The 144,179-nt window shown below is 43.8% G+C and overlaps 1 protein-coding gene across 1 annotated transcript; it reads left to right on the top strand.

The window, feature by feature from the left end:
* Positions 1-59,663: 59,663 nt before the first annotated feature.
* On the top strand, positions 59,664-101,676 carry LOC147897703 (uncharacterized). Its single transcript, XM_087380293.1, has 2 exons — positions 59,664-60,188; positions 100,458-101,676. Exons 1-2 carry the CDS (start codon positions 59,664-59,666, stop codon positions 101,226-101,228), a joined length of 1,296 nt encoding a protein of 431 aa, XP_087236419.1. The 3' UTR covers positions 101,229-101,676.
* Positions 101,677-144,179: the final 42,503 nt, after the last annotated feature.

The raw sequence follows: 144,179 nt of genomic DNA, 5'->3' as shown, positions 1-144,179 counted from the left end.
ACCTTGGAAGCCCCCATGATTCCTCCTTGGCAACAAAACATGGGAGATATTCCATACCCAATGACTTCCTCTTATAGGCATATGCCTGCAGGGAACATACCACTCCCTAGAGGACCTCTAGTCCAACTTGTTAGGCCCAACCCAAGCCACAATGCAAATTATTGGTGGGCCTAGATCCTCCCATCCCAACCTTGTGCCATCAAATACATGGAACCCTTCATCAGGACCACCAATGTACGAGAGAGGGTCCACCATTCCACAACCACCTCCTGTATCACAAATGGTCCTTATTATGGATGAATCTATGGGAATCTTAGTGCAAGCACTAGGAAGATGGGCCACCGCTCCACCACCAATGTTTCCAGGAAGGGATACCAACCCCTCAAGGAGAAAGCCTTTCACAATCTTCAAGCTAATCACCAAGTTTGTAGGAGAAGGAGACCCAATCTCCCAGGTTGAGAGATTTGAACAAATCTGTGGAGTAGGAGGGAGGGGGAGGAGGAGCAGGAATGGAGGAGGAGGCAAAGGGGAGGGAGGAGTAGAAGGGAGGGGGGAGGGAGAAGCAGGAGGAGGAGGGAGGGAAGAGGATGGAAGGAGAGGAGAGGAAGAGGGAGGGAGGAAGGAGAGAGGAGGGAGGGAGGAGAGAGGAGGGAGGGAATTCAAAATCCAAATTTCAAACTTCAAATTTGGTGGCTCCCACCTAGGTGTAAGAGGGGTGTAAGGGTATATAAGACGGGTGTAGGACATGTTGGAGGTGGGGCCACTTGTGAGCTTTAACCCACCTAGGTGAGGGGGGGTTAGCATTAGGGGAGAATTGGGGTCTCAAAAGAGCCTTATAAGGAATGGATTAGGGAATGCTTAGTGGGCTAATGTAGGGGGCTTGGAGGGTCCCAAAGAGGCCTAACCAGCCCAACCTAGGTGGGTTAAGCCCACATTTGAGCCCACCTCCCCCCCCATCAATGAGGGGAGGGGGCCACTTTTTAAAATTTGAATTTCAAATTTCAAATCTCCCTCCCTCCCTCCCTCTCTCTCCCTCCCTCCCTCCCTCTCCCTCCCTCCCTCCTCCCTCCCTCCCTCCTTCCTCCTCCCTCTCCCTCCCTCCCCCTCCCTCCTCTCCCCTCATGCGTCTTGCTCCTCCTCCTCCCTCCTCCCTCTGCCCTCCTCCTCCTCCTTCTGGCTCCTCCTCCCTCCTCTCTCTCCCCCCCTTCTCTAGCCGTCCAGGCTCCCTCTCCTCTGCTCCTCCCTCCTGCAGAATCTCTCCCCTCCTACTGCCTCCTGTAGCATCTCTCCCCTCCTCCGTCTTGCTCCTCCTCCTCCCTCCTCCCTCTCCCCTCCTTCTCCTCCTTTTGGCTCCTCCTCCCTCCTTCCTCTTCCCTCCTTCTCCAGCTGCCCAGGCTCCCTCTCCTCTGCTCCTCCCTCCTATAGAATCTCTCCCCTCTTCCTCCCTCCTGTAGCATCTCTCCCCTCCTCCTCCCTTCTGCAGCAGCTCCTTCCCTCCCTTCTACACCTGTCACTCTACTCTCCTTCTCCTCCTCCTCTTTCCCTCATTTGCTTCTCCTCCTCCCTCTTCCTTGCTACTCTCTCCCTCTCATTGCTCCATCTTTGCCAGCTCTTCCCTACATTTTAGCCTGCATCACTGATACCTCTCTTTGAGTACTCATGGCACCATTCGAGGACATATCCAACAAGTACCATGTGAACCTACAACTGGAGGCAGAATATGCAAGCACATGCTCTTTGGGATATAGTGGAGCTCCTCAAAGTGTGCTCCACAGTCTTCAATTGCAAGGGAAGAAGCATCTTGACCTTTGGGTGGATGGAAACTTGGAACGAGTACAAAAGTTGAAGGGAACACCTTTGGGACTAAAGGAGAGGAAAAGACAATTGCAATCTATGGATGTATTGTCGACCAATAGTGGTGCCCGAAAGAGGAGAATACGGGCTGCAAGGTTAGTTCCCCAAATTTTCAATGAAATTTCTTACTCCAAAATATTTGTGGTGTTGCATTCTTTCCACTAAGACTCATTTGTACTCTAATTTAGGAATTTCATGGAGGATGTGATGGGAACAATGGAAATGGATGATAGTGATCCTTCAGATGTTCGAAGAAGTTTAATAAAGCCAAGTGATGTCATGGAAGTGTTGAAGGACCCTAGACAAAAAGGGCTACATAACAAGTTGCTAGAGAGGTAATGAAGGATTTCAAGGGCCTCATGCAAGCAAAGGAGGTGCTTGGATCTTGTGATGCTACTGGTGTAAGTTATGAAGCTTACAACTTTGTTTTTAAAATTTTCAAGTCTAGTATGGAGGAAAAGTATAAGATATCTACAATGCCATGGCCAACACCATGGTCTTTAAGGCTTGCACGTCAAGAAACAAACCAATGTGCTAGAGAAAAGCTTAGAGGATACCATAATGTAGGTGGCACAATGACTTGGAAGAGTAAAAAGAAATCTGGCATCCAAATGTTTGAGATGAATGCTTTCAATAATGTTTACGTGGATGTAGAGAATTTGCAGAGAGCCATGGTCAAATTCTATGGGATGAGAGAAGAAGGTAAGAGAAATTCCCTCTTCATATTCAACTTTATTTCTTCTCATTTCCATATCCTTAGTGTATTTCTCTTTCATTGTACAGATGGCAAGCTAGTATTTGTTATAAAAATGGATGAAGCTCAGTTGGTAAAAGAGCACAAGATAGAGAGGGTGAGCATTTGTATTATGAATGACACCTTGCGTTTTGCTCAAGGGGATGAGGAAGTTGAGCAATATGAGAAGGACATGTGGTGGCTTGTAGCCTTTGAGACCCCAAAGGAGTGCCACGAGACATTGAAGTGGGTTTTGGAGAGAACTGGCATCTCATTGATTATTCGAAGACAAGAGGCAAGGCAAACATTAATAGTGGATGGGCATGGAATGTTTCAAGTTGAATGGCATCTAGCTGGTGATTTGAAGACCCTCAAGTGCTTGTATGGTTATGATACAGGTGCAGATGCAAAATGGACATGCTTGTATGGAACCCACTCTCAGAAGATGCAAAAGGGAAGTCTACAGTGGGAAAATGGCATCCTTTCTTGAAACCAAAGTGTAGCCCCTGATCGTCACAAAAAGGATCGTAAGTGGGAACCCATTCTACCAATTCCATTGAAGCAGATACATGTGTGTACTTTGCATGTTCATCAACTACGTATACTTGATAAGTTACTCTATCTCCATCTAGTGTTTGAGGCCACAACTCGGCCACAACAAGTATCTACACAATGCATTGCAAAAGCTGAAGAACTACTCTCACTAATGAGACTTCATGGAGGCAATGTGAAGATTAAGTAGGACAAGAAACAATCAAGAAAGACACAAAATCTTTTTGCTAAAGTGTCCATGGGTGGAGGAAAGGCAAGCAGGTTCTTGTCCAACAACAATGCTGATAAAGAAAAACACACATTGGCTCAAAGCACCCTAGGTTGGGAGTACTCAAAAGCTTTGTGCGAGTGCACTACAAATCAAGCTTCACATTCCTGAATTGCTACTTTGAGAGCAAAGCTTGATGCATTTATAAAGTTTCTTAGACAAGGTCAAACAAATGAGCTTTATTATGAGAGATTCAGGACATCATTGGGAGAATTCATATCATTGATGGTAGAAGCATGGGGGGAGTCACATATTACACATTACATGGTAATCCTCCTTAGGTTGAAATTTTGTGCTTTAAACTTGAGTCAGTTTATGTTTCTATACAATGTTTTTGTTTATAGCATATTCTTTACGCATATGCACCATGGTTTGTGAAGCAATGGGGCCATCTGTCCATTTGGAATACTCAAGGAATGGAGAAATCACACTACAGAGCAAAGGCAGCATACTTCAAGAATACAAGGCATGGGGGTGGTATGACGCGAAGCAATGCACTACGCAAAATGTTCGATTGGTTTTATAGATGTCTCAAGGCTAGGACTCTCAAGCGTGATAAGGTAGAGGTCTCAAGACTTGCAAAAGCGGTTCAACATGTCAAGAAGACAAGGAGATGTGCTACTTGGAAGTCCTCAATAGGGAGCCAAGGGGTTGCACTTTGGTTGCAATGTAGAGTTAGACAAGGGAGGCATTGGGTCCTAAGAGAGCCCCAAATGTAAAATGTTTGATGAATAAAGTTAACACTATTTTGAGTCAGTTATAGATTCCAAAATTCACAAATTTTTTTGGAAATTGTAGAATTGCATGTGCGACATGACAGGGCGAAGGGGTGAGTGGGTTTGGAGGGAGGGTGGTGAAGATTAAGTATTACCGAACTGGTGATGACAAAAGACTGGGGGGGGTGCACTCAAAAAACCTGGAATTTAAAAGAAAAGCTCTAAAGTGCTTTAAAAAAGACTATATAAAGAAATTCAAAACCCTAAAATGCCTCATTTCTATGGCACGAGTTAAACAAACTGCCAGACCCATTGGATGCCATTTAGATGCTACCCGTTGTCCTCCTCACAACTCCATGGCCTCCAAATACACTACAAGCCCCAGTGGCCAAGAGGGCAATGATCAAAACGGATCTGAAGGCGGTTCTCATCATCAAGAGTCCAAGCAACGCGAGTCCCCACCATTCAACTCTCATGGGGGATCCCAAGGATCTAAGCACCATGATGAATCCTAGCATGAGGAAGGATCCAAGCACGATCAGGTGTCCTCTCAGTCCTTCCACACAACTAACCGTGAAAGTAGAGAGGTCTCCCAAGATGGGCAAAATAGTCCAGTCAATCTTGATCAACTGCCCCTCCCTCCTGCGTGGGGTCATGGCATGGAGCATCTAGAGCAACAAGGGAAGCAAGAAAGGCAAAGATAGGAGACGGAGAGATTATAGGGGTCACAACAAGAGGAATTATTTGGCAGGCTCACAGATATAATGAACCTTGGCCCCAATCCTCCAACCAAGTAGACTGCATGGAAGAGCACCATCAACCCTCTATGCCTCGAAATTATCAGATATGAGGAGCCTTTGGTACGAGATGAGCAAGAGCCTCAGCCTACTATTTCACAGCCTCATGAAAAGAAAAAGAGACCAAGGACAAAATGTCATGCTACCTGAACAAGAGGGCCTCTGCTTGCTAGACCACCCAGCCACGGATTCCTGAGAGTCACATGAACTTAGTTCCTTTTTCAGTTCCTTCTGGAATCCTCCCTCCTAGCCTAGTGCCTGCCACATGGTGTTCTCTTGAGTGCCATGTGTCCATTTGGACCTTAGAGCCTATATGCTCATTTAGGCCTTACTTATGCACTCTGTATTGATGCAAGCACTATCGAGCCCTCTGGTTTCCTGCTTCACCATAACCACACTAGACGATTCTAGGATTATGGTCGACGTAACATTCCCTTCCCCTTAAGAATTGTTTACGTCCATGAAAACAAAATTGGGAAACCTCCTCTAGAGACTGCTTACCTTTTCCCATGTTGAACTTTCTTCAGATCTATCTTTCCACTTAACTAGACATTCTTTCCATATAGTATGTCACGTTCTTTTTTCTTGTGTATCTAAAATTTTTTTCTGGTTCATGTGGTAAATATGTGGGTTCAATAAGTTCAACTAGGACTTCATTTCCAATGAGATTATCATCATCTCCTAATTTTCTTTTTAGCCTACTAACATGAAAAACTGGATGTACTCTACATCCCTTAGGTAAGGCTAATTTGTAAGCAAGTTCTCCAATCCTCTTAATTATTGTGAATGGTTCACAATACCTAGGAGACAGCTTCGGACATTTACCTATTTTTAGAGATTTTTAAGATTCAGGTACCTTAAGGTAGACTTTCTCATTTACTTCAAACTCCAACTTTCTATGGTGGGGGTTTGCATAACTTCGTGCTCTATCTTGAGCTCTTCTTATGCTATCTTTAGCTGGCTTAAGCATTTGATTCATATCCTCAAGAAAGTCTTTGGCAGCTTGAACCTTCTCTTTTTCAAGTCCCACTATCATTGGGGCTCTAGGTTGAAATCCATACATCATCATGAATGGACTAAAACCTGTAGCTGAATGTTTGGCACTGTTATATGCAAATTCTAATATGGGCAAATACTGTTCCCAATTAGTTTGCCGTTTATTTACATATGCTCGAAGCATATCCTCAATGATTTGATTGACCCTTTTAGTTTGACCATCAATCTGTGGATGATCTGCGGTGCTCATATTCAATGAAGTTTCCAACCTCTTAAACACAGCCCTCCAAAAATGGCTGTTAAATTTGCTATCCCGGTCACTAACAATACCGGCGGGTAGCCCATACACTCTATAGATATGTTCCACAAATAGCCTAGCTAATTCTGGAGTTTTAACATCTTCACTGATAGGAACAAAATAAGCCATCTTGGTCAACTGATCCACAATTACCCATACAAAGTTGTGCCCCCTCTGTGTCCTAGGTAGTCCCACAATGAAATCCATGGAGATACTTTCCCATTTGCTAGATGGAATCTCCAATGGGTGTAGGAGACCTCCTACCTTAAGGCGTTCAGCCTTAGTGACCTGGAATTTTTGGCACTTCAATACATAATCTTGGATGTCCTTACATATTCCAGGCCAAAAGAATTGTCTTTTTAGAAGTACATATGTCTTCTGAATTCCCGGGTGTCCAACACTCGGACTATCATGACATTCAAAAAGGATTTGGCGCCTAATGTCATTATCATCTGGGACATACTCTACCCTTGTAGAGTAGGTAGCCATCTTCAATAGTATATTTTCTCCACTTGAGTCCTTTATCACCAACCTATGGTGTGTCACCATTTCCATGCGACTCCTCAATGAAAGCCTCTCAATTAGTTGAATCCCTGTTTTTAATTGCTTTCCATATTTCAGAGAAGTGAGGATCAAATTCACATTTCCCTTTTAAGAACTCTAGGAAATCATTCTGAAATTGAGTAAAACTCAATTCATTAACAATTGGCATTCGGCTAAGAGAGTCTGCTACCACATTAAACTTCCCTTTCCTATATGTCAATTGTATATTAAAATCTTGCATTAGCTTAGCCCATTTGGCTTTTTACTTTAAGCTCTGGCTGATTACAAATCCATTTAATGCTTTCTTGATCAAAGATGATCTCAAATTTTGCACCATATAAATAGTGCCTCCACTTCTTTAAAGCATAGACTATAGCATATAGTTCCTTCTCATATGCCAAGTAATTCCGTTGGGCATGATCTAGCTTTTTGCTTTCAAAAGCTATTGGTTGACCTTTTTGTACAAGTACTGCCCCAATAGCAAAATCACTGGCATCTATCTCAACCACGAATGGTTCATTGGGATCCACTACTTTTAGGACAGGAGCTGCCGCTATAGCTACCTTAAATTTTTCAAAACTTCTCTTTTGAGGTTCATCCCATATGAAGGTGCTTCCCTTCCCCTTAAGCTGGTCTGTCATCGAAACAGCAATCTTAGCATAATCTTGGATGAATCTTCTATAGAATCCTGATAAACCTAAGAATATATGTAATTCTTCTAGATTTGTAGGATGTGGCCATTCCAATATGGCCCTTACTTTGTCAGGGTCCATACGAACCCCTTCTTGGGATATTATATGTCCCAAGTATTTCACTTCTTTTGCAAAGAATTCTCATTTGGATTCTTTTGCAAAGAGACTTGTGACAAGGCCTTGCACTTCAGGAGGTCATCAGTGCCATGTGGAGAAATTTTTTTGTGGATAACCACAAAGCGCCCTTTTGCTTGGCCAAGGTAATGTGCCAGTGAGTGATCTCGACCGAAGATACTGCGAACAAGGCGTTGTCGAGATGAGAAAAGGTCGACCTCAAATGCCTCCTGCAACAGTCCAACATTACATTAGAATTCCGTTAAAGCAAAAGTATACCAAGAGAGAAGAAATTCAAAGCTCATAGTTTCTTACCACTATGGAGTTGTCATGCTCAATCCCCTCCTCTTTGTTAATGAAAATGGATCCAGAGGCCTCTTGCTGTTTGGAGTGAGATGTGGAGACTTCTTCTGGAACATCAGGTAGGTCGAAGTAGATTGATGTCTCTGCATCTTTGATTTGGGCCAGTGTTAAAGCAAGAACCTCTTCTATTGAATCATCTGCTCCCAAAAATCTAGTTCTTGCATAGTGGTGTCCACCTCATATCCACACAAGACACCAAGAGCTTCATCCTCCTGGAGACCAAACATAACCTCTATGTCATGGAGAAAGAGGTATTGTTCTCCATCGAGAAGAAGGGGAGCAAGAAACCATATCATTGTAACTGTGGGGTCAACAGAGGAGCAACAGAGTGGTGCCCAAGGTGGATGGAATTTGGGAAGTAGAATGGGGTTCAGGAGGTCGCTGGAGCACTTCCAGGGTCAATGCAGCTTCCTACTCCTCAGCTTCTTCATCTATGGGCTCTTCATTGTAGATGTTGGGCTCATCTATAGAAATAAGAGGATCAAAAAGGGTAGGTGCAGGGTCTGGGCTTGAGGTCGAGGCCTCCTCTTCCATTTGTCCCTCTTGGAAGAGAAAAATAAAGGTCATTTCCCAGGATAGGAACCTATTTCCTGTGTTTCCGATGACTCCACATGCTAGGAGGTCATTAGTGTCCACCTCCCTAAACGCTAAGGGTGTGAGCAGGGTGTGAGCTGGGCTCAAAAGCAATCTAAATGCTTGATGAACCTAGGTTCTTGATTGAACAAGTACTTCAAATAATCAATTGGGAACCATGTTTTTGTAGACTCATCAAGTTGATATGCAAAACTCACGATGTAGTCTTGCATGTACTAATTGATGAGGTCTTCAAAATCATCTCGGGCTCCCAAGTAGGTGCCTAGGACATCTATGCTCTTATCAAAGACTGGAAATAACTCCTCTCTATCAATTAATGGAGTATGGGATTTAAACTTATAAGGCAGACCTAGCAGAATCCATGGTAGTTTGGTAGCTAGGAGAACTATGGCTATGATAGTGAAACTTTGAAACTAAAGTAATTTTATAACCTATATATACCCTAAATGAGAACCAATACATAAAATTACCCCTCTATTATCATCATCGTTTGAGTCAAGGGGGAGCCAATTGCCACCTGTTTTCTTCTAGCACCTATATTGGAAAGCAAAATATAACATTTGGCGGGAGATGTGGTACTTGACAACCACATTGTCCTTACATACATGGCATTGAAACAAATCACCCTTTTGTTCACCTGACCTGCTTCCCCAATTCACCCCAAGCAATTCCTCAAGGGCATTCTCATGTAGGCACTTGCATGACCACATGGTTTTTGTTCCATGCATCTAGATATTCTGAAAACAAGAAGCAAAAATGTGCAGAGGCATAAACCAAGACAACCTTACCCATTTAGAGCCAAATGTAAACTTCATGGCCATGCCCACATCCTTTGCAATCTTTTCCTTGTATGATTGCATTGTTCTTGTGTCCACCATGCTGCAATCCATGTCTTCAAGTTGTGGTGTTGCAATGCATTGAAGATGGACATAGCCTGATGCCATCCTTGGAGTAATGTACTTGGCATTATACCAATGGATATTTCTCTGTTTCAAAGTAGGGGACTTCTCTCCAGCATGCATTTGCCTTCCTAAATCCTCATGAATGGCAGTAAACTTACCTAAGAAGCACTCGACTGGTTCCCACTCCTCAAAGTCTAAAGGAAATACATTTGCTATGCACAAGTGCTATTTCAAAATACAACTTCAAATTAACTCATTACACTAGTTCTATTTCAAAATACAATTTCAAACTGACTCATTACACTTCAAAATCTTACAAAAAATGCAGACTTACAATGCGATGGTATTGTTGATTGATTGCTTGACGAAGGAAGGCGCATGTCCTTCCCCATGTAGATGTGTTGCAACTTTGCAAGCAATCCTTTCTTCCCAAGCTTGAACTTCATGATGCGGCCCTTCCATTCATGCAAAAGATCACCTCTTTTGCTCTTAGGAAGCTTATGTGGACCCTTGGCAAATCCTCTCATGACTATCCAATCATTCAAGATATAGGTGCAAAGGCACCCATTCACCCAGTGCATTTTTGCTCCTGTGGGATGCAGAGTACATGTATGGTCTCCTCACCATGCTTGTACAGAGGTCACAATAGCAATAGTGGACTAGAAAGTGCAGGTTGGAGGTAGAGAGCAGCTCCAATAGATGGAGAGAAAGGGAGAAGATATAGAGGGTGCAACTGAAGGTTGAGAGAAGCTCCAAGAGGTGCTATAGCTAGGAATGGAGGGAGAAAGAGCAGAGGGGGATAAACAGCTACTCAAGGAGGTGTTGTAGCTAGGAATGGAGGGAGAAAGAGTAGAGGGGGATGAGCAGCCACTATGTATAGGAGATATTGTAGCTAGGAATGGAGGGAGAAAGAGCAGAGGGGGATGAGCAATTGCTACTGTAAGAGGAGGTGTTGTAGCTAGGAATGGAGAGAGAATGAGCAGCTGCTACAGGAGGTGCTGGAGAGGGAGAAACACAATGGACCAGAGCAGAAGGGGGCAGAGAAAATGCCAAATGAGTTCCCACTTTGAAAAATGGAGGGAGAATGGAGCTGGACCAAAGAAAAGGAGGGGGTAGGCCTGTAACAAGCTGAGAGGGGGGAAAATTTCACCCAAAAGGGCCCACCACCTCTTGGATGACTTGTAGGTTTGTTTGGGGGAGGTGCATATGGGAGAAGGGTCAAGCATGAGTTGAGGGGGTGCGGATGGTTTGAGTCATCCCCGGTGTAAGAGGAGTAGCCAATAGGGGCTGTTTGCAAGTTTGCCCACCCTCCACCTCAACATGGCATTGCCCCACAAAAAGGAACAGTGCCATTGGTACACCTCAAATACCTCACTAATCCCTTGAAATTAGGAAACACTAATTGGGGGCCCTTTGGAGACCCTAACTCTGGGCCCTACCATCATCCCCCCCCCCCACCTCAATCCATGCTTGACCCTTCTCCCATATGCACCTCCCCCAAACAAACCTACAAGTCATTCAAGAGGCGGTGGGTCTTTTTGGGTGAATTTTTTCCTCCTCTCAACTTATTACAGGCCTGCCCCTCTCTTCTCTGGTCCAACTCCATTCTCTCTCAATTTTTCAAACATGGGAACTCATTTGGCATCTTCTCTACCCCCTCCTGCTCTGGTCCATTGTGTTTCTCCCTCTCTAGCACCTCCTTTAGCAGCAGCTCATTCTCTCTCCATTCCTAGCTACAACACCTCCTAGAGCAACAACTGCTCATCCCCCTCTGTGCTTTCTTCCTCCATTCCTAGCTATAGTACCTCCTGTAGTGACTGCTCATCCCCCTCTACTCTTTCTCCCTCCATTCCTAGCTACAACACCTCCTAAAGCAGCTGCTCATCCCCCTGTTCTCTTTCTCCCTCCATTCCTAGCTACAACACCTCTTAGAGCTTCTCTGAACCTTCAGTTGCACCCTCTATACCTTCTCCCTCTCTCTCCCTCTATTAGAGCTTCTCTCTCCCTCCAAGCTGCACTTTCTAGTCCATTATTGCTATTGTGACCTCTGTACAAGCATGGTGAGGAGACCATACATGTACTCTGTGTCCCACAGGAGCAAAAATGTACTAGGTGAATGGGTGCCTTGCACCTATAGCTTGAATGATTGGATACTCATGAGAGGATCTGCCAAGGAAGGGAAGTTCAAGCTTGGGAAGAAAGGATTGCTTGCAAACATCTACATGGGGAAGGACATGCACCTTCCTCTGTCAAGCAATCAATCGACAATACCATCGCATTGTAAGTCTGCATTTTGTGTAAGATTTTGAAGTGTAATGAGTCAGCTTGAAATTGTATTTTGAAATAGAACCAGTGTAATGAGTCAGTTTGAAATTGTATTTTGAAATAGCACTTGTGCATAGCATATGTATTTCCTTTAGACTTTAAGGAGTGGGAACCAGTCGATGGCTTCTTAGGTAAGTTTACTACCATTCATGAGGATTTAGGAAGCCAAATGCATGCTAGAGAGAAGTCCTCTACTTTGAAACAGAGAAATATTGATTGGTATAATTCCAAGTACATTACTCCAAGGACGGCATTAGGCTATGGCCATCTTCAATGCATTGCAACACCATAACTTGAAGACATGGATTGCAACATGGTGGACACAAGAACAATGCAATCATACAAGGAAAATATTGTAAAGGATGTGGGCATGGCCATGAAGTTTACATTTGGCTCTAAATGGGTAAGGTTGTCTTGGTTTATGCCTCTGCACATTTTTTCTTCTTGTTTTCAGAATATCCAGATGCACAGAACAAAAACCATGTGGTCATGCAAGTGCCTACATGAGAATGTCCTTAAGGAATTGCTTGGGGTGAATTGGGGAAGCAGGTCAGGTGAACAAAAGGGTGATCTGTTTCAATGCCATGTATGTAAGGACAATGTGGTTGTCAAGTACCACATCTCCCGCCAAATGTTATATTTTTCTTTCCAATATAGGCGCACTAGAAGAAAATAGGTGGCAATTGGCTCCCCCTTGACTCTAACGACGATGATAATAAAACGGTAAGTTTATGTATTGGTTCTCATTTAGGAGATGTCAAGAATGTGACTATCACATCAAAGTGGACTCTCAGGGACATGCAGGAACACCTATTGGTCATGGACAAAGGCATGTCTGAGTCCTTTCACTTTACCTTAAATGGTGAAAAGGTAGGAAAGCATGCAGAGAAGCTCGTGCATAGTGCCACTTTATCCCTCCTGCAATATTTTAAATTGTAAACAATGTAGGGTGGAACAATTATGGATTTTGACATTTTCCAATTAATAGTGTTGTAATTAATTTTGATGTTCTGAATGGTTTTGTTTCATGTCAATGTCAAGTTTTTCCCAAAAAAATTATAATTCTTTTTATTTTTTATATTTAGAACATTTGGGTATATATAGGTTATAAAGTTACTTTAGTTTCAAAGTTTCACTATCATAGCCATATTTCTCCTAGCTACCAAACTACCATGGATTCTGCTAGATCTACCTTCCACAATTTCATCTCCCGTACTCCATTAATTGATAGAGAGGAGGAGTTATTTCCAGTCTTTGATAAGAGCATAGATGTCCTAGGAACCTACTTGGGAGCCTGAGATGATTTTGAAGACCTCATCAAGTACATGCAAGACTACATCGCGAGTTTTGCATATCAACTTGATGAGTCTACAAAAAGATGGGTACCAATTGATTATTTGAAGTACTTGTTCAATCAAGAACCCAGGTTCGTGAAGCGTTTAGATCGGTTTCAAGCCTAGCTCACACCCCTAGGGTTTAGGGAGGTGGACACTAATGACCTCCTAGCATGTGGAGTCATCAAAAACATGGGAAATAGGTTCCTATCCTAGGAAATGACCTTTATTTTCCTTCTCCAAGAGGGACAAATGGAAGAGGAGGCCTTGACCTCAAGCCCTAACCCTACCCCTGCCCTTTCCGATCCTCTTATTTTTGTAGATGAGCCCAACATCTTCAATGAAGAGTCCATAGATGAAGAAGCTGAGGAGCGGGAAGCTGCATTGGCCCTGGAAGTGCTCCAGCGACCTCCTGAACCCCATTCTACTTCTCAAATTCCATCCACCTTGGGCACCACCTCTATTGGCCATGCAACAATGATATGGTTTCTTGCTCCCCTTCTTGTCGATGGAGAACAATACCTCTTTCTCCATGACATAGAGATTATGTTTGGTCTTTGGGAGGATGAAGCTCTTGGTGTCCTATGTGGATACGAGGTGGGACACAACTATGCAAGAACCTGGGTTTTTGGGAGCAAATGATTCAATAGAAGAGGTTCTTGCTTTAACACTGGCCCAAATCAAAGATGTAGAGACATCAATCTACTCCGACCTACCTGATGTTCTAGACAAAGCCTCCACATCTCACTCCAAACAGTAGGAGGCCTCTGGATCCATCCTCATTGACAAAGAGGAAGGGATTGAGCATGATGACTCCATAGTGGTAAGAAACTATGAGCTTTGAATTTCTTCTCTCTTGGTATACTTTTGCTTTAATGGAATTCTAATGTAATGTTGGGCTGTTGCAGGAGGCATTTGAGGTCGACCTATTCTCATCTCAACAATGCCTTGTTCGTAGTAGCTTCAGTCGAGATCACTCACTGGCACATTACCTTGGCCAAGCAAAAGGGCGCTTTGTGGTTATCCACAAAAAGTTTTCTCAACATGGCACTGATGACCTCCTGAAGTGCAAGGCCTTATCAAGAGTGATTGGTCATGCTGACATCAATCGCTATCCTGACAAGGTCATTTTGGTGAACCGCATGGCTGCCCTCAATGCCTTTGGAACCAATTTTCAAGGTATGGCATTGACAGTAGCAGCCATGTCCCTGGCAACGACAATAGAGTTGACTCTCTATCGACTAGGTTTAGAGCTAGGAGTGTATTTGGGAATTCAAAGCCCAATGTTCTCAATGTTTTAGAGAAGAGAGAAAGGCTCTGAAGCCTTATTGTATAGAAAATTTATTTTATATGAATACAGATATACTTTTTACACAGTGCCCCATTTTGTGTTCTTTTACAAAAGTTATTTTATACTGTCATTGTATTTTGTAACTTTAATTATTGTTGGCATTAATATTTTCATTCACTATTCTGTTCAAAAGCATGCTATCAGATAAATATTTGCGCTATAATGGTCATTTCTGAGCAATCCAGTAAGAATCTCACCATGCAATAGAAGAAAAGTGTGTTCAGCATCGCGCGAGGAGCCCAAAAATGCTAAAACCCGCTATGGCGCGTATGGGGCCTATTTGACCAGTCAAATAGGCCCCATACGCGCCATAGCGGGTTTTAGCATTTTTGGGCTCCTCGCACGATGCCGAACACATTTGCCTTCTGCACCACGATGAAAAAACATAGTTTGACCACTCAAATTCACACTGAACTTGCGTAAACTGATGGAAAGCATCACGTAACATGTATAATAACATGGGAACAGTAATAGAGCATAAAAATATCTTTTATTCATTGGCCTCAAAGGGTAGAGATTTACAAAATGATTCAGGTTACACCAAATGAACCTAAACAACATCTAGGGCCCTTGGGATCGGAGGAGATGTGCTTGGTGAGTGCAAGGTCCTTGTCCATCACTGTTACTCTTTTGGCATGAATAGCACATAAGTTTGCGTCTTCAAAAAGACCTACTGTCATTTGTTGCATTCCCTCCTGAATTGCTCCCATAGCACCTAAAGTGAAACACACATCACTCTTGTAATGCTGTGCTATTTCACGTACAGCATGCTGGAATGGTGCACGGGGAATGAGATTGTCCACAGTGGTTTGGAACTTGCGGATCTCTTGAAGTGCCTTCACGCCTGATTTTTTGCGCCTCTTAATCTTTGGGACACTGCACTGGCCTTTGGACATGGCTCCATGGCCGCTTGTCTGCTTTGAACTTCTTTCACCTCTCCTCCCTTGCAACCACCTCTCAGACTCCTCTTCCTATGTTTGGTGGGTCCTTCGAGGTGGCTTGTCGCACCTAGGGGTCTACTTTGTCCTTGGTCTCTTTTCCTTTTCATGATGCTGTGAGGCAACAGGCTGAGGCTCTTACTCAGCTTGTACTAGAGGCTCCTCATATCTGATAATATCGAGGGATAGAGGGTTGATGGTGCTCTTCCGTATGGTCTGCTTGGTTGGAGGATTGGGGCCAAGGTTCATTATATCTGCGAGCCTGCCAAATACTTCCTCTTGTTGTGGCCCCTGTAATCTCTCCAGCTCCTCTCTTTGCCTTTCTTGCTCCCCTTGTTGGTCTAGATGCTCCACACCAGGACCCCACGGAGGAGGGAGGGGCAGTTGATCAGGATTGACTGGACTATTTTACCCCTCTTGGGAGACCTCTCCATGGTTAGTTGTGTGGAAGGACTGAGAGGACCCCTGATCGTGCTTGGATCCTTCATTGTGCTGGGATTCCTCATGGTGCTGAGATCCCTGGGATCCCCCATGAGAGTCGGATGGTGGGGACTTGCGTTGCTTGGACTCTTGATGACGAGAACCGCCTTCAGATCCCTGCTGATCATTGCCCTCTTGGCCACTGGGGCTTGCACTGTGTTCGGAGGCCATGGCGTTGTGAGGAGGACAACGGGTAGTGTTTAAATGGCATTCAGTGGGTCTAGCAGTTTGTTTAACTCGTGCCATAGAAATGAGGGATTTTAGGGTTTTGAAGTGCTTTATATAGTCTTTTTTAAAGCACTTTAGGGTTTTTCTTTTAAATTAGGGTTTTTTGACTGCACCTCCTCCCCCCCAGCCTTTTGTCACCAGTTGGTAATACTTGATCTTCACCACCCTCCCTCCCAACCCACTCACCCCTCCGCCTTGCCATGTTGCACATGCAATTCTGCAATTTCCAAATAAATTTGTGAATTTTTGAATCTATAATTGACTCAAAATAGTGTTAACTTTATTCATCAAACATTTTACATTTGGGGCTCTCTTAGGACCCAATGCCTCCCCTGTCTGACTCTACGTTGCAACCAAAGTGCAACCCCTTGGCTCCCTATTGAGGACTTCCAAGCAGCACATCTCCTTGTCTTCTTCACATGTTGAACCGCTTTTGCAAGACTTGAGACTCTACCTTATCGAGCTTGAGAGTCCTTGCCTCTAGACATCTATAAAACCAATTGAACATTTCGTGTAGTGCATTGCTTCGCGTGATACCCCCCCATGCCTTGTATTCTTGAAGTATGCTGCCTTTGCTCTCTAGTGTGATTTCTCCATTCCTTGAGTATTCCAAATGGACAAAGGGCCCCATTGCTCCACAAACCAGGGTGCATGTGCGTAAAGAATATGCTGTAAAGAAAAACATTGTATTAGAAACATAAACTGACTCAAGTTTAAAGCACAAAATTTCAACCTAAGGAGGACCATGTAATGTGTAATATGTGACTCCCCCCATGCTTTTGTGTAATATGTGACTCCCCCCATGCTTCTACCATCAATATTGTGAATTCTCCTAATGCTGTCCTGAATTTGTCATAATAAAGCTCATCTATTTGACCTTCTCTAAGCAACTAATTTATAAATGCATCAAGCTTTGTCCACGGTTCTTCTCTCAAAGTAGCAATTCGCGGATGTGAAGCTTGATTTGTGGTGCACTCACACAAATTTTTCCAGTACTCCCAACCTAGGGTGCTTTGAGCCAATGTATGTTTTTCTTTATCAGCATTGTGGTTGGACAAGAACCTACTTGCCTTTCCTCCACCCATGGATGCATTAGCAGGAAGATTTTGTGTCTTTCCTGATTGTTTCTTGTCCTACTTAAGCTTCACATTGCCTATGTGAAGTCCCATTAGTGAGAGTAGTTCTTCAGCTTTTGCAATGCATTGTGCAGATACTTGCTATGGCCTCAAATTCCAAGCATAAACTAGATGGAGATAGAGTAACTTATGAAGTATACACAGTTCAGCATGCAAAGTACACACATGTACCCGCTCCAATGGAATTGGTAGAATGGGGTCCCACTTAGGATCCTTTTTGTAATGATCACGGGCTACACCTTGGTTGCAAGAAAGGATGCCATTTTCCCATTGTAGGCTTCCCTTTTGCATCTTTTGAGAGTGGGTGCAATATAAGCATGTCCATTTTGCATCTACACCTGTATCACAACCATACAAGCACTTGAGGGTCTTCAAATCACCAGCTAGATGCCATTCAACTTGAAATGTTCCATGCCCATCCACAATTAATGTTTGCCCTGCCTCTTGTCTTCGAATAATCGACAGGATGTCGGTTCTCTCCAAAACCCACTTCAATGTCTCGTGGCACTCCTTTGGAGTCTCAAAGGCTACAAGCCACCATATGTCCTTCTCAGATTGGACTGAGAAACCCTACTCAACTTCCTCATCCACTTGAGCAAAACACAAGGCGTTGTTCATAATACAAATGCTCACCCTCTCTAGCTTGTGTTCTTTTACCAACTGAGCTTCATCCATTTTTATAACAAATACTAGCTTGCCATCTATACAATGAAAGAGAAATTCAGTAAGGAGATAAAAATCAGAAGAAATAAAGTTGAATGTGAAGAGGGAATTTCTCTTACCATTTGTTTCTTGACGTGCAAGCCTTACAGACCATGGTAACAGACTTGAAAATTTAAAAAATAGAGTTGTAAGCTTCACAACTTAGACCAGCAGCATCACAAGCTCCAAGCATCTCCTTTGCTTGGACGAGGCCCTTGAAATTCTTCATTACCTCTCTAGCAACTTGTTTACGTAGCCCTTTTTGTCTAGGGTCCAACACTTCCATGACATCACTTGGCTTTATTAAACTTCTTAGAACATATGAAGGATCACTATCATCCATTTCTATTGTTCCCATCACATGATCCTTCATGAAATTCCTAAAGTAGAGAACAAATGAGTCTTAGTGGAAAGAATACAACACCACAAATATTTTGGAGTAAGAAATTTCATTGAAAATTTGGGAAACTAACCTTGCAGCCCATATTCTCCTGTTTTGGGCACCACTATTAGTTGACAATACATCCATAGATTGCAATTGTCTTTTCCTCTCCTTCAGTCCTAAAGGTGTTCCCTTCAACTTTCATACTCATTCTATCAACTTCTCTCATTCCTTCTCCATAGCATGTTGAATTTGACCATAGATAGACCTTTCCAAATCTTGTTTGCTTTCAGCAAGCTTCTAGATTGGTTCTTCCAATTCATGTCGCTCCAAGTCTAGTACATGTGCTTTGTCACTGAGTTCTTTGTTTTGCAATTGGAGATCATGCATACTATTATGCATTGCCACAATAGTAATATTTCCCAAATGTGCAAGTTCTTCTTTTTGGGATCTTTGTACCTCGCTTGCTTGCATAGCCAATGTCTAAGAATGGTTCAATCGATTGCAATAATCAAGCAATCCAGCATGTCCCTTGTCAACAAATCGAACAACATCATGCACTTATGAAAAGGAGGACTCTTTTGGGTGGCAGGGTCTAAAGGATACAAGTATCCATCCATCCAAAGATCAAGATGCTCCTTCCCTTGCAATCGAAGACTGTGGAGCACACTTTGAGGAGTTCCACTATATCCCAAAGAGCGTGTGCTTGCATATTCTGCCTCCAGTTGTAGGTTCACATGGTACTTGTTGGATATGTCCTCGAATGGTGCCATGAGAACTCAAAGAGAGGTATCAGTGATGTAGGCTAAAATGTAGGGGAGAGCTGGCAAAGATGGAGCAGTGAGAGGGAGATAGTAGCAAGGAAGAGGGAGGAGAAGAAGCAGATGAGGGCAAGAGGAAGAGGAGGAGGAGAGTAGGGTGACAAGTGTAGAAGGGAGGGAAGGAGCTGCTGTAGAAGGGAGGAGGAGGGGAGAGATGCTACAGCAGGGAGGAGGAGGGGAGAGATTCTATAGGAGGGAGGAGGAGAGGAGAGGGATCCTGGGCGACAGGAGAAGGAGGAGAGAGGAAGGAGGGAGGAGGAGCCAAGAGGAGGAGGAGAAGGGGAGAGGGAGGAGGAGGAGCAAGACGGAGGAGGGGAGAGGAGGAGGGAGGGGGAGAGGGAGAGGGAGAGGGAGGAGGGAGGGAGGGAGGGAGGGAGGGAGGGAGGCACAACAACACAAAGCAACTATAGACGCACTTGGTAGATGCGCAAAATAGCGGGCGCATCTATAGGCATTGCTCTAGTAGAGAAATTATGGGCGCGTCTATTAGCGCGGCTAAATGCCCGTTTATTTGTGCATCAATCATCGCGTTTATTAGCGCGTTAGACCTGAGAAAATATGAGCCCGTCTAACATCCCGTCTATTAGCGCGTCTATTTGTGCGTGTATTTGCGCGTTTACACTGAGACTTAGATGCGCATTTAGACGCGGGGTTAGATGCGCTCCAGAGAATACAGAAAGTGAGATTTTGGTGTACATCATTGCTTTCCAAACATTGCCCATGATTACCAAAGCACATAATTTTTTGCAAGCCCACATATACAAGAATTAAGGGAAATGAGGAGAATGAGACAATATGTAAAATAGTTTTGCTCCTTCATCTCAAATTTCTGCCTCAATAGCATTTTCACATGAAGGATATCTTCATCACTATCACCTGTGATGATCAAATCATCAACATAAATGACCAGCAGCATAATCCCTTTCTCTGTTTTTCTCACATAGAGTGAGAAATCTGCCTTGGAAATCTAAAAGCCAATAGTGACAAGATACTGTCCTATCTTGTCAGACCATGCTCTAGGTGCTTGCTTCAAGCCATACAAGGCTTTCTTCAACCTGCAAACAAACTCGGGATGAATAGCATGAACATAACCTGCTGGCTGCTCCATAAAGACCTCTTCTTGCAAATCACCATGCAAGAAGGCATTCTTTACATCCATCTGATGTAAAGGCCATCCCTTTGATGCAGCCATAGCAATGGCTGCTCTTACGATTGCCATCCTTGCAACCGGGCTGAAAGTTTCTTCATAATCAATGCCATATGTCTGTGCATACCCCTTGATAACTAATCTTGCCTTGTATCTATTCACAGAACCATCTGCATTGTGCTTGATCTTATAAACCCACTTACAACCAATTGCATTCTTGCCTTTAGGCAAAGGCACCAATTCCCATGTAGCATTAGCATCCAAGGCATCCATTTCTTCATCCATGGCTTTCTCCCATTTTTCATTTCCCATGGCTTGCTCAAAAGAAATGGGTTCTGGTTCCTGTATCACTTTCACCATATAGGCGTAGTGAATGGCTGAAAATCCATCATATTTCAGCCTATCCACAGGATACCTGACCCTAGTAGACCTGTGCAAAACAGGCTCACTTCTAGGTGCTCTCAAAACATCTCTGGTCTTCCTTACTCCAGGTGTAACAACAGAAGGAATACCCAACTCATCATCAATGCTCTGTTCTGAGCCACTGGATTCACCATCCACACAAGAGTGACCTGCATTCACATCAAACATGGGCTGATCTACCTTCTCTTTTCCTTTTTGTGATACCTACGTACCACTCTCTGCATTACTTTGAGGGGATTCTCCTGATCTCAATCTGCCTGTCCATGGTGAAGTATGTGAACCACTGGTAGAGGACACTCCAGGTCCACTGATATTTTGTGATTGCTGCTGTGCATTCTGTGCAGCATTACCATTTTGTGCATCTACATCAATCATCACATTTACTGGTTTATACCAGCTGCTCATCTCATCAAAAACAACATCTCTGCTCACTGGTGAACTTACATGTAGAAGGGTTATAGCATCTATACCCTTTCTGCTGCAGAGAATAACCAATAAAGATGCACTTCTCAGCTTTTGGATCCAACTTGGACCTCAACTCATCTAGCACATGGACATAGGCAATGCAACCAAAAATCTTCAAATGAGAAATATCTGGTTTCCTACCAGTATACATCTCCTCTGGCGTCATGCCATGTATTGCTGTAGTGGGAGTCCTGTTCATTATATAGACTACTGTAGCAACTGCTTCAGCCCAATAATAATCTGGTAGATCTTTTTCATTTAGCATAGCCCAAGATACCTCTCCAATATGCTTGTTTTTTCTTTCTGCAATTCCATTTTGCTATGGGGTATGACTGCATGAATATTGCTACTTTATACCATGCTCCTGCAAGAACCTTGCAAACTCATTTGAGAGGTACTCTTCCCCTCCATCTGACCTTAAGCATTTTATTTGTAGGCCTGTTTCTTTTTTAACCATAGCTTTGAAAGCTTTGAAGTGCCCAAACACTTCACTTTTCTTTTTCATAAAATACACCCACAGTTTTCTGCTGAAGTCATCAATAAATGTGACAAAATAGTGATAGCCTCCAATAGATGCAGCTTTTGTAGTCCACACATTAGAGTGGATTAATTCCAATGGCTTTTTACTCTCTTGAACATGCCTAGGAAAAGGTTTCCTTGCTTGTTTCCCAAATTGACAGGCTTCACAAACCTTGTGCATTTCTGCAACCTTGAATTTAGGCAATCCTGCAACAATATTTTGGGCTTGCATTGATTTAAGTCACTGTATATTAACATGACCAATGCGTTTGTGCCAGATATCAATATCTGCAACTACACCGGTCCCATGTGCAAACATTGCTGCACTCAATTGAGGCATGTCCGCATCCAACGTAAACATCCTGCCCTTCTTCTTTCCTTTTGCTATCAAGCAACCATTATTTTTCATATCCTCAACAAAGCATCCATGAGGATTAAATCTGACCTGCAAGCCCTGCTCAACCATCTGACCAACAGAAACCAGGTTCTCGGTGATGTTTGGGACATAAAATACATCAGACAAGTATTTCTTTTTCCCATCCTGCATAGACAAAGGAATTTTGCCAATCTGCACAATAGGATGTGCACTATCATCACCAGTCTCCACAAATCCTGGTTTTTCCATTTTCCTTGTATCTTGCATCCATTCTGCATGACCTGTCATGTGGTTTGATGCACCTGAGTCAACATACCACACATCATTTTGTTCTTCTGCACTTGTCACAGAATTGGTCATATGCTGCACCATAAATAGATGCTCATTTCTGTCATCACCCTGCCTGCTAGAAGATGCATAATTGCCTTGCTGCAATTTTCCATTCATAATGTCATTCTGCTTTTTGTAGCAGTCCTTAGCCATATGACCCATTTTGCCACAATAGTAGCATTCAACATTGCTATTTGCATTTTGGCTTCTCTGCCATCCACCACGGCCTCTTTGGCTCCCCCTGCCTCTAGAGTTACCACGTCCTCCTGCATAGGACTGGTTTTCTTGCATTTGCTGCATATTTTGATTTCTACCATGGCCTGCAGATCGGCCTCCTCTACCTCTGCCTCTACCTCTGCCAGCATTTGAGTAGAAGACAGTTTCTTTTGAAGTTCCTGCTGAAGAAGATGCACCACCATTTCTCTGCTCTTCAGAAATTAGAAGAGCAATCAGCTCCTCAAAATCAAGAAATTTTTCACGGACGGCAATGGATGTCCGGAACTGTGCATAATCCTTTCCTAGACCATTCAAGGTCACAGAAACCAAATCATCATCATCCACTGGCGACCCAATGGAAGCAAGTGCATCTGCAATTTTCTTCACTTTCATGTGGTAGTCATTTATGCTCAAATTTTCTCTCTGCACATTGTGCAACTCCTGTTTGAGTTGCATTTTCCTGGCTTGCGTATTTGTGCTATACATTTTTGCCAAAGTATCCCATGCCTCCTTTGGCATATTTGCATCCTGAATATGCACAATCATGGAGTCCGAAATACTGATAGATAGCCAGTACATAACTTTCATGGCTCTCTCATGCCATCCTTTGAATGCCTGCATTTCCTGTTGACTGGGAACATTAGGAAGAACAGGTTCTTCTTCATTTCCTGTAATGAACTCCCAATAGCCTTTTCCCATCAAGAAATTCGTCATTCTAAACTTCCATGCCTGGAAGTTGTTCTTGTCAAGCTTTTCAGTGACAATCTGTGAAAGAGAATCAGATGCCATTACAAAACACTGCAAAATATTCTATCACTGCAAAACCACAGCTTTTGCCTCACACGGGCAGAACTGCAAAACTGACGAAAGTGGTATTTCACCACACAGTCACTTCCTAGTGACGATTTTGCATCAACAGGCAACAAGCATGAATCTGCAACTCCCAATATCTCTGCACAAAGGCATACGATGCAATTTCTGCGGCACCTTTCCACCAACCAGCCGCATAGTGGTCGCACAGCAAAAAACAGGGCCTTTTTCTGAGTGCCTGCGAAGAACTTCCACCTTTAAAACGGGCCCCGAAACGGCCTCAAATCAGAAAAATAAACCGCAAAGGGCGTCTCAATCTGAAACAGTGCACTCCTGCACTTCTGGCTGTGCTACCTGCAGAGATTTGCTCCCAAACTCGAAATAGGAAAGCAACACTGGTCTTCTTACCAGGACACCATGAACTTGGCTTGCTTTCTTGAGCTCCTTACCACGAACAAGGCTCTGATACCATGTGAAGATAGTGGGAGAGAGGGAAGGAGTCTCACTTGTGGCTTTCTCACATGCACAAATGGGGGAATACACACAAAGGTGGAGGCTAAAAACAGTTTTCCTCTTCTTAGTTGTGAAAGCCAAAAGAACTCTAGTACAAAGAAATAGAAGAACCCTATATGTGGGTCTCAAACCAAACTCAACTAACTAAGGTGGCATACTAACTGAGCCACAAACTAGAGTAGATAAGGATAGCTGTCATCCAGCTATTATTCGTGGGCGGTGTACCAACCGCATCTCTAGCTAACAAGTCGGTGACATAAATGCACAACAGTCACCCTGGCATATCGTGAGTGGAGCTCGATATCTCAACAATAGCACCGTTTCAATTTTCCTTTCACTACTAGACACGGTCCCTATTTTGACGATTAAGCACCGACATCTAGCATGTGTGGGGCGTAATCATCGATGATCAAAGCGAGATTTGTTAAGTGTCGCTATATAGCAACTTTAGACAAGTGTCTCTATATAGCGACATTTAAAGAGTGGTGCTATATAGTGACACTTATTAGACTTCTGAATGGTCGTTATATAGTGACACTGAGACAGTTTCCTATAGCGACATTTTACAGAGAGTGTTTTTTCCCATACCGACCTAAAAGATAGTTTTTCCCAATGACAATGTTTTTTTCCTTTTCATACATGTTTGATCCTTTGAGAGAATAAAAGTACAAGAGCATGTACATCAAGTTTGAAGCTTATATATTCATGTCCAAGTTTGAGATGAAAAAAATCAATGAAGAGCATTTACATCAATGGCTTCATCCTGAGCTAAGTCTAACACCCAAACAAGTCTATCTCTAACTCTATACCGAGTTGATCTCCTATATCATCATCATACTCTAGCATCGTACGTTCACCTAAGAATTGATCATCTTCTTCAATAAAGTGTGGTCATTCTTGATGATCATCATCTTCTTCCTCAATATCGTGATCTCCATCTTTCTCCTATACAATGTCATTATGCGCATCTTCCTCTTGGCTCATATTGTGATCTTCATCTTCTTCACTAGATCCATTTGGATCAATTGGATCTGACATTGGTAGTGGCATCTCCATATCCACATCTCTATCTTCAAAATTTTGCTTACTTCGTGGTGCAACTTGGATCACATACCACCATCTTGGATTAGAACGATCCAGATGAAAAACCACCTATATTGAAGATGGGTGCCAAATGCCATCAATTATATATATGAAATTATGCTTAAGTACATGTATCAATGGATCTTTAAAAATGAAAGCTTCGATTAATCAAATCATTAGTATGCCCCTGCTCACAATGCTCGGGAAGAACAAAAGTATCACTTTCATTGGTCCAAAGTTTGGTGGAGTCTATTGCAAAGAAATCGCTACTATCTTTTCTCACTGTCGCATGGGGACCCTTGTAAATAGTTCTAAACCATTTTACATCAAGAATGAAAATACTAAATCGTCTGAAATCAATTTCATAGATTTTGCACATGGTTCCACAATAATCCAACTTTGAGCCTTCTTTAGGGATGCAAACAGTTTCGCTAAGAAATTCTCCTTAACTAAACTCATAGTCTTAGGCAGGGTTTTTAGAATTACTCTCAAGCTAGATTGGATGACTTTGCAAGGGATTTGGTATCCCTTCCAAGGTTATCTACTTCACTGGTAGCCATGCTTCATTGGCTTCCTCATCACCCTAGATCTTATGAAGCTCCTTCAATTTGCCTCTGCATACTTCCTCTTTATAGTCCTTCCATCATAGATGCTTGTCCTTCTTAGGTAGTGTCTCCAATGCTGAGTCACTAATCAAACCCTTTGATCTTGTGAGATGCCAAACTTGTTTGATTCCTTACACCCTATCTCTTTCTCCTTACAAGATGAGCAATCATATTGATGTAACTTGTTCAAATCAACACATGACATACACATGCATCCACCAGTTCCTCGATCAACATGGCATTTGTTGCTCTTGAATGGGTGGTCCTCATCATGGAAATCGTGTGATATCCAATGCACATTATGTTTGATGCTAGCACCATAGTGCACAATGTGGTCCTGATCGGTGTCCATTTTTTTGAAATAATTGGAGTCTTTATTGATGCCACTATTTTGGCCCCACCATTTTGCTACTGGTTCTAATTTCTTTGCTAGTTCTACCTATTTCTTTTTTGGATCTAAGCGTGCAACACACTTCTTTTAGCACTTGTTATCGCTTTGTCAGTATTTTCTCAACACTTTTTTTAGCACTTTCTCTACACTTGTCAACACCACCGCCCTCATAGTGAACAATTGCTAAACAACCAAATAGCACTTTTGTAGCATTGTTTTGTAACACTTGGTATGATATAGTGAGAATAGGACCCACTATATCATGCCAACCTCAAAGTACTTTTTCAACACTTCTCTACACTTGTAAATAGTTTGTAGCAATAGTAAGCACTTTGTTAGCACTTTCTTGCACTTTTTAGTGAGTTTTTAGCTTTTTCAATCACTGTGGTGGGGGAAATGCTCTCATAGCAAATTTTAGCGCTCTAGTTGCAACTTTTAACAATATTAGCATTCTTTTCGCACTTTTTTGCACTTTTTATCTCTATCAACACCAATGCAATGGGGACATGCTCTCCTAGCACATTTTAGCATGGCCAAAAAGGGCCACATAAATTAAACCTCCTCGATGAATTAGAGCATCTTGGAGCAGATTGGGTGGCGACAATTTTCTAGGGCATTATTCAATGCAAAAGAAAAAAAATTGATAAGGGACAAAACACACACATAGGGGGGGGCAGGCAAGGGGGGCAAACAACTAGATTACAACAATGCTTAGGTTACACCTCACACAAAGGTAACCTCTTATACTGAGATATATACCAACTTTCATGGCCCACTCAAAATAATCCCTTTGTCATAGTGTCTTTGGTCTTGTTCATTTATGGTGCTTGCTTGAAGATTGGTTAAGGATCATGTAGCTTGATTTTTCCATAGTTGATGATTTTTGCTATAATGGTAATTGTTTAAAGGTTGGTCAGCATTTAAGCCATAGCTGAAGCCTTCAATCTCGTAGCCCTCTAGTTGACAGTTTTTGCTATAATGGTAATTGTTTAAATGTTGGTAGCATTATGCAACTTGATTTTACCATAGCTAGAGGCTTTGATCTTGTAGCCCTCCTACAAAAGAAGGGGTAATGGGCCATAAGGAAGCATGAAGGCAGTCGAAGGCTTTGAACTCATATTCTTAGACTTCTTGCAAAGAAGAATAGCCATTTGAACTCATCATCCTTAGCCTTCCTACAAAGAAGAATCACCATTTTTAGTCATACCTTCTAGAGATTGTGGTACTAACAATGGTAACGCATCTTGTTTGCCATAGGAGGAGGTTCATGCATGCCAAATAGGATTGTTTGATTTGGCTAACCATCTTGCAACTATCTCATGTGCTAGAGTAGCCCATTGGTGCCTGAAGAGCTATTTGTCTTGGTGAGGTCTTGGTTCACCATCTTACAACTCCTCTGGTCATGACTATGGCCAGTTGAGTGTTGCACAATAGTGAGCCAAGGCAAACCATTAGGGTAGAATCGGGGTCTCAAAAGGGCCTCCAATTAGTGTTTCCTAATTTTAAGGGATTAGAGAGTGATTTGAGGTGTACCAATGAGAGTGCTAGAAGTTGTGGGGCAATGGTATGTTGAGGTGGAGGGTGGGCAGGCCTGCAGAGAGCCCCTATTGGTTGCTCCCCTTACACTAGGGACCACCCAAACCATCCCCCCCTCTTAACCCATGTTTGACCCTCCTACCAGGTGCACCTCCCCCACATGATCCCAAAACTGCATTCAATGGGATGGTAGGGCCAAATGGCGAACTTTTCTTCTCCCCCCCCTCTCTCTAGGGCCTCTGCCCCCCACTGTTCTAGTCCAGCCTACCAAATCACTCAGATTTGAACCAAATCCCACACATTTTCCCCTTCCCCCTCTTTCTCTACTCCCTCCTGCACTGGCCTACTGGCTGCAGCTCCTCTCTCTCTCTGTCTCTCTCTCTCTCCCCTCTCCCTCTCCTGTGCCTCTGTTGGAGCTGCTCTGTCCCTCTCCTTCTCCCCCTCTTGTGCCTCTATTACTGTTGCTATGTCCCTCTCCTTCTCCCTCTCCTGTGCCTCTGTTGCTATTGCTCTATCCCTCTCCTTCTCCCTCTCCTTCTCCCTCTTTTGTGCCTCTGTTGGAGCTGCTCTACTGTCCCTCTCCTTCTCCCTCTCCTGTGCCTCTGTTGCTACTACTCTGTCCCTCTCGTTCTCCCTCTCTGTTGGAGCTGCATTGCCTTATGTAGGAGTCCCATTCTTGATGTTGCAACCTCTGCAAGCATGGTGAGGAGAAAGGCTACAAGACCACCCAATGTTGTGACCTCTTGTGTCTTCCACAACACTAGAAATGCATTGGATGAGTGGATCCCTTGCACCTACAGCTTAAATGATTGGATAGTGATGAAAGGATTGGAGGTCCACATAAGCTTCCCAAGAGCAAGAGAGGTGACATCTTGCATGAGTGGAAGGGGTGCATCTTGAAGTTCAAGTTTGGGAAGAAAGGATGGCTCGCAAAAGTGCAACATGTTTACATGGGAAAAGATATGTGGCTTCCTCCATCATTCAATCAATCTAGGATACCATCACACTGTGAGCCTTTCTATCTATGTACCTTTTTCACCTATAAGTGTAATGAGTCCATTTGGAAATTTTGTGTTTGGTTTCTAAAAGCTCTTATTCATGGTGGCAAATGTTTTCCCTTCGGATCTCGAGGAGTGGGAACCAGTTGAATCATTCATAGGCAAGTTCACTGCAATTCATGAGGATTTAGGTAAGCAAATGCATGCCAGGGAGAAGTTGGCCTCCTTGCGAATGAAGAATGTGTTTTGGTATAATGAAACATACATCACTCCAATGACATCATCAAGCTATGGCCGTCTGCAAACCATTGCACCACCACAACTTCAAGACATGGATTGCAGCAATGTGGACTCAAGGACATTGCAATCGTACAAGGAGAAGATTGCAAAGGATGTGGGCATGGCCATGAAGTTTACATTTGGATCCAAATGGGTAAGGTTATCTTGGTTTATGCCTCTGCACATTTTTGCTTCTTTATTTCATAATATACATATGCATAGATAAAAACTATGTGGTTCTGCAAGCATGTAGATGAAAATGCTCTTGAAGATTTACTTGGGATGAATTAGGGAACCAGGTCAGGTGACCAAAAGGATGTGGTTATTAGATACCATTTGTCACACCAAATGTTGAATTTAGCTTTTCAGTACAGGTGCTGGAAGAAAACAAATGGCCAGTGGCTTCCCCTAGACTCTAATGATGAAGACAATACGGGGCTAAGTTTGTCTATTGATGTTGAAGAGGGAGATGTCAAGAATCTGAATGTCACATCGCAATGGACTCTAAGGGATGTGTGTGAGAACACCTATTGGTCATGGAGGATGGCATGTCAGAGTCCTTTTACTTTACCTTAAATGGCTGTAAGATCAAACACCATGTGGCGAAGTGCATGCATAGTGCCAATTTCATTCCTCCTGCAACTTTGAAGATTGCTAACAATGTGCTTGACTAGTGTAGCATTTCATTTTTTGTCTGTCAAATCCTAGTTATTGCTTCAAAAGATTATGGACAATTAAATTAAAATGTTATTTCTTTTGATGTTTTCTCCTTTCAGTTCATGGTAAATGTTTTTCAAAAAATTTGGGGATTTTATGATTAATTTTAATTTTTAGGGGTAAGAGCCCTTTTTACATCACATTCTCACTTTCACATTTAGAGAGCCATAGAAACTCCCGTCCTCAAAAGTTACTCCCTCCATCAACAACTATTTGCCATGGATTCACTAGAACTACGTTTCATGACTTAATCTCACAAACGGCATTTGCAAATCGTGAGGAAGAGCTATTTTTAGTGTCTGATAGGACTTTAGATGTCCTAGGCACATATATGCAAGCCAAGGATGACTTCTTAGATCTCATCCTTAACATGCAAGATAATTTCTCAAATTTTGCATGTACACTTGACCACTCTTCAAAGACATGGGTTCCCATAGATTACATAAAGTATTTGTTCATAGAGGAACCCAAGTTTGTAAAGCGCTTGACCCGCTTTTGTGACAACCTTAGAGACAAAGTATTTAGGACAGTCAAAGTTCAAGACATCCTAGATGCGGGGATCACAGGAAATATTGGCACCAAATTCCTTTCATGGGAGATGACATTCATCTTCCTTCTCCAAGAAGGACATTTAAAGGAAGAAGCCTCATCATCTAGCATGCCCTCTAGTAGAACTGCTGATTTGGTTGTCCCTAGACTAGACTCGGACATCTACATGGAAGAGAGTCTTGACGATCCAACAGGGGAGATGGAAGCAGCTCAAGCATTGAGCCTACTTCAAGAGCCCCTAGTAGAGCAAGAATCTGCATTGCAAACCACTGACCCAGACTCTGAATTATGGTCCTTGTCCCCCCTCATCATCGATGGAGAAGATACATATTCCTTCATGACATAGAGATTCTTTTTGGACTACGAGAGGATGAGGCACTCGGAGTCCTCTCGGGGTTCGATGTTGACACAAGTGTCAAAGATCCCAGGGATTTAGGTATCGAAGACTGGACAATGGAAGACTTTCTCTTGATGATGCTGGTTTCAATTAGGGATGCAGACATGTCCGTATACGATGCACAACCCTCTCATGCAGAAGCTTCCACCTCCAACATAGGTCAGGAGAAAGCATCCACCTCCCAAATGGAACATCACACAGCACCTGGTTCCATCAACATTGCGAATGAGGAAGGGATAGAAGCCAACGATGCTTTAGTGGTAAGTCCAAACAATATTTTTTATTTTGATATTCTTTCAGTATAATTTGTTTTTTCAGTCTTCTAATGTTTGTTGAATTGTTGCAGGATGCATTTGAGCTTGATCAATTCTCATCTCGATGGGGTAATGTTCGCAATGCATTTGGGCGAGATCATTCTTTGGCCCATTACCTTGGCAAAGTCGCAGAGCATATCGTGGTCTTTCACACCAATTTTCTCCTCGAGGTCCTTCGGAGCTGCTGAAGTGCAAGGCTTTGTCGTGCACTATCGGATACTCCAACATTACTCGGAATGCCAAAAATGTCATTTTGATACACCGCCTGGCTGCTATCAATGCCTTTGGATCGAACATTCATGGCAGGGCATTGACGGCAACAGCTATGTCTTTGGCAGCAGGAGAGGAGGATGTTAGTGTTGTTGCGGCTAGATTTATATCTAGGAATTCACTAGGGGATTCGAAGATGCCTATTCTTGATGTACTCGAACTAGCTAAGAAGAAAGATAGCCTGTGAGGCCTTTTGTATATATAAACATATATTTAAATGGATATTTCAATGGGTACATGACTACATGTCTTTATTATTTGATTTGAGTTATCATTGCTTGTCATGAATTCCATTTTATTTTGTTTGTCTTTGATGATATATTTTCTCTATCATTTTAATTGTGTTAATTTAATACATTTCTAGCCAATTTAGCATCATTTTCACCAATTCTAGGTATCAAAAGTTCATTTTTGTCAAATCTTGAAGGAATTTCACCATCGTGCAGAAGGGAAAAGTGTCTGGTGCATCACCAAGACCCCAGAAAGCCCAAAACCTACCATGGTGCAAATTTGGGCATTCAGGACTTTTCCCTTGTGCACGACAGTGAAATTCCTTCAGGATTTGACAGAATTCAAAACTTACAGCCCAAATTTGCATCGTGGTGAGTTTTGGGCTTCTTGGGGTCCTCGCGACGCGTCGGACACTTTTCCCTTTTGCACAACAGTGAAATTCCTTCAGGATTTGACAGAATTCAAAACTTACATTAAAATGATCAGTTATTGTAGCCATAGAAATGGAAAATACACAACAATGCGATAGTGTAGAGAATGTCGATATATTTTATTTTAAAAATGGGCCCTTGGGCCTTAGATACAAGATAGTGCCTTCAAGGGTAGGGGGTGGTCTAAGTCCTAAGAGTGGGCTGCAAGAGAATTTGGGGCTTCAAACTTGGGTCACCGCTTCGCCAGAGCCATGTCCTTGTCCATGACTGTGACGTGCTTTGCATGGATGGCACACAAGTTGGCGTCCTTGAAGAGAGCGGTGGTCACTTGCTCCACAGCCTCCTAGAGCACCCCCATAGCTCTTATGCTAAATCACACATTGTTCTTGTATCCCTATGCTATATGAGTACCACATGTTGGAAGGGAGCATGCGGGATCAAGTTGTCGGTGATCTTCTACATTGGCCTGATCTCCCTCAGGACCCACGCTCTTGGCTTTGCTCTGTATGGCTTCCTAACTCTTGGTGGGGGCCTTACAGGTACCTGAACACTAGCCCATGGCCTCCTATCTACCTTGAACTTCTTCCACTACTTTTATCTACATTGATCCTCCTCCGAGTCCTCCTCTCGCTGACGTCTTGAGCTTTGACCTTCTTTGGGATGGGGCTTCCTCAGTGTCTGCTTTACCCTCCTCATGGGAAAAGGGATCATCTCTGTGATGGAATGTATCACCAGGAGAGGGAAGATGGTGCTCTTCTTGGCAGTCTATTGGCCCTCAAGAAGCCTCTCTATGTCTGGGAGGTTATCGAACACATTTTGTTCGATCGAGTGAGGGCAATCATGGGGAGGGGAAGGCCGAGGGGAAGGCCAAGGGGAAGGCTAAGGCTGAGGCTAAGGGGAAGGATGAGGGGAAGGCTGAGGCTGAGGCTGAGGGGAAGGCTAAGGTTGAGGGGAAGCCTGAGGGGAAGGCTCATGCTCTTGGGGCTCATGCTGAGGGGAAGGCTGAGGGGAAGGTTAGGGGGAAGGTTGAGGGGAAGGCTCATGCTCAGGAGAGTTGCTCAGGAGAGTCAGGGGAGGACTCACGAGAGTCTTGGGAGACCTTATGAGAGTTGGGGGAGGGCTCACAAGAGTCGGGGGAGGCAACATCAAACTCGGGTAGGTTCATGTGCGCAGATGCCATGGAGGTGGTGGAGCTAGAGGAGGAAGGGTGGAGGTGGTGTCCAGTGGGTCTAGCAATCTTCTTCACTCTTGCCATTGAATAATGAGAGTTAGGGGTTTTTTTAACGTTTTAAATAGGCCCATCATGTTTTGACATCCCTTTTAATTATGTTTAGGGTTTCATCATGCCCCCTGCCCCCGTCCTAACCCCTCCAACCCCCCCCACCCTTGTCGCCCTCCCCCTCCATTGCCCTCCGCCTACTTGCCCTGCCCACACCCGTCACCCTCCCCCATACCCCCTATCCCCCCCTCCCCCATACCCCCTATCCCCCCCTCCCCCCACCCTTGCTACCACTCCACCCCTCCCCTTGCCCTACCCCATGCCCCTCCCTTCTCTCCCCCCTCCTTCACCATGTCCCCACTTTCCCCAATGTCGTGTGAGTACAAGAATTGTGGTCAAAATAAGCAATATATTAAAGAGTGAGTAACACAAATTGTGGTCAAAATAAGCAATATATTTATTTCATATTTGTATACAATTACACCATAGCTTCTGTTGGTGGTTGGACCCAACTGCTCCCTTCTCTACTCTAGCTTGCAACCAACATAAGACTCCTCGACTCCCTATGGATGCTTTTAAGCACTATGCCTTCTATTCTTTGATACAATTTGAACTACTTTTGCAAGTTCTGATGCCTTTGCCTTTTCAAACTTCAAAGTCCTTCCTAGTAAACATCTAAAAAACCAGTCGAACATCTCATGCAATGCATTGCTGCCAGTGACACCATCACCATGCCTTGAGTTCTTAAAGTAGGCTGCCTTGGCTCTATAGTGTGACTTCTCCATGCCTTGTGTATTCCAAATGGTCAAAGGACCCCAATTTTGTACAAACCATGGTCCGTGTGCATAGAGAATATGCTGCCAACATGATGAGAATCATTTTAGCAACAAAAACTATTTACAAAGCAAGTGCTAAATATTACGATGGTGCCAAGATTACCATGTAATGTGTAATGTGTGACTCCCCCCATGCTTTCACCATTAATTGTGTAAACTCTTTCACAGCCATCCTGAACCTTTCATAATACATCTCATCGATTTGAACCTGGCGAAGCAATTTTATCAATGCATCTACCTTTGTCCATACTTTAGCTCTCAAAGTTTCTACTTGAGGATGAGAAGCCTTATTGGTTGTGCATTCACACAATGCTTTCCAGTATTCCCAACCCAAACTACTTTGAGACAATGTATGTTTGTCTTTGTTGAGATTGTGGTTCGATAGGAATCTCCTTGCCTTCCCTCCACCCATGCACACTTTCACACGAAGATTTTGTGTTGAACCAGACATTTTCTTATCCTCCTTAGGTTTGACATGTCCTCCATGGAATCTTATCTCTGAGAGCAACTTCTCAGCTTCTGCAATGCACCGTGTGGATACTTCTTGTGGAATTAAATTCCAAGCATAAACAAGATGCAAATACAACAACTTATCAACAAGTACACGTAGTTCTGCGTGTAAAGTACATATGTGTACTCTCTCAAGTGGGATGGGCAAGATGGGATCCCACTTTGGATCCTTCTTGTCACAACTGGGAGCTTGCATTTGGCTACAAGATAGAATTCCATTCTCCCATTGTAGCCTTTGCTTACATTGCAAACACATGCAATAAAGGCATGTGTTCATTGCATTTGAACCTGTATCACAACCATGCAAGCACTTGAGGTTTTTCAAATCACCAGCAAGATGCCATTCAACTTGAAAGGTTCCCCATGGCCATCGACTGTCAATGTTTGCCCTTTCTCTCATTGCACTGAGAAATCTTGCTCTACTTCTTCATCCCCTTGAACAAAGGCTAAGGCTTTATTTTATAATGCAGATGCTGACTCTCTAACTTGTGTTCTTTCACCAATTGAGCTTCATCCATTTTCATGACAAATATGAGCTTTCCATTGCCATTTGTACAACAAAAGAGAAAAATTGTTAGGATAAACATGATATAGGAAATGAACTAAGTAAAGTGCAATGCTATAATGGATTTCCTCTTACCATCTTCTCTCATGCCATAGAATTTGACCATTGCTTGCCAGTAGTTTCTCAACATCTAAGTAGACATTCTAATTTATGTGGCTCCAAGTCCAATGCATTTCGCTCCAAGTCCAACGCTTTGGCTTTATCATGGAGATCCTAGTTCTTCCTTTGAAGATCCTGCATAGAGTTATGCATTGCAATAATGGTGCTATTTCCTGAATGTGCTAGCATCTCTATTGGGACTCTGCGCATCTCGCTTGCTTACATAGCCATTGACTGAGCATTGTTTAACCGATTGCAATAACCAAGCAACCCCGCATGTCCATTTCCAACAAACTGAACTAGCTCATGCATTGTATGAAAAGGAGGGCTCTTTTGGTTGGCAAGATCTAAAGGATACAAGGATCCTTCTACCCAAAGGTCGAGATGCTTCTTTCCTTGCAAACGAAGACTGTGGATTTTGGAAGATCCCCTCAATCCTAGACTATGTGTGCTTGCATATTCAGCCTCCAACTCTAAGTGAACCTAGTACTTGTTGGAGATGTCCTCGAATGGTGCCATGACTAAAGGAGTGTAGACAAGGAGAAGGTGTGGATATGCAGGCTTGAAGGAGCAGCATGCAAGAAGAGGGAGGGCAAGGAGGAGGAGGGAGGGGGAGGGAGGACCAATAGTTGAAGAGGAGGAAAGGGGGGCAGACCAGCAGGTGTGGAGGGTGAGGAGGAGTAGGCATGGAGGAGGAGGGAGGGAGGAGGGAGGAGCAGGATTGAGTGGGGAGGAGGAGCAGGAGGGAGCAGGGAGGAGGAGCAGGCATGGAGGAGGGAGGGAGGGGGAGGGCAGGAGGAGCAGGCATGGAGGAGGGAGGGAGGGAGGGGGAGGAGGAGGGGGAGGAGGGAGTGAGGAGGGGGAGGGGGAGGGGAGGAGAGGGGAGGGTGAGGAGGGAGGGAGGGAGGGAGGGGGAGGAGGAGGGAGGGGAAGGAGGGAGGGAGGAGGGGGAGTGAGGGAGGGGGAGGGAGGAGGGGGAGGGAGGGAGGGAGGGAGGAGAGAGGAGGAGGGAGGGAAATCAGAATTTGAATTTTGAATTTTGAAATTTTTGGTTCCCACCTAGGAGTAAGAGGTGTGTAAGAGGTGTAAGAGGTGGGGTCACTTTTAGGCTTAAACTTTTGGGCTTAACCCACCTAGGTGAGGGGGGGTTAGGACTTTTTGGGACCTACCTTGGCCCTTTCATTAGGACTAATCCATTTCTTAATCCATTCCTTATGAGGCCCTTTTGAGACCCCAATTCTCCCCTAATTATGCATCCCATGACTTGGAATGCATGACACACATACCCCTCTCCTATGTGAGATTTTTAGAAGGGTTCATAGGTAGAAGATTCATCATAGAGGAGAAAAGGGGTGCATTTGAGAGAAAACGGTGCTTTGAAACCATGGAAATGGCAAAGGGGAGAGCTTTCCCATGCCTTTATGTCTCTATACATGTGGGCTTTGGGGACTTGCCACCCTTCTTTCCCCTTCATTATATATGTCAATTGACTCTGGGTTTTACTTCTATGATCACACATTTCCCCTTGGTATTTTGCCATCTCAAGACCATCAGCACTCCAAATACCATCACCCTCTGGCCTTAAATGAGATTGTCCGATCTCCCTTGGAATTTCATCATCTTAGGACCATGCTCACTCCTAACTAGATGACTTTACATGTTGAAATGAGGGGTGAAGTTGTAACAAATAAGAACTCTAGAGATGAGAGGTAGCACGTGTAGAGTCCCACTTAAATATTCTAGGCATCACACACCTTGCTAATAGCCTAGTGTAGTGTAGGTAATCATCTTGCCATTGAAGAATATATCTCAGACTTCAAAGCCCATGACATGCAAATTAGATGGTTGCCATAGAAAATTTTATTGGTCACCAGAGCCAAGGTCATAATGGTTTGGAAATCCTAATTCAATGGCAACCAAATTGAAAATTGTAAAAGTATCTTGAATGACATCATAATTAAAAATTATTAAATTCCAATAGTCTGAGTTCTTATTCTTCTAATAATCTGATTTTGGCTCAATGCTAATTTTAGCCTACGAACTAGATGGTCTTGATCATTGTTCTAATAGTCTACTTTCCTATTATCCTAACAATGTGATTGACTATTGTTTTAATAGTCTAATACAATTTAAGCCTACAAATTAGATGGTCTAAGTGCACAATCACTATTCTAATAGTTCAATTTTCTATTTCTATAATAATCTAATTCTGGCTCAAAGCTAATATGAGCCTATGAATTCATGATGGTCAAAATTGCACACTTATGCAAGCTCGGTGTTAGAGGCATGCATGGAAAAAATAAAGGAATTTTTATGCAAGAAGATGCTTTGTAGGGATCATATTTGTTTACAAAAGACACACCTTGTAAAATTTATCAACCACAACTTCATATGTGGATGGAAGGCATACCGAGTCAAGGAATGTCATCTTAGATTTATTAATAGTGTGTTGGTATCTGTGGTAGACTTTGTTGAAGACTACTCATTTTTAGAGAAAAAGTAAATTCAATTTATACACTGGCATTCAGCCAAGTTATCCTTTGTGTTCACATAAGGTATTGTTGCATGTGATCAAATGATGTGAAGAAGACCATTCCTTTTTTAATTTCAGATGTAGAAACCTTTCTACTTTGTCGCTAAGTTTGGGCGATCATAGGGCTATAGATGACTTTGACTCCAACCATGAAAATGGTGATCATCATGGGGTAGGGAACTATTCTAAATATGGAACTCACACATGAACTAAAGGATAATAGTGCCACTTTGAAATGTGCTACAGATGTGGTTAACCACTTATCTAATGGATGCCATTCCAAGTACTCATCTCCAAGAAGTGAGGTAAATAGAGTATTTTCTGAGACCAAAGAAGGTGATTTGTAGAGAAATCATACTCAGGATTGCAAACCTATCCACTTCACCTTGAAGCTTGACCCTTGTGCAATCAAACCTAGGAGGCAATCGTGCTTATTTATTAATGCATGCAAAAACATTGGCGATAATGCACCATTTAAACACATGTGGAGCATCTACAGTACCACACTATTTTCCCCTTGCAAGTTGCAAAGGTTGGGAAAGAATAAGACAAGTACTCAAATGCTACAAACAACGATGATGAGAATGATATTAGGCCTTTCTATGAAGGTTGAGTGATGCTATCTTTGTTGGACATATGAATAAGGCACATATTATTTATATTTTCAAATGAAAAATGGTGGTGGAGTTGACAATCAAAGCTCAAAACTAAGCATGGGGAAACTAGATTTCAAAAAGGTCCTAGGTGTTCTTCAAGGATAATACAGTAGCTAAAGTAGAGAAATACAAATATACACTACAAGTGTCTTAGGTAGCTATATTCAAAAAGGTCCTATATGTTCTTCAAGGATAATATAGGAGCTAAAGTAGAGAAATACAAATATACACTACGAGTGTCTCAAACCTATTTTGTCTTCTATACAAGATGCTATGAAGCCATCTACAATAGCATGCCCTTTGATCTATAACCTTTATAGGGATGCTATACATTGAATACTTGTAATTTGACATATTGAATGCTTACTTATATTAACTTGAACATGGAATTAAATCTTCTTAACCTACAAAAATATTTAATTCTCTTTTCATAATTAGTAGGATTAAACATCATGCACTCAATCCATTATACTCAAATCAAAAATTCAATCATAGTCATGCACGACATGCATGATGCATCCATGAGGCTAAAGAATTGGTTGTTCCACTAATCAAATGTAGGCACTAAATACTTCTAGAATTATGGCACACTATGAGATGAGTCGTGGCATGTGATATGCATACCCCATCACAACTTAATTTGGGTTACCCATCACATGGAGATGACATCCCTCCCTATGTAGTTGCCCCTTGAAAAGAATTACATTTAATCTTCTCCTACTCCTTTTATACATGACTACAAGGGACCCTGCCAATGTTTGGGTCATTGCCAAGGATTATGTTCACATTTTCACATTTTCGTTAATGGGTTATTAGCATTCATTAATTACTCTTCCAAGTAGCATGAAAACAACGTGATCACGTAGTTTACCATGAAAAATTATTGGAAAACTGGATAAACGTACCGTCGGTACATAAGATACTACCGACAGTAGTACTCACATTACCAACGGTAATATTAATTATCTCGGTGGTGTATATTACCATCGGTAATGTGAGTACTACCGTTGGTAATATCTTGTGTACCGGCAGTGTTGTGGGTTGTAGACTCCTAGTTTCTCAAACACCTTGAGGCTATAAATTGGTGGAAATGGTGATAGAGGCTCGTCATTAGATCCAGTTGTGGTTCATATCCCAATAAACCTTTTGGTAAGTCGGGAAAGAAAGTGAACCATGATTTGGTTCTGACTAGTTGTAAGGCTACGTGGGTTAGAGTGTGTCATCATTCATTATACCTGTGGGTGTGGTTTGCTCCTCTGATTCCTTGCATCTTGGGAAAATTGTAGACCACGAACACGAGGGCTAGTGGATGTGAGTGTTTGTTGTGTGCTCTTGAGGGTGGTCTATACTCTAACTCCTTGCATTTTGGGGAACTTGCAGACCACGATCGTGAGTGATAATGAATGAGATTGTTAGTGAGCAGTATTGACTCTTAAGCTAAGGGCCTTAGGTATGGAGAGAAGGGGAGACAAGATGGCAATGACTTGAGCAGAAATAGGGTACGTGTTGCGATTACGAATGCACAATAAAAAATGCTTGAAATTAGAAATGCTCATCCACAATCTTCAAGATGAGTTGTGACTAGGCCAAGGATGCATCGAGTCATGCCCATGCCAGTATTCATATGCCTAAAAATGTTCCTGGGGCTGAAGGAGTTGTAGAAGAGGATCTCATTGCCAAAATGGGCACTACCCCAACACTTGATCCACCCCGTGAGGTTGTTAACCACTATACAAGGGAGGATTTATGCAGGTGTCACAATCCTCTCAAAGAGTTGTTCCATGTGCACAGGGGGAAAAACGTAAGTCACATGGTCCAGAGTGGGACTTTGTTATTCATGGTCGTGACTACATTGCATGGAAATGCAAGTATTATGGAATACAAAAATTTGTGGGAGCACCTCGCATGAGGGGCCACTTTCTTGGTGACTCAAGAAAGAGCATTCAGCGTTGTGTGGCCCTTGGAGCTACTGCAGTAGCTCGCACCTTGATAGAGAAGTTGCAAGCTTCTGGAAAAATATGGAGAAGATCAATTTGGGAAAGTCAAGGTATAAGTGGATTAGAGTCTGTAAGTATACACAGTGATAGAAGTACAAGTGTTGCAGGCTCCCATGCCAAAACTCCTTGTATGGACACTAGCATGCAAGATAGATCACCACCTATGGCTCGTGAAGCTAGATCGGCAACTGCTACTCCTAAGTTGAGGCAACCCATGATAGTTGAGAGCATCCAGGTTCAAGACTTGGAGAATGCATAGTATGTACTTGGTAGATTAATCTTGCGAGATCAGGATATCGACTGAGTATGATCGATAACGATGATATGAGAGCTGCATAGAATTGCATTGCTAACTATGGGCCGGGCTTCAAGCCGCCTTCTTACCACATATTGTGTACATCATTATTAGATAAGGCATATGCAGAAGAGAAAGAGCACATAAATCATAGCATTTTCGAGCAAGTGCATAACACCGAATGCACAATTGTCTCGAACGGGTGGACAAGCATAAAATGTCATGCTTTATTGAATGTGATGGCTATATCACCACGTGGGGAGGCCTTCCACACATTGATTGATGCCTCACATGTAAAGAATTTGGGGACATATATGGCTAGTGTGTTAGGCCGTGAAAAGGTTGTTCAGGTTGTCATGGATAATGCCAAGAGTTTAAAAAGACAGGAAGAATATGCTCAAAGAGATTGTTTGTGAGGCTCGAGACATCGTCAAGTTAGTACGATCAAAGCAACATCTCGAAGAAATCTTTATATCTCGTGATGGTTCTACCATGTTGCAATTGCCAGCAACCACGAGATTTGCCATGTACTTTTACACTTTGCAATCTCTTGTGAAAAATAGGAGTTTTCTTATGGAGACATTTCATTGAGATGCATTTGAACGATGGATGTCAAAGTTGATCGATAAGGCAACAAAGGAGAAAATGTATGACGACCTGAAAGAAACATTGGGATCCCCTGCATTATGGAAACGGTTTGAGGATGCCTCTAATGCTATGAAACCTATTTTATATGCACTTAGGGCATTGGGGACTCAAAGTCTCCAACAATCGAAAAAGCATGGATGCACTTGTATTGAGCAAGCTCTTATTGCGAGGAATCCCCCTGCTTGCCCAGGCCAAGAGAATGAGAGAAGACCATTTAATGCTACAAAATGCAAGGAATTGTGGCAATTTTTTAGGCCACGATGGGAGCAAGCTCATAATCCATTGCATAGTGTTGGGTACCTTTTAGACCCCGAGTGGTGGAATATGAAGCCCGAAGAGATTCCAATTGTTATGCATGACTTTCATAAGGTGGTGCAATAATATTATCCCCACAACCATGAGTTTGCAAATTGTTGCAACGAGTTAGCCAAGTATCGATTCAAGGAGGATGTGAGCTTCTATGCCTGATTGCAATGAGGGTTCTTTCTCAGACATGCTCAAAGTCCTCAGAAAGAAACTAGATTCATTACAAGTAAATTCACAGTACTTTACGAAATAGACTTCTAGAGGATCGGGGGCTGAGAAGTTAGTGTACATATATGCCAATCATAAAATCCTAGAAACATTAGGAGATGTGGGATATGAGGAGAAAGTTCCAAAATGGACCTATGATACCCTGCCAGATGCTATACAACCTGAAGTAGTCTCATCATTGCAAATTCCAGAACCCCAAGAAGAGTATGAAACTGGGACTGATGGTGCAACATCTGAGGAAGATAGCGAGATGAGGAGGATGAATTTGATGAAGATGAAGGAAATAATATTTGCCTTCCACATGAGTCTGAAGATGAGGACATTGATGACGAACATGATGAGGATAGTTACTCATGGATCATGGCAATGATGGCAATAGAGTTTTGAATGTCTCATTGTATTCTGAATATGTTCTTGTTTTTTTATTGCAGGTTGTTATTTAGGGTTGGATAAGGATTGTCTTGTTGTGCATTGTAAATATCTTGTGTTTAGGGTTTGGGATTTGATTCTTTCGTGTCACCATCGCATAGGCTTCTGGGTGTAATGCCAATTGTTGTGCTCTTGACCAAGTTCAATTGATCAAGAGCATGGCAACTGGCATACCACTCAGTCTCATATGCAATAGAATCCTATGCGAGGATGTGCGGAAGAAGCATGTGCAAAGTTTAATTTCTTGTCTTTGGTAACATTTTTCTTTAATGACTTTAGAGATAAGTTTTAATAGAGAGAGAGAGAGAGAGAGAGAGAGAGAGAGAGAGAGAGAGAGAGAGAGAAAGCACTTGTGATGAAAGTGCATATAATTATATTTCAATGGCAAATAGAAAATCCTTTTAAAGTTTACTTTATATAGTTTATAATGACTAAAGTTTAAATTTTACTTTATATAGGATTGCATAGTGTTTTATATTCCAAATTTGAATTGATGCAACCATAGTCTTCCTTAAACTATTTGTTATGAAATAACCATAGCCTTCCTTGTTGCAATTAAATTATTTGTTTTCAATTAACCATAGTTTTCCTTAAATTATTTATTATGAAATAATATATTGACACTATTCCAATTGATGACTTTAGGATTGCATGTGATGGGATTTTTCAATTGCATAGTGCAAAATAATTATGAGCATTGGATGCATATAAATTAATTAGTAAGCATTCAAATATATGGATCCCACTAGATCATATAGTACACCATCGTAGAGCTTTAATGAACTTAAAACAAAGGCATATATTTCCATCATAAAAAGATTGTATACATATATTTCCATCATTAAAAAAATGTATAACTTCATTCAATATCATGGTCTTGGATACAATTGTCCTAAGCCCAACACCACTTTGTACACTTACAAAGTGGACAAATTGATCTAGTTGGCAAGTAATCTACTAGACAATAAAGATGAAATTTATGGCCACAAGGCAGAGAGTAATAGCCAGTACAATTATCAAACAAGCATTGGCATATTGGGCACAAGAAATTGTATGGGTTATCGGAGGGAAGGGGTTCCATGGCATATGGTTGTGAGGATGGATGGCGACAAATAGCTAACTGTGCCTCCACTCTTGCATCTCCGATTGGAGTTGCACGTGCTTCATGGGCCTCTTGCCGCAAGTGCATGGTGTCAATTACTAGTCAGATACTTATTGGCAATATCTTTAAACAAAAATTGAGTTATTAAACATACAGACCTCCAGGTTGAGCGTACATGGATGTATGCACAATAGTCTTGGCACATGCTCGAGCGTTGCGTTGGGAACCCTGCGTAGCCACTTGAACTATAACCGTTGATGATCGGCACATTGAACCTCCTCTTCAGCCTCCTCTTGTGTCAATGGATGCTTGCCTGCTCTTCTAGAGGCTTTCTCCTCCCTGTGCAGCAGAGGAGGAATATCCTCTCCTTGTGACATTTTCAAAAAGTGTAGTGCGAATACTGTAGTTCGGATAGCACAATATAGATAAATGCCCTGAGTGCAGTATGCAAAGTCTGCATGCATTAAATTCAATATTTTTAAGTTCATCTTGTGTGAGATAGGAGACAAGATGCAAATGTCACGTACAATATGCTTGATGAAAGATGAAGATCTTACAAATGCTATGCAAAATGTACATGTTGCAATCTTGAATAAATGCTTTCAAATGTTGCAATCTTTACGAAATATAAAAGGCCGTACATCCACAACATACATGACATCTTTTTTGAATTATAAATGCTTTCAAGGCCAATAATTTTGTTTTTGAACAAGAAGTTTATTACAATAAGTTTGACAGACACATGGTGTCCCAAAAATATTACAAGGCAAAAAATGTGGCTTATGTTGCAAGCCTAAGGGCAAGGGACGTCTCTTCCATAGGCCTCATAGCCAATTCTCCCTCATATTCCACTCTCTTTAAGATATCACTAGTCTCTGCAAGCGACTTTCTTTGATCAGCAATGCGATGCATCATTTGTTCATGTGCATGACATTTAATGGCATTAACAGCATGAGAGGGAGGCATTTTTTTATCATTCTCAATATAACCCAAGGCATCTTCAAAAAATTGAATCATCTCAACAATGATCCATCCCAATGCATAGGTATCTGCATGGCATGTATATCTGCCTCTTAAGGCTACTTCTTGTAGCTTGGGTGCAAGCCACTTTTCCACCCGTGCTCTTCCTCTTTCCTATGAACTCTCTTAGCAAAGTCAGCATTTGTCTCCAAAGACTGCTTCTTTATATGCTTGAATTACTTTTGACTCTCAGAGAAGTCCATGGCCATCCCCCAATCTATGATGCCTGGTCGACATCTAGACTTTCCAATAAAATCCAATAAGATGTTGCCTGGGTGCAAGTCTGTGTCCATCCACCTTCCTGTATGCAGCCTTCCCAAACCATCCACAAGTGCATGGGATGATATGGAGGAGATTCTCACAAAAGACAATGATCCGAGCAATATCTTCCTTCTCCAATGTAGCTAGGACTTCCCCGCTTGTTGTGGCCATCAGATCTGCTCCTCCTCTTAGAACATGGTGAAAGTAGCGTGTGAACTTCCCTGGTTCATTAGCATAATTTGAAGAAACTACAACAAGCTACCACCATTAAAGTATGGTTTGACAGTCCACAGTGGTTCTTCTTGGGTTGTTGCAATCACATGTACAAGGACTGGGTGTAAAATCTGCATGAGTTGTTCTCTCCTTGCTTCTCATGTACGCATCCCAATATTGCCCTTATACTTCTTTCTAGCATATTCCACGTGATATGGCAACCTTGTAGCTCCTACCAACTGCACTTTAAAAACAATGCCATAAGATCCTGAGCTGATTTTCTCACCAACTTGGATCTCCCTCTTTGTGACATAGGCCAAGATTGAGACTATGTCTATGTTACTAGCCAGGTGTTGTGCCCTTTGAACCTCATCACCTCTCAATGGTTGAGATGGCTACTCTTCACCTACAGCCAAGGACGTAGCTCACCCATAAGCTATTGTAGCTTTCTTTTCCCAGCTCTTAGCCACTATGACACAGTGGTTTGACGCAGCGACCTTACTCTTGTGCTTGGCCCATACACTCATCCATTGTGTTAACTTGAAGACATCAAACTCTTGTGCAAGAGTAGGATCTGCATTGCATGCTTCATTGAAGCGGGTCTCTGCATTCCCCCAATAAAGCTATCAACCCAAAGCATGGCATATGTCTCCCATTGCACCCGGCTCGCAAGGTCATCCTGACCTTCAGACTGCAAACTGGTCTTAGCATCAACAAGAATCCTCCTCTTCATAGTGCTAACTCCCTCTAAACTAGATACGGTTGATTCCATCTCACTCTCCTCCATGTTGCACACCCTAATACAAAAGGCATCCTCAATGCTTCTCATCACTCTCTTGCACTCGCCCTTACTTAGCTCTTCCCCTACTTTTCGCTTAGTGCAGGAAGTTGAGGCCATGCTTGCGATTAGATCTTGCTGTGTGTGTGCGGAAAGCTTTCTCGCTTGACACTAGCAAACAGCTGTAGTTGCCACACAATAGTGAGCAATCAGGCATCTGACAATAACTCCCACCCTATGCATGCATGAAATACAAATGCAAATTATTTCAATGACTTTGGAAGCCTCGGTGAAAGCAAAGGACTCATAGGGTCCAATAGCAAAGCAATTGATTTGCTTGTGCAAATGATTTCAATGCAATTTTTTTGATTACATGAAATGCATGCATGCAAGATATGATTCTTTCAATGCATGCATGCAAGAAATGCAAGATAATTTTGTAAAAAATTTAGTTTCAATGCATAAATGCAAGATAATTTCGTAAAAAATTTGATAACCTCCCCCCTTTAAGTGGAGGGGCAAGGAAACCTAGTTCCAGGTCGTGGTCCCAACTAGCCCCCATCCCATTCAGGACACAGGACCAGGAACCACTTCCTAGACTAGGCCCCTTGGAGAGAGGAGGATTTTTACCTCTTCTCAATCGACTGTTAGTGGACAATGACACCGAGCTGGGGAGAAGGAAAGGCTAAGGATTGTTGGTATACATATCCCAGGGCCAAGGGCCCATTTGAACTGGTAATGCCAAAATGAGAGCGTGATACCGGGGGACACTAAAGAAGCCCCCCCATGGCTTCTGAGCTACAGGGGCATACGAGGGTCAAAACACTCTGCTTCCTCTTCCTCCTTGGGTGTTAGCCAAGGATCCATTTGAAGGCAAAACTGGGAAGCGTAGGGTTGACTGGCTTTGCATCAAAGAGGGGAAACACCTCTCATCCAGAATCTCAAGCTTGTTGAGCGGGCACAGAGGAGAAAGATCCAACTTAGGAATCTCTATCAAAAAATCATTCATGAAAAGGAGTGGAATCATAGTGAAAGGATGTTGAGAGGTGAGGGTGACTTGATTGTCTGCCACCACCCTCAAAAACTCTGCCCTCTCCATCCCCATTTCCATCCATACTACTAAATCCAATTTTACTGTTGGAGCCATTCCAAAAATGGGGTCTAGATTTTGTGGGACCATTTAAACCAGTTGCAAAACACACTAGGAACATATATATTTTGGTAGCCACATATTATTTCACTAAGTGGGTAGAAGCACAAGCTTTGCATGATAACTCATTGGACAACACTGAAAAGTTTATGTACCATAATATCATTACACGATTCGCATGTCCAATCGAGTTGATATCGGACTAGGGAGGGCACTTCCTAAATAGAACCATTAAAAATTTGACAAGAGTCAATATGATTGCTCACAAAATTGTATCCACATACCATTCAAAGTAGTCGAATAGGAAAAGTAAGCATTGGAATGACACCGTTCAAGCTGGTATATGGAGTTGAGGTGGTAGCACCCATGGAATTTGTGACTACGCTAGTTTACGAGTCTCAACAGAAAAGCTCAATCTGGAGGAGATGGTGGAATTTTGACAACAGTCATTGAATCAATTGGAAGAAGATAGACTTGAAAGTCGGTATATTGCACAAGTCATCCAAGAGCACATAAAAGACTAGGTTGAGATAAATATTAAATTTTAATTGTTTAGGGAAGGAGCTTCGGTACTGATGTTTAATACAAAATTGGGAAAGTTTTGTTGTATGTGGAGCCTAATCTTTTTTCAGAGATTGTTTTTTATTAAAGCATGCTTATACCCATTCCATGAAGGGGGGGTAGGGGGGGGCAACGCCCCCCCTAGGATGTTGTCGGGGGTTCCAAGGGGGGCCAATGACATGCATTAGGCCCCCTTTGGTGGGGGTTAAGGGTAGTGTCCTGAGGCCAAAAATACATGAAAATTGGTGCATGAGTTGCTTATGAGTTATGTGGTCAAAATTGTAAGATAAGGGTGAGGCTCACATAGTAGCAGGAAAGCAATGGATATATTGCTTGTATCTTGTATCTTCTCACTTGCTAGATAAAAAAGAGGTAGGACTAGCAGTTTCTTCATGGACGTATCCCACACTTGGTGAACCACGTATATCAATGTCTCTTTGTCTCTTCCATTCTGTGTGCTTTTTGTTTTGTGTATTTATGCACTTCGTGTCTTGCATTGTTGCTCCATTATCGCATTGCTCCTAACAAGCTTCCCAAATAAATTGAAGTTGAGATACGATGGACCGTTCAAAATTGTGAATGATCTAGGCCAAGGTACATTCCAACTGGCTCACATGCATGGTAATATATCAATGAAACCAATCAATGGGTTCCCTCTGAAGCCATTTGTCGGATTGAAGAAAAAGTATGATCTGACTTCAAACCATTTGGTCATACATCGAACTTTTGGGGATCTAACGGTCGGGTACATTGGGCCTTTAAAAGAAGAAATCATGCAAGGGAGTGACAATAGTGACACTTCCCATGTGCAAGCATTCCATTGCATGTAGGAATCAACTGTTCACTTTGCTCACAATAGCCATTCCAAATTCGTCGCCCTTCATGTGTTTCCATTGTCCAAAAATCATCTCTGCTATCCTCATCGGTTCCTCAGCATGGGGATTACTCTCAAACCTATAGCTGAAGAGCACAAAATGAGAGAAGGCATTGCTAGAAACTCATCCCAATCTAGAAGTAATGGTGACTTCCTTCAATCCATCAGTACGCAAAAGGAAAGGACCCCATGCATCACGGTGGTCACTAGGGAGTCAGCTGAGTGCAAATGTAGATGATAAATTGTGGAGTTACCTCAACCTGCAAAGAAAAGGTCAGCAGATATTGCAAGCTATGATTTTTAGGATTTTAAGCACGATTTAGATACAAATAGTCCCCAAAATCTCGCATGGCTACACAAGATGAGATTACATGATTATTATCATTTGCCATGGTGGGATTGGCCTATGAACATGGAGGCCCAGAGTCAGTTTGATCACATGAGGAATAAGAAAGGCTTGCTTACACTAGAATTACCAGTAGCGATAGTGGAATTGGTATCCCATGATTTTAAATTGCTATTAATTTCTAATTCCCCAACTAAATCTCCAAGCAGATATCCCAACAATGAAGTCATGGTCAAAGAGTTTGGGGAGAAAGTTCATTCCAAGGGATATTTTTATGTCAAAAATTCTTTGAAGTGTCAGCATAGGGACCAGTGCAAGTGGTTTCTGGAGAGAGTATTGTTGCTGACCAAATATGATATATTTCTCAAGATAATTATTCATTAATGCTTTTTCTGAGCTAGGAAATCCTATCAATTGGGCTACTTTTATGCATGAGAGAATAATGGGGGAGATCAGTGGTGGTAAGGACAAGCACAAAAGCACTACACACAACAAGCTATGATCGATTATGTATGCTTTGTTTGTCCAAATTCTGGAGGGTCCCAAGCCACATCAATGTTTTCCATTTTCAGATGATGAAATAGAACCAAGTAATATCAGGGAGAAATTTTTGAAATAGAAAATAGTGAAGTTGCTAAAGGAGGTTGGCTAGGATCCACCTAGGATCAAGCCAAAATTGATGTAGCAATGGGTGGGTAGAAAGGCCTGACATCACGACTGGAAATTACTCAAAAACAAAGTAAGCCAGAATCAATTAAAAATCCTAAGTTGAAAATTTGGTGCAAGACCACATTAAGGATACCGAGTCACAAAGATGAATAGGAGTTGAAGTCAAAGAAGAGCTGGCCTAGATGTTTATCTTGTGCTAAAACCTCCCTGGATCAGTTGATGTTCTGTTACCTTCCTGATGTCTACATGTGCGCAATCATGTTTCCCTGCTTTAATAGTGTGTATGATGCCTATCAGAGAAAGTTTTTTTTGCTGATAATGCATAGATGTATATAAACTTTTGATAACACAATATAGCCCTCATTTTTGGGGGGGAAATTTTTTGAATAGGAGGCTAAAACACAGGAGCAGTAGCAAGTTCTGGAAACTCTACCTACACAAGACATTGTAGAGAACCAAAATTTGGAAGGCCAGGAGGGGATACCTCTAAGTTAGAAAAGACTAAGGAAATTAAGCCCATAGGCTCTTTAGCTAAATAGGAGTCAAAACATCTGACTAGAGAGGAACCAGAAACTTCCTTTGCACAGTTTTTATCTCCTATTAAATCCTATCATGCTTTTACAACCCTTGATTTGGAAGAAACAGTGATTGCAACAAAACAAGATATAGTAACAGAGTATTTGACAGAAAAGGAAGTGGTAGATACCCTTCTAATGACAAAAATAGAGATAATCAAAGATAGGAATGTGGAAATTCACAAGGTTAAGGATGATGATGCAGAATTTTATCTTACAGGCATTGATAATTCTCTTGATATTTTAGTTTAGAAAATCACACCTTTGACAAATGAAAACTGGGTTGTGGATGAAGGATGCCCTACTAACACAACTCCCGAACTACCAGCTTTCAAATTGGTAGATTATGCAAACTCAAATATCAAAGGTGATGAAGTTGACTAGGGGAATGAAATCACTCAATAGGATGATTTGAAGGCATCATAGTCTACCAAAACAACTGCTAGCTTCTAAATTACTTCTCAAGTCATTGTCAGTGTTTCATTTTGTTCTAGTCTTTCAATAGTTTATAGAAAAAATGTCCAGTGGATATAGAGTCTTACTGTTTTTGTAAAAACTGGCACCATTTTTGTTATTAGAAAAATTCAAACTTTACTTAGGGAGAAGAGATTAGCTATGTATGGAATTTGTTAGTATCTTGGTACTGCACCAAGCTATGCTAGCAGATAACTACATAGTCTTGGTCTAATGGGATGTTGTATTAAATACAAGAGTTCAATCCTTTCCAAAAGTAATTATATGAAATTTTAAGGTGGGTTTAGGTCAAGAATTTTGTCCAAAATCCTATCCACCGGGTGTGCTAGGTGTTAAGGGGTAGAATAAGTAGCCCTTCTTTAGTATTGGAATGGTCAAGAGTCTTAACAGTTTGGAGTTGTAACTAAAATACCAACCGCGAAGTCGGATATAGCAAGATTGTAATAGACAGACTGAGAGAGAAGTACACAATGTGAGTTCTTGATTGTAGTATCTTGGATTATGAATATGAGCTTAGACTGATTGTCTATTCTATGCATTATGTTTCCCTTATTATTATTTTTATTACAATGTTGTATCTATTATCTTCTTATCCTGTCAATAATGAGAGAGAGAAGTGAACTCTGTTTTCAAAGCAGCAATATCCCAAGCATTCTATAAATCTTGATTCCTCACTTTAGCCAATGTTCTGCTGATTTAGTTCATATGGTTTTCCAACCCCCAAACACGGAGTTTTGTATTCCACCAATAGTTAAAATAAGTATATTTCATGCCCTTGCAAAGGGTCATGTGGATGGGATACCATTTGGGCAGGTTCATTTGGGCAGGTTAGAGTGTTTGATTGGTATGAAATTTTTAGAGTTCCTTTGAATAATTAATTTTAATTCCCTTGCAAAGTGTCATGGGGATTAGATACCATGTGTGTGGGTAGGCATGCAAAATTCCCTACTTTTGCTCATGTAGTGCATGCATGCAATAAAATACACATGGTGGACTCCTTTCCATGTGTCAAAGTGTTTGATGGTATGCGACTTGGGAAAGGTATTAAAATATATATGTTTTATGAGCTTACACAGTTTCATGTGGAGTGTATACCATTTTACGAGAAATTCCCTATTTTTGGACATGCATGATATGTGTTGGCAATAAGATATGCATTGATGAGCTTGCTCCATTTATAAGAGTGTCCCAATTGGTACAAATCTCTATAGAGGCCTTAAACTAAGTAATTTAATGCACTTGAAATTTTTCATGTGGATCATACATTGCTTGTGTGGATTGCATGCAAAAGTCACTGCTTTTACACATGCATGGTGCATACGTGCAATCAAATATGCATTGGTGAGATTCTTCCAATGTGTCAAAATTTTGAATTTTTATGAAATTTTAATTTTAATTCCCTTACAATCTTTCATGTGTCCTTATACCATTTTTGTGGGCTGGCATGCAAATTCACATGCATGGTGCATACGTGTAAGAAAATACACATCGATAAAATTCCTCTATGTGTTAGATTGTCTGATTGGTATGTGACCTTTTTATAGGTTTTAAATTGAGTAATTTTTATGCCTTGAAAAGTTTCATGGGGACAAGATACCATTTTTGTGGGTTGGCATGCAAAATTTCCTACTTTTGCACATGCATGGTGCATACATGCAATAAATTACAATCCATGGACTCCTTCCATATGTCAAACTGTATGATTGGTGTGTAACTTTGTAGAGGCCTTGAAGTGATTATTTGAAAAGTTTTGTGTTGAACGAATAATGTTTATGTGGGTTGACATGTGAACTGCATCAATGTTGCACCACCAGTGTTGCATATATGAAATAAAATACGCACTAATGGACTCATTCCATGTGGCAAAGTCTTGGATTGGTATGAAACTTTGTAGAGTTCTTAACTAAGTTTCATGCCCTTCCAATGTCTTATTTGAATATTTATTCAATATGTCAAACTGCTTAAGTTATTTTCATGCCCTTGAAATGTGTCATTTGGAATGAATATCATGGTGTGGATTGTCATGAAAAATTCCCTACTTTTGCACATGCATGGTGCATATGTGCAATAAAATATGCAGTGGTGGACTCCTTCCATATTTCATATTGGTATGAAAGAGGTATTAAATATGATAACTTTCATTCCCATCAAAATTTCCATAGGAAATTGTGTGGGTTGACAACTAAGATATCAAAATGACAAAGGAAGAACAAAAATGGGAGGATGTAGGAAAGAAAATATAATTCATATCACTCTACCATTTTTTATCCTCATAAGGAAATTTTGTTTTTTTTTAAATTATCCTCATAAGAAAATTTTCCAACAGCTAATGCTGGCTTGTTTTGTACAAGTAGATGCCATTCTATTCTCATTAATAAGCTTCCATACATCTTAATGGACTAGTGAGTAACTTGATAATTAGAGAAAGGTTTGTCTCACCTTTAAGGAGGTTTCTCATATGCTGCTTGAGGAGAATCTATGTTGATGTAGTTGTTTAGAGGATAGGAAACCTAGACAATGAAAGTAAGAGAAAGATAAAATGATACTATTATGATCAACTTAGACAATTCGTGCAAGATTCCAAGAAGAAGAAAACTAATAAAAAGGGAAGCATGGAAGACTCAGAATCAGAATCAATTAATATAGTAATAGGAGATAGAGTCAATATTGTAAAAGGAGAATTATTCTTAGTGGTTACATCCATTAGCCTCAAGACAATGTCATTGATCCGAGTATGACAGCATGCATGTTCGACATAGAATGTTGGCTCGAGATCCATAGAGTTAAGATCCATAGCATGTCCGGCATAGAATGTTGGCTGAAGGGTCCATAGAATGTTGGTTAGAGGATCGCACATGCTACTCACAATATATTGAGAATGAGTTTGTATAATTATAAGGCCAGCTTCTGATAGAATCTAGTGTACCTAAACGTGATGTGGTGAATGGCCTAACATGAAAAAAAAGGTTATTTGGATAAATACTTTAGTGAGGTATTCAACTTCCTTTACTGGCAAGAAAAGTGATGGATGAGGGTATGTTTTCCCTTTATGCATTATTATTGCTTCCAATGCATGCTTTTGTAACAATGTTTATTTATGTGGAGAGTGTGAAACTTCCAGACATAGAGAGGAAGAATTCTCAAGGTAGTAGCACTTATAGCTCTCTGCTTGTCTTTTGGAGCTATTAGCATCATGGTGACATGGACAGATGCAAGTCATACCAAGGATTCTCAAAGAAGGATCAAACACATGATTGTGAACAAGGAAGGTAAACCTAAGACTTTGTGTCTATGATTGGTGTTACCAATCTGACCCAACTCTAATAGGTTCATCTCTGGTAACATTGTGATGTCTGACCATAGTTAGAGACATTGGACCAGAACATGCCTTTGCCATTTGATTAGGCAAAGAGTTGAAGGTGGAGTTAGCCATTTTGGGAAGGGTACCTTCACATTAGAGTGGTATCTTTAGAGGATCATATTTGCATTATGCGGGCCACCCACTTTTGCAAGTGGATATTGGAGGAGGAAGAGAGAAGTTGGAGATAGACGTTGGAGAGTGACCTCGTATTTCTTTGTATGTTTCAACCTTTGAGGATTATGGAGAAATGAATGAAGGGATATGGGGGATTGAGTGAGCATGGCTTCTCTCCCTATGTCTAGTATGCAAGTTGCTTCTTTCTCCCTTCTTGCCTATTCATACGTTTGGTTAACATGAAAGCTTTCCCATGTTAACAATTGGGAACAAAATATCACGAGGCATTACAAGTAACCTTGGTGGGCTCAAGATTCGGTTCAGAACCTAGTGTGGAGTTCAATGAGATTATGTGTCTATGATTGGAACAAAACATCATCAGAGATCACAAGTAACCTTGGTGAGCTCAAGATTCAAACCTAGGTGGAGCTCGATGAGAGAATGGTTCCAAAACCAAGTGGGAGTGGTTCCAAGGCTTCTAGAAAGAAACCAACCAGTGGTATAATATCCCTAAGGTCCATACTACATAGTTTCAAAGCATTGAGGTTCCTCTTTTTGTGAGTTCGTCTCTCCTTCATGAGAGTTTTGTAGTTCCTATTGATGAAATCCTCTTAGTTCTGATTCTGAAATATCATTCGTAGAGTGAAACTGTTCATTGTTCTTTTGTGATTTTGAGATTTTCCATTGCTGAATTCAGTATTCAAGTAGTTATATCTATTATTCCAAATTTTTAAGAAAGGGATGTTGTCTTCCCTTTAACAACACTTTTTGAACTCCATGAATGTACTTGTGGAAGGTTTCCACTATGAACCTTTGAAACATGGTTGGTGCATTTTTTTATGTGCATGGCATCACTTTGCTTGACTATGATTCCCAACTGGTGATGAATGTGGTCTTCTCTTTACCTTCTTCAACTGATGTGGTCTTATCATACCCATTGCATCTGTCCATGAATGCATACACCTTGTGTCCCCCCACTTTTATCTAGGTTGCTACTAGTGAAGGGTAGTGGAAAAGGGTCTTTGATGGTCTTTTAATTTAGCTTCTTATAGCCCACCCATACCCTTAGCTTCCCATTCTTCTTAGGCACTATGATTATTCCATTAGTAGTAGCTAATCCATTTTAGCTTTTGATCAATTTTACATAGGAGGGGCTCGATAATTTTGTTGTGTGATTGAATTTACATCATGGATCTTTTACCAAAGGCTCTTTTTCTTCAATGACCATCTTCTTTTCTTTCTTCTATTGAATCCCCAGCTCTTTTGGCTTCTCTTGATTCGTTTGGTCTTCCTGGCTACCTTGTGATCTTGTCACTACATTCAATTTGATGCATGTTAACATTAGACTTGTATTTGGTGGCTTCTCATCTCAGTCACATGCTCTTTGAAGCATATATATATACTCGACCTTCCTTCTTGTAGAAGAAACATGTAGTGTTGACATTCTTGGCTGTGTCTATTTAATAGGGACTTCTACCTTGCCTCTCTATTTATGGTCCTTTTTCATTTGTGAGACTAAAGGGGTAATGACATGGTGGGGAAAAGGTTTTCATGGGAAAAACAAATTCTCACGTTGAATGTCATATCGATTAGTAAAAAACATCGATTTTATGTCATTTTTAGCCCTTAAAAATGCTTCACAAATTCTTTTACCCACAAAACCATTGAGCTCAAGTGCTCTCTATTTTTGTGGGAAAAAAATGGGAAGAAAAGGTAGGGACCACTTGCCATATAATTTCCCATTTCCCACAAAAGTACAACTATGTCATAAGGCCTCAAGTCACCCTTTCTCAACTATACAACTCCTTCTAAACATTGCAACCCTTTCACAACACCATAGCCTCTTCTATAACTATTACTTCTCCCTTAAACTTCTAGCTAGAATTCTCAATCATACTCCAACTTGGAACCATACAAAACATTTCTAGCCCTTAAACCCCCGATGGAGGTCAAAACCTCCCTCAATCCATTTGAGTGATACTTCTACTTGAGCTCATTCAAGGAGCATCTCTCTTGCTCTAAGCCCGCATCTCTTTTCAAAATATAATTTGAGGCACTATGCTACACTTATGATCAATTCTGGTACAACAAGCAACTAAACAAATTATAGGTGATCACAACTTTGAAAGATAAATGAGAAATAGTAGCAACAAGTCTTCTTAAGGATAGTATAATGGGAAAAACGTAAATTAGAAGAGGATTGGTTGACATGCCCAAAATGTAATCGTTTGTGCCACAAAGTGCCCAACCCATTCCGCTATCCTCCTTTTACTAAATGAGTTGTTAAAAACATGTCTAAAAGGTTGAAAAATGGGCACTCAAAACTATCAACCACCCAGGCAAGTGAAATACCATTACTCTTCAAACTCCCAAAAGAAGTGAGAGATCTTTTTCAAACAAAACTATTGGTGGCAGGGGACTTTTAAAAAAAGTAAAAATAGCAGAACCAATTGTTTTTGCTTTCAAAAGATTATAAGAATACAAGAACCCCTTGGATTAGTAAAGCCCTTGGAGTAAGATATTTAAAAAACTAAAAGAAGTTGTTTTGGACAACTTAGATGGTCCCAAATTGCTAAATGTAGCCTTCTCCTAGTAACCAATTGGTATTATATAATATCATAATAAAAACCTAGCAGTCAAAAGAACCATTAAGTAGGGAATCACATGATGCCACATGTGTGTATGGTCCTATATAAAACAATTATATGGAACAAGATTGTTTTTCTTCTCAAGGGGACTCAGGAGTGAAGAGTGAGAAAAGTCTTGAAGAACATGAAAAATAATGTTGAGTGTGCATGCATGGGCGCATGCACACACGTGTGTGTTGGATGCTAAGAAAGTAAGTATAATTGTGCATGCCCGCTTGCATGCGCGCGCGCGCACACACACACACACACACACACACACACACACATGCATGTACATACATACATACCTATGTACATACATACATGCATACATCCATACACATGTACGTACATATGTACATATGTGTGTGCGTGGGTGTGCACACGCTTGTGTGTGTGGGTGGGAGTTGCTGCAGTTTCTCCAAGGTGATTAGCCTTGGGCTCTTATGATTAGGACTCTGGTCACTCATATCAGTGTTTCTACATTTGGTCATTGGCAACTCGATCACTAGGATTTCTTTTTTGGCTGCACTGATGGCACTTTGCCTGGATGCCCTTTTGTCTCCCGCTTGCTTCTTGACTGGAAGCATGTTCCTTCTCATCTGGAATGGAATGGATGGCAATCTTTGCTTGGGAATTCTTTGAGAGCTGAAAGCATTCATTGGTCGAAAGTCTTTCACCCTCCCTTGGCTTTACAGGAACCTCGACGTTCCTACTTTGTCTCGTTTAAAGGCATCACCTCGGTTGCTGATGTTATAGATGATGCTGGTACTGTGCTCCCCTTTTCTCTAGCAGCCACTACATATGGATTGGGCTCTCATTATCGTCCTTTGTGGTGACAAATTACTTCTATGCTTTTGCCCCTTTGTTTCGATTCCTCCTATCTCAGATTACTATACCTGCATTGTATAAAATCCTTTTGCCCCAACCTTGGGTTTCAGAGAGAGGTGATTCTGTTTGGTGAATGCATCGCCTAGCCAAGTGGTGGAGGAAAAGATTACAGCAACTTTGAGCCTATAAAGTACCGCTTCAGCAACAATTTGGGAGTGTTTCCATTTGGATAGCTATTAGCTCATCGACACATTGCTCCTGCACTTTGCCATAGATGTTTTGCTTCTTCGGAGACTGTGCCTCACTTGTTTTGGCATTATCCGTGCTCTCGTGAGTTGTTTGATCTGCTTCGACAGCACCTGCGAGACAGCACCTGCGAGCCAAATTTCCATCTGTTCCATTTGGGAAGTTCTTATGGCTATTTGGGTTTCATCCATCCAGACCGGAGTTTCATATTTTCTTCGTTTGGGTTTGCTACTGGGCACTATGGACTTTATGGACATATAGGAATTGTAAAGTCTTTGGTGATCCTACTTTCTCTCTGTTTGGCTTTTTTAGGCGTTCTCTGTAGCAATCTTTCTTTGATTGCTTGCAGACCCGCTGCATAGATCATGAGGTCTTTTTGGCATATACTGAAATTTTCAGTTGATGTAATTGTAGCACCTTATTTTGAGGTTGCTACTCATATAATATAATCAATCAATGATTTCACCAAAAAAAAAAAAGTGTGTGGGTGGGAGAGACTAACTCATTAATGGGAATTTCCATTTTACACTATAAGGGGGGACATACTGTGTACATACATACATATACATGCATGCTTGTGTATAACTTATAGCACAAGGAAAAAGGAACACTTTTCTTGGACCCCAAAAGAAAAAAAAACTTCTAATGAGGTATTCCTGGTTTGAAGCTTTTGATGTAGCTACATGCAAGAAGCATTTGCAAGTGGGTGTGAATGCATTGAGTATGTGTTTGAGTCATGTGCGTGCACTACGATGAAAGCCAAGATTATAATTAGTGTGTCAAAACAAGTGCTAGATGAATATTACCACCAAAAGTCAAGAATCAAGAATCAACATGGTTGGTGAGGTGGTCAATTGGTTGGTGGATGGTTGATGATATGACTTAGAAGGCAAACAAATTTCACATGAGGGTGTGAGCCCCTTGTTTATCTTCTATTATCCCCCACACCATACCCATTGGGTTCATGGGAGAGTTTGAATTTTATATGTATATATGTGTGTGTGTGTAGATATATGTATGTATGTATGTATAAAATAAAACTATGTGAAGTATCAAAGACCTTTGCCCATACTACCAAGGCAAACCCTTCTTCGATTTGCTTGGACCCTTCTAGACATAGTAAGTGGTCTAATGATAGGATGCCAATTTAAGGTCTAAGATTAAATTGGTAGTACCATTAATTTAAACATGGGGGCAGTGGCTATTTTAAAGTCTAAGATTGGATCCTCTTGAATACCAGAATGGGCGATATGCTTGTTGCCTAATATTAATTTCAATGCTTGATCTTTCACCACCCCATGATCTTGAAAACAAAACAAATGTATCATCCTAAAAATAGATGTATGTTTATGTCTCGTCCTATAATTATTAATAAATGTATGCCAAGCTCTCTATTCTAGGATCCTTTCGTTCAAGGTACATGGTACTGGTTTTGCGAGTACGGAATGCTAGGTAGGTGATCTGGTGTGCATGGGAAGGTGCACAATGCATTAGGATCATGTTTACCATTTCAAGTAGGAAGGTGACACAAGCCCACTCATATCCTAGGGAGTCTGGGCCCTTTGAATATGTCTTAGAGAGATTTATTTACATATTATTGTTTGGCTTGACCAACCACACCTCCCCTAGTTTTCATTCAATGGGCATCAAGTGGGGAGTGCCATGCTCACTAAGCATGGATGAGTCGAAAGGGTGAGTTGGTGGGCCTTTTTTATATTTCATTCAGCTGGTGATCTGGGCTGTTTCCCTCTCGACGATGAAGCTGGGTGTTTGATTGTGAATTCCTAAGAGCACAAAAGGTAGTCATAATGGAAACTTTAGAGTTTTCTTGATAGCGTTTTCCCGAAAAACCAATGCTTGTGTGCACTCCCTACACAGGGTTTGGTGGGCCGAGGGGGGGTTGTGAAAGGCAGACACTTTCACTTAGGGGTGTATCTCTCTCTGTTTGTATGTCTCTCTCTCTCTCTCTCTCTCTTTATATATATATATATCTCTCTCTATATATATACATGTGCACACATGTGTGTACTCACACACAGACACGGCCAAGTAGAAGGCACAACACCACCCGTGGGGTGTGTGTTGACGGGTCGGATGCAAGGGTCAGTCGGAGACCAAAATAATAATGGCCACGGTGGAGGAAGCAAACCGAGGGACGTTTCTCATGAAGTAGGGAGAGAGAACGGAGAACGGATGCAGAAAAGATGGGGGGCGGGGGGCGGTTATTAACAATCGGGGTTTAACACTAATTAGACCGAGTTAATGACAGATTTAGAAATGTATAAAATGGTGGTCGTCGTCCCTGTAATTTGTTTGTTCGTTTGTCAACCTGGGCGATGATCGCCATAGCCATGGAGCTCTGAGCTTTTGGAGCTGCTGGCTATGGCGTATTTGCTTTGATCGCTCTTCGAGCTCATGGCTATGGCGGATCCCTCCCCCTCCCATTGCCTCCCCTGCTCCCGCCTCTCCCCCTTCCTCTTCCTCTCCTCCTTCCTCCTCCTCCTCCTCCTCTTCCAACTTGATTTCGTCCCCCAGCTCCTTCCCCCCCCCCTCCACTCCTGGCACTCCCATTTCTCCCACTACCTCCACCGCTTCTCCTCCTCGCCTTCTCCCTCCCTCCTCGCATCCCCTCCTAAGGCTTCGTCGTTCCCTCCGCTCCCGCCCCGCCGCTCGCTCCCCAACGGATCTCGCGTCGCCGTCTGCATCGTCGGCGGTGCCAGGTCCTTCGAACTCACCGGACCCACGATCACGAAGTACCTGCTGCAAGAATACAACAATACGGATGTCTTCGTGCATTCCCCATTGGACAAAGACACTCACAAGCTTGCCCTTCTCAAGGATACCTCCAATCTGGTTCACGTGCGCATTTTCACCCCCCAAACGCTTCCCGTGACAAGGATCTCTTCGGAGGTTCTTACGGCTAGCAATTCTCCAAACGGCGTGCAGGTATGTGAGTTCTCTTCTTTGCGCTTCACATTTGTGATCAATCTTCTAATTGTGTTAATCCCTTGTGCCGCTTTGTTTCTTGACACACCCATAAAGCGGATGCTCACTTTTATTGATTTGGTAGAGTACGATGAAAAAACTTTGCCAGTTTCGCAAACTGGAGTTACCAATGATACAATTCTGTCACATCTCTGTAAAGAGATTCGTTGGCATTGTCGACAGCCTTTCAAGATGCATCACATACAACCGTGCACCTGTTTTGAGAGAGAGAGAGAGAGAGAGAGAGAGAGAGAGAGGTCTTATACAGGAGCAGCCCAAGCCACAAATAAATACTTTTTTGATCCACCACCACTACGGCTTTTGTGCTTTGCTTTCATACATTAGTTGTGCACGTTCCTAGTTTCATTTAAATATCTATAGATGTTTTGCATTTTCACGGAGTATGCAATGACGGACATCCTACGTGAAAAACCTTGCAGGTCAATCCTCATTCTGCACGTAATTACTCGTTTCAGTGTCGTCATGCACAAGCAAGTGGATATATAAGAGATTCTGACAAGAAGTTAGACAAATTGAACATTGCGTAAATAGTTGTTGGTACATGAAGGATTGAATTGGAAGGACACAGGAAAGGTTGTAGGACAGCGTCAGGTGCATCCCCAAGGGAGCTCCCCATGCTGGGTGCCATGAGGAGGCTTTGTGAAGACTATTTCTGGTCTCCAGCGAGGATTTATGTCAAATTTATATAGCCAGATTCCAGCTACTTCATTGGGGAAGTGCTATCGTTTAGTTCCAATGCTCAACAGCTTGATCAAATCAGGCCTCAACTGGTTGGGCGCCTGTGCCTTGAGGCGTTTCAGTCCAGTCTTTACCCTCGCGTGATTTGAAGGTCCATGGCCTTGGCTGTCTCGTGCATGATGAGCCTTCGTCTATTGCTGCCTTCTAGTGCCTGTAGCACTGTTCTGCTCACCTTGGGGTCATTTCCGCTTGAAATTTAGCATATGTTGCGGTTGTGGCCATTCCACATTACACTTAAAATTTGTTTTAAAAGATTATTTCACATTTGTCGTCCCAAGTGTATGCATTTTCATGTAAAAGCTTCTGTAGCTGAGTTTATTCATGAGAGATAAAATGGAATGGGGCTTGCCCAAGTTTAGAGCTTAGTATTCACCATTACTAAACTGCTGTCCAGCAAGTCAGAAGTTCAGTTCACCTTTAATTTGGTACATAAACCTGTTTTGCTCTTGGGAGCTCAAAACCCTGCCATATGCAGGGCCTCCATTGGCCATGGAGCCTGCTGTATGCTTTTAAAGTAGGAACCATTGTGACTACCCTTGATGAGAATGTTAATTTTTATGGCTGCTTAATCTGTCAGTTTGATCAAAGGACTGGTATATGGTCGAAATGACACTGCTAACTAATTGATTGGTCAAGTGGATTGTTTGGCTTGCCAGGAAAGGAATATTACCTAATTACTCAACTGATTGGCTAGTTCTAGCATGTCCGTTGCAGCCTAACATATCAAGAAAAAGTGCTTGAAGAGTGTTTACTTTGGACGTTGTAGAAAAGGTCTTCAAGCTTCTTGCTTTCGGCATACATAAGCCTTTTGCTTTTTTCAATATGAACTACCCGGTCCCTTCAACCCCGTTGAGCAGTTTCGATAGCGGACTACAGGGCACATCCTTGATGAGCAAAGCCTCTAAAGTTGTCATTACAGAGAAAAGAGCCTTGCTTCAACTCTAGAATAAAATATATATCTACAAAGCGATCAGATGGTGTTCTCCATCACATGTTTATATTTCGTCCATTTTATGAACCGGTATTTACAATTAGAAAAGACGTCTTCTGGGATAGTTGCTCTAGGATGGTCCAGGAATAATTTGGGAACCAGGTAGAGCCCATTAGGCGGAACTGAGAAAATATTGAACCATGCCAAGAGATAAGTCAGCGGATCCAGCCAGGGGGCATTGTCAGCCTTTAGCAGGTCTGCTCATGTGCCTACAGGGTAGGCTATAAAAGAGAAGCTATACCTTTACTCCCTTACACAATCATCTGTCATAGTGTGGAACAGCGGCTGGGAGGAGACGTGGAGCCTAAGGAGGCTCTTTTTTGGTGCCTTCTTCCATCAAGTCTGTATTATGCCGGGGCAGTTTTTGGACCTCAGATGGTGGTGTGTGTGTGTTGTTCAACTGGCCTTCTCAGTGGGGCTTTTCTGCCTTGCTGTACATATATCTTTGGTGATATGGAAAGCTTAGATTCTTAGGTCTTCTTGCTGTATAAAGATGGCAACATATGAGTACGATACAACATATAATAAAGAGAGATTGCCTCAGAACAAGAAGTTGAAGTAGGCTATGGGAATAAGCATTTAGAGAATCTTCATGCTTCATATGGAGCTTAAAGAATTATACTGTTCTAAGAAATACTTTGGAATTGATATTGGTATAACCGTAGAGGTATATGATATAGTTGCTCCAATCAGGGTATATGCTAAGCATGCTGTGATGGAGTTTATGGTTTTCAATCTTATGAATGACTATCATGAGATTGAAACTGCACTATGCTGTGTTTTTAGAGGATGAGTTTGGGAATGTTCCTGGATTCATTTAGGTATATGCTGTGATTATCTTTTTCCTGGGACGCATGCCAGTTGCTGCAGATGTGGGCAACTGGCTGACACGCACTTTGGGTGGATGTTTTGTTCAAAAAGTTCATTATGCAGCCTGGGGTTCTTGGAAGTGATAATTACGGATGAACAATTAGAGCTTCTGGAGCAGCAAATGGTACACGTTTTGCCTTGGTCTCCCACTTAGGATTATCCTTCTTTGATTAGGCATCCCTGCCTTGTTTGGGTTTGTTAGAAATCACGGTACATGGGAAGCAAAAGAGATGAATACTTGCTGGAAAACAACTCAACAAGAATGCAGCAACAAAGTAACAAAGGAGATGGCAAAACCGAACAAGTTCTTCCTTCTAGAATGAAGGGCAAAAGGCTGCAAGAGGAGCAGCAGCTACAAAGGGCAGCAGTTGCCACAATCTTCTTCCACCAACAGTGGGCTAGACAAGTCGCCTTCTCGCTAACTAAGTGCGGGCTGTTGGATCAGCTTCAGTGCTGAGAGGCTGAAGGCTTGAGTGCTATGTGATAGTGAGGGGGAAGGGGGCTTTATATAATAGAGGGGAGAGGCCACAAAGGGGTGGTGGATTGACCACCGACCATTGACCTTGGCCACAGAACATTGACCTTGACCACCGACCATTGACATTGGCCACCGACCATTGACCTTGACCACCGACCATTGACCTTGGCCACCGACCATTGACCTTGGCCACCGACCATTGACCTTGAGCACCGGCCATTGACCTTGCCACCGGCCATTGACTTTGACCTCGGCCACCGACCATTGACTTTGACTGGTCAGCGACCCCCTCTCAATCACTCCCCCTTCTAACCGCCTAAGCCCCTTGCCCTTCTCCTCATAAATGGGGTGGCAAAACATGTGGGGCATTAACTACGAATTCTAACAGGGTTGTGGTGGATTTCCCTCAATGCCTAGAAAAACTATTGCCGAAAATTGCAGCCTTTTTGGGCAACGTGGTGTGTCCACCCAGGCAGAATAGGAACTCAAACAGGTTTTGCATTTTGTGGGACACGGGCTTCCCCACACCTATATCATATCAAGTAACTGCGAACAATGTGGCAATGGGCAATGCATTTTTTGGTCATATGGCTTCGCAATGTCCCTGGCCTTAGATAAGATGCCTCTTGAGGCTATGCTTGCTCCGGTACAAAATAACGATGCCCTTGGGACTCTTGGCATTAAAAGTAAAATGAATAAGTCAGTTTTGTTGCTCATGACAAGGGAAAGGCTAAGGTTTCTCCAGCCATTAGTAGGAATACCCAATCGCTCCCTGTGGTTCAAGCAAAAGCAATAGAAAAGTCCTCAAATGAAGATGGCAAACCTTGAGAAAATTGTCTCGGCTTGGACAACACTTCCCCTCGCACATGGCTAGGTGCATCTTCTAATGGCCACACACTTGCTGAAAACTCTGGTATGGGTCTTACTTGGGCTGCAGTAGTAACTGCAAGTCGTACTCTATTCCCAAAAGATGAGGCTGGTCTCTTATTGCCTGGCTCTCAGGATATGGATGGTACTTGGACCAATTCTAGAGCACAACTTGCTGAGGCATGTATTACTTATTTTGCTACACATTTTGGGTAGGCTGATTTATGATCACATGCTATGATGTCAGCTCGTGAAGAAGTACTTCAATATGTTAGTCCCATTCCCTCTCCATAGCACGCATAGCAGCTAGAGGTTCCTTTCAAGGGGAGAGAATTGAAAGAGCCATTAGAGCATGTGGGAAATGGAAGAGTCCGGCTTGATAGTAGAGTTTTTTCTATAGTGTTGGGATGCCATTTCACATGCATTGCTTTATATGGTTAAACATGCCTGCTTTATATAGTAGAGTTTTTTCTATAGTGTTGGGATGCCATTTCACCTGCATTGCTTTATATGGTTAAACATGCGTGGGAAATCCAACAAATGTCAGCAAGTTGGAAAAAAGGGTTAGTTAAGCTTTTCCCCAAAAAACATCTGTGTGAGTCATTTGCTAATTGGCGACCCATTACTCTTATGCATGTCATCTATAAGACGGTTGCTAACATGATGGTGGCTCATATCAAAGGCTATCTCCATGATGGGTTGCACCCTAGCCAATATGGTTTTATTCCCTGTAGACATATTACATACAATATTGCCAATGCATATGTGGGGATTGAATATGCAAAATACATTGAGCAAGATGTTCTCTTATTACAGGTGGATATTGCGAAAGTCTTTGATATTGTACAATGGGATTTCATCTCACAAAAAATGAAATCTATGGGATTTGGGGGAAAAATGCAGCATGTTATATATTGGTTATATCAAGACAGCAAAGTTGCTGGTATATTGGTAAGAGATACTACTCACCAATGGAGTCTATTTTGTTCGGTATGGTAGGGCTGTCTGTTGAGAGCTTTGCTTTATGCCATAGCTACTAATCCTATGCTTAATTATATGGATCCCTTAGTCGCTCTACTAGTGGTTTGCATGGTTTTGAGATACATGGCAGCAAGCCGTTGATTGCACAAGCATATGTTAATGATTCCTTTTTTTGCCTTAGAACACAAAGGGGGATCTTTCACGCCTCTTGCTTGCTTTATCTTTATATGGCTTGGTTGCTAGTCCACACATAAACTTTCTGAAGTCTAGACTTCTCTCTCTCCATGAGAAAGCGTGGCATCATATTTTATGGCCAGGCGACAGTTTACCCACGCAACTTGTCTACCATCTTGGCTACCCATTGGGATGGATAGTCACCCGTCGTCGACATATGGATTGGGTCCTTGACATGCTTAAAAAGAAGCTAGAATATTGGAAGTTGGCCACTTGGCATTTACATGTCCGCTATTGCATAGTTCAATCCATTTGCCCTTGATTATGTTTATCAAAGCACGGCATTGCCTCTTTTATGTCTAATATCATGGAGATGCATTCTTCAGAGCAAAGGGCATGACGGCGAACTCGTAATGAGCTCGCTCTGTTCGGAAAGCTGTCTTTGGCATGTCAGCTTCAAAAATCCGGAGTTGATGGTAGTCACTCTTGAGGTCAATCTTTGAGAAAAATTTTGCACCATTGAGTCATTCCAAGATGTACGCGATGCGGGGCGTAGGAAACTTGTTGCTTATTGTAAGCTTGTTGAGTGCTCTGTAGTTGACACATAGTCGTGCGGACTTATCCTTCTTTGCCACAAATAGAATGGGTGCAGCAAAAGGCGAAGAAGGTCTAATAAACCCTGCGCGCGGTAATTGAGAGAATTGCTGCTCTAACTCCCCCTCCATAGACTTAGAAAGTCGATACGGGAACTTACTTGGAGGTGTTGAGTCTGGAAGTAGGTCAATGCGATGGTCTTCCGATTGGTTGGGAGGAAGCTGGGGTGGCAGATCATCCTGGAGCATGATGTCTTGGAACTCTTGGAGTAGATCCACCATTGCTTGCTCCATCGGAGGAGCAGCTTGAAGTGCAGTGATTTGGCACTTGACGTAGACAAGTGCACACATGGCATCCTTGCGGGCAGCGCGACTTGCTTAAATATGCGAGATTAACAGAATTCCTGGTATGCTCCGATCGCCCTGTATCACAGCGGGCTCAGGTAAACCTTCCACAATAGTGAAGGTGTCCTGTCGCCAATCAAGCGTTGGTACATGCTCACGAAACTTGTCATGTGCATAGATTGGTATCCAACGTGTACTGGGTACGCAAGACTAGCTCAGGTAGCCTGGGGAGGCTTAGAGCTAGGCAGGCTTGATTCTCGGGTTGAGTGGCAAGGGTATGAACCAGTTAGAGGTCTTCGCTGTTTTTGGCGCTTGGGGCCTGAGTCTATATAAGGGGCCCAGAGGTTCAGTTCTCAGGGAGCCGATGGGAGCAAGTTTTGTTCCCAGGTGCTAGGTCTGATCCTGGATTGAGTCACGGACATGCGCCTGCATCATAGCGTAGCCCAAGGCCCAGTAGTAGATCCCAGGCTTCATAGCGCCACCTGGTGGTATGGGACACCAAACTGGTTAGGATCTGGTTGGGAGTTCGTGCTAGTAGCTCAGCTCGTGGCTCGGAGGGGACATCTCATGATTCGGGATCACAACTCGTAGATGTCATGGTTGGGTGGTGAGCAGCCTGCTCAGTTTCCTCATGTTGGTGTGTTCTTGTGTTTGCTTGCAGATCAGAGGTTTCAGGAGTGCTGGGGACGTGTCTGTTGGTATCAAAGCCAACTCCTGAGGTAGGAACTTCTGTTGCGAGAATTTTGGACGATTTTTTCTCCAGGTATGCCCATGCCCTAATTTCGAAATTCGTGCTCAAACCCTGCAAGTGTCTGCTGGTTCATCGATTAAGGGAAGTGGTATTAGATTGGGATAGAAGGAAGGAGAGCGAGAGAGTGCAGGGTGATTTCGTTGCAAGAAGTGACAGGTTGAGAGAGAGGGAGAGAGGTGTAGTTAGGAGGAAGTAGTGAGGTCCGGGTAGAGGCATCAGAAGGGAGTCAGGAGAGAGCGTAGAGTTGGGGCGAACCAAAGGGGATCCCGCATGTCGGCTGGCTGCTCAGGGTTTGTGATGGCAGGTAGAAGGGGAGCGCAAGAAGGTGCACAATAGGATAGGGCTAGATCGCAATCTAGGCCAGTTGCTTTTCGGGGGGGCTTGGAGGCTTAAAAAAGCGCTACCCCTCCGTTTTTGGAGGGTGATCTTTTGAAAAAGCAGGGCTTTACTAAAAGCCTGCTCTCCCGCTATTAGTTCGGCCAAATTGCCTTCTCCCATAGCCTGTAGATTGCACAGAATTCCAGCCCCTCTACACCTTCACGCTCGGGAGCCAGAACACTTGTACGGCCTGCTACATCACTTCGTACGGACAGCCAGGAGCTGAGTCCCAGGTTCAAGAATCTGAGCTGAATCGTCAGCTCAGCTCATCCAGCTTACCTTCTCCATCGGCCAGCCTTCCCTTCTTCCATCGCCTCTTTCCTGGCCAGCTTTCACTTCGTTTCTACCTCCTAGCTCCGAGGCCACCTGCTTGTTTCTCTTATCTAGCCTATCTTCTTTTCAGATCAGATTTTAGTCATGGCTGATTCTGTAGACCCTGAGCTTGCATGGGAGATCAAGATATCAACTACCATGCGGAGGATGACCAGGGTCTCTACGATGATCTGATTACGAAAAAAGCCTTTAGTGAATTCACCACTACTCTTGATGGAAAGTTTGAACAAGTTAACACGAATCAAATGGGGTTGACACAGCAACTCCAAGGGATTCGGACTACACTCACACTTTTGACTAGCACTGTTCAGGCACTCACGCATGTGGATGCCATGGCTTTAGTGTTAGGTCCAAACATCACTCCAGATCCTTTTCCCGGAGACCAGAAGTCTCGTACCAAGGAGGTTGTTGACATTTGGTTGCACAAGTGGCAAGTACACTTCCAGTTTCACCCTTACCTAGATGACAAGAAAGTACAGCTTGCAGCCGGGTTTATATCAGGAAAGGCTTTATTGTGGTGGACCTGCAACATGGATAGAATTCGAAGGGGTCTTCAGGAAAGAGTTTCTGAAGGAGGAAGATTACGATATCGTAGGCAAGCTCAAAGCCCTCGATATGTGCAAGCTGAATTTGACTTTTGAGGTTCATCTTCAGAGGTTTCGGGAGTTGCAGACCAGAGCTACAAAGATGGATCCAGTGACCTTGTTAGGTTTCTTTGTGGATGGTTTGCCTGACTCCTATAAGTTACAGATCAAGAACAACAAGTGTATCACGTTGCAAGAGGCCATGAATTACGCGCGCATTTATGATGATACCATGGCCAGTGCAAAGGGAAACCACAGTTGCCGACACGGGTGGGAAGAACAAGAGGAAGTTCTTCCAGTCTACCACTGGTACCGGGGAGTCGAAGTCTATAGATAACGCCTCCAAGAAACATTTGACTCAGGCGAAGAATGGTCGTGCCTGTTTCCTTCGTACCTTGAAGCTAAAGAAAGAGGGACGTTGCTTCATCTGCGAGGAGTGGGGCCACACTAGGAATGATTGTCCTAAGCGCAAGAACTAGAAGCAAGCGCCGGGACCGAAGCTCCATGCGGGTCTGGGTATCAAAGTTAAAGGAGCTAATCAAGTTTCGATGACAATGCCCACTTTCTTGTAATTGCACTTTTAATACTTCGTTATTTGGTTCCCATGATCTTTTTCGAGTTTATGGAGAAGTTAGGGACCAAAGAGTTCACATTCTCTTTGACCCGGGCAGCTTTCACAACTTTGTTAATTACAAACTTGTGCAGAAGATGGGGCTGTCCGTGATACCTAGCAATCACACCTATGAGGTGCAGCTTCCAGCTGGGAAGTTTTTAGATAAGAACACCCAATTTTGTATTCAGTGTGATAATATTCCCTCTTCTCAGGGAGCTATTGTATCTGCGATGCAGCTTCGGAATATATTAAACACTTCTCATTATGATGTCTATCAGTGTGTTTTCATTCCGCTTTCTTCATTTGTTGTCTCTGTTAATAACAAGAATGATTTAAGTGTGTTTGAACATTGCGAATTGAGAACGTTGTTAGATGATTTCATGGATGTATTCCCTGCTCAATTGCCGGAAGCTTTACCTCCAGAACGGGCAGTAGACCATTGCATAGATTTAGTACCTGGGGCTCAACCTATTAGTGTTCCACCTTATAGGATGAGCCAGCTTGCTTCACAGCTACAGGATTATTTGAATATGGGCTATATTCGCCCAAGTAAATCACCTTGGGGAGCACCTGTCCTCTTAAGAAAGAAGAAAGATACTTCATGAAGAATGTGTATGAATTATAAACGATTGAATAAAGTGACAATTAAGAATCGATACCCTCTACCTCGTTCCGATGATCTAATAGATCGTTTGGCCGGAGCGAAGTATTTCACTAAGATTGATTTGCGTACGGGTTATCACCAAATCCGTATCTACGCTAAACACATAGATAGAACCGCATTCCGAACTAGGTATGGCCACTACGAGTTTCTTGTATTACCTTTTGGTTTGACCAATGCTCTTGCCACCTTCCAGCAAATGATGAACGATTTGTTGTGAGATTTTCTGGGCAAATTCGTTGTAGTGTTCTTAGATGCATCTTGGTATATAGCCGAACGCTAGAGGATCACATAGGACACCTCCGGATTGTCTTAGTTATTCTAAGACAGCATAAGCTCTATGCCAAGATGAGTAAATGTGACTTCTTTATGAAGGAGATCATTCACTTAGGACACAAGATTTCTTCTGAAGGTATTAGCATTGATCTGGATCGTATCCAGAAGGTTTTAGAATGGCCTATCCCTCAGACTGTGAAATAACTTCGTTCTTTCCTAGGATTTACGGTATTACTATGGAAGTCTGTGCGTGATTATTCACACATCACGGCACCCCTGACAAACATATTGAAAGGTCGTGGACATAGGTCTACCCAACCGATCTCTTGGAATGATGCATTGAACAAGGCTTTTGAAACCTTGAAGTTAACTATTAAGGAAGCACTCGTTCTTGCATTACCCGATCCTACTGGGCCTTATGTTTTAGAGGCCGATGCGAGTGATTTTGCGATTGGGGTAGCTTTATTCCAAGAGGGCAGACCTGTAGCTTTTGAGAGTAAGAAGCTAGACGACACCCAATATCGTTGGGCCACACTAGAAAAAGAACTCTATGCAGTCGTGTATGTACTGAAGGTTTGGAGACACTACTTGTATGGTTCGAAGTTTCTTGTATTGACCGATCATCAGTCAATCAAGTATGTGTGTGATGGGTCTGAATTGAGGGGACGGAAATGTTGGGGTAAAGGCACATTGCCAACCCTTCATTAAAGATAGGACACCTATGACTGTCTTAAGACAGTCATAGGGTAAACCTAATCCTAATAAAAACAAATGAGTTTGTGGTGTGACTCATCACTTCACACCCACACACCTTGAGTCTTCACTCTCTCTCACTCTCTTGTGCTTGCTCTTCTTCCCCCTTCAATCCCTTTCAACTGGTATCAGAGCCACTTTTTCCCTTCTACCCCTCGACCTCTACATAGCCAGCGCCGTACGGACGTACGTCGTCCGTACAGCCGTACGGACGGACTTCGAGCGGCACGGATCTGATCAGGGCGCAAGCGAGGGCATCGAGCGTGGGCACGGGAGCATCTCGGGCGCGGGCACGGGCTGTGGTGCGGGTCGCGGGCTGTACAGCAGCTGCTGACAGCAGCAGGGCGGTGCTGCGTCACACCAGCAGCTGCACAGCAGCTGCTACAGCTGCATAGCAGCTCTCGGCCGTCATACGGACGCCCGTTGTACGGACGCCCGTACAGCCGTACGGACTGCCGTACAGCCGTACGGACGACACTGCCACACCTGCAGGGAGTTACATCAGGGCAAACCTTTCGACATTTTTGTTTTCCCTTTTCTGGAATTCCGTACACTGCGCAGGTACAGGAAGTACAGCAGGCGCAGATTGTTTTTTTGTTTGGGGAAGAAAGAGAGGTGAAAGCGCATTCTGCTCTTCATTCCTCTTGATTCAGGGTCATTTTTCAGTTCACAAAACTGTGTTATCTTGACAGTACAGCAAGTACTTTCATTCATCTCGTGCTTGAGGTGAAGAGAACCACAGTGTGTGGTTGATTGCACAGCTATTTTGTTCTGGGAAGGTAATGCCTTGATTTTGCAAGAGGACATATGCTTTTACTGGGTTTGGATCTCAGTTCACAGGTGAGCAGATCATAGGGCTTTTGCCCGGAAGGTGATGCATTGTATGCCTTGAGGCAGTGTGGTGCCAGAGAGCACACATTTGTCTTGATTTCCGCAGTGTCGAGGTGACATTTTCTTGCAGGTCACATTTCTTGTGCCACACTCAGAGAACCTCAATTGAGCCACGCTTGGCCAGGGCGCATCGAGTTTACTCGGTCCCTAACTGTCCATCGTTGACAGTGCTCAAAAGGTTCCTCATTGAGTGTTTGTACGTTGGGATCTGTGTATGTCATTTCTACACAGGGCAGTATATGCATTACATTGGTGGCTGATTTTGTCAGAGAGATTTTCATATTGCGTGCTACCTCAGTGTTGAGGTGTTCTCCACTTGATTCAGGTGTCAGATCAAGGGGCTTTTGCCCAGACTTTGTTTGATAGCACTTGGGTTACCGACAGAGATCTTGAGATGCATTTTCTCCCCTTGGTATAAGGGTGATTGCTTGGGATTTATCCCATTTTCTGTTGCAGGTTGTGTGACAGGCTGAAGTGTCATTTTTTTTTGGTGTTTGCCAAGTGGTTTATGCATATTAACTCAGTGCAATACCTCATCTGAGGTGGGAGAAGTGATCAGTACAGTCAGTACATCAGGGTTTACGGCAGTGTTTGTGCTTTGTCAGATGATTATGCACTGTTAAGCACTTGTTGAGCAGCTGCAGCAGTCTGAAATTACTGTTTTTATGCCTCTTTGAGCACGGTACAGTGTGTCAGAAGGTACAGTATTTGCAGGGTCATTTACTGTTTTGCTGCAGATTTTCCTGACAGTAAAAAACAGCACCATTGAGAGTGCTTCTGGCTCTTGAATAGAGCAGGTTTTTTCTGAGAAATCAGAATTTTTATTCAGTCCTTTTTTACTTCCAGGGAGTCAGGTACTTTCCTTTTCTGATATGGCATCAGGGGGAAATGATTCTTCATTTCTGAACATAAAGAAACTGGAAGGAGCACACAACTATGCATTATGGGCAGAATAGTGCTTGAATGTACTTCTGTTAAAGAAGATTGCTAAGCCCATAAGGGTGAAGGGTGTCAAGCCATCTGACATGGCAGCTGATGACTGGGAAGAGCTTGATTTGTCTGCAAGGGCAGCGATCATGCTCACTATTTCAGACACTCTTGTGTTCAATGTTCAGGCTGAAAAGACCTCTTATGGTCTATGGCAAAGACTAGAAGAATTGTATGTCCAAAAGAGCTCAGCCAGTAAGGTTTATTGGCTGAAGAAGCTGGTTGATCTTCGCATGAAGGAAGGTACAGCTATGACCTCACACTTGAGTGAGTTCAATGCCATCTTTACACAGCTGATTGCACAGGGGTTGAATCTTGATGAGGAGTTTAAGGCTACTTTCTTGTTGTGTACCCTCCCTGAGAGTTGGGACACTTTCAAGACCACCCTGTCTAATTCAAATGTCACTCTTATATATGCTGATGTAGAGAGCTCTCTCCTTATGGAGGAGATGAGCAGGAAGAATAATGCGGGCAGCAAGTCTTCAAATGCTTTGCAGGTACAGGATAGAGGCAGAACTCAGCAGAAGGGGAGATCTGCTAGTAAGTCCAAATCCCGAAGTCAGTCCCGTGGTAAAAAGGATATTGAATGCTTTTATTGTGGCAAGAAGGGACATGTGAAGTCTAAGTGCTTCAAGTTCATACAGGATCAGAAAGCCAAGAAGGCTGAAACAAAGGATGCAGGAAATGCAAGCAAAGGCAAAGGCAAGGCCAAGGCAGATGACTTGGATGCAGTGAATGTTGCAGCAGAGGACAGTGACAGTGACATACATGATGTTTTATGCTCTTCTGCTGTAATAGCACATGCCTTGGTCATTGATGGTCATGACATGCACACCTGGCTCTTGGATTCAGGTGCTTCTTTTCATGTTACTCCTCATAGGGAGTGGTTTACTTCCTACAAAGGTACTCATGGAGTTGTTCATCTTGGGAACAACTATGCATGTCAGATTGCAGGGATTGGCAGTATACAGATAGTATTTCCTGATGGACGCATATTCATGCTTGATGGTGTCCGCCATGTGCCGCAAATCAAGAAAAATCTGATTAGCACTGGCTTATTGGATGACAGTGGTTACCACACCACATTTGGGGATTCCAAATGGGTGATTACTGATGGCCAGACTGTAGTGGCTGAGGGTTTTAAGAGTGATACCTTGTACCCTCTTTATGTTTCCAGTGTGGGTAATCATGTTGTTGCCATAACCGAGCTGCCAAAGGTTTCATTGTGGCATAGCCGGTTGGGACACATGTCTGTTAAAGGAATGCAAGAACTGTCACGTTTGGGTTATCTGCCGCCTCTTTCTTTTTCAGATTTGCCTACTTGTGATCATTGTATATTTGGCAAGCATTCTGTGACTCCTCATAAGAGGAGAACTCCCTAGAATAGAGCACCACTTGATCTAGTGCACACTGATTTGTGTGATGCCACAGTTATCACTAGGGGGTGCAAAATATTTTATTACTTTCATTGATGATGCCACACGCAAAGTGTGGGTCTATTTCTTGAAGCATAAGGGAGATGCCTTAGATGCTTTCAAGAAGTTTGTCGCTCAGGTTGAGAATCGGACGGGTCACAGGCTGAAATGCCTCAGGTCCGATAATGGGGGTGAGTATGTGTCACATGCTTTTGTGCAGTTTTGCCAAGCTAAGGGCATCAAACAGGAACTCACAGCCCCTCATAATGCATCTCAAAATGGTGCAAGTGAGCGTATGAATCGAACTATTCAGGAGAAAGTTCGATGTATGTTGTCTTATGCTGCAATACCTCATGGCTTTTGGGCAGAAGCCGTGCAAACAGCAGTTCACATTATTAACAGGTCGCCAAACAAGGCTTTGGAGTTGAAAGTGCCAGAGGAGGTGTGGTCTGGCAAGCCACCTTCATATAAGCACTTACGTGTATTTGGCTGCGAGTGCTTTGCTCATATACGCAAAGAACTGCGCACCAAACTGGATCCAAAGTCTATCAGATGCATCTTTATGGGTTATGGTGACGAAGGTGAAATGGGGTACAGGTTATGGGATCCCGTTAAACGGAAGATTATACGCAGCAATGATGTCATCTTTAAAGAGGATAGTGTACACAAGGAACCCATGCAACCTGTGGAATACAGGAGGGTTATTTATGATGATGTTGGACAGCAAAGAATGCCCATTTATATGCAGCAGCAGCCTGTTGCAGATAACCCTGTTCAAGAGGGTATACAGGCTGAAAATCAGCCAGATAATTTTGCCAATGATGCACCACTAGATATGCCAGCAGATGGGGCTGTAGAACAGCCAGATATAGTGGTACAGCCACCCGTCATGCATGAAGAACAGGCTGGACAGCAGCCTAATCCGGAACATTTTGCTAGGAAGAGCACCCGTGCACAACGGCCTCCTGCCAGGTTTGTTCCAGGAGCCAATAATGTGGTTGATTTTATCATGCTGACAGATTGTGGTGAGCCTTCCAGCTTCAAGGAAGCTATGGGAAGAACAGAGAAAAAGAAGTGGGAGAAAGCCATGCAGTCAGAAATGGACTCCCTACTTCAAAATGATACATGGGACTTGGTGCAGCTACTTGCAGGCAGAAAGGTTTTGTCATGCAAGTGGGTTTACAAAGTCAAAGTGGATTCAAATGCTTTACCAAGGTATAAGGCTAGATTGGTTGCCAAGGGATTTAAGCAGGAGAAGGGCATTGACTTTGATGAGATCTTTTCCCCTGTAGTCAAGATGACTACTTTGAGAGCAGTGTTAGCTCTTGTTGCTCATGAAGACATGGATTTATGTCAGATGGATGTGAAGACAGCTTTTCTTCACGGAGATCTCCATGATGAGATCTATATGAGTCAGCCAGAGGGATATGCTGTTAAAGGGAAAGAGCAGCTTGTGTGTAAGCTCAAGAGGAGCTTGTATGGACTCAAACAGGCGCCAAGAGAATGGTACAAGAAGTTTGATGCCTTCATGCAGTCCCAAGGGTATCATAGGTGTGAGACCGATCATTGCTTGTACACCAAACGGGCAAAGGATGGCAGTTTGATGCTACTCATTCTATATGTGGATGACATGCTTATTGCCAGTAAATCTCAGCATGAGATTAGTGCTTTGAAGAAACAATTGCATAAGTCTTTTGACATGAAAGACTTGGGTGATGCAAATCATATTCTTGGCATGCGGATTACTCGTGACAGGTCCAAGGGACTTTTGTTTCTGTCACAGAAAGAGTACATTGACAAAGTACTGCAACGCTTTAAAATGGAGGGGGGGAAGTCTATTAGTACCCCGTTGCCTTCACATTTAAAACTCAGCAGTAAGGACAGCCCCAGATCAGATGATGATAAGGCTGAAATGGCCAAGGTTCCGTATGCATCTGCAGTTGGTTCTTTGATGTATGCCATGGTTGCCACTCGTCCGGATATTGCTTTTGCGGTGGGAGTCATCAGCATGTATATGGCAAATCCAGGCAAGCGGCACTGGGAAGCAGTGAAAGGTGTCTTGAGGTATCTCAAGGGTACCAAAGACTTGTGCATATGCTATGGTAGGCAGGATGCATTGGTGCATGGTTTTACAGATTCAGACTATGCAGGGAATGCAGATAACCGGAAGTCTACTACCGGTTATATTTTCACATTTGCAGGAGGTGCTATATCATGGGTGTCTCGGTTGCAGAAATGTGTTGCACTGTCAACCACTGAAGCTGAATATGTTGCAGCCACTGAGGCCTGCAAGGAAGCAATATGGCTTACTCGGCTGGTGGGAGATTTGGACATTACAGGAGATATGCCAGTTTTGCATTGTGATAGTCAGAGTGCTATCATGTTGGCAAAGAATCCGGTCTTTCATCAGAAGACCAAGCACATAGAAGTGAAATATCATTTCATCAGGGAGGTACTGGAAGACAAGCGACTTGAGCTTGTGAAAGTGCATACTGATGATAATCCTGCAGATTTGCTCACTAAGAGCTTGCCTACAGAGCGGTTTGCACATTGCTGCTACATCATGGGATTAGGATGAGACCATTCTTATTTTATGGTCTTGTATACAGTAACTGTATATTGCTGTAATTTTTATTCTTTTCTCCCCTTTAGGCACATTGGCCTTTAGGTGGGAGGTTGTTGGGGTAAAGGCACATTGCCAACCCTTCATTAAAGATAGGACACCTATGACTGTCTTAAGACAGTCATAGGGTAAACCTAATCCTAATAAAAACAAATGAGTTTGTGGTGTGGCTCATCACTTCACACCCACACACCTTGAGTCTTCACTCTCTCTCACTCTCTTGTGCTTGCTCTTCTTCCCCCTTCAGTCCCTTTCAGGAAAGCTAGATGGGCAGAATTAATGCAAGATTTTGATTTTGAAATACGTTATTGGAAGGGTTCGTTGAATAGTGTGGCGGATGCCTTAAGTCGAGTCAAGTTTGTAAATGCTATGTCATTTACGGAAATATCCTCAGACCTATTTCATTTTGCGCAACTGATAGTCATTTCAATTCTTATTGGCAGAAAGTCCAGGATGGGAGCTCCATGGTTGACCAAGACTTAGGGATTGTGCCCCCTATGGTACAGGCGGTGGGAGGTCAGTGGATGATTAGGAACGGCTTGCTGTTCCAGAATGGAAAGATTTGTGTGCCAGATGTTCTCGAACTTGGATCCAAGATTCTCTGGGAGTGTCATGATGCTCCTAGTGCTGGACATCCGGGTATACATTGGATTCTATCTCTTGTGAAGCATACCTTTTATTGGCCTAAGATGCGTGCATTTATTGAAAACTATGTGGTAGGTTGTTGGGTTTGTCGGGCTACTAAGGCAGAACGCCTTAGAAGCGCAGGTTTATTACAGCCATTGCAAATTCCAAGTAATAAATAGGAAAGTATTTCCATGGATTTTATTACTAGTTTGCCTCGAACCCGCAAGGGTCATGACTCTATTTGGGTCATAGTCAACCGTCTGACAAAAGTGGCTCGATTCTTACCTACTAGAACAACTATTTCAGCTGTTCAGCTGGCTCATGAGTTTGTGGACCACTTGTTTAAGCTGTATGGTTTGCCCTCTGACATAGTCAGTGACAGGGACTGGATGTTTATAAGTAACTTTTGGACACTTGTTTTTGAGAAGTTAGCAACTACTCTTAAGTATGAGTTCCTCAGATCATGCACAATCTGATGGGAGTACAGCGAAGGTCAACCAATTGGTTGAAGATATGCTTCGGGCATATGTTTCTAAGAGAGTCTTCATGGGAAGATTATCTACCTATGATAGAATTTGCTTATAACAGTGCAAAGCATTCGAGTACTGGTTACAGCCTTTTATGCTTATGTACGGGTTTCAACCTAAGTCACCAGTTATGGTTGGGTTAAAGGGAATCCAAAATGATGCTGCAAAGACCTTGCTAGACATGCAGGAAATGTTACAGTTTTCCAAGGATCGGGACAGATTTTATGCTTATAGACATCGTTCACGTAGAGAGTTCTCTGAAGGAACGATGGTATATTTGCGAATTCCCAAGGAATCCAAGAGCCTAAGTACTGGTTTCGTTCCGAAGTTATCCCTCAAATACTGTGGTCCGTTCAAGGTTATTAACAGAATTGGACCAGTTGCATATAGACTAGAATTGCCTCCTGATGTATATGTCATCCAGTACATCCAGTATTTCATGTCAGTAGACTGAAATAAGTATTGGGTACGGATGATCAACTTGTTTCTCCTGAAGAAATAATAGACGTTATAGATTTGACTTTTATTCCAGACGAACCTGAGTGTATTCTTGAATTTCGTGAAAGATAGATTCGTAATAGAACTATCACGGAATACAAGATCAAGTGGAAGGATCGTGTTGAGGAGGATGTAACATGGGAGACATTATAGAACCTCCAGAAGACATTCCCGGGTTTTTTAGCGAACTCAGGAGTGAGTTCTTAGAGGAGAGGAAGTATGTCATGTACACGGATTGGTATCCGACGTGTACTGGGTACACAAGACTAGCTCAGGTAGCCTGGGGAGGCTTAGAGCTAGGCAGGCTTGATTCTCGGGTTGAGTGGCAAGGGTACGAACCAGTTAGAGGTCTTCGCTATTTTTGGCGCTTGGGACCCGAGTCTATATAAGGAACCTAGAGGTTCAGTTCTCAGGGAGCCGATGGGAGCAAGTTTCGTTCCCAGGTGCTAGGTCTGATCTTGGATTGAGTCGCGGACGCGCGCCTGCATCATAGCGTAGCCCAAGGCCCAATAGCAGATCCCAAGCTTCACAGCGCCACCTGGTGGTATGGGACACCAGACTGGTTAGGATCTGGTTGGGAGTTCGTGCCAGTAGCTTAGCTCGTGGCTCGGAAGGGACATCTCATGATTCGGGATCACATCTCGTAGATGTCATGGTTGGGTGGTGAGCAGCCTGCCCAGTTTCCCCACGTTGGTGTGTTCTTGTGTTTGCTTGCAGATCAGAGGTTTCAGGAGTGCTGGGGACGTCTCAGAACCACTGAATCCTGAGGATCATGTCGCACCCAATCAAAGGAGTCAAAATAAAATCCCGCGTAAACATGGCCTTCTGAATTGAAAAAGTGAAATGAATGGCCTTATGCGCGATGTGTGTGCGCAAGCCAGACGTGAACCCGTCCACTGCAAGCTCGTGAGGCACCAAGGTGCACCCCACTGTCTTGGCAAGCTGAGAGGAGATGGCATCTTTTGAACTCCCCATATCGAACAGGACATAAACTGATGCTGGTTAGCTGTGCCGTACACTCGAATAAGCGCCTTCTTTTGATATGAGAAATCGCCCTCCTCCTTACCTTGAAAGACCACCGTGGGAACGACGTTCAAAGGAGGGAAGACGGTATTCATAGCTGAGGATGGAGGTGGGGCTGGAAGCACCAATACATTGGCGATGGATGAAGTTGGTACTTTCGCAGCCTTCTTGGCAAGCCACTTCGGACAATCGTTCTTGCCATGCCCAACGATGTGGTGGCAATGAAAGCAGCGATGTTCTTGGTGGTACCGCTTTTGCTCGTCGGCCTGTAGATAGTCTCCCGTAATGCCCGCTTTAGCCTTCTCATCCGGAGTCATCTTGGGCTTGGACTCGGACTCCTTTTGACCAGAAGCCTAGCTGTCTTTCTTTTGGAACTGGTTGTTCTTCTTCTGATCCTTGCTGTGTTGATTGACTGCTGTGGGGCTTTGGAATCTTTCTGAACTTGCTTGGGCTTTCCCCTGTTCAGCATCATCTCCTGATTCTGTGCGAGAGTCAGTGCCCGCCGCTCGTAATCCGGCAGGTCGAAGTCGTGAATGGTATAACGGATGTTGGTGTCCAATCCTCGAATGAATTGCTTCATCTCGGCGCTCTCTGTCACGCCTAACTGTTGCACCAGAGTGATGACCTTGTTACTGTATGTCAACATAGGCAAACCATTCTAGGAGAGATGAGAAAAATCATCCTCCAGGTTAAGCATATATTGGGGTGGGAGAAAACGGGCTTTGAGGTCGGCCACAAACGTTGCCTAAACGAAATTCGTCTTAAACGTTGTTGGCTCAGTATGCTTACTAGCCCAATGTTTCCACCATGTCACCTCCTCACCTGTAAGATGAGGGGCTACGAGGTGGACTTTGTCTTGCTCATCTTGAATCCGCGCTAATGGAAAATGAGCTATAAACTGATGAATAAATTACAAAATTGCTGAATGGTCACACTTACCATCATACTTAACAAAATTTGGAGTGGACCAAGTGAGTGGTGTTACTTTTGTCGATGACGGTGACGAAGCTGTGGTGGTGACGGCTGCTGCACTCAAACTTGCTTGCATAGTGGCTAACATCTGTTTGTGTTGGAGAAGCATCGCCTCTCGGTCTAGCTTTTGTTGCCTCTCTGCCTAGGCGAGCTCTGTGCGTCCTCATTTTGCGTTCCTCATGCATCAACAAGAGAAATTTTTTGAAATCTGTGGTTCCTCTTTCTTCAAGCGGCTTTTCTGCTTCTTTTTCCTCCAGACATTGTTTTGTCTGGGCCAGCTGTCTTCTGCTTTCTTCTAGCTGGGATGAATGTTCTTTGAGTTGATGTAGGAGGACCCGATTCTGCTCTAGAAGGTTCGCCATCACTTTTTGAGCACTTGGCGGAAGCGTATCTTGTCGGTAGTCTTTCTCCTCTTCAAAGTCTTCAAGTTTTTTTTTTTTTCCGCAAAAAGTAGTGCTAGTTATATTGCTTGAAAACGAGAGTACAAGAAGGCCTAAAGGCCAGCGGGCTGTGATCACAAAACGGATACAGCCCGTGGTAACAGAATAATTACAAGCCTCTTAGGGCATAATCATCTGAGTGTGGACAAACAGCCACGGTGGGGGGGAGTAATGCCACTGAAGACTCTGAGCAGAGTGCTGGAAGAACAGCCCTTGATGGTCCCAGTCGCGAAGGAAGCGCCGTCGCTTCTCCTTCCCTGCCCGAGACTCCCCGTGAATCTAATCCCACTGACCCTTGTGAGCGTGTGAATGATCGTGCTCCATATGTCCGCTAGGGTCTGGGTAGCAGAAGAAGCCTGATCTCCTAAGGTCTGCGTGCATCTGGAAGTCCAGATATGCCAGCCTACAATACTCCCTATGATCTCCCAAACTGGGTGCCGAGTCATCGCTCGCATCTGTCTCTGTCAGATGCCAAGGGAAGCTTTCCATGTATGCCCAGGTGGCCTGCGTGATGAAGAAAATTGGATCCTACTGAGAGAACTCATAAGCCAAGTGATGTCCCATCTCGGTGCTGCACCAGCAAATGGCTCCTTAAGTGACCGGTCCTAGCTCGGGTGTAGCCCTCGCTAAGATCCCCATGACTCCCTTCCACACTGTCTGAGCATGTGAACAGCTCCAAAGGCAGTGCTTCAGGGACGACTCCTCCTGAAAACACATCTGCCAGTGCCCCTCCTGCCCCATCTGCCTCAGCCATCTCCCAACTGGTAGCCCCTTGTGGACCACCATCCAAAGAAAGTAAGAGATCTTCCTCGGCCGCCAAATTGCCCAAAGAGTCTTCTAGAATGTACGAAGAAAGACCAGAGATATCCCTTGGGCATACCAACTATGTGCCTGGGTGGGTAGCGTGCGTTGGAGAGCCCCTAGAGCGAGCCTACCGGTATGCGCGTTGTATGAGAAGAAGGGGGTAGGGTTCTCTGAGGTCTCCAGTGGTGGCCAGCGCCACTCCCCTGGGTCCCACTCCACCTCTGTCAAGGAACGGCCCTCCCAAATCCAGAGTCTCCAGTCCTGGTCCTAAATAATTAGGGGGTCTATATGCCACGCTTTCCCTTGCAGCCCTATGATGCGAAGGCGTTGCCAGGGAAGCTGGGGGTCGATCACGGCCTCTCTGCTTTGGAGGCGGCTACCATCGGCGACGGAGAAGAAGTGAATCGAGGAGTCCGAGAAAAGGCGTGCAACCACCAAAGGAATGCCGCGGGGAGTGAATTGCCCTAGCCACCTCTCATCTCCTGGGAGGAGTTGTCTGGTGATCATGGGAATCCTCCAACCTGCAGGAATGGCAGCATCGATCTCCACTCGCCGAGCCTGGATCCCACGTGCCGTACCTACTGCTGCTGCCAGCTCGCCTGGGCCCAACTGGCTATAGACGTCCCTCCAAACCCTGAGCGAGCGCGCAGGCCCACGCACCCAGAGCACCCATTGGATATGGGATCTCTCTCCAAGCTGGCGACCTGTATCATCTGTCACCTGGCTGCTCCAGATCAGGGGTTGTCTGTCTATCTCCTCTCGGCAACTGGGGGGAACCTGAGAGAGGCTGTGCTGCAACTTTCTCCAGACCGAGACGAGGCCGCGGAGGAAGGGGGAGCGGGGCTGAAGTGAAAATCCACCGGATAGACGGCTGCCAATCACCCCCTCTCTGGGGGATACACGCGTTGAGACCATGCTGAAGCACAAGCTTCCACGTCTGTCCTCCTGGGGTCAGACCGCAGATGACTAACTTGCCAAGTAATGCCTGACTCTGCAGTTCTGGATCTATGATGCCAAGACCGCCCTCTGTCTGGGGGAGAATGACCGTCTGCCAGGCGACCCAGGCTCTGGTGGTGCCGGAACCATCTGAGCTAGACCACAGAAAGTTTCGCACCAATCTCCTCAGTTGGGCTACGCACGATCTCGAGAAACACCAGCAAGATGCCACGTACCAAGCGGTGGCTAGAAGGACCTAATTGACCACAAGGGCCCTGCCTGCCAGAGATAGCCGAGCCGTGCTCCAGAAGGCTAGCTTCCGTCGTATGGAAACTAGGACCGGTAGGAACTGCTGAGCCGGCGTGATATCCAGGCCTACCTGGAATCCGAGGTAACGTGTCGTCTGTCCTCTAGGGATCCAGCGAAACCCCAGGAAAATACCCCACTGTGAGCTAGCTCCCGATCCGTAAGAAAACCAATTGACTTATGCCAGTTGATTTTCGCCCGAGCGGCTAGGCAAGAAACCTCTAAAGGCAGTCTCACTCGCTCCAGTGACTCGATATCATCTTTCACATACAGGGCCGTGTCATCTGCATACTCGGAGTCCAGAAGTTCTGCATCATCCCGAATAGGGAGGCGCATCCCTCGAAGACCAGTGGTGCGGGCTTGTAGGAAGTGAGTCATGGCCTCCGCAAAAAATAGGAAGAGGTAGGGCGCAAGCGGGCAGCCCTTACGTACCGAGCGCTCGAGGGTAAATCTCTCCCCCATCCTGCCACTGATGATAACTCGGCTGGAGGCCGATCTGTAGAGGCTAGCAATACCTCTGATCCACTCGTCCGGGAAACCGAACCGAGAAAGTGTGCCCTCCAAGGAGGACCGGTCTACCCTGTCGTACGCCTTCTCAAAGTCAAGAAGGAGTATGGCAAGGTGCTGGCCACTATGCTGGGCCCACTCCGTCGCCTCTGAGAATGTGAAGATGTTGTCTAAAATGCTGCGATCTTGGACAAAACCAGTCTGGGTGTCATGGATCAAGTCATGTAGCAGGGGTCGGATGCAGCTACTCTTCATCTTGGCGAGGATTTTATAGGCAGTCGGGAGGAGGGTGATAGGGCGCCACTGTCTGATCTCTTGACGGTCCCCCCCTTTGGGGATGAGGCAAATCAAGCCTGTTGCAAGGCTCTCTGGCATCTGTCCGCTAGAGAAGATATGCTGGAAGGCTGCGAGCAAGGGCTGGTGGATCTGCTCCCAAAAGGTGGTAAAGAAAGCTCTAGAGAGCCCATCCTCACCTGGGCATTTCTGCCCATCACTATTGCTCACGGCATCCTGCATCTCTGCCACGGTGAATGGGGCGAGAAGGGTTTCACTCATGCTAGGCTACATGAGCGACGGCGTATACCTCCACACCTCCTCCCTGCATTGGCGGGCACGAGGGTCTGGGGGCTCCTGTTGGAACAGGGATCTATAGAAATCTGTCGCCAAGTCCCTGACCTCGTCTGGATCTGTCCTGACACTGCCATCCTGTGCTCTAAGAGATCGGAGCTGTTCCCATGCTGACCTCTGGCCATGAGTCCTGAAGAACTCTCTGCACATCTTGTTGCCTTTCCTAGCCCAAAAGGACTTGGAAGCATGAAACGAGAACTCTGAGCGTCGCTGGGTGATCTCCTCTAGCATGGCTCGGGCTCTAACCTCCTGCCGTCTGAGCTCCTTAGAGCCTGGAGAAGACTATTGCATTCGCCGTATCGAGGCGAGATCTCGTCTGAGACCCCTCTCCTTCGCCCACCACTGCTGCTTGACCAGAGTCGCCTCCTGCTGACATATGAGACTAGACTCGGCAAGAACCTGAGCTACCTGAGTTGCCATATCCCCCATGGGGTCCCAATCCTGCTCCCACAGGTCCACTATCTTGCTGCGAACCGCTGCTTTGGAGTAGATGGAGTCTAGGATCCGGCACGAGCGGGGAGGTAAGGAATGAGAGGCTGAGTCCAGGACTAGGATGACTGGGGCATGGTTAGAGAGGGTCGTCCCTGGAACCACCCCTGACTCTCCACCTCTGCCTATCGCCCAATCACTGACATAGAAACGGTCCAACCGCTCCAAAAGTCTGCCTCCCTCCCTCCCTCCTGTAACCCCAAGAGAAGTCTAGGCTCCCTGTCCATTTGCAAAAGGAAGGCTCCCTCCAACTGTCCCGACCTCCCACAGCGAACAAGGAGTCCCATTTTGCCTGCTCCGCCTGAGCTATACCGAGGAACTCTGGGCCCCGTCCCTGCTGATCCTCTAAAGCCTCAAGGTTATTGAAATCCCCTCCTACAATCCAAGAATCCATCTCTGGCAATAAGTCTGTCAAAGAGCTCTAGAAAGCGGCTCTCCGTCTAAGGTCGGTCGGGGCACAGATATTGAGGATGCCGATGCGGGATCCCTCAATATTCAAGTCCACCCAAAGTGCTCGTCCTGGGATCAAGGTGCCAAAACCATACACATGCTGAACTAGAGAAGCGTCGATGGAGGTACAAACACCCCCGCTCCTCCCCTGCTCGCCAATGGAAGGTTCCCAGTAGGTGTGGGAGCGTCCTGTGAGGACCTTCCCACACTTACTGGTCTGAGAAGGCGAAAGCTTGTGTTCTTGCAATAGGAGCACATCTACCCTTCCCACCAAAGCTGGCTGGAGCTCCTGTCTGAGCACCATCTTCCTGGGGCCGCGGGTTCCTGATGAGTGGAACCTGTTGACGTTCCAAGAGATAATGCGTATACTCATGAAGAGGAGAGATGGGCCACAAACAGCTGTCTGCTTGCGGTCGATGTCGAGGTGGTTGGAGGATGTTCAGTGTGCAGACGAAGGCGCTTTTGTGAAGGTTTCGAAGGAGAGGCCGGATCATTGGACCCATCCTCTAAAACCTTCAGCAGAGGGGAAAGGCCCTTCGTCCCATGGTGGTAAGCTCTCTCTAACGAACTCGAAGCCTCCGCCAGGGAAATACTGTAGAAGCCCACTACCTCTGAGGTTCTCCAAGGGCAGAGCCCTTCCGCGTAGATCCACTTCAGAGGCGGTCGAATGATGACCAATAGGCGGAATCGTTTGGCGCTGTGGCGCCATCTCAGACAAACGTCACCCTCCTTCCACTGCTGCTCTGCTACCGATCCAGTCCTGTACCTGCTCCTGGGACTGATCACGAATCGTCTCCCAAACATTTTCATTCGTCCATTGCTCATTCCCGTCACTGGTGATAGTGAAGGAATAGCTAGGACCATCATGGGGGGCAAGGACGGACACCTTACCCTCTGCCCCCTTTCGGAGAAAGAAGATGCTGATGTCTAGGCATGCAGGGAAGGAGCCAATACCAGCTGCATCCAAGTAATCCCAAGGTCCTTCTTGGTAAAACTCCAAAGGTAGAGCTCTAGGAGCTGCCCTTGGGTGGGGGGACGAAGATGAGGAGTCGGAACCAGAAAGAGGGGTGCTTGCTGTCGAAAGAGTTGGAGTGGTGCTGGCCGTCTGCGGGAAGGGCCTCTCCCCTCCACCGGGCCAGGGGGGATAGGCGCGGAGGAGGTCTGTGCTGGCTTCGGGGCCGCAGGCAGATGGGGGGGTTCCTGCGGGATCAAGCTTGAGGGAGAGGGGGGGGGCTGCAACCAAAGGTGCCGGGGGGGGTCGCGTAGGGGGGGGAGATAGGGGAACCGAGGAGGAGGGGGGCGGGGTGACGGATGAGGGGGAGGCTGGCTGATCTTCTCCTTCCCTTTCTCCTTCCCCTTACCGGGCTGCTGTTGACTGGTGACCACAGGGGTCTCTTGCTGGAGAGGGGGGGGCTTTTTTGTTACTGTTTTGTTTCCTTTCCGTTTCCTTTTGACCTCAGTCTAGCCTTCCCCTTCGGGAGGGGGTGTCGATGCCTGGCGGGGGGGATCCTGAGTTGCCTGGATGGGGGCCATCTGAGGTTATGTCCTCTGAAGCGAGGGCAAGAGCGCGCCTGGTGCCCAAAGTCGTGGCATCTCAGACACTGATCTGGGCAACCAGTGACCATAATGCGCTGCGTCACCACACCTGTGTCTGTCTCAATCTCGAACTCCGAGGGGATACTCTGCGGATCTAGGACTGCCACTTTGACACGTGGCACCCCTTGGGCTGCCGTCGCATCAATTAAGGTGTCCTGCATGAGCCAGCCAAAGTGCGCCCCCAAGTCCTTGATGATCGGGCGAAGCTCTGTTGCGAGGCCTGGGAAGATGAGGGTAACTGGATGGCGGGGAATGCGGAAGCGGGCATCGAAGTCCGCTACACTGAAACCCCTATACCATGGGACCATAAGGATGATCTTCCCACCCACAGAGGTAGGGGACCATATCGCTCGCAGCCTGTGCTGAGGAGAGCTTGAGCGAGAAGATACCACGTCCCATGAGTGCGACCTCCTCAATGTGGCTGTCCTCAAGGTAAAAGGTGGATTGCAACCAGTCCCTGATGTCTGCTCGTGAAGGGGCGTAGCCAATGACTCTCCCATAAACGGACGTATGGGAAAAATCAGTGGCGGTCTGCTTCACCAAGGAGACCTGATGCTCTGTCAGTGTTATGCGGTAGGCTGAAGGAGGGGGGGGGTCCGTCTGGGCCACCGGTTCCGGACTTGCGGCCGCCATACTGCACCGACAAACTGCGAAAGCTCCAAAAGGTGGGGGAAAGGAAGTGGCAGAGGCGAGGGAGGGAGGAATGGGGCGGGGGCGGGGGAGGAAAGAGGGAGGGATGGAGATGTACGAGGAAGCGGGGGGAGGAGAGGCGGTAGAGTGGGGAGAGAGTGGCGAGGGAGGGGAGGAAAGGAGGAGGGAGGGGGAGGTGGCAGCGCGGCATAGGACGGGGAAGGGGAGGGAGGAGAGGCGAGGGTGTGGCAGCGCGGCGCGAGGGAGGGCGGGAAAGCAAGGAGGAGAGGAGGGAGGGGACGGGGGGTGGCAGCGTGCCGCAAAGGTGGGGAAGGGGGAGGAAAGGGGCGGGGGGGTGGTAGCGCAATGCGAGGGGGGGGAAGCGAGGAAGGATGGAGGGGCGGAGAAGGAAGGAGAGGGGGGGCGGATGGCGGGCGGAGAAGGAGGAGAGGGGGACAGTGGGAGGCGCGGCGGCTGCGAGCAGAGAGGCGGCGGAGAGGGAGGAGGGGAAGGGAGGAGGGGAAGGGGGGAGGGGGCCGTGCAGTGCGAGGGAGGTAGACGGGAGCGGGGGGGTGGGAGCATTTGCAGGAGCCGCACCTCATCCTATAAAGTCTTCAAGGTTGTGTCCTTTTCCTGACCCTTCCATGGCGCTACAATCCCCTTTCCGGATCTCAACACAACCATACACTCGCGGTAGTCAAGCTGGATACCGACCGAAGCTCTGATACCAATGTAACATGCAACGGTAATCTGATCGTGTAATTCACAGGAAGACCTTCTTTAAACCTTTAGTGAGGAATTAGCGTTGTACACCATAGAGAGAGAAAGGAGATGAGGGTAGAGAGAGAGTAGAGTTGACAACCGATTGGGTCCCTGTACCCACGGAGGGCCTCCTCTCCCAATCAGGGGAGAATTTGCTTTATACTTGGAGAACTGAGAAATACAAAGAACACTCTTCGAGAGAGCATGGAAAATGCACTTCTGAAGAGCTCACTATGCACATGTATAGTAGACCCAAAGACCTGAGAGGCAATGCCGACCAATACTGAGGCCTTGATGCTGTCCACACTGGACGATGTAGGACGCCTCTGCAAGGCAAGGGAGAGGCTTATGCTGTCAACCAGAATGCAGGGTTACTGCGTGAGTGAGATAGTGAAAGCTAGCAGTGATGGATCCTATAAGAGAGCTGAGATAGCTCCTGCGAATGCCCCCTCCCCTCCCCCGCTCCCATCTACCCCCCCCCTCGCGCTGCGCGGCCCCCTCTCCCCTCCCCCTCCTCTTTCTCCGTCGCCTCCCGCCGCGCCCCTCCGTCCCCCTCTCTTCCCTCTCCACCCGCCATCCCCCCCCCCCCCCCTCTCCTCCCTTCTCCGCCCCTCCGTCCTCTCCCCGCCTCCCCCCCTCGCGTTGCGCTACCACCCCCCTGCCCCCTCCTCCCCCTCCCCGCTGCTGCGCAACGCTGCCCCCCCCTTCCCCTCCTTCCTTGCCTCTCCTCCCCGTCCCCTCTTGCGTTGCGCTGCCATACCCCCTCCCTTTCCCTCCTCCTCTTCCCCGCCCTGCGCTGCGCTGCCCCCCCTCCCCTCCCTCCTCCTTTCTTCCCCCTCCGCCACTCGCTCCTTCGCCACCACCTCTCCCCCCCCCGCTTCCCCATACCTCTCCATCCTCCCTCTTTCCTCCCCCGCCTCCGCACCACTCCCCCCTCTTTCGTCTCTACCATCTCCTTTTCATTCCCCCGCCTTTTGGAGCGTTCGCAGTTTGTCGGTGCGGTATGGCGGCCATGAGCTCGGAACCGGTGGCCCAGACGGAACCCCCCCCCCCCCCCCCCCCCATCAGCCTACCGCATAACACTGACAGAGCATCAGGTCTCCTTGGTGAAGCAGGCCGCCATGGACTTCTCCCAGACATCCGTTTATGGGAGAGTCATTGGCTATGCCCCTTCACGAGCAGACATTTGGGACTGGTTGCAGTCCACCCTCTACCTTGAGGACAGCCACATTGAGAAGGTTGCACTCATGGGACATGGTATCTTCTGGCTCAGGCTCTCCTCAGCACAGGCTGCGAGCGATATGGTCAGACGGTCCCCTACTTCTGTGGGTGGGAAGATCATCCTTATGGTCCCATGGTATAGAGGTTTCAGTGTAGCGGACTTCGATGCCCGCTTCCGCATTCCTCGCTATCCAGTTACCCTCATTTTCCTAGGCCTCGCAACCGAGCTTCGCCCGATCATCAAGGACATGGGGGCACACTTTGGCTGGCTCATGCAGGACACCTTCGTTGATGCGGCGGCAGCCCAAGGGGTGCCACGTGTCAAAGTGGCAGTCCTAGATCCGCAGAGTATCCCCTCGGAGTTCGAGATTGAGACGGACTCAGGTGTGGTGACTCAGCGTATTATGGTCACTGGTCGCCCAGATCAGTGTCTGAGATGCCACGGCTTCGGGCACTAGGAGCGCTCCTGCCCTCGCTTCACGAGGACAGAACCTCAGAAGGCCCCCATCCAAGCAACTCAGGATCCCCCCCGCCAAGCATCGACACCCCCTCCCGAAGGGGAAGGCTGGACTGAGGTCAAAAGAAAACGGAAAGGAAACAAAACAGGACCAAAAAAGCCTTCCCATCTACAGCAAGAGCCCCCTGTGGTCACCAATCAGTAGCAGCCCGGTAAGGGGAAGGAGAAAGGGAAGGAGAAGATCAGCCAGCCTCCCCCCTCCTCCTCGGTCCCCCTACCTCCCCCCCCTCCAGGATCCCCCCCAGCACCGTTGGTTTCAGCCCCCCTCTCTCCCTCGAGCATGATCCCGAGGGAACCCCCCCTCCGCCTGTGCCACCTGCGGCCCCGAAGCTAGCACAGACCTCCCCCGCGCCTATCCCTCCTGGCCCGGCGGAGGGGAGAGGCCCTTCCCCGTAGATGGCCAGCACCACTCGAGCTTGTTCGACAGCCAGCGCCCCTCTCTCTGGTTCAGACTCCTCATCCTTGTCCCCACACCCAAGGGCTGCTCCTAGAGCTGTACCTTTGGAGTTTTACCGAGCAGGACCTTGGGATTATTTGGATGCAGCGGGTATTGGCTCCTTCCCTGCATGCCTAGACATCAGCATCTTCTTCCTCCGAAAGGGGGCGGAGGGTGAGGTATCCGTCCTTGGCCCCCACAATGGTCCTAGCTATTCCTTCACTATCACTAGTGACGGGAATGAGCAATGGACGAATGAAAATGTTTGGGAGACGGTTCAAGATCAGTCCCAGGAGCAGGTGCAGGACTGGATCGGTAGCAGAGCAGCGGAGCTTCTTCAGCAGCAGTGGAAGGAGGGTGACGTTCGTCTGCGATGGTGCCACAGCGCTGATGGGATATCTCAAGGTGTATGCCTCAGGCACACCTTGGTTTCTATTTTTGAGTGCTAGAGGCACAGTTAGGTGCTCACAAGCACAGTTAGGTGGTGGAAAGCCACATAGGATGATTGAGAGAATCTAGGAGTAGATTGAGGAGATGATTGTGGAGCTGTGAAGTCATCAGTGATGTCAGTGAGCATGTATGAGGTGCCTACTTAAGGACCTCACTCTTCTTCATTCAATAATGCAAGTATTCTGAGTTTGTGTCCACTCTACTCTTTCTTTTCAGTTCACCAACATGGTATCAGAGCCATTTGATCCACCTTGATCCATTTCTGCCACATCATCATCATCTTCTTCTTCTTCTTCTTCACCATCTCTTCCTCTTCTTCCCAAAGTTTGCTTAAGCTTGTTCTCCTCCGGTTCTCAACCATTTCCCACGCCCTTCCTGCTGGAGATCCACCTCGAAGGGGCGAACCCCTGGCTGAAAGGAATCAAAGAAAGACGCCCTCGTTTCGTCGCCATTACACGAAGTTCGTCGACTTTTGCTTCTGCGTTTTCTCTCAGCATACTTCATCTTCCTCTAATTCCTTTCAGGGGTAGATTCTCCATGCCTTGGGCTATCCTGTGCTGAAATCTGAGCAGCAATGGCTGCATATTCAAGGAGAAATCAGTGAAAAACCAGTCGACTTTGAAGGGGCAAGCTATGGCGTCCTGACGCGTTTTTGCGCCTTCTCTTCCCAGAGGACCTTCTGTGGTATATCAGCTCTCTTTTGCCTTAAAAACTCCCTTTTCCTTTGCTCTGAAGAGTAAGCTACAAGCCCTCCAAGTTCAGTCTTTTGGTTTTGACAGTTTTGACAAGTTTTTGAAGATGATGCTACATAAGATGCTATTCTAGCATTTCTGGTTTTTTGAAACTTTCAATAACATCAGTACAAGTGTGGCTTCAGTTTTGCTTTGAATTGCTAGACCTGGTTTTGATTGGAAAGTATTCATTTTAGCCACCTCTATGAAGCATGTAAGAAGAAGCATCATTGATTGAATATTGGTCACTAGTCTTTGCTACATCAAGTGCTTATATTTTGGAAGCCTTTCAGTTGTTTTTTGCCTTGTAAGAGAGAAAGACACTGCCCAATATCTGGGTTAGACCCTCTCATGGCTACCCTATTGAATCTAGAGAAGTTCAATGGAAAGGGCTTCCACACATGGCAGATGAAGGTGAAATTTGCATTGATGAGGGAGAACCTCTGGGGACTTGTCAAACCGACTTCAACCGCTTCTTCTACAGCCTCCAATGCTGGAGAATCCTCAACTCTGACACGCCCGGCAAGGGATCCCACTAGAGAGGAGAAAGCATATGGTATCATTGCTCTTGCTTTAGGAGATGATTATATTCATCACATCTCTGACTTAGAATCTCCTTCGGAAGCTTGGCAGAAGCTTGACATGATTTTTGGTACTAGCTCTCACATCTCTAAATTATCACTTAAAATCTCTTTCTTTGAATTGAAGATGGTTAGTGGTACTACTTTGGCAGCTCATGTCAACTATATGCGGAGTCTTATGACTCAACTAGCTTCTATCAACTCTCCTATTACTCCAAATGATGCTATGGCAGTGTTACTTAAGAGTATGCCTGAAGATTATGATCACATAGTTACCACTTTGAAAAATCTTCCTAATCCTAATCTTGAAGGTATTATCTCTGCTCTCCAAGAAGAAGAAAGGCATACGGAGCTTAGGAAAGGCAATGACACTGTTTATGCTGTAAAAATCCAGAAGGGCATGTTTACACCTTGCAATCACTGTGGAAAGACAAATCACCTTTCAAAGGATTGCTTCAAAATCAATCCATGTAAACACTGTGGCAAGAACAACCATCATGAGAAGTTTTGCAGAGCCAAAGCAAAGACAGAAAATGCAAATCTACTTTCAGTTGATGAGCCTCCACAAGATGAGGCATCCTTTGAAGATTATGCATTTTAAATCATCTCTATGTATGCTCCAGATCTCTCTTTTTATGTCAAGGTACTCAGCCTGGATAGTCCTCCAAAATGAATGAAATAAACTATTGTGTTTTGTAAACATCTCTGGTCACCTTATGATGTAGGCCATGTGTATGTTTTGCTCCATGGTACCTCCTGCAGACATTGTGTGCATGTACATGCAGGGGAGATAACCATTGGAAGGTCTTTTTGTATCCCTTTTTGTTTACTTTACACCCATGGGAACCCTTGCTAGCATGAGAACCTAGCCATAGATTTATCCTTGACCACCATGAGATGGCATGAGAAACTATGAGACTAGATGTATCCTTGACATAGCTTGAGGCATTCCCTTGAGGGGGGGTTTGATGGGATATCTCAAGGTGTATGCCTCAGGCACACCTTGGTTTCTATGTTTGAGTGCTAGAGGCACAGTTAGGTGCCCACAAGCACAGTTAGGTGATGGAAAGCCACATAGGATGATTGAGAGAATCTAGGAGCAGATTGAGGAGATGATTGTGGAGTTGTGAAGTCATCAGTGATGTCAGTGAGCATGTATGAGGTGCCTACTTAAGGACCTCACTCTTCTTCATTCAATAAAGCAAGTATTCTGAGTTTGTGTCCACTCTACTCTTTCTTTTCAGTTCACCAAGCGCCAAACGATTCCGCCTTTTGGTCATTATTCGACCGCCTCTGGAGTGGGTCTACGCGGAAGGGCTCCGCCCGTGGAGGACCTCAGAGGTAGCGAGCTTCTACAATATTTCCCTGGCAGAGGCGTCGAGTTGGTTAGAGAGAGCTTACCACCATGGACGAAGGGCCTCTCCCCTCTGTTGAAGGTTTTAGAGGATGGGTCCGATGACCCGGCCTCTCCTTCGAAACCCTCACAGAAGCGCCTTCGTCTGCACACTGGACATCCTCCGACCACCTCGACATCGACCGCAAGCAGACAGCTGTTTGTGGCCCATCTCCCCTCTTCATGAGTATACGCATTATCTCTTTGAACGTCAACGGGTTCCACTCATCAGGAACCCGCGGCCCCAGGAAGATGGTGCTCAGACAGGAGCTCCAGCCAGTCTTGGTGGGAAGGGTAGATGTGCTCCTATTGCAGGAACACAAGCTTTCGGCTTCTCAGACCAGTATTTGTGGGAAGGTCCTCACAGGACGCTCCCACACCTACTGGGAACCTTCGATTGGCGAGCAGGGGAGGAGCGGGGGTGTCTGTACCTCCATCGACGCTTCTCTAGTTCAGCATGTGTGGTTTTGGCACCTTGATCCCAGGACGAGCGCTTTGGGTGGGCTTGAATATTGAGGGATCCCGCATCGGCATCCTCAATATCTATGCCCCAACCGACCTCAGACGGAGAGCCGCTTTTTGGAGCTCTTTGATAGACTTATTGCCAGAGATGGATTCTTGGATTGTAGGAGGGGACTTCAATAACCTTGAGGCTTTAGAGGATCAGCAGGGACAGGGCCCAGAGTTCCTCGATATAGCTCAGGCGGAGCAGGCAGATTGGGACTCCTTCTTGTTCGTTGTGGGAGGTCGGGACAGCTGGAGGGAGCCTTCCTTTTGCAGATGGACAGGGAGTCTGGACTTCTCTTGGGGTTACAGGAGGGAGGGAGGCAGACTTCTGGAGCGGTTGGACCGTTTCTATGTCAGCGATTGGGCGCTAGGCAGAGGTGGAGAGTCAGGAGTGGTTCCAGGGACGACCCTCTCTGACCATGCCCCAGTCATCCTAGTCCTGGACTCAGCCTCTCACTCCTTACCTCCACACTCATGCCGGATCCCAGACTCCATCTACTCCAGAGCAGCAGTTCGCAGTAGGATAGTGGACCTGTGGGAGCAGGATTGGGACCCCATGGGGGATATGGCAGCACAGGTAGCTCAGGCTCTTGTCGAGTCTAGTCTCATCTATCAGTAGGAGGCGATTCAGGTCAGGCAGCAGTGGTGGGCAAAGGAGAGGGGTCTCAGACGAGATCTCGCCTTGATACAACGGATGCAACAGTCTTCTCCAGGCTCTGAGGAGCTCAGACGGCAGGAGGTTAGAGCCCGAGCCATGCTAGAGGAGATCACCCAGCAACGCTCAGAGTTCTCGTTTCATTCTTCCAAGTCCTTTTGGGCTAGGAAAGGCGACAGGATGTGCAGAGAGTTCTTCAGGACTCATGGCTAGAGGTCAGCAGGGGAACAGCTCCGATCTCTTAGAGCGCAGGATGGTAGTGTCAGGACAGATCCAGACGAGGTTCGGGACTTAGTGACAGATTTCTATAGATCCCTGTCCCAGCAGGAGCCCCCAGACCACCCTCGTGCCCGCCGTTGCAGGGAGGAGGTGTGAAGGTGTACACCGTCGCTCGTGCAGCCTAGCATGAGTGATTCCCTTCTCGCCCCTTTCACCGTGGCAGAGATGCAGGATGCGGTGAGCGTTATTGATGGGCAGAAATGCCCAGGTAAGGATGGGCTCTCTAGAGCTTTCTTCACCACCTTCTGGGAGCAGGTCCACCAGCCCTTGCTCGCAGCCTTCCAGCATATCTTCTCTAGCGGACAGATGCCAGAGAGCCTTGCGACAAGCTTGATTTGCCTCATCCCCAAAGGGGGGGACCGTCAGGAGATCAGACAGTGGCGCCCAATCACCCTCCTCCCGACTGCCTATAAAATCCTCGCCAAGATGATCAGTAGCCGCATCCGCCCCCTGCTACATGACTTGATCCATGACACCCAGACTGGTTTTGTCCAAGATCGCAGCATTTTGGACAACATCTTCACATTCTCAGAGGCGACGGAGTGGGCCCAGCACAGTGGCCAGCACCTTGCCATACTCCTTCTTGACTTTGAGAAGGCGTACGACAGGGTGGACTGGTCCTTCTTGGAAGGTACACTCTCTCGGTTCGGTTTTCCGGACGAGTGGATCAGAGGTATTGCTAGCCTCTACAGGTCGGCCTCCAGCCGGGTTATCATCAGTGGCAGGATGGGGGAGAGATTCACCCTCGAGCGCTCTGTGCGTCTGGGCTGCCCGCTTGCGCCCTACCTCTTCCTATTTTCTGCAGAGGCCATGACTCACTTCCTACGAGTCCGTACCACTGGTCTTCGAGGGATGCGCCTCCCTATTCGGGACGATGTAGAACTTCTGGACTCCGAGTATGCAGACGACACAGCCCTGTATGTGCAGGATGATATCGAGTCACTGGAGTGAGTGAGACTGTGCTTAGAGGTTTTTTGCCTAGCCGCTGGGGCGAAAATCAACTGGCATAAGTCAGTTGGTTTTCTTACGGATCCGGGAGCCAACTCACTGTGGGGTATTTTCATGGGGTTTCGTTGGATTCCTAGAGGACAGACGACACGTTATCTCGGATTTCAGGTAGGCGTGGATATCACGCCGGCTCAACAGTTCTTACCGGCCCTAGTCTCCATACGACGGAAGCTAGCCTTCTGGAGCACGGCTCGGCTATCCTTGGCAGGCAGGGCCCTTGTGGTCAACCAGGTCCTTCTTGCCACCGCTTGGTACGTGGCCTCTTGCTGGTGTTTCTCGAAATCGTGTGTAGCCCAGCTGAGGAGACTGGTGCGGAACTTCCTTTGGTCTGGCTCAGATGGTTCCGGCACCACCAGAGCCCGGGTCGCCTGGCAGACGATCATTCTCCCCCAGACAGAGGGCGGCCTTGGCATCATAGATCCAGAACTGCAGAGTCAGGGATTACTTGGCAAGTTAGTCATCCGCGGTCTGACCCCAGGAGGGCAGACGTGGAAGCTCTTGCTTCAGCATGGTCTCAGCGCATGTACCCCCCAGAGAGGGGGTGATTGGCAGCCGTCTATCCGGTGGATTTTCACCTCTGTCCCATTGACTCAGCCCCGTTCCCCCTTCCTCCGTAGCCTCGTCTCGGTCTGAGGAAGTTGCGACACAGCCTCTCCCAGGTTCCCCCTAGCTGCCGAGAGGAGATCGACAGACAGCCCCTGATATGGAGCAGCCAAGTGACAGATGATACAGGTCGCCAGCTTGGAGAGAGATCCCATATCCCTTGGGCGCTCTGGGCGTGTGGGCCCGCGCACTCGCTCCGGGTTTGGAGGGACGTCTACAGCCAGCTGAGCCTAGGCGAGCTGGCAGCAGCAGTAGGTACGGCACGTGGGATCCAGGCTCGGCGAGCGGAGATCGATGCTGCCATTCCTGCAGGTTGGAGGATTCCCATGATCACTAGACAGCTTCTCCCGGGAGATGAGAGGTGGCTAGGGTAGTTCACACCCCGTGGCATTCCTTTGGTGGTTGCAGGTCTTTTCTCGGACTCCTCGATTCACTTCTTCTCCGTCGTCGATGATAGCCGTCTCCAGAGCAGAGAGGTCGTGATCGACCCCCAGCTTCCCTGGCAGCGCCTTCGCATCATAGGGCTGCAAGGGAAAACGTGGCATATAGACCCTCTGATTATGCAGGACCAGGACTGGAGACTCTGGATCTGGGAGGGCCGTTCCTTGACAGAGGTGGAGTGGGACCCAGGGTAGTGGCGCCGGCCACCATTGGAGACCTCAGAGAACCCTACCCCCTTCTTCTCTTACAGTGCGCGTACTGGTAGGCGTGCTCTTGGGGCTCTCCAGCGCGGGCTACCCACACAAGCACATAGTTGGTATGCCCAAGGGATATCTCAGGTCTTTCTTCGCACAATCTGGAAGACTCTTTGGGCAAGCTGGCGGCCGAGGAAGATCTCTTACTTTCTTTGGATGGTGGCCCACAAGGGGCTACCAGTTGGCAGCTGGCTGAGGCAGATGGGGCACTGCCAGATGTGTTTTCAGGAGGAGTCGTCCCTGAAGCACTGCCTTTGGAGCTGCTTGCATGCTGAGACAGTGTGGAAGGGAGTCATGGGGATCTTAGCGAGGGCTGCACCCGAGCTAGGACTGGTCACTTGGGGAGCCGTTTGCTGGTGCAGCACCGAGATGGGACATCACTTGGCTTATGAGTTCTCTAGGCAGGATCCAGTTTTCTTCATCACGCAGGCCACCTGGGCATACATGGACAGCTTCCCTTGGCATCTGACAGAGACAGATGCAGGAGCGATGACTCGGCACCCAGTTTGGGAGATCATAGGGAGTATTGTAGGCTGGCATATCTGGACTTCCAGATGCGCGCAGACCTTAGGAGATCAGGCTTCTTCTGCTACCCAGACCCTAGCGAACATTTGGAGCACGATCATTCACATGCTCAAAGGTCAGTGGGAGTCCCGGGCAGGGAAGGAGAAGAGACGGCGCTTCCTTCGCGACTGGGACCATCGAGAGCTGTTCTTCCAGCACTCTGCTCAGAGTCTTCAGTGGCATTACTCCCCCCCACCGTGGCTGTTTGTCCACACTCCGATGATTATGCCCTGAGAGGCTTGTAATTATTTTGTTACCTCGGGCTGTATCCATTTTGCGATAGCAGCCCGCTGGCCTTTAGGCCCTCTTGTACTCTCGTTTTTAAGCAACAATATAACTAGCACTACTTTTTGTGCAAAAAATATAAGAGAGCTGAGAGATGACTGAAATAAAGAGCTGAGAATGAGCTGTGTAAAACTGTAAAAGATAACTGAAAAGAGCTGCTGAAACAGACCCCAAACCTTACTCCGTTTGCTGTCCCGACTCCCCGTCTGATGTGCTGCGTGAACACCTTCCCAAAGGGCTGAACTGATGCCAAAGGCTGAGGCTGGTCAAAGGACCACTGGGGGTGAGTGTCAGGCTGTTCAGAGGTGGCTGAGGAGGAGCTGTAGGAGGCTGAAGGAGGGAGGGAACTGAATGAGGAAAGAGGGCCTGGAGGCCCCCTATTTATAGGGCTTTTGGGGCTGTTGGCTGGCCCCATAAAGGCAGCCCTAGGCCCCATAAAGACAGCCCTTCCCCTGTCATTCTCTTCACTTGTTCCAGCCCTGAGTGGGCCCAAAAGGGCTCCTATCCTAGGCTGGGCCTAAACCTATCCCTAAACCTAAGACGGGAACACTACCCTACTGTTCTCCAGTCGGTACTACTGAACAAGGACTGATCATCTGACTTGACCTAAGGCTGAGAGACTGACTTACATAGTTTGTCCCTGACTATCCCTGGACAAGGGCTCACAAAGGGGTCACAGCATACGACAAAATCTCCTATTAGGGAACTATCACGCACTTGTCGATGTGGCCAATGTGTCACTTTGCACCCAAGTGCAGGGGTGCATGTGACAATATATTCTTAGATATGTCCATAAATATGACCAATCTCAAAAGGAAGGACTGAGCAGACCTGGACACCCTGCTGGATGAACATGCCAAACGGAAGCTGCTATGGAGCTATGCTGCTGTCTTTTACTGGCCACGAGTGAGAGCATTGCTGTGGTTGCTTTTGGGCACATGAGGGTTGGAGCTGGCCCATGCATCTGCTGCATTTGGCCGCCTCGAACATCATGTGCATTTCACAGGCAGACATGATGGCAATTTATCCTACATCCAAGGGCATTCCCAATGCCTGATCAATCTGGGAGTCTGCACATCTATCCTTCTCCCTAGTAAACCTAATGTAGCCTGACGATTCAGGAAGACATCATAATGGAAAGGATTTCATGTTCAATAATAGCTTGGATGTAAATTATTATCCATTTTTCTAAGTTCTAGTAGCGATCAGAGGCTTCCCTTAATCTCTGGATTCTTGACAAGAATTTAAGGCAAAGACCTTGGGGTAAAGTAGTGCTCGTGTGTGCTCGTGTGTTTATGAGTGTGGGAAATATGTGTATATGTTTGAATGCTTATTCCATCATCGACAGCCATCAGTAGGTGCTGATGAAGCCAGGTGCTGATGAAGCCGGTGGTTCTTGCTATGCGCCTGATGAAGTCTATGGTTTGTATCTTGTTGGCAACTTTCTTTATTGTAAAAGCTGCAATTATGAATTTTGTTTCACAAAATGGTTCTAGGCATGCCCTTGGATTGATATATATTATTCTGTATTTGTGGACATGGAGATGTCAATTATAATCTTTTTTTTTCCGAGGATCAGATCCCCAAGAGAGGAGTGCATATAGCACCTCCAAAGTTGTTAAAAGCATATCTACATTCTACTGCTAGCATAACATTGCCAAACAAAATCTGTCACATCAGCCCAAGATTGAGAGTCTTTGAGTTTAGTCTTTAAGTGCTCCCCCTTCTCTAGCCTCGTTTGCCCTCATTCCTAGCTTTCTTGACTTTAGTCCATTCCGCAGCCTTTTGTTTCAATTCGGTTGGGGTGAGTTCCTCAGCTATCGAAATCTTCATGCTTTTTGAGTCTAGTTGTCTCAGAATCTTCATCTTTACCTTTACACTTGTCTTGTGGTATCTGATCTCTGCTTGAATATTAACTTTGTTGACACCTTTATTGTGATCTCTTCCTTATTATGCTATTTTCATATGAATAGGCATAAGCTGTGTATGCGGTGGGGGATACATTGCATTTCTTCATGATTTGTTGATCATTTCTTCCAATTTTCTCACTCATGACTCGATTTCAAGGAATCTGAACTTCATTCCTTGTTGCAGTTGGAAGATATGCTCTTCAGAATCTGAGGAGCCTTTATTTCTTCAGTATGGTCTCCTGAAAGATATTTGATCTACTATCTCTTGAAACCTCCACCCTTGGGTATAGTTGTAGCATGTCCCGTTGTTCCAATGGTTCTTTGTGGGGGTGGAATAGGATCTCAATACTGTTGATCTGAGAGGACACTGGGGACAAAGTAGATGAACTAAACCAAACCTCCACTCACCTTTGCTGCTACAACATGTGTTTTTCTATCTTCCCAATTTCTAACAGCCCCCTGTTGTACATCCAAATCTCCACAAGGTTGCTGCCAATTTTTTGGCTTGTCCGGACATGAGTTGAAATGCTCTGATAATGTCCTGTGAAGAATTGACAGGACACATGGACAAATCAGACAGAATTAAACCAAAAGTCCACTCGCATTTCAGCTATCATGGATTCTTATCATCTAGCAAATGGAAATTCCACCTGACAACACTAGTTTTTCCAGCTTTAGGATTTTTAACAGCTACATTTCATAGATCCAAGTCTTCAGGAACCCTCCTCATTTGTGAAGGCCAAATTTTATTTCAGGAGGCTTGTAATGGCCTCAGTGAGAAGTCCTTGTGTGTGTGTGTGTGTGTGTGTGAGAGAGAGAGAGAGAGAGAGAGAGAGAGAGAGAGAGAGAGAATGACCCATCTACTGTTGCTTTTCTAGGGTCTACTGCAGTATTTTAATCTTGTTGAAGGGTGCATAAATATGATCAAACAGTACCAATCAGACCATGGATTTACATACGAATGGATCATAAGAACACGGCTTGATGGCTACTGGAATGGGCATCTTCCACCTCTGGAAAATTTGGATCATAGTGTTTATACTGTTCCTTTAGGATCTCAGTTTGGAGGATTAAATGACAGGTTGGGCATAGGGAACTGGGAAACCAGCGAGGTTGCATTAGCAAGACTTTCACTTCTTCCAGCACTGCATGCACATAAGTTGAGGGGCCTTAATTCTGAAACTTCTTTCAGGCAACAATTGAAAGTCCACAATGTAACACACAAGTTCACGAAGTTCCCATTTTGTATTTTGAGTCACCGAACTTATGCCTGGCCCCCTGGACGATGGGGAGTTCCTGTGCTATCAATTTCAAGCAAGGGACATTTGAATGGGGCCAAGTGTAGGCCTTGCACTCATGTGACTACTGGAGAAGTGGCTAAGCAAATTGTAGGGGCTCAGGACAGGTCCTGGGCATGGACTGGAATCACGGATGGCCTGGAGCTGTGCAAAGCTACAGGTGATTGGGAGAAGAACTGGGAAGGAGTTTTTGACAGGGTAGCAGGTCCTGAATCTGCAGAAATTAGGAAAAAGATGCTACATCAAAACCTCAGTGACTGTATCAAGGGGAACGAAGCATTCAAGAAACAGGTGGGATTTTGGGATGCCCCAACCCCAACTGCAATTTGTGAGAAAGGTTTAGCATCTTGATTCTCTAACTTTCTGAAACTGGACATAAGCATGGATGGGCCAATGCTATTTATTTGCATACTGTAGCCATGAGTGAGGTGGGAATAGTGCATGTACTTGCCTGAGATTCTTCTTGGTTTTACTTTTTAAGGCACTTACACAAGGGAATCAGATTTCAGGGCAGCATGATTTGCAAGCATACATTTAATATGAGGTGGCATTTTTTTTGGGAACAGAGGGATAATGAAGGCTTTGGTCAATTTTGAATACTTCTAGCTGGACTGATCTCAAACAGGGGATAGGTTAGAGCAACTACAGGATGCTAATTTGCACTTGAGACTGGATGAATCTTCTCGGAAGATCTGTCACCATATCTGTTCTGGATACAGAATTTCCAAATTTGAGAATCAGGGCATAGAAAGGATCCGATATCAAAACATGGATTCAGTGGTTTGTAAGAGATATACCCCATGGGGCCCATATTTGTTCATTATTTGGCTCTTCGAGAATTATGAGAGTTTCATTCTGAGTGTCAAAATGACACTTCGCATTTGATAATGAATGGACAGATTCATATTGAGTTTCAATATCTGGCCCCGTACGATTGTTGTTAAGGGTAATCTTTTGCAAGAGTTTTTGTTTCCATAGGCTAGGATGAACTTCCGTGATATTCTGTGCTATGTTACTTTTGAAATTTTAATTTTGAAACGGTATAGTATATTTTTAAAGATATGATTGTGATTGAAGCAGATTGTAAAGACTGACATGAGTAGGGACGTTGTAAGATATGCTATGCAGGATGGACTCCATAGTCTAAATGTTTGCAATTGGACTCACATCAGAGTTGAAAGACTATGCACATGTTTCTGATGGTTCGGTGCCATGCTTGCCAAATCATTCAAATGCTACTTTGATACATCTTTGTGCTATAACAGAGGAGGTGCAAGATTTCATAAGATTTTGTTGAAGTTGGAGTTGTATGTGTATCATAGTTACCAGGGAACGGGAACGTTCCGGAAATTCGGGTGTCAGAATGGGAATGTTCTGGGAAGGGGGAACGGGAACCGGAACACCACGTCATACACAACACGTCATCATATGACATAAAACTATGCTAGAAAATGAAAACATTTTACAGCTTTAAACTTTCTATATAAGCTCTAAAATACCCATTTGAAACTTTCAAAGAGCAAAATAAAATTAATAAAATTAAAATTAAAATTGGGGGGGACGTTCTGGGGCCGTTCTGATTCTGCCTTGCTTCCTGGAATGGCATTCCAGACGTTCTGGATGTTGGAACACCGTTCCCTGGTAACTATGATGTGTATGCTTTGAGCTGCATGTTGCCTTCCTACTTCGTTCTCAGTATATATCTGATTTGGTGATTGTCATGGGCATGCTTCATCCCATGGCCATATCTGCACAACAGTGTGCAGACTGGCACACAGGCTGGATTCAGGTGGCTACCATACAGACTGCATTCAGGCAAGCCTGCAGTATTGTCACACCAACAGCATTCGAGTACTGCCATGTCAGCAGCAGTCGCCTGTCCAGACTAGGGGGTTGATGCCAAGAGGGGGAGTAACCTACTCATCAGCCTCACAGATTTAGTACCTCAATTCCAGATAGCAAGTAATGCCCATAGTCTCCAAGACAGGAGTAGCAGTTAGCCCTTTTCATTCCCTCCTCACAGGGAGGTCTGTGCCTTCGGCATAGTCCTTTTGGCATAGATTTAGAAATATGCTATGGAAGAGAAGGGGGGCGGGGGGGTGTAAAAAGCGCCCTCAGATACAGGTATGCATGTACTCGTACCCCTCTCTATTTCAGTCTTTATGCTTCCGTAGTCAGTCAGTTAGCTCATGCAGACTTGTGAGAGAGGATCATAGCATACTTTTTTGATACATTGGTATCAGAGCCTCAAAAAAATTCTATGAGATTGTGAGCAGTAGCAGTGAGATTCTGGATTGGACAATGAGATGCCTCGAGTGTCCACTAATGGTAGCCTCTTTCTGCCTCTCAGTGGATGGCCAAGCAGATCTCGTAGGAGGAGAAGCCTTCCTCCACTAGAGGGTCAGCTCCATACATGGAGGCATCAGTCACACCAGCTCCATGTTGGAATTCTAAGCCATCATCAAACAGGTGATCCCAACTCTAGATCAAGTACGAGCACCTCACGATGCCCATGGCTCAGATGAGCATCAGGACAAAGATGCCAAAGAAGAAAGAGACAGGATTGTTAGAAAATGAAATCCCTGCAGAGGGTATCCTGCAGCGGAAGATTGAGAGATGAGCCCAAGAATTACACACGGAAGTGTTTCACTATGGAATCAAAGCTTCATAAACATATGTGTACTTCACAACCATTCATGTGTGTGCAAGCTAGCAAATAGACTGCATCAAGACAAATATAGAAGCAACACTTAATATTTCCGTCTGCTCACAAATTGGACACAATACAATACCAGAATGTTCTCCTACTATATGCCAGGCACCTCTAGATCTCTGAGCTCGCATGCTCCACTCAGCTTATGTAGACTCTTTATCCAAAGATCCCTTCCACCTTGCTATCCGGAAAGCCAGCCTAGGTGGGCTGCCACTCTAGCTTAGTGTGCAGCTTCTTCTGGGTCACCTTCACCTCCTGAGTCTAGGCCCAAGGATGCCTGACTGCTGCTCCTATTTGCTGGCTTGAGGGCTGCTCCAAGTAATGATGAATGAGGGCCCCAATGCCCCCTTTTATAGGGCTGTTTTCCCCTACCAAAAAGCCGACCAGAGGATTTCTTCCTAGCTGACTCCAGGGTTTGCTGCAGCCGACGACTCCTTGCAGCCTATAAAGCTGCCCCTGGGGGCTCATTTGCAGGTCTTTTGCTGGCCCTGCCTTGCCACGTGGCAGGCTGCCACTGGCCTTGGCAGGCCTGTCCATATACAGCCTCATTAGCAAGCCTTTTGGCCCTCCATTGCTTGCTGGTTTTTCCTGTACAGTCTTTCCTCTCCAAGCTTGTACCATCTAGAGCCTTACCTGTCAGATTTGCCCTCCATGGTGGATCTCCTCTACTAGGTACTTGTCCTCTCTCTTTGCTGCCCACGCGGCAGCCCATGTGCTGCCCAGTGGCCCCTTGCCTACTATTGTTCTATGGTCCACCAGCCTGATGCACTCCTCATATGGGGACTCACAAGTGGGGAGGTGACTAACCCTATTCCAACACCCGATTCAACTCAAAATTGGCCAGATCCAATTCCATCGATGAAGATGCTCTAGTAGCTCCCGTGTCCTAGCCCTTTGGAAGTCGTCATATCTTCTCCTGGCTTTTCAACCAATGGCTCTTGCTCCGCCAAGTCCGGTTTCACTTTCACACACCAGTCCAGTACACCGGTCCATACTTGGCACCACCTAATGGCACCACCACCTTCAATCATGAACCTGCCTTCGAACTCAAGCACTCTAGGTACCAGCATCCTCCAACCGCCCCCCTCATGATGGGTGAACAACACTCTTGATATGGGTACTCACAGGTGGGGAGGTGACTAACCCTATCCCAACACCCCCTCTCACCAGCCACATTGGCAAGGTCCAAATCCATCGATGAAGATGCTCCAATAGCTCTCGTGTTGTAGCCCTTTAGAACATTATGGTGTCATCATATCTTCTCCTAGCTTTTCAACCAGTGGCTCCTGCTTCGCCATGTCCGGTTTTGTTTTCACGTACCAGTGTTGCTTACAAAGCAGTGCCTATGTGGCACTATGTAATGACATGGCATGATGATGTATCATTGCCATCATCCATAGCAGTTCGGATGAGAAGACGATAATGGTCTCCAGCTCGACATCATTAGGACCTACATGGTCGATCTTAAACCCCACTACACCATGGTCTGAGGGGAAGGTTAAGGTAGGTGAAGCACATCCACATAGATGGGATTTAAATCCAGTGGGCCAAAATGAATATACCCCAATTCAGCCATGGAGAAGCAATGCCTGACAGAGGCACAGCGGTAGCTAGTCCGGGAATGTTAAGAAATGTTTGAATAGTGGCTCAAGACTAACAAAGGCATGGACCCTTGAGGGAAGACAACCACGTTTCTCTAAAATGGAGGAGATTTGAAAATGTCAATGTTGAAGGATCCGATAAAAAGAGATGGCTACTGTCATATAAGAGCACTCAGCCAAGGGAGCTTATAGGTCACGTGGTTCAATCCATCCCAAAATATGTGCTTCACAATTTCACGGCCAGCTGGCAAGATAAGCAGCAGTTCAGGACGTGCCTTGCCAATTTTGCCAGTGACACTATTTTCTGTCATAGATTTTGCTAAAAATTATTCATTTCAAGAACAAGACGAGATACAAAGTGCTTACCACAACTAGGATGACAACTTGGTGATAAAGGAGATGCACTTCTACATTTTTGGTGACAAGAATCACGATACACTCTTTGTGCAACATTGTTTTCTACGTCATTTAAAATGGTTGGATTGACAAGGCCTTCGCTTCGACGGTTGGTTTAGCATAGTTTAGCATAGATTAGATTGCCTTAGAGGAGAGACAATTCTCCAAGTTGCCAATCGAAGCCAATCATGGGGTGGCTTTCTAGGTTTGTAGGTCGACCCTCACAAATTTATCATCCTTGCGCAGATTAATTCTATTCGAGGCCCAGTCATGGACTACACTTGCAGCATGCATTAAGATTCTTACTAGGATGACATCATAGCCCCTGTGGAAGTCCATCATCACAAACCAAGCTTGGTAGGTGTCTTGATCTTTATGTCCTTTGGGACTTCCACTGGATGAGCTGTAGCACCATTGACTAGTTTTACAATTAGGTTGGTACTTTTCATTTCATGCTTTGCCCATCTCACCTAGCACTACTTTGTCATGACAATGCTGATGCCCACTCCACCATCCAATATTGTCATGGCCTTCTTATTTTGGTGGAAGATTGGAATCATAGTATTTGTGTCATCACACTCAAAGAATTGGCCCAGCTTGTTGATGGGTATCTTTAGCAGATTCGACTCTTCGATCGGAGCTTCAACTACCTCAGTAGCCATGTCTTCTAGGTCGACCATCGATCCATTCATCCAATCAAATAAATCTTTCCAAAGGATGGGGTTCCTTCTTAACAGGGATGCTATGGCATTTTCACCTCTATGGACAAGAAGGAAGCAAGTTCAATAACATCCCAAGGTTGTTCAATCAGTTCTTTGCCTTCAGACTGTGGTTCTTCAAATCTGTAGAAGGACATTATAGAATGTTGCCAAGTAGGGTCTTCATCAAACATCTTATGATGTAGGAGAGACTTTCTCGATGATGTGCTATTCGCGACTATCTCATCCACCTTATCTAGGGTAGGCAAGGTATTTAAAGCCCTTTTTGGGGTTTGATGGTTGGGATGTGTGTGTGTGTGTGAGAGAGAGAGAGAGAGAGAGAGAGAGAGAGAGAGAGAGAGAGAGAGAGAGAGAGAGAGGAGGGGAGAGAGAGGGAGAGAGAGAGGAGGCAGGCAACCTAACAATTGTGTGTGCACGTGATGCATGCATATTGCATGTATGTATGTGTGCAAGCAAGAAATAATTTGATGCATAATCTATCGTTTTTCCCCCTATTTTTCTCTTTTCTCCTTTCTTTTTTTCCCCTATTTTTCTTTTTTCCCCTATGTTTCTCTTTTCTCCTTTCTTTTTTCTTTTTCTTTCTTTTTTCTCATTTTTTCTCTTTGTGGACAAGAGCCTCTTAGCATTTAAGCATCAATGCAAAGAAGAACGGGCACTCACAATATACACAAATGTATAGCACTTAGATAGAGAAGAAACATGGAAGACTCTTTTGTATTCCAAAGAAGAAAAACATATGCTTGCAGCTATATATTAATATATGTTTACAAGAAATATTAAGCTCAATGAGTCTTTGTACAGAGGAGTTTGACACTCCAAGTGATGAGTACTACTAGGGCCTTCACAATGAGTGAGTTTTTCCTTTACAATGATTGAATTCTATCTTTACAACAATCAAACTTCTGAGTGACGCTCAAGCCGATAGGTACTAACCACGGACTATGCAATGGTTGAATTCCAAAAATCCAATCCTAATATTTTTCCATTGCAAGATCCAATTTGGTCATCAATAAATTACTTGGTGCCTCACTAACAGCCACTTGCATACCATCTGCATTAACTCTCATCCGACCATCGCAATCCCTCCTATTTATTGTCTCTTGAATGGTGTTGGTAAACAACATGTATTGGTGGGTTCGTTGTGCTTGTTGCTTTACCCACTCCTTTAACCTCATGCTTGCTTCATCCTATTACCACATGATGGACTTCAATACAAAGCTATCATCATTCCAATTCTTCATTTTCACTATCTCCTTCTACTTCGCCCTTAGCAAGCATCCTTAAAAACTATTATGTATGCTAAATACTTGATTCTTGTATTCTTACTTTTCCTTTTACCTAATACCACTTCATGTGCTTCTTGGTTTTCTTTGTCTTTGCTTTGCAAGACACTATGATTATTTATGTGGGTTGCTCTGAATCTGGTTCATGGTTTGGGACGCAGTCTTTTTTAATACAATTAGTTACAATGTGTTGTTATCCATATTCTTTGTCTTGCCTCTTAGCTCATACCATAATGTCGTAAACGTTGTAGCTTTTCCATGATCATCCCTACTCACGTCCACTACTTTTGCAACCCAAAACTTCACATTCTCATATTCATCATCCAATGGTTGAACTACAACAAGAAATTAACTTGTATATCTACTTCTAGCATGATGTCTCTCTTTTCTCAAATGGTTCACAAATTGGATGTGGAAGTAGCGATTTGAATTTGATTCCAAAGTCTAGAGTTGGGCACAAGTCATTAGTCAATATCTTTCTGCATCCCCTCAATGTATTCTATCAATAATATATTTTAACATTTTCACATTTGTGTTAACCTATGATCCATGAACGTAAATTCGATTCCCAAAATGCATGAAAATAACGTGGTAACTTGAGAAATGAACCAAATAAATATACTGACGGTATCAAAGCATTTTACCGCCGCCAATAATCATAGGGAAGCTCGTGAGAATAGACCATATACCAATGGGATGTTTATTTACATCGACAGTAAATGTATCAATATTGGTAGTACTTATTGCTATACCAATGGTATCAATATCTCTCTTGATGGTAGTTTTGACTAGATTTCCCACTCAATTTTTTGCATATAGACATTAGGAGAAATTTGGACTCAAAAAGGACCTTTTGGATTAATCCCTTGAGATTTTTGATTAGCAAACTAGCTAATGAGAGGGCTTGGGCATTAAAATAATGAAGGATTCCATATTGGCCTCTCATTGGTGGAGAGACCTAGTCCCCACTAGGCTCCCACTTGCCTCCCTCTTGCCCCCACCACTACCTGGGGCATTTCTCCCCCCCCTTAATTTTTCCTAGTCCCTCCTACCCTCCTCCCTCTCTTGGTGGGCTCCCAAGATCACGGATTTTTTTTCCCTCTCAAAAAGAATTGTTTTTTGAAAAGTGTCCCCACCTTCTCAAATACCACCAAAGAGTCCTCCCAAACTATCCCCATTCACACATGAGCTTCCTCAACCTCTTCCTCCTCTCAACCTCTTCCTCTCCTCAACCTCCTCTCAACCTCTTCCTCTCATCAACCTCCTCTCAAACTCCCCTCAATCTCCTCTCAACTCCTTTCAGCCTCCTCCTCTCAACCTCCTCTTGACCTCTTTCTCTTTTGCTTTCTCCCATTCTTTCTATGTTGGTGAAGCACTACCCTTCCCCTAGACCAAATCTATCACTTCAATATTATGTAGGACACATTCTATAGGATGACATTGATGTTTGGATTGCACAAAAGTGGTGTAAGGGAGAGAGGGTAGGAGGAGAGTGTTGCAATGAGAGAGAGAGAGAGAGAGAGAGAGAGAGAGAGAGAGAGAGAGAGAGAGAGAGAGAGAGATTCCTATTGATTGTGTGTGTGTGTGTGTGTGTGTGTGTGTGTGTGAGAGAGAGAGAGAGAGAGAGAGAGAGAGAGAGAGAGAGAGAGAGAGAGAGAGAACAAAGGGAGGGTAAATTTAAGATCAGCTGAGAGGAGATGCTTTGTTGCCAAACAGATACCTTGCATTGGTCAACCACATCACAATAGAGACTACATAAGGTAATGAGAGACTCAAGGGTGAAAGGAGCATGGTGGTTGATGGTCTCAAAGGCCCAAAGTTTGTGAGAATAAGGCCAATGGAATCCAACTCAAGTCGTCCAGGGGGAAGAAGAGGAAGAAGAGGGATGAAGGAGGCAAATTCTGGGTTGTCAGAAGAATTCTCAAAGGAGGCAAAGTCTTGAGTTAGGCTTGCTAAGGCTTCTTTCTTGTCTGGATCAAGACCATTAACATCCACTACGAGGTTAAGGGGAATGCAGGCGAATTGGGCAGGCAAAGGAATCAAGGGTAAGTTGTTTACTAGTACGAGTTTGTTCACGATGATCGGGAGAGCCTTGTGTGGTAAAACTCTAAATCTTGCTTATCAAAAGCATTGACATCAATGAGACACCGAAGAAAAGAATCAAATGCCGCATTGGTGGTGTGGGGTTCCTTTTGGAAGATCAAGAGTAATTACAACCAATCATTAATGGAAGCAATGCCGATACAGAATGTGTGTCCTTTCTTTTTTCCTCTTCCTCGAACTTGATTAGTTTATGATGAAATCCATTGTTTGAAAAACATGCAAGTATAGTTTGAATGTCGTGGGCCGGAGGGGAACAAGTGTCATCCTTGAATCCAAGTTGCCTTAGGAAATCATTTCAGCATTCCTGTACACATCTTAGCAAAGTGAAAGAATATGTATAAACCTGCAAAGGTTAATCCATTCTGAGTTATGTAAAAACTAGCGCTCTTGCCTAACCCGATAAGTGTTTAACGAGCAACGTGGCACGTGGCATGGGAAATGTGGCAACTCAGGCAAGGGTTACTAGCATAATGCATGGTTAACCTGGCCAAAGTTTAACAAGGTTTGGGTGTGTGTGTTTAAAAATAGAAACCTATTAACAACACGACACACGATGCTAAAACAAAGGTGGATTAAAAACTTTTTTATTATATGGATTCTCATAACGTGTGAGTATAATTGGTACAAAAAAATGTCGAATCCATTGAATAGCCTATGCTCCGAGGTCAGGGTCCACTTACCTATCACCATCCACATAAAACCATTTGTTAGAACAAATTTGACATCATGTGGAAAGACATGTAATGCCTGTGTTCCCCAACTTGTTATCGCTTATACCAAAGAGACTTAGAACTACAGACAGATTCTAAATGTATACAAAAAAAGAACCAAATGTAATAAGCTCTCTAATATTTCTTGCATTTTTCTTTTTGATACAAAAATGGTCTAGTTCTATAATTCTCTTGTCCACTTGTTTCCATTTCCCTTCATGCATCCTCCAGCTTTTTTTCTTTTCCGGAGTTTCTTCGAGACATTCCCGGTGGTCCTGGTCGAGGTCGTGCAGGAAGCTGTTCGAATAGCTCTAGAAGCTAATTCGGAAACATCAGGCAATTTACTGGTTCCCCCGAACCCAGCCCTTGGTCGTCGGGACTTCGTGGAACCAAAACCGTTCCGGACATCCTACTAGTCCTATAGAATTTGTTTGAGTTCGTCACCGAAATTTTCTATCAAATTCTATTATCAACCAAATCGGGTTAGTTCATAACCAAGAGTGAGATACCAAATGAGTATGTGTGAGTGCGTGTAAGATGGGGGGTTAAAAATAAGTAAAGATATATGAATTCATGTAGGGAGTCGTCCACACCCTTGTGAAAAAAAGATACACATTCATGTACAAATTGTTAGTATTGTTAGACTTTGTCATGTTCAAACTACATCTGCACCAACTTCCTCTCCAACACTGCAAGATTTGACCGCTCTGTGGACCTTGGCAAGATAGCCTCCTAGCATTTCCACTATTGGTGGGCTAGTAACTTTGGTAATCTCTGCCACCAATAGCTACTCTTGTTAAGCCTTACTAGTGGAGATGACTAGTGTATAATAGGAGTATAATAGGAGAGCATGAAATTAATTCAATATTCATTTGGAGTTCAGTAATTTCTATGTTGAGAGTTCCATCAAAATAGAGGGGCACAGTCAAGGCAACAAGAGTGTCTTAAGATTGTGATCACCAATGTGTTGGGGCCTAAGTCCCAATAGGGAGAGAAAACACGTGAGACTCTCAAAATAGCCCAAAAGAGATACAATACAAGATGAAGAAGAGGAATGATCACTGTGTAATTGTATTGCATGAATCAGTAATGTGTTCACATATAGCAAGACTCACACCCCTTTGTGTCACATGCATATACCCTTTGGCAGCACCCCCATATAGTAGTGCTTGCAATATTAGTGAGTGCATCCCTAAGCAAAGAAACAACATTAAAGGCCTTGTTTAACACAACAACATCATCCTAGAGATTTTCTTGGGTGAGGGCACTTTTTATGACTGCACTTGCGCCATGGTCCATCATGCTCACCTTTTCCATGTCTAGAGGCAAAAGCCTTCCATGTCATCTCCAAGTTTTTTAGGGCATTGAACCTTCCAAAAAAGTAAAATGGCCTAGTAGACTTGAATTGACTTGGACACCCATCAGACCACACCCAATTTCTTTGTGGCCGAGTCAGACACTACTGTTTTGGATAAAATTGTCTAAGGAAAAAGGCATTAATATGTATGTGTGTTTGTATATGTGGCAATAGTATAAACAAATATGGTGTGCATAGGGCCCAAGGTTGAGGTGGCAAGGCATGACCATGTGCCACCCTTCCATGTAAGAGGACCCATAAGGTGTGTTGTACATAATCCATAAGAGTAATATTATAAAATGCAAGGTGGCATGGCTCCTCCATGTGCCACCCCTCCACCTAGGCTGCAATAATTGAGATATGGCTCAAAGTCCATGGGAGAAGCAATATAAAATGGGTGGAGATGGCTATTATATTGAGTTATTCCCTCCATATGGGATAGGCCCATGTGGGGGAGGTATAGAAGGACAAAGAGAGCTAGTTAAATAATGGGGAAAGTAGGATGAGGTGGCAAGATTCCTTGTGCCAACCCTCCACTTGTCCTCCTAGAGGTTTGAACCTATTATAAAATTGGAAAGAGACCAAGGGAGTATCAAAGACTTGAGATATGGGGCTTGATTTATGTGGAAAATTGAGGCAAAGGGTTGTCGCATACAATTGAGAGTGCGTACCCACCTAGCCCACATGGGAGACTTTTTCACACACACCATGCATGTGGGAGGATACATTAATGTGGAGAGACCCCCTCTTTTGGCTATAAAAGGAAGGGGCAATTCCTTGATGGGACACGCTCATTCTTGTAAAGCCACCTAGCTAGTATTTTGATATTTCCCTCTCATCCCTCCTTTCCAATAAAGTATGGTTCACTTCCCTTGATGTCTACATCTCAACATTCCTCTTCCTATCATGTACTTGCTTCTCTTCCCACTCTCCCTTTCCCCTTGTGTCATAGTCTCCCTTTTCCTTCCCTCCACTTCTAATTCCTTATTCACCCCTATGACATCCCTTCACCCTCGTGATCTCCTTTTCTCTATGGCCTTTAAGCGTCGCCATACTTAGTCTCTAGCCTTTGGTCTTGGTTTCTTTTCCGGCTAAAAGTTTTGGTGTGGCTGCTGGGATACGAATCTCCACGGCTATTGGCGAGGTTTGAACCTATTATAAAATTGGAAAGAGACCAAGGGAGTATCAAAGACTTGAGATATGGGGCTTGATTTATGTGGAAATTTGAGGCAAAGGGTTGTCGCATACAATTGAGAGTGCGTACCCACCTAGCCCACATGGGAGACTTTTTCACACACACCATGCATGTGGGAGGATACATTAATGTGGAGAGACCCCCTCTTTTGGCTATAAATGGAAGGGGCAATTCCTTGATGGGACACGCTCATTCTTGTAAAGCCACCTAGCTAGTATTTTGATATTTCCCTCTCATCCCTCCTTTCCAATAAAGTATGGTTCACTTCCCTTGATGTCTACATCTCAACATTCCTCTTCCTATCATGTACTTGCTTCTCTTCCCACTCTCCCTTTCCCCTTGTGTCATAGTCTCCCTTTTCCTTCCCTCCACTTCTAATTCCTTATTCACCCCTATGACATCCCTTCACCCTCTTGATCTCCTTTTCTCTATGGCCTTTGAGCGTCGCCATAGTCTCTAGCCTTTGGTCTTGGTTTCTTTTCCGGCTAAAAGTTTTGGTGTGGCTGCTGGGATACGAATCTCCATGGCTGTTGGCGAATCTTCTAGTCGTATGGGTTACATCAACAAAACTGTACCATCTGTGCTCTTTTTAAGCTACTGTGTGTGCATTCGCTTCGTGCGTCTCCTGCGCTTCAGTTCTCTGGACTGCTGCGACTTCTGGTTGCGGATAGTTTTCTGCGCTTCAGTTCTCTAGACTGCTGCAATTTCTGGTTGCGGACAGTTCTCTGGACTGCTGCGACTTCTGGTTGCGGACAGTTTTCTGCGCTTCAGTTCTCTGGACTGCTGCGATTTCTGGTTGCGGACAATTTTTTGCGCAACAGTTCTCTGGACTGCTCTGCCAGAGCCCCTGCAAAAGAGTAACAGCAGATCCCGCGCCCCACCTATCTCTGATCTTCTTCTCCTTCTCTTTCTCTTTCTCTTCTCCTTCTCCTCTCCTCTCCTCTCTTTTTATTAAAGAGTAGGATTGGAACCCAAGACCTCCCCCTTCACAAAAGAAAGTCTTATCATTGGGCCAACAAGTTGGAAGTGGTAAAAATGTAATGATTTTTGTTCATATATTGAAATTGCGGGAGCTGTAACTCTCTAACCATAAGGAGTTTGCTCTTGTTGTAAAAAGCAAAAATATTTCATTTTATGTTCTCTATCCACTTCTCTTGCTAGATTGCCAATTCAGAACTTCTCCAAGCCCACTTCACGGACGCACGCCTCACGAGAAGAGTGGACATTTATGTCACTTCTCGACGCGTTTAAGGAATTGGTGCCTGTTCCTCCGCACCTTACGGCTACCAATGCACGAGATGTATTCCTTGATCTTCATGTCGACCTTCAACGGCTGATTGTCCAGTGCATTATTGATGGTGATGACGGGTGGAATGACACACCGTGGATGATTCAGGGTGACGAACTACTGATACGCTGGGAGGATTTTGACTTTACTTCTACTCATTGTGCGGTGATCGAACTACTTGCTGCTTCAGAGGTAATCAAAATGGTTTCCTTGTTTGAAGGGTGGGATGTTCCCCAAGCTTGGGGGGAGATTTGGCGCATCTGCTTGTTGATTCCTGTGGAAAAGCTCGTCCTGAATGGTTATTTCACAATCTCATTACAAAGGTTTCTAGGCCTTGGCTATGGTTGGTAATGTTTCGACCAAGGAATCCATTTGTACCTAATCAGCCTTTTGTGCCTCATTTCGAGCTTCAAATTGTAATTCTTTTTGGGCTTAAGATAAACTATCAACAAAGAATTGCAAGTTTATTTGGTGCTGAACATTTGGCTCAAGTGTTGAATTCTCCCCACCCTCTCCTCCTACCTATCTTGGACTACCGAGAAACTTGGGATGTCCGAATTCTCGTCTTGGTGTGATGACATCTTGGATTCTTCAATTTGATGGAGCTTACAAACCTTCGACCAAGGCGGCTGGCGTGGGTGTGAAGCTCACTTCACCGGTGGTGAAGAGTTTTGTTACAGCAAGTCTTCGCCCGCAAATACTTGCAATCAAGCTGAGTACTCGGCGCTCATTTTTGGGCTACAAAAGGCACAAGAACATCATGCCAAGCAATTGGAGGTGCAAGGAGATTCTCAACTAGTGTGTGAACAAGTTAGTGGAAGGTGGAAGGTGCGGAGCAAAGGCTTGGTTCCACGACATCAACAAGCCTTGGAACTTTGCAACCAATTTGAAGAGGTAAAAATTCAGCATATCCCTCGAGCTCGAAATCTTGTTGCTGATTTCTTGGCACGTGAAGCTTGTATTTCAATCACGCATGACGCGAGTGGAAGCGCCACCCCAACCAAGCCGCAAGCCACGAAGGAGGGTGATCATTTGTAAGGAATGCAAAGGTTGTGGTCATCATGAAACTAAGTGTTGGGCCTACTTGATACGAGTTCACCGACTTCGGCAGACCATCAGGAGGGTTCTCAAGGACATTGCTCAAAAGAAGGATGCCAGACCGCACACCCCTTGAAGAAATAGAATGGCGACTACAAGAACTGGAAGAAGCTGAAGGTGATGTGCAAGCTCTCCAACTGTTGACATTTGTCATGGCATTCTTGTTTGCCTTGATGAACAACCTCATGCGATGCCGCACCTCTAACCCTCGCGTGTAATGATCAAAGTGATATCATGAGGATTGGTCCTTTTAAGATTGTCTATGTGCTATTCTATGCTGAAGATTCTTCTCGTGTAATATTTCACATTTCACACTACACCAGTGACACCTTACCCTGCCTATGTGTGCTTTTTGGATGTATCTTCACCCGATTTTCAGTTCAAGCTTCCTCTTACTATTGTTCGTCCATAGATAAGCCCCTCTTTCCCATCTTCCAAGCATGGCTGACATTCCCGTGTTTTGTGGACGGGTAGAAGAAAATCCAAATGAGTATCTTGTGGCTTTCAAATGCCGTTGTGTCTCTCTCAACTTTCTTACTGAAGACAGATGGCTATTGGTTCTCCCCACATTTCTAGAAGGTTTGGCTCAAGTGTGGTATGAGAAGCAAACCGAAGATGTTCGCCAAAGCTGGCCAAGGTTGACAGCAGCAATGATTGAGTATTTCGGCAAAGAAGAGGAGCCGGAGAATGTGTACCTGTAGGTGGCAAATTTGAAGCAGTCAGAAGGTGAGACAGCGCGTCGATATGTGGATCGAGCGGCCGTGCTCCTGGACCGTTTGATTGCCACACAGGAGGACAATGCCGGATTTCGAGCTGGAATGACTCAGCATGTGCTGGGCTACCTTGTAGCAGGAGCGAGTGATGAATTCCGCCTCAAGCTTAAATGGGAGAATCCAGAAACTATGGTGCTAGCACATGAGATTGCTCAAAAGTTTGACAAAGTTCAGTCTGATCCCGCTTCAAAGAAGACGATTGTCCCTCCGCATCCCCTCCATTCCTGCAACAACAACCTGGGGGGTCTAACTCAGGGGCATACCCCCACCCCTCAGGGATGTATCCACCGCCTCCACCTCAGATGTATGGTCCTCCCTTAGCTGCTTACCCTCAACAAAGTGGATATCCTCATCCTCTGCCTCGAAGATTTCCCTAGCCTCGCCCACGAGCCCCCCTCCTCTCTACTCCCGTGGCCCCTCCAACTAAAGAGGCCCCCCCTGCAACAGAACCTAGAGTCAATGACCTAGCCAAGGCCCTGAATGATCTTCGGCTTGAGATGGTGGGCATCAGAAATCAAGCCAACCGCCCTCCAAGAGATCGTGCTAATGTTGTATGCTACGAGTGCCACCAGAAGGGTCATTATCGCACAGAATGCCCCAATATTCCAAGGGTTAATCTTCTAAGTGAGTCGAGCACTGAGGATTCTGATGTGGAGATCCTTGATCTCGGGAAAAGAACTCGTGCTACCTCGGACCCCTCTCCAAACCGTGGATCGGGCCGCCCCAGGAAGAAGGTGTCCTTCTCAGAGCCCTCAGATGCTGAGATGGCAGACCCACCAACAGAGAAGACTAAAAGATCTCGCAGGAGTAAGTGGTCACCCTCGGATTTTCCCATCAGCTCAGGGCAAGAGGACTATTCGGTCGTTCAAGACCTTGCTCATCGTTCTTTGAGCATCACACTCCCTCAACTCATAGCATTAAGCCCTAAGGTGAGACGTGAGCTGCAGCAAGGTCTCTCAACAAGGAAGAGCAAGAAAAAGGGAAAGGTACGAGAGGTATCTTCTATCTCTGAAGAAATTGATCGGCACCCACACACAGTAGATGTCATCATAGATAATTGCCGTGTCAAAAATGTGTGTGTTGATGGGGGAGCTGCATGTAATATCATGGTGCCCCGCATCATGAAGAAATTGAATTTGAAATGTACAAGGCGTTCCTCCACTCGAATCAAGGTAGCAGATGGTCGTCGACTCGCCACTATGGGAGTCATTGAGGATTTGCCCATCACTGTCAACGGGCTGACCACCACTGTCAATTTCTATGTAGTGGACATTGAAGATACAGGCAGACGTTACCCTGCCATACTCGGGAGACCATGGTTGAGAAAAAGTGATGTAGTCCGCTATTGGAAGACATGACACATGTCTTTTGGTGCTTCCAAGGAGAAAATCCCTGTGCAACCTGGTGCCATGGAACCGGAAGAAGAAGAGGAGCATGAGAGTGATACTCTCTCATCTTCAGTGTCTGAGTCCATGGAAGAATCAGACGGAGGGGAGGAATTCTCAGAGGAGGAAGTTTACATGATGGGGGTGCCTCCGACCCTACCACCTGCAGAAAAGATAACAGCTAGTCCTCTACAGCTCGAATCAATGCTTTCTCCAGACCTCACTCCAGGTGAGAAAGATGAGTTTCTTGAAATGTTCAAAGATTTCCCTGACCTCTTTGCAACTAGCTACCACCACCTTCGCCATGTGACTGCCATAGAGCACAAGATAGAGCTGAAGCCTGATGCAAAGCCTGTGGCTTAGAAGTATCGGAGATTAGGGCCCCTATAGACCGACGCTTTGTGATCAGAGTTGCAGAAGCTTGTAGAGGCTGGGTTTATTGTTCCAGTTCACAATACTGAATGGGTTTCACCAGTGGTAGTCATCCCAAAGAAAAACAACAAGTGGCGGGTCTGCATCGACTATAAGAAGCTCAATGCTGCCACCAAGAGGGATCATCATCCTCTACCCTTTCAAGACCTCATTCTTGAGAAGGTAAGTGGACATGAGATGTATACTTTCTGTGATGGTTACTCTGGGTTTTATCAAATTAGAATTGCCGAGGAAGATGTGCTTAAAACCACATTTGCAACACTTTGGGGGACATTTGCATTCAAAGTAATGCCATTTGGCCTCACCAATGCTCCTGCCACCTTTCAAAGATTCATGCAGATGGTGTTTGCTCCTTATTTGGGGGATTTCTTGGAGGTGTTTTTAGATGATTTCTGTATATTCTCATCACGTAAGGAGCACATCATGAAGGTTAGATTGGCCTTCCAAAGGGTCAATGATGCAAATGGCAGTCTCAACCCTGAGAAATGCACCATTGGAGCCACTCAAGGGAGGTTATTGGGACATGTTGTCTCATCCGAGGGCATCAAGCCTACTGACCCCGAGAAGGTAGAAGCCATCCTCAAGCTCTCCCCACCTACAACCAAACGTCAGGTACGCTCATTTGTCAATCTAGCAGGATACTATCACCGCTTCATTGATCAGTATGCTGCTTTGACACGGCCCATGACTATGCTTTTAAAAGATGGGGTTGATTTCTCTTGGAATGAGGATTGTGATCATGGGTTTGCACAAATCAAGAATGCTCTGGCTTCAGAACCCATTCTACGCAATCCAGACTGGTCAAAGACCTTCTATATCAATCCTGGGTTTGGAGAGCACACTCTGGCAGGTATTCTTCTCCAGCAAGGGGAGGATCGGTTCATGTATCCCGTTCGATTTGCTTCTCGACAATTGCTCGACACTGAGCGACGCTATTCAGAGGCCGACAAGCATGCCTTGTCTTTGGTGTTTTGCATTGAGAAATTTAAGCATTATGTGGCTGGAAGGTCCTTCTTTATACTCACTGACACTGGTCTTGCAAAGCAGGTTCTTCAATCACCAAATCCCATGGGCCGGTTGGCCAAATGGTTGGCAGTTCTACAAGAATATGATTTTTCTTTCAAAATTGTAAAAGGGGGTTGTTCCAACTTGAAGAATGCTTTGATTGATTTAGAGGAGTGCCTTGATGTAACCCTGGTAGCAGCCATAGAAGTTGGGGATCCTTGGTATGGTGGTATATATAAGTTTTTGACCGCTTTCTCCTTTCCTTCAGAAAGTACAAGCTATGAGAGAAAGAAGATCCGCAGAGATAGTAGGTACTACACCCTCCTTGATGGGGTGTTGTACCGTCAAGGCATGGATGGGGTACTCAGACGGGCCATTGATGCAGATGAAGTGCCTAAGGTATTGAAGCATTATCATGATGGGTTTTGTGGAGGCCACTATGCCAGTGACTATACATCTAAGAAGATTTTACATGCTGGATACTATTGGCCGACATTGTTCAAGGATGTCACCTTATATTGCAAAACCTGTGAACCATGTCAATTCTTCGGTAGGAAGGATTTGCATCCCGGGCAACATCACCCAGTGATGTCCATCCATCCGTTTCAGAAGTGGGGAATAGATTTTGTCGGGCCCTTGCCCATGACTGCCCGCAAAAAGAAGTATCTTTTGGTAGCCACTCAGTATGTCACTAAGTGGGCTGAAGCTATCGCTCTCTCTGCTGCAAATGGCAAGGCAGTTTCAAGTTTCATATTTGAACGTATCTGCACAAGGTTTGGGACACCCATGGAGATAGTCTCTGACCATGGGAGTCCATTCTTAAATGAAGCAGTGGAGTTACTCATGGATCGCATGGGCATTGAACATCACACTTCTAGCATCTATTATCCAGCATCCATGGGTCAAACAGAGCGGACCAATGGCCTCCTCTGTAAAACCATAGGAAAAATGGCCGCAGGGAATAGGAGCCAATGGGATCAGAAGGTCACTGAAGCAGTGTGGGCTTACAACATCACTCATAAAACATCTACAGGTCACACCCCTTTTGAGTTGGTGTATGGTACTGAGGCAGTTTTACCACTTGAGATAGAGATTCCGGCCTTGAGATTGGCGCAGGAACAGAGGATGATAGAAGATGAACATGTAGAGGCTAGATTGGTACAACTTGAGAAGCTAGATGAGACCCGACGCCTTGCACTACATCAAACAGAGATCCAAAAGAATCGACAAAAGGCCCGATTGGATGCTAAGATTCGCAAGGGATGGGTAAGACACTTTGCTAAGGGGGATGTTGTGCTATGCTTTGATAATAGATTGGACCACCAAATGGATAAGAAGTTTCTGCCACTGTGGGCTGGTCCATACAAAGTCATCAAAGAACGTAGCAATGGGTCTGTACAAGTTTAGGAGCTGCATGAACCATATGGCAAGAAGGTGATCAACAAGCGCTACCTCAAGCCTTTCTTTGTGCGTGATGGTCCCAGGCATGGAAATGCGGTGCATTCCCTGCCTGGGGGGGGGAACTGTTATGGATAAAATTGTCTAAGGAAAAAGGCATTAATATGTATGTGTGTTTGTATATGTGGCAATAGTATAAACAAATATGGTGTGCATAGGGCCCAAGGTTGAGGTGGCAAGGCATGACCATGTGCCACCCTTCCATGTAAGAGGACCCATAAGGTGTGTTGTACATAATCCATAAGAGTAATATTATAAAATGCAAGGTGGCATGGCTCCTCCATGTGCCACCCCTCCACCTAGGCTGCAATAATTGAGATATGGCTCAAAGTCCATGGGAGAAGCAATATAAAATGGGTGGAGATGGCTATTATATTGAGTTATTCCCTCCATATGGGATAGGCCCATGTGGGGGAGGTATAGAAGGACAAAGAGAGCTAGTTAAATAATGGGGAAAGTAGGATGAGGTGGCAAGATTCCTTGTGCCAACCCTCCACTTGTCCTCCTAGAGGTTTGAACCTATTATAAAATTGGAAAGAGACCAAGGGAGTATCAAAGACTTGAGATATGGGGCTTGATTTATGTGGAAAATTGAGGCAAAGGGTTGTCGCATACAATTGAGAGTGCGTACCCACCTAGCCCACATGGGAGACTTTTCCACACACACCATGCATGTGGGAGGATACATTAATGTGGAGAGACCCCCTCTTTTGGCTATAAAAGGAAGGGGCAATTCCTTGATGGGACACGCTCATTCTTGTAAAGCCACCTAGCTAGTATTTTGATATTTCCCTCTCATCCCTCCTTTCCAATAAAGTATGGTTCACTTCCCTTGATGTCTACATCTCAACATTCCTCTTCCTATCATGTACTTGCTTCTCTTCCCACTCTCCCTTTCCCCTTGTGTCATAGTCTCCCTTTTCCTTCCCTCCACTTCTAATTCCTTATTCACCCCTATGACATCCCTTCACCCTCGTGATCTCCTTTTCTCTATGGCCTTTGAGCGTCGCCATACTTAGTCTCTAGCCTTTGGTCTTGGTTTCTTTTCCAGCTAAAACTACCCAAAGAACCGCACCCATTAATGTGTTCCAAGCTTGTAATGAGAAGGACATGGGATAGGATAGAGATGAGCAGATAGAGATGAGCACTGGTATGCTCCACTACCATAACTTGAATTCTCTCAAAATTGGATGCATTTCTAGCGACCATAGATGTGGTCATAAAACAAGAACCAAGATGGTGGCTTATGATTCCAAGGTGTCGAGAATGGTAGTTTGCTTAAATATATTAAATATTCTAAGAGCACTAGTGGTGGGAGTGCAAAAGGTGAAGACAGATCTTCATTGGTTGAGGTATGTGGGATCTCTCAACAGCATACCATGAGTTCTCATCCAATTGGGAGCTAGGTTGGATAAAATTAAGCCCCCCCTTGGATCTCATAAGGCGGAGGCGGCTCCCCTTGCCGAAGTTAAGCCTCATGCTACTAAAGAAAAACCACCACGAGAAAACAAGGCCTTGAGAGCCAAGGCTATCAAGGCTACTATAGCTTTGAAAAACAAAGTGTTCTAGAAGGAATTAGAAGAGGAAGAAACCAATTTGTGACAAGTCCCAAAGCATTTCAAGGCTTACACAGTATAGGACCACAAGATACTCCTAGAATAAGCCAAAAGGTCGATGGAGCAAGGCAACCAATATGGGTATGATGCGCTCGCTAAGGTCAAGGAGGTGGACCTTGCTAAGGAAGGTGAAGATCCTAAGTCAGTCTACATAGCCGATGATATGACCCCCGAGATTGCTTGCTGTGCTGCATGAGTTTCAAGACTTTTTTGCTTGGAAATATACATATATCAAGGGTGTGCCTCTCGAAGATGCACAACACACCATCCCTATGATGGATGACATTAGACCGGTGTGGCAATGAACCTATCCAATGAATCCAAAGTATGAGATTTATTGTCCGAGAAGAGATACAGAAGCAAATCGACAAAGGACCCATTTATGAGATTGAGCATATAAATTGGGTGTCCCCCATTGTCATAGTATTGAAAAAGAATGGCAAGGTTAGAATATGCATTGATCTCAAGAAAGTAAACATTGCGACTTGTAAGGATTATTACCTGTTGCCCTCCACAAGGCACTTCTTGGAAAGAGTCACAGGCAAAGAGGATTACAACTTCTTAGATGGGTTCTCAAGATACAATCAGGTGTCCATAACACCACAAGATCAGCATAAAAATGCATTTGCCATGGAATGGGGAGTCTATGCCTCAAAAGTAATGATCTTCGAACATACTAATGCTCCCGTGACATTCCAAAGGCTGATGACCACAGACTTCAAAAGCAATACTTTGAGAGATCTTCTAGAGGTTTTTAGGGATGATCTGTATGTCCATTCCAAATGGGAGGATCATCTCAAGCATTTGAGACTCCTATTCAAGAGCTGTCATCTCTCACAAATCTCCCTCAACCCCTTGAAGTGCCAGTTTTGGGTGAAACATGGGAATGTACTCGGGCATGTAGTGTCCAAAAATGGAAATTTCAAGAACTATAACAAGATCAAACTTGAATTACCCCCACCCATGAATGCAAAGAGTGTACAGTGATTCACCGGGCATACAGGCTATTACCAAAGATTTATTTACAATTATGTTGAGATTTCCCACTCCTTGTACAAATTGCTGATCATATTCCATTGGATAGAAGAATGTCAATTATACTATGAGACCCTTAGACCCTTAAGCTATTTTTAGCATCAGCCTCGATTCTGCAAGCACCCAATTGGGACTTAATCTTTCATGTCCACATTGATGCTTCAAAATTTGTGATAGGGTACATATTGACACAACTAGGTGAGTTTAACTTGGACTATCCAATATACTTTGCTAGTCACCAACTGAATGATGCTGAGATGAATTATACTAGAACTGAACGTGCAAAGGACTTGCCATGGTGTATGCAGTCAAACGTTTAGGCATTACTTGTTAGAAAACAAATTTGTCTTCTTTGTGAATCACCAAGATCTCCTTTATCTAGGGGCCATAAACCATGCATGACTGGTTGCATCATACGGTGGATGCTCATCCTCCTAGAATTTGATTTTATAGTGGTGGTCAGGAAGGGACGTATACACTTCATGGCTGATCATATGTCCCAAATTCCCAATGGAGAACCTACAATAAGAATGGAAAATGATCTTCTAGATGCCCCATTATTTTTGATTGACTTTGTTCTGGAGTGGGCATAGGAGATTGGCCACTTCTTAGCTAATGGATTTCCTCAGGACAAGACACTCAACAAAGATAGAGCTAGAAAATCGATCAAGGATGCGGCCCCATATCAATTAATAACTAGACAAATTTAATAGATGGGAAAGGATGGAATCTTGCATCGATATGTCCAGGAAGATGAATTTGTGGAAGTCCCGGAGGAATCTCATTTAGGCATTGCTAGAGGTCATGGGAGAGCTTATGGCCCATAAAGTATTATAAGCTTAATTATGGTGTCCAATGCTCTTTGCAAATGCAGCTGAGTTTTCTAAACACCGTGATCCTTGCCAATGCATCTCCATAGCTCATAGCTAGGACTACATGCCTTTGATGGAGTTCTCACAGACCAGCCTTTTGGAAAATGGGGGATAGATTTTGTAGGTCTGATTAGTCCAGCTGGTAACGGGACTCAAACCTGCTACATTATAGTGGTGATGGACTATTTCACCAAGTGGGCAAAGGCCAACACAAGGAAAGTAGATGCAACAGCAACTGCTAAGTTCCTATACAAAAATGTAATATCCGGCTTCAATCTTCCACTTGAAATTGTGAGTGACTAAGGGATGCACTTTGTAAATGACATAATTTGAATATTGATGAGGGAGTTTCTCATTGTGCATCGGAAATCCACCCCATAGTATCCCAGAGCAAATGGTCAGTCTGAAAGCTCAAATTAGTTTTGTGCCACATTATGACATGCACGATCAAGGCTAGTCACAAAGACTGGGAGCATAAACTCACCATAGCACTATGGGCATACCAAATGACCTACAAGGTTGCTACAGAGACTAAGTACAAATAGCACACCCTTTAGCCTAACATTTGGGGTAGAGGTAGTTATGCCAATGGAGTTCATTGTGCCCAGCCTCAGAGTTACAGTTAGGGATCGGATATCCAATGAGGCAATCCCTAAAAGACTAGTCAAGCTTGAAAAGCTTGATGAAATGAGATTGAGGGCAACCTATGGCATAAAAGTGGAGAAGCTACATCACAAAAAATGGTTTGACTACAACCTACAAAACAAGGACATGAAGGAGGGTGATCTTGTGCTATTGTATAGCATAAGGAACACAAGCATAAGATGAAATATCATGGTATGGGTCCATATCGAGTTGTATAGATCACACCTCAGGGGTCATGCAGAATTGTGACCCTAACAGCACCGAGATGGATAGTTACATTAAGGGTAGCAAGCTTAAGTGCTACTACGGCCCATTAACACTGCATACATTATAGGGTGTCCATCCAAAAAAGGAACTTGAAAAGGAAGTTGTTTGAATGAAGCAGCAGAATGGTAGAAAAAGCTAGAGGGCATTAGGCCAAAGCAAAAAGTTTAGGGCGTATATCAATTTATAAAGCATCCATGAAAGGGTTAAACCTCATTGAAGGGTTAAGGTTAAACCATATGGAAGAACTGACTATTGCCCCCACAAGTGTACAAGCTGATTTTTAGTTGTGCATGGAAACAATATGCTTAGCCGATGCCTTCATCGATCTTGGTGCCAACACCACAACTTGATCTCCTACAAGATGTGTACCCGACTCTTAACATTCAAGGTAGCTTTTGTGGACCATGCAAAAAATGGCAAAATCTTGCTCGCTATAGGTTGCATCAAAATTTCTTTATCAGTCAATAACCATCGCCTGGCAAGTAGGTTTTTTGTTATGATAGTAGGTGCTATGGATAAACATGTCATTCTTGGGAGGACGTGGTGCTAGGCAATTAACTACCAAATTGATTAGCAAGAATGTATGGCAACTCTAACTAACGAGGCTGCACCTTGATTGTCACAATCGATAAGGTGGTTTCCATTGTAGCATCCCCTATATTAACAAAGAAGGTTGATAAACAGCCCATGATCCTAATGGCCACAACAACAGCTTCCTCATCTAATGCAGGAGGCAGTCGATAGAGCGAGCGAGGAAAAGCGAGCGGGCCCAAAAAAGCGAGCGAGCTTTTCCACAATTTCCTTATCGAGGTATTCAACATAGCTTTGTGGAAACCACTATTTGGGAAAATTGTCGAAAATAAAACTTATGTTACTATGTGTAACTATACCAATATTGCGAATTATAGTCTACCTTAACTTCCAATTGGAGCCATACTCACATTATGCAACAATAGTATGTGGTTTGAAAGAAACCGAATTTCCACTCCAAAGCGGATTCCATTACTGATACAACAATTCTTTTGCATTTGAAATGGGTCTTATTATCAAACTCCTTCAATAATCAAAACAAATGCGTTGCTTGATATGTTGAACTTAGTAACATAAACATCACTTCACCCATATGTGGGGAAAAAGAACTTTTTGTAGACTTCATAGCATGGGATTGCATCAACACTTATGACATTCAAAATGGTTCTTCTTATTAAAAGTGTTATCAACCATGAAAGAAAATGTTTAAAAATAGTTCACCCATATGTTGAAAAACCCAAGTGTCATTTATGACATTCAAAATTGTTCTTGCAACCATCCTGTAGTTCCTAGAGATTTTGCCCATACTTCCAACCCCTTCCCTTCAACCACTAAGAGGTATCTAATAGTTTTATAGAACACTTGAGATATCATCACCTCCTAATACAAAACCATTATTACTATTTGTAGAACACTTGAGATATCATCACCTCTTAATACAAGACCATTCTTACTATTTGTAGAACACTTGAGATATCATCACTCCTTCCCTTCAGCCACTAAGAGGTACCTAATACTTTTGTAGAACACTTGAACCATTCTTACTATTTGTAGAACACTTGAGATATCATTACCTTTTAATACAAAACCATTCTTACGGTTTGTATAACACTTGAGATATCATCACCTCTTAATATAAGACCATTCTTAGTATTTGTAGATCACTTTAGATATCATCGTCTCTTAATACAAGACCATTCTTACTATTTGAGAGATTAATGGATTAAAGGTTTGAAGCTCATAGGAGACGAAGGAAGAGAAAGTCAGTTTCGACATGAGGACAATAAAACTAATTGGAATATTTTGACTTATGTATTATACCTTTTTGAAGACTATGAATTTAAGTCAGTTTCAACATTAGGATGATAAAACTAATTAGAATATTTTGACTTATGTATTATATATTTTTGAAGACTATGAATTTTAATGAGGAGAGGCATGCACACTACTTAGTAAATACACTAGTACTACTACTAGCCTACGACTATTAAGCCTAGTAGCACCAGTGTGATTTTGAGCCTTGTATCAGCCTTTTGATAATTTTCTTTCATCTTTAGTGCAATAGAAATTATTCCTTCTATCAGAAGAATCTTGCCAAATTTATTCAAAGTGATGATTTTGTAGTCTACAGCCACTATCCTCTAACTCTCAAAAATATATTAAATGTGAGCACCCATTTATCTTGTTTGATCAACCCTAGACTATGCTGCGATAGGACATTACTAGAACAAAAAAAAAAAGAATTGATATGGCGATGTTCGGTGTGAAATAACCAAATTAAGGATTTAATAAGAAAGAAAACAATCAGAATCAATAGGCTATTCAATGGCTCAAATCTGCACACAGAAATTATAATGTGCCTCCCAACTCTTATGCATTCCAGCTCCTCATGTTTGACAACAATGCAAACAATAATGAAATCACATTATCTTTAGTTTCAAAGTAAGTAAAGCACCAAAAATAAATGCAAACGTATTGGATGACGAATAAATAGGTATAGATATAGATAGACCTATATATATGCATTCATAGATATAATGATGATTAAAGTTGGACGGTACAATAATATTATGTGTACTATCATTGGGATTAGGACTACTATTGGTAATATTGTATGTAGTAGTAGGAGAACTACCATTAAGGAACACTCAAATAAAATTACTAATGGTGGTGATAAAACTACCACTAGTAGTTTGGTAATTACCCCTAACATCTACAACAAATATTTGATGGGTAGCTAGTATTAGGTCAAAAGGCCCCAATTGTGCTATAATAATGGACCAAAAAAGGGAGTGCTATAGCATCACCTAAGGGTCACTTTTTATCCATGAAAGAAACAAGTCGGTGCAACCTAGGTCATACAGATCTAGGTCATGTGGAGTGGTTCACGTCTCTTTCCTTGACAAAAAAGTTACACTACCTTTGATAGTAACTACAAAGATTGCTGCCATAGTGCCGTAGAGTAGCCCCTAGGTTGCACCATCATCCCTTTTTGCTTTTGAGCCATTAAGTTTGATCCACTGATTTTATGTAGAATTATTCTACTATATGTTCACATGTCCTTAATAGGATCTTGATATAATCCCTTCCATTGTAAGTACTTTTACTTCAAGTTTCACATATCCTTAACAAACCACTAGGCTTCAACACAAATTCATTCTTATGTTTCAAGCCTTAAACTCAAACACCCTTGTAAAAGGGATAATGTATTAAAGCTACATTCAATCCATCAAATCTTTTGAATAACAGTTCTATTGAAAATTCATGTATCATCAATAGGATTTCATCCATTATATGTTCATTTGTCTTTAATAGTATGTCTAAAAATTCACGTATCTTCAATATTATTTCTCTCATGTGTTCCAATATCTTCAAAAGGATACCTTTATTTAATAATGTCCAAACTTGAGCATTGATTTGTATTTATCAAACACAATTTCACTCCACCTATTCTTTAGAATGAAATTTTTTCGCCAAAAGTGGGCCAAATGTAAGGTCTTTCCACATATTCTTAAGAATGAAAATTTTGGCCTTACATTGGCAAGTCTATGGAATGAGGGTAAGGCCAAAGTCTCTGGTACGGTGCATTAGGTCTTGATTAATTCTTCTTTAGGCTTGAATATTTAATGCATTAACTTCACAACTATTATTTATGCTTGAACTTGTAATGTATTAATTTCATGACTTAGGATTTTATGAAGTTATATCTAACATGTCCCAAATTTAATGGAAATTAATATCCTACATAACACAACAAAGTATCATCATATCCCTTCCCAAAATCAATGCTACCTAGCAACTCTCCTGGCATTTTCACTGCCTTGCATTTGAGTTAGCTATGATGAAGAATGTTGCCTCTGCCTTTGGAACCTCTTAGAGTTACCGTTAGCATGATCTAATTTCATGTACCCCAAAACTTGAGACTTGGAGATTCCCATATCACACCAGCGGTAGCTATCTTGTCCACTCTCAATGCTAGTAAGAGCTAGGCCCCATAGACCGGTAAAAGAAGTCTTTTTGGAGGTTCAATTTTTTCCCTCCGTCTTCTGCAGGCCCCCTGATGAAATAGGATATATTCATCACCCTACATTTAATGCAATAATTGACACAACTTTTTTGGACCTGACTATGTAGTTTACATCCCAAAATTGGTGCTAAAATTGCAGATTGGGAGATTCCCATATCACACCAACGGTAGCTGTCTTGTCCACTCTCAACACTAGTAAGAGCCGCAGTCCCCATAGACTGGTAAAAGAAGTCTTTTTGGAGGTTCAATTTTTTGCCTCCGTCTTCTCCAGCCCCATGACGGAATACCATATATTCACCACCCTACATTTAATGCAAGAATTGACAACTTTTTTTGGACATGACTATGTAGCTTACATCCCAAAATTGGTGCTAAAATTGCATACCGGGCATCTCCATTTGCCGGGAGGTGTCCCCAGCGACCCCTTGGACTTGCTCTATTTGTCTAGTTGTGTCTCTCCACAAAAATCGGAGTAGGGCCTATTTTCCCCATCTAGTAAAACTATATGCATCAATATGTATGTATGTATGTATGTATGTATGTATGTATGCATGCATGCATGCATCCATGTATGTATGTACACACACACATATGTATGTATGCATGTGTACTAAAACTACTAAAACTATATGCATCAAATAATGTTGTTGATCAATTTTTGGCATACCCCACCAAAATCAAGACCCCCATTGCAAAGAAAGGTAAGGAACACAAGTGCTTGTTCTTATGCTCATGAGACAACAAAATGCATGACATAGGCAACCAATGGGGTCTTACTTTTGATGTTTGTATGTATGTATGTATGTATGTGTGTGTGTGTGTATGTATGTATGTATGTATGTATGTATGTATGTATGTATATATATATATATATATATGTATATGTATATGTTGATGCATATATGTATATATTGATGTATATATTGATGCATACAATTTTGATATATGGAGAAAATGGACATGAAAACCATCTAAATTGGTTCTTGTCGTTCGATTTGATATATGACATGATCCTATTTGGATTTGTAAGTCCAAAGATATGGGGTCCTACTTTTAGGGCCTGAATGCCTAAAATAGGTAGCACGTTAACGCGCTACCTATTTCATGCATTTAGGCCTCAAAAGTAGGACCCCATTGGCAACACAATGGGGTCCTAGTTTTAAGGCCTAAATGCATGAAATAGACAGCGCGTTAACGCGCTGCCTATTTTAGCCATTCAGGCCCTAAAAGTAGTACCCCGTATCTTTGGACTTGCATATCCAAATGGGGTCATGTCATAAATCAAATCGAACGGAAAGATCCACTTTATATGGTTTTCATGTCCATTTTCTCCATCAACTAAAACTATATACATCAAATAATGTTGTTGATCAATTTTTGGCATACCCCCCCAAAATCAAGACCCCCATTGCAAAGAAAGGTAAAGAACACAAGTGCTTGTTCTTATGCTCATGACACAACAAAATGCATGACATGGGAAACCAATGGGGTCTTACTTTTGATGTTTGTATGTATGTATGTATGTATATATATGCATGTACATACATACATACATACATATACATATATATATATATATGTATTTATGTATATGTTGATGCATATATGTATATATTGATGTATATATTGATGCATACAATTTTGATATATGGAGAAAATGGACATGAAAATCATCTAAATTGGCTCTTGCCGTTTGATTTGATATATGACATGACCCCATTTGGATTTGTAAGTCCAAAGATACGGGGTCCTACTTTTAGGGCCTAAATGCCTAAAATAGGGAGCGCGTCAACGCGCTGCCTATTTCATGCATTTAGGCCTCAAAAGTAGGACCCCATTGGCAACCCAATGGGGTCCTACTTTTGAGGCCTAAATGCATGAAATAGGCAGCGCGTTGACGCGCTCCCTATTTTAGGCATTCAGGCCCTAGAAGTAGCACCCCGTATCTTTGGACTTGCATATCCGAATGGGGTCATGTCATATATCAAATCGAATGGCAAGATCCAATTTAGATGGTTTTCATGTCCATTTTCTCCATCAACTAAAACTATATTCATCAAATAATGTTGTTTATCAATTTTTGGCATACCCCCCCCAAAATCAAGACCCCCATTGCAAAGAAAGGTAAGGAACACAAGTGCTTGTTCTTATGCTCATGAGACAACAAAATGCATGACATGGGAAACCAATGGGGTTTTACTTTTAATGTTTGCATGTATGTATTTATGTATATATATGCATTTACATTCATACATACATACATACATACATACATACATATATATATATATGTATGTATGTATATGTTGATGCATATATGTATATATTGATGTATATGTTGATGCATACAATTTTGATATATGGAGAAAATGGACATGAAAATCATCTAAATTGGCTCTTGCCATTTGATTTGATATATGACATGACCCCATTTGGATTTGTAAGTCCAAAGATACGGGGTGCTACTTTTAGGGCCTGAATGCCTAAAATAGGGAGCGCGTCAACGCGCTGCCTATTTCATGCATTTAGGCCTCAAAAGTAGGACCCCATTGGCAACATAATGGGGTCCTACTTTTGAGGCCTATTGCCAATGGGGTCCTACTTTTGAGGCCTAAATGCATGAAATAGGCAGCGCGTTGACGCGCTCCCTATTTTAGGCATTCAGGCCCTAAAAGTAGCACCCCGTATCTTTGGACTTGCATATCCGAATGGGGTCATGTCATAAATCAAATCGAATGGCAAGATCCGCTTTAGATGGTTTTCCTGTCCATTTTCTCCATCAACTAAAACTATATACATCAAATAATGTTGTTGATCAATTTTTGGCATACCCCCCCAAAATCAAGACCCCCATTGCAAAGAAAGGTAAAGAACACAAGTGCTTGTTCTTATGCTCATGAGACAACAAAATGCATGACATGGGAAACCAATGGGATCTTACTTTTGATGTTTGTATGTATGTATATATGTATATATATGCATGTGCATACATACATACATACATATACATATATATATATATATATATATATGTATTTATGTATATGTTGATGCATATATGTATATTTTGATGTATATATTGATGCATACAATTTTGATATATGGAGAAAATGGACATGAAAATCATCTAAATTGGCTCTTGCCGTTTGATTTGATATATGACATGACCCCATTTGGATTTGTAAGTCCAAAGATACGGGGTCCTACTTTTAGGGCCTAAATGCCTAAAATAGGGAGCGTGTCAACGCGCTGCCTATTTCATGCATTTAGGCCTCAAAAGTAGGACCCCATTGGCAACCCAATGGGGTCCTACTTTTGAGGCCTAAATGCATGAATTAAGCAGCGCGTTGACGCGCTCCCTATTTTAGGCATTCAGGCCCTAAAAGTAGCACCCCGTATCTTTGGACTTGCATATCCGAATGGGGTCATGTCATATATCAAATCGAATGGCAAGATCCAATTTAGATGGTTTTCATGTCCATTTTCTCCATCAACTAAAACTATATTCATCAAATAATATTTTTTATCAATTTTTGGCATACCCCCCCAAAATCAAGACCCCCATTGCAAAGAAAGGTAAGGAACACAAGTGCTTGTTCTTATGTTCATGAGACAACAAAATGCATGACATGGGAAACCAATTGGGTTGCCAATGGGGTCCTACTTTTGAGGCCTAAATGCATGAAATAGGCAGCGCGTTGACGCGCTCCCTATTTTAGGCATTCAGGCCCTAAAAGTAGCACCCCGTATCTTTGGACTTGCATATCCAAATGGGGTCATGTCATATATCAAATCAAATGGCAAGAGCCAATTTAGATGGTTTTCATGTCCATTTTCTCCATCAACTAAAACTATATTCATCAAATAATGTTGTTGATCAATTTTTGGCATACCCCCCCAAAATCAAGACCCCCATTGCAAAGAAAGGTAAAGAACACAAGTGCTTGTTGTTATGCTCAAGAGACAACAAAATGCATGACATGGGAAACCAATGGGGTCTTAGTTTTGATGTTTGTATGTATGTATGTATGTATATATATGCATGTACATACATACATACATACATACATACATACATACATATATATATATATATATATATGTATGTATGTATGTATATGTTGATGCATATTTGTATATATTGATGTATATATTGATGCATACAATTTTGATATATGGAGAAAATGGACATGAAAATCATCTAAATTGGCTCTTGCCATTTGATTTGATATATGGCATGACGCCATTTGGATTTGTAAGTCCAAAGATACGGGGTCCTACTTTTAAGGCCTGAATGCCTGAAATAGGCAGCGCGTTAACGCGCTGCCTATTTTATGCATTTAGGCCTCAAAAGTAGGACCCCATTGGCAACAAACGCGCTGCCTATTTCATGCATTTAGGCCTCAAAAGTAGGACCCCATTGTGTTGCCAATGGGGTCCTACTTTTGAGGCCTAAATGCATGAAATAGGCAGCGCGTTAACGCGTTGCCTATTTTAGGCATTCAGACCCTAAAAGTAGCACCCCGTATCCTTGGACTTGCATATCCGAATGGGTTCATGTCATATATCAAATTGAATGGCAAGATCCAATTTAGATGCTTTTCATGTCCATTTTCTCCATCAACTAAAACTATATTCATCAAATAATGTTGTAAATTATCAATTTTTGGCATACCCCCCCCAAAATCAAGACCCCCATTTTGCTGTATGTATGTAAGTATGTATATATGTATGTATATACATACATATATATCTATATGTGTATATGTGTGTGTGTGTGTGTGTGTGTGTGTGTGTGTGTGTACACACACACATGTATGTATGTATGTATGTATGTATCTATATATATATATATATATATATATATATATATACATACATACATATGTATATATTGATGCATATATTGATGCATATCTTGATGTATATGTTTATGCATACAGTTTTGATCGATGGAGAAATCAGGCATGAAAACCATCTAAATTGACTCTTGCCGTTCGATTTGATATAGGACATGATCCCATTGGGATTTGTAAGTCCAAAGATACGGGGTCCTACTTTTAGGACCTAAATTCCTGAAATAGGTAGCTTGTCAATGTGCTGCCTATTTCATGCATTTAGGCCTCAAAAGTAGGACCTCATTTGGTCCTACATGGGGTCCTACTTTTGAGGCCTAAATGTATGAAATAGGCAGTGCATTGGCGCGCTGCCTCTTTTAGGCATTCAAGCCCTAAAAGTAAGACCCCATATCTTTGGAATTACAAATCCAAATGGGGTCATGTCATACATCAAATCAAATGGCAAGAGCCAATTTAGATGTTTTCATGCCCAATTTATCGATTTAATAAAACTATATGCATCAAATAATGTTGTTTATCAATTTTTGGCATACACCCCCAAAATCAAAACCCCCATTGGAAAGAAAGGTAAGGAACACAAGTGCTTGTTCTTATGTTCAGGAAACATTAAAAAAGAGGCCTAGTAGCCCAAAAATGGCAGCGCATCAATGCACTATCATTTTTGGGTTGCCAGGTCTCTTTTTTGTTGTCTCACGAGCATACATATGGAGGTTATTATACAATATAACTAAGAAGTAGTATTGAAGTAGTTCTACAATTTGGATGCATTAAGAGCATTCATATAGCAAGGAAGAATATAATAATTGAATACATTTTTTTTTCAATACATATTGCTAGTGAGATTGCCAAAAAGAGGCTCTACCCCTCATGATGTCTCTGGATACAGAATATCTTGAGGCTTGGATTGTAGCTGGAAACATTGCGTGGGCAAAGCCACTATATGCCTCAAGTGTTGGAAATTGATATATGGCTCAAGTGCTAGAATGTGCAAATCATGGCCAAAATCAAGACCCCTTAGAGATTCCATGAGGGCTATCCTTTTACTACTACACACGTCACCTTTAGTCGAGGGTAGAACCATTCGTCGTCATAGGCAGCAGGTTCATGGGACCCCATCCCATGATCCAAGGCATTATTCAAAGACAAAGTATTTCTGACCATTCCCAAATTGAGTTTGCCAATTCCTAATCTGATTGATTTCATTTACTGGACTTGCAATGCTTGCAAAGCCCTTGCTTAAGCTTGAATGAGCCTCTTGATTTTGGGGGTATAATGGTCAAAAATGGCTTAACACGCCCAAAATCAAGAGGCTCATTCAAGCTTAAGCAAGGGCTTTGCAGGTCTTGTTTTTGGGTGGCAAAAGCACGAAAAATGACAGCGCATTAAGGTGTTGCCATTCTTATGCTTCCCCCCTCCAAAAACAAGACCCCCAAGCTATTCATTAGAGACACCAAAATGAGGAGAAGGATGATGTGAGGAGTAGAGGAGCTGGCCAATGAGGGGAGGGATAGCCTTGGAATTGCCAGCAACAAGCATGATGCAAGGAGGTGAGAAGGCAAAGAAGCAAGGAGGTGAGGAGGTGAGGAAGCAAGGAGGCGAGGAGGCAAGAGGCAGTCTTGAAGGGCAATAAAGGGTGGAGGTGGCCGAAAGAGTAAGCAAGAAAGGGAGGGATGGAGATTGCTTGTAGGAAATTCTTGGATTAATGCTACAAATGCCATTTTTTTGTGTGTATTTTGCAGCATGAAATGTTTATGGCATTTTTCTTTTAAAAAATACAAAATTGTTGTGATTAATTGCGCTACAAACAACTCAAGCCGTAAAGCACCATGGATTAGTACAACAATATACATCACAAATGGATGCATACACTCATATACATCACCGATGGATGCATACACTTATACTCACATCAATTTCCAATATTGTATTAGATGGACCCTTAGCATATATGTGTGCATAGAAGACCATTTCCTACATTGATCCCTGATTTCATAGTTAAATTATTCCCTTTCTCACATTCTAACATGTGAAGATTTAATGTACATGCATTATGGGCACATTATATTGCAATTTATGACTAACTTTTTTTATGAATGCATGATAATACTCTATGCTCCATTTTATCCTATATTAGAAACTATGACCACTAGATATTACATAAATGTATTGCTCCATTATATCCTATACTAAAAACTATTTTGACCCAAATACATAATGCCAATTGAGGTTAGTACTGATGACAAGTGATGAAAACAATCTAATGGTATGAATGAGATCTTGTAAATTTTGGATATATAATATGGGTACTATGTTGATTGAGCTATTTTTCTAAGGGAATATTTTCAACTTAATTACTAAATACATACTTACAAAAGTGACCTGATTCCCATCTATATGTATAATCAAGTTTTACTTTGTGTTAAAAAAAAAGCTTTTGCATAAGGTTAAAATTTGAATAGTATTTATATTTGTTTAAGACTACCCATTGAGCTGGCTCCTATCCTTATATTGAACATGATAATGTTCATAAAGATTTTATGAATACAAATAGATAGCATTGGCTCTCTTTTTAGTGGTTGGTAATGAACCCTAAAAGTACCCTAAAATGACTATGTATTCCCTTATTTGTAGCATGGAAGTGATCATGGTAGAGTGGCATAATCCCTATTTTGCTATTTTCATAGGTTCTTTTGCTACTCATGGTTGGCGGATACACCACGGCATAGATCCGAATAGATATTTGGTTTTTTGCTTCAACTTGATTGACTAGACTTTCCTTGATGATTGTTTGATTGTGCATGATGAGTAGTCATTGGCTTAACTGATGCATTAAGTGAAATGTTTTCCTTAAAGTTTTTCATACTACAAGATACGAGTTTGCTTATACGGGTGGAAATAAAAGCTTGTTAATGCCTGGTGCATATTTTTCGTTAGATGCAGTAGGATACTAGTTACCGAGTGTCTTTGCCAATTATTTCACTTGAATCATGCTCCTCTTATGCTTGAGTTTGTGGTCACGTATTGAGTTTAACATAATAGTCTATAGGATACTGGATGAGCACTCAACATAGTGGTTAGATGCATTCATTTCTAGTTCCGATAGAACTATCATTCAGACATTGGTCATAATAGAAATATGGAGGGCTAAAATCCTTTTTTGGCTCCCTAAGTTTTTTAAAGCATGGTATTGTCCAGATTACATAGGTATTTTCACTAAGCAAAATTAATCCTTATGATGAAAATGTATTTTTTTTCTTTTGACATAGTTAGTTCTGTTTCCATGTTTTTGTATCGAATGTATGGATGATCTTCTGCAAGCATAAAAGACATGATATGTATATGTAGCACATGATCATGTTTACATATTTTCAGTCATATATTCTACATTGTGATCTATCATTATCTTGCTGTGTGGATGTTCAATCTGAGTAGTGTTTGCTTTTTTTATCGCAAATTTTATGTATTGTTGTGTCTCTACCTCTCCACAATGACTCAAATTGATAGTATGGGGATGAAAGAGAAGTTAATTGTGAGTTTCAGGCATGCCTTCATTGTTGGAATATGTTTAATTTGCTTATGATCACATCAATTGTTCCAATGATATTGAGAGGAATAAGATGCTGGATGAGGTTCTCGCTCGCTTGAAACCTATTTAATCTTGCTCGCTTATTTGGGGCTGCTCGCTTTTCTTCGCTCGCTTTTTGGTAATCCTCCTAATGCAGCCATTGCCACTTCAAACCTAACTACAGCATCTATACAAACAAAAAGGGATGGGCCTACCACAATTGCACTGAACACACAAAGGAAAAAACTTCTACTGGCTCTCGAAGGGTACAGTCTTGACTTCTACCTCTCAGACCATGCCGAGATAGATTAAGAGAGCAATTTTGCCTCTCCACTCACATTCTGCATCCATGATCTAGATTCTCACCCCTCAAGACAAGGTTGCTTCTAGCAGCTCTAGGCTGTGGTGATCCATTCCCAATTTTGGTGCAATGACAAAGATTACCACGGCTGTACTGCCATAGCACCACATCCGTACCTCCAAGAAATTGGTCTACAATTGGTCGTCGATAGATTTCCCTGCTAGCTTAATCTTTTTCGGGCTATGGATCTCATTAATTGTTACAATCAGGCTACAAGCACAGCCAACTAGATCCATGCAGACAGAGAGAACCATTACTACCACTTTACTGTAGAAATGATTTGGTGAGCATTCAATCTCCCAACCATCCCTCAACTGTATGCTAGGCTACAGGCCATGGAGAACAGGTTGGACATAGTGATCAACTACAACACAAGTACATAATGAAAACCAAGTCAAACTTAGAAAAGTGAGTGGATGTTAAACTCATTACAGTAAAAATTCATAGTATTGAAGATTGTGACTCTCCTTGGACGTTGGGTAAGATGGCTTGGCAAAAACTCAAACTAATAAGCCATAAATATGTGGAGAGGGTAGGACTAATGGGAATGCCAAGATGACAAAGAAAGTTAAGAAGGAGATGAATAAGGAGCCCAAGAGTAAAGGGAGGGGTGGGGGGCACGTGTGGCTAGGGTGGTTGAAGTTGGCCAATCCCACTTACGATTAAAAGGTTTTACCCTCAAGTGAGTTTTGCGAAAACTTTACCCTCGAATCTCTACCAAGTACATTATCAAATCCCTACCCTCAAGTGAGTTTTGACATTCTTACAAAAAAAAATTATAACATTAAACTTAGAAATGCATAGAGACAATGGTCTCTAGTCTACAACCTGCATGAGGCAATGAGGCAATGAGCAGTTGGGGTGGAGAAGACAATGAGGCAACTCTCCAGGTTAGGAAGGATGCAGAGAGCAGCCACGGTGGAGGAAGTTGAAACAACCACAGTGGGGGTTGTTATCTATAAACGCTGGTGGAAGATCAAAGAGTAAGCTACAAGACCCTGCAACATGATTATGATAGGGTTATGCATGAGCTTGCAGTGGATTTTGAAAGTTTTGAAAAGCAGTCCCTCATCATGAGAGATTTCCAAACTAGAGTGGAAGTTTTGGAAACGGCCCATGTTGATGTTTTTGATAAATTTCAAAAGCTTCAAGAGATGCTAAGGGAATCGGATGAAGCTGTTGCATGGAGGGAGCAAAGAGTGGAGGAGATAAAGGAGAACATCCGTAGCCTTAGGATGAGGGAGGAAGCAACAAGAAGCAACTTCATCATGTATAGAGCAAGACTGTTGTATTGACGGCCGCAATAGTTAAATCAGAGGCCTATCCTGCTATGCAGTAGGGTCCAAAATGCATGGTCTGCGATACCCCTATCATATATGACTGCATGATCCGATGGCTTGTGTGCTACCACCTTGTGCATGTTTTTTGCTTTGTGGCATTTGTGCATGCAAGATCACTATGAAGAGAATGTCATTTGCCATTGCCTAGGTCATAAATAGAATGTGCATGCTTGCTACAGCTATCTATGACAAGAAAGTAGATGTTGTAGCTCAAGTTGCCATTTGGGCAAAAAATGCAAAAGACAAGGAGCTTGAATTAAAGAAGGCCAAGCCCGAGCCTCTGACTACGAGGAAAAGGAGCTTGAAGGGATGAGCTAGCCCCCTTCAGGAAAGGAGCAAGAAGGGCCGACTTTGCAACCAGGAAGCTCAAAGCAAGAAATAAGGAAGCACCATGAAGGGAGGGGCTGGGTCCTTAAAGGAAGGAACCATCCCCCTTTAGGGAGCTCAAAAAAAGGCAATCTACTCAAAGCAATGTGGAACTAGCCCCCTGAAGGAAAGGAGTATTTTAGATGTAATCGGAAGGAAAGGAGTCTTTGAGATGTAATCTCTATGTAATCTATTGAATTATTAATTTTATCCAAAGTTTACTTGGGCAATGTATCTATTTTAGGATAACACTTTGCAACAATGCGATTCGTCAGCACTGGTTGGTTTCAGATCAGAGGGTTGGTTGCACACTAGGATATTAAATGCCACCAATGCAGTGGTTTGCTTCTATTATTATTATTACAAGGCAAGATGAATGTCATACAATTCATTAGTTTAGGAATTGTGGATTTATGGATTAGATATGTAGTTATGGGATTTCATAGTTCTCAATGTAAGTGCAGTTGTTTATATATATATATATATATATATATATATATATATATATATATATATATATATATATATATATATGTATATGTATATATATGAAATATTATAATATTTCCAAAGTGATTGAAGTTAAGTTTTTCTCAGCTATATGACTAGATAGTGTCCTTTTATAGGCCAAGGACCATAATGTGAGATGAAAGATTTCGATTAGATGAAGTTGAAGATTTGAAATAAAGTGGTTGGATAACGCTAATGAGAGAGAGGAAAAGATGTCACTATGATGATGGTAGCACTTAGTATGGCAGGAGAACGCTCCAAGTCTAGAAAGTGTTAAGACCCGTAATGTCAAACCGAATGTCTACATATATCTATATGTATATATATATATATATATATATATCTAATTTTATAGATGAAGTGCTCTAAGTGATCAAAGTGATGTCATATAAAGCTCCCAAGTGATTGAAGTGATTTTTTGCTAGGACAAGGACCATAATGGGTCATTGTTTGCTTGGGTGTAGCTAATTTTGGTGAGGTTCAGGGACTTTTCCATATATAGGTATCTTGCATGGCCCATAACTTATGCATTGGTCAATGGAATTCGGAAAACTTTGTCTTCAAGTTGTAGTACACATTTCAAACTTGAACATGAGAGAAAAAAATTATGGAATAATGATTTGGAATGAGACCATTACGGCATTACATGTGCTATGTTGCATGTGAAGCATGCATCCTAAAGACTATAGGATATAGCAATTTATTCAAAAACATCAAAATTTTATTCTATACATGCATGCAACCAAGTAATCATTCTAAAGTACACTACGTGAGCTCCTCCTCAACCCAAGGACACACCTAAATGAGATCATTATGCATGGGTTAACGGGCCTTTAATGTTGTGCTAAAGTGATGCATACCCATTTGAGGGCACGCTCCATGTAACTTTTTTTAGATTCGTTGAAAACCAAAACGGATTGAAAATTTGGAATCCAAACTATTGGGACTAGTGCATGGTGGTCTTAAAACATTGATAGTTGTTGGTATTGGTATCTAGATTCACCCTAGAATGGAAAAAGTTGAAAATTTGCAATTTATGCATGTGCAAAGATATTTTAATAAATCCAACACTATTTACAATTTTGAATTGTTTCTTTTTCCATGCACTTGCTTGCTATATGGCTCATAAGCATGCCAAAGATCATTGCATTTAATAATACACATCATCAAACCCGATAACGTGTCCTTTGGCCTATTTGTGTTTTGAAACATTTTAGGCCACATTGCACTTGTTTGGGATATCCAAGTCTGCTGACGTGTATTGTCGGAGGGGGAAAAACCGACGATCGAAATTTCACTACTCTTAAAAATTTTGAATTTTCACACCTCTCGCCCATCAAATCTTGGAAGTTAAGTACTTGGAACCTGCCCCTGCCCTGCAAATGCCCTGCAACCTGCATGCACCTCGACGTGACCTTGCACAGACTTTGGTTTGCCATTGTCTTCTTTCGGGTAAGTTGTCTTCTATTCTTTGCTTGCCTCACCAGCAGTTAGCTTCTCTAGATCTATTCTGGACTGATCGTGGCCATGGCGTCAATGGCAACATGCAACTTGCCATGGCTTGCATGAGAAGTAGATAGAGGCTGCAAGACAAGAAAGCCAAAAAGCTAGGTCAAAGCACAAGGAGCAGAGTGCGGGTTGAGGAAAGCGTTGGCAAGAACACAAGCTGTGGTGTCACAATTGGTGGGAGCATTTGAGGCAACAACATCAGCCCATTCAGGTGATTACCAGTCTCAAGTCTTTACAAGCTTTAGCCTGCACCCTAAAGTTCGTAGAATAACAACCCTACCAATACCTTGGGAGATGCACGCCCAAGAGGCGATGCTCTCTAACCTGAGAAACGACCTACAGAAAGTGAAAGGGGTGCACATCTTAGATCAAATAGCTGCAAATAGGGAGACATTAGCTATGTTGGTGTCTCCTGAAACAAACGAGAAACGGCTTGGGCGCACAATGTCAAAGATGTTATCAATCAGAAGGACCAAGTGGCTCTAGCGATTGAACGTAGAGTAGAAGCAATGCACAGTCATCCTGATTCAAGAAGTTTGTGGGCTTCAACAGAACACAAGAAAAGGAGAGACAGCCTAAGTGCAGAGGTCATTACTACAGTGACAATGTTTTGGCATGAAAATACGAGAGTTTCTCCAAATAGAAAGGACATATGTAAGAAGTGGATGGGATGCAAGGTGTTTGAGGAGCATGTCATACACATGCTAGATACAATGCAGGTTAGTAGTGACTAAACCAGCCTAGTGGTTGTTTGTGATTGAGCTTTGGGATAGTTTACTTGTTTCATTTATTAAACCAAGCTTGGACTGAATGTGATTGTCCTAAACTAGCCCAATGGTTGGAACATCACAGTTGAGACCGTTAGGCTAAACCATCTCGGTGGTTGAAACTGTGGCAGTGTCCTAAACCATCCCGGTGGTTAAAATTATGACTGTCCTAAATGTGAACTAAACCAACCCAGTGGTTGACTATCCTAAATGTCTCCTAAACTAGCTCGATGATTGAAATTGTGACTGTCCTAAACCAGCGTAGTGGCTGAAAATTGTTTTGCTTCATTATATACTTTGATTAGACTTTGTTTTGTATTCTTTTACTAGTAGCAAAAAGGAGGCTCATTGTTTTGTTGTTCCCGCATGTTGGGTCAGTAGAGATGGAGTTGTATCTCAAGTTTGTGGATCAAAATCTGGACATTTCAATTGGGTAGAGGAGCTTTGAGCATTGTAAGCCCTGGTACATCAGGAAACTCAAAGACAGGAATGATTATTGTTGCAAAACACACATAGACTTTGACCTGGCCCATCGACAAGCTATGAATGACTTGAGATCTAGTGGTGTTAGAGCATTGCTCCATGGGGATCAATGCCTATGCCTCCCTAATGAATGCACAGTTTGTAGGCCACCTGGATCCTCATCATGTGTTGTAAGGGAGGGAAGGTTTTGTAGCCTAAGGCCTCTGTGGGAGCCAGTGGTTTGTCCAAAGGGAGACCGTGAGTGGCACATGATTGAATGCATTCGTGGCACATGCAAGAATTACAATTTGATGGTGAAGAAGAAGACTTTCAATGTCTGTCCAAATGAAATGAGGGAAGACAACAATATTACTCTAAAATGGAGGAGATTTAAAAATGTCAATGTTGAAGGATCCAATAAAAAGAGATGGCTACTATCATATAAGAGCACTCAGCCAAGGGAGCTTGTAGATCACATGGTTCAATCCATCCCAAAATATGTGCTTCACAATTTCATGATGGCCAGCTAGTAGGATAAGCAGTTCAGGACGTGATTTGCCAATTTTCCCCGTAACACTATTGTATCTATCATAGATTTTGCAAAAAATTATTCTTTTCAAGAACAAGATGAGATACAAAGTGCTCACTGGTACAACAAGCAGATAACAATTCTTGTGCATATCATGTACAATCATTTGCTTGATTCTTCCATGCCTAATGCAAAATTTGCTTGCTAACTCACAGGAGTCCAAGTCAGTGCAACGCATGTACCATTTCTTCATTTCAGATGATAGGGAACATGACACCCTATTTATGCAGGATGCTTTTCTACTACATTAGGAATGGCTGAAAAACAAAAATCCCCATGCAGAAAATGTAAAACAACATTGGCTATGGTTAGACAGATGGTGCTTCCTATCAATTAAAATCAGCACTTGGATTCTACTTTGTCTCAAGGTTCAAATCCCTGACCCGGTCTAAACATGATGTGGAATTTCTTTGGGTCTAGCCATGGCAAGGGTGAACATGATGGATGCGGTGCTCTTATTAAAGCAAGCTTTGTTTAAACACCAATTAGCATGCCCTCAAGAAAAACTCAATGATGCCCATGATGCTGTAACATGGCTTACAACCAACCTCTGGATAGATATGAAGTTTCTTCTATCTTCAACTGCAGACTGCAATGCTTGCATGTGCCATGAATGCATTCAATGCGGTGCCACTCATGGTCTCCTTTTGGACAAACCACTAGCTCCCATACAGAAACCAACTCTCCCTTGCAACACATGATGAGGATCCAGGTGGCCTACAGACTGCGCATTCATCGGGGAGACATGGGCATCAATCCTCATGGAGCAATTCTCCAACATGACCAGATCTCAAGTCATTCATAGCTTGTTGGGCTAGGCCAAAGTCTATGTGTGATTCACAACAACAAACATTCCTGTCTTTGAGTTTCCTAATGTACCAAGGCTTACGATGCTCAAATCTCCTCTGCCCAATTGAAATGTCAGGATTATGATCCATAAACTTGAGATACAACTCCATCTGCTCA

Source organism: Dipteris shenzhenensis, chromosome 10 (assembly GCF_047967505.1).
Source record: "Dipteris shenzhenensis isolate YYH24624 ecotype China chromosome 10, Dip_SZ_1.0, whole genome shotgun sequence".
NCBI lineage: Eukaryota > Viridiplantae > Streptophyta > Polypodiopsida > Gleicheniales > Dipteridaceae > Dipteris > Dipteris shenzhenensis.
This window is presented reverse-complemented; position numbering and strand designations above follow the sequence as displayed.

Excerpts from the sequence above, each read along its gene's own strand:
- LOC147897703 (XM_087380293.1), top strand. The coding sequence starts at position 59,664 with ATGGCGGATCCCTCCCCCTCCCATTGCCTCCCCTGCTCCCGCCTCTCC. Across the intron at positions 60,189-100,457 it reads ATTCTCCAAACGGCGTGCAG|GGTCTACTGCAGTATTTTAA; the intron begins GTATGTGAGTTC and ends TTGCTTTTCTAG.